The sequence below is a fragment of the Eubalaena glacialis genome, chromosome 6 (genome assembly GCF_028564815.1).
Source record: "Eubalaena glacialis isolate mEubGla1 chromosome 6, mEubGla1.1.hap2.+ XY, whole genome shotgun sequence".
In the NCBI taxonomy this organism is placed as follows: Eukaryota; Metazoa; Chordata; class Mammalia; order Artiodactyla; family Balaenidae; genus Eubalaena; species Eubalaena glacialis.
The window spans coordinates 103638718-103782896 of NC_083721.1; the positions used below are offsets into that span (position 1 = coordinate 103638718).

At 34.6% G+C, this 144179-nt stretch overlaps 1 pseudogene; it reads right to left on the reverse strand.

The window, feature by feature from the left end:
• Nucleotides 1–5451: 5451 nt before the first annotated feature.
• LOC133093021 (protein FAM104A-like) lies at nt 5452–113911 on the reverse strand (annotated as a pseudogene).
• Nucleotides 113912–144179: the final 30268 nt, after the last annotated feature.

Consider the following 144179-nt stretch of genomic DNA (forward strand, 5'->3'; position numbering starts at 1 on the left):
GGTATGCTTAATCATTATTTGTTAAATAAATGAAAGTGCGTCTTCTAGGTAACAGATTAAAATGGAAATAATAGATATTAATCTAATAAATTTACTCTAAGCAACAAAAACTATTTTTAAACACTAATTATCTGGAATTGTTGGGGCAATAGCCCCAGTGTGAATGAAATATCTTAAAACTGAGCTGGTTGTTGTCCTAATTTCAAGATCTCCTATATCATAGGCTCTCTAAGGCTGCTCTATTCATATATACATACACACTACAATATTATACACACTTCTTTTTTTCCTTTGGTTTGCTTATTTTTAGAAATTACAGTGCTGATACCTGTTCTACTTGTTGCTTTTAATCTCTCATACACTATTCTCTACTTACCCTATTATTATTATCTCTTTCTGATGTTAACATCACTTCCAAATTTCATTTTCTACTAACTCCAACTTCTCCTTCAATTAGGGCAACTATCTGTGTATTCTACATACTTGCTATCTTTTATATGCTGAATATTGTTTTATTTTCATGAGGTCAAAATGTAAAGATGGGACTTGTAGTTCAGCTATGACATGTAAACAGCTTAGAAGTCCTGTGGGCACAAGATAAAAGCTGAACATACTGAAAATCAAAGTTTTCCTTAGACATCAGAAAATTGAGATTGCACGGCAAATCGCCATCTCAAAATCTGGAGAGACAGCCTACCACAGAGAAACACAGCTAACCTGGAACAGAAGCTGCCAGAGCCATAAACTGGTAGGACACTTAAATGATAATTTTGATGAATTGCTGGAGGCCAAATTTGGACTCTTTTGAGAGTGAGAAACTCCTGGAGGAGTACAGTCTTAGAGGGGGCTCTCACACTTTTTTGAGGTTTTAGCTCTAGGAACCCACAAGTTCCTCACACTGAGCAGCTAAGAAAACTTACCTCCTGTCTTCGGCAAGAGGTAAAATAACCATTGTGAAATAGGCCAAGTGTACACTCCATATAAGGCCTGCTCTCCAGGGAAAAAACTTGACCAGCGCCTTAGCCCACATAGGCAGAGGTATAATTACCTAACACAAACACTCACTAGCCTTTCAACCTCACATAAGTGGGAGTGAAAAAAAAAGATAAGAACCACTTGTGAAGGTCACTGTCAACCTACACAGGCCCACTAAAAGACTGAGATTTAATCAAAAAATGATAGAAAAATTACCTTCTCAATTCCTTAGTACCACTTGAACAGGGCTTCAATATAATAACAGGGAATTATAGCTGGAAATGATGCAAGGCATACAGAATCTTTAGAAAAACGTTTTTAGGGAAACACAAAGTCAACAAAGAAGATAAAAAACTTGACACCTACTGTTATAATAAACATTAAACACAGCTCAACTCCTAGCCAGCTTCATATAAATCTCACACTAAAAGTCTATTTGCTTCAGTTCCTATTACTTGATGTGTCATGTCCAGCTTTCAACAAAAAATTACAAGTCATGATAAAAGCCAGGAAATGACACAGAATGAAGACACAGAGCAAGTGTCAGAACTGGATTCAGATATGACACAAAGTTTGGAATTATCAGACAGAGAGTTTAAGATAATTATGTTACTATATTAAAAATTCTAATGTGAAAGGTAGTCAATTTGCAAGTACACATGTGTAATATAAAAAGAGAAATGGAGACTCTAAGAATCAAAATGAATGATAAAAAATCAAAAACAATGTAACAATGTGAGTTATATGAGTTTAATTAATAAGAGATATTTAAGCCTAGCTCATGTACTCCAATTAACTTATTAAGTGAGATTTTTTGGTATAAAAATGCTTTTATATTCTTTAAGACATTACTTAAAGCTTTTATATCAAAGTCAGGAGGTTCTACCATCATGTTAACATATTGGTACTCATGCCTGCAATTTTAGCCACCTAGGATGTAGCAGCTTTGTTTGACAAACTACACACTCTCCCATAGTTACAAAAGTATATTAAATATGTATCCTGTGTGTGTGTCTATGTATAAAATAGAGCATGCAACAATGATAATATTAGGATTTTAGGCTTGGGGCATACAAATGAGGGAAAAAACAAGACATACAGCTTTCAGAAACTACAAACTACAATTTTAAAACTGCTCTTCTAATAAATGATGTACGAAAATCAAGAATACATATGGAATATGTGTTTCAGATTTATGCAGATCTCATACTCTGCATAAAGTTATATAAAATAATTTTATTTTTAGTAATAAAAAGATTACTTTTTTTGAAAGTAGATACTCTTTACTAGTTTATTGAATTTAAAAAATTGAAGATCCCTCATTTGTGTGTGTGTGTGTGTTAATTTCTGCTTTATAACAAAGTAAATCATCTATACATATACATATATCCCCATATCTCCTCCCTCTTGCATCTCCCTCCCATCCTCCTTATCCCACCCCTCTAAGTGGTCATAAATCACTGAGCTGATCTCCCTGTGCTACGTGGCTGCTTCCCACTAGCTATTTATTTTACATTTGGTAGGGTATATATGTCCATGCTGCTCTCTCACTTCATCCCAGCTTACCCTTCCCCTTCCCCGTGTCCTCAAGTCCATTCTTTACATCTGCATCTTTATTCCTGTCCTGCCCCTAGGTTCTTCAGAACCATTTTTCCCCCTTTTTTTTAGATTCCATATATATGTGTTAACATACGGTATTTGTTTTTCTCTTTCTGACTTACTTCACTCTGTAGGACAGACTCTAGGTCCATCCACCTCACTACAAATAACTCAATTTTGTTTCTTTTTATGGCTGAGTAATATTCTATTGTATATATGTGCCACATCTTCTTAATCTATTCATCTGTCGATGGACACTTAGGTTGCTTCCATGTCCTGGCTATTGTAAATAGAGCTGCAATGAACATTGTGGTACATGACTCTTTTTGAATTATGGTTTTCACAGGGTATATGCCCAGTAGTGGGATTGCTGGGTCATATGGTAGTTCTATTTTTAGTTTTTTAAGGAACCTACATACTGTTCTCCATAGTGACTGTATCAATTTATATTCCCACCAGCAGTGCAAGAGGGTTCCCTTTTCTCCACACCCTCTCCAGCATTTATTGTTTGTAGATTTTTTGATGATGGCCATTCTGACTGGTGTGAGGTGATACCTGATTGTAGTTTTGATTGGCATTTCTCTAATGATTAGTGATGTTGAGCATTCTTTCATGTGTTTGTTGGCAAACAAAGTTTTCTGTGATTAAAAATCTTCCAACAAACAAAAGCCCAGGACCAGATGGCTTCACAGGTGAATTCTATCAAACATCTAGAGAAGAGCTAACACCTAACCTTCTCAAACTCTTCCAAAATATAGCAGAGGGAGGAACACTCCCCAACTCATTCTACGAGGCCACCATCACCCTGACACCAAAACCAGACAAAGATGTCACAAAGAAAGAAAACTATCGGCCAATATCACTGATGAACATAGATGCAAAAATCCTCAACAAAATACTAGCAAACAGAATCCAACAACACATTAAAAGGATAATACACCATGATCAAGTGGGCTTTACCCCAGGAATGCAAGGATTCTTCAATATACGCAAATCAATCATGTGATACACCATATTAACAAATTGAAGGAGAAAAACCATATATCACCTCAATAGATGCAGAAAAAGCTTTCAACAAAATTCAACACCCATTTATGATAAAAACCCTCCAGAAAGTAGGCATAGAGGGAACTTACCTCAACATAATAAAGGCCATATATGACAAACCCACAGCCAACATCGTTCTCAATGGTGAAAAACTGATACCATTTCCTCTAAGATCAAGAACAACACAAGGTTTTCCACTCTCATCACTATTATTCAACATAGTTTTGGAAGTTTTAGCTACAGCAATCAGAGAAGAAAAAGAAATAAAAGGAATCCAAATCGGAAAAGAAGAAGTAAAAGTTGTCACTGTTTGCAGATGACATGATACTATACATAGAGAATCCTAAAGATGCTACCAGAAAACTACTAGAGCTAATCAGTGAATTTCGTAAAGTAGCAGGATACAAAATTAATGCACAGAAATCTCTTACATTCCTATACACTAATGATGAAAAATCTGAGAGAGAAATTGAGGAAACACTCCCATTTACCATTGCAACAAAAAGAATAAAATACCTAGGAATAAACCTACCTAAGGAGACAAAAGACCTGTATGCAGAAAACTATAAGGCACTGATAAAAGAAATTAAAGATGATACAAACAGATGGAGACATATACCGTGTTCTTGGATTGGAAGAATCAATATGTGAAAATGACTATACTACCCAAAGCAATCTACAGATTCAATGCAATCCCTATCAAACTGCCAATGGCATTTTTCACAGAACTAGAACAAAAAATTTCACAATTTGTATGGAAACACAAAAGACCCCGAATAGCCAAAGCAATCTTGAGAAAGAAAAATGGAGCTAGAGGAATCAGGGTCCTGGACTTCAGACTATACTACAAAGCTACAGTAATCAAGACAGTATGGTACTCACACAAAAACAGAAATATAGATCAACGGAACAGGATAGAAAGGCCAGAGAAAAACCCACACACATATGGTCACCTTATTTTTGATAAAGGAGGCAAGAATATACAGTGGAGAAAAGACAGCCTCTTCAATAAGTGGTGCTGGGAAAACTGGACAGCTACATGTAAAAGAATGAAATTAGAACACTCCCTAACACCATACACAAAAATAAACTCAAAATGGATTAAAGACCTAAATGTAAGGTCAGATACTATAAAACTCTTAGAGGTTAACATAGGCAGAGCACTCTATGACATAAGTCACAGAAAGATCCTTTTTGACCCACCTCCTAGAGAAATGGAAATAAAAACAAAAATATACAAATGGGACCTAATGAAACTTAAAAGCTTTTGCACAGCAAAGGAAACTATAAACAAGACGAAAGACAACCCTCAGAATGGGAGAAAATATTTGCAAATGAAGCAACTGACAAAGGATTACTCTCCAAAATTTACAAGCAGCTCATTCAGCTCAATATCAAATAAACAAACAACCCAATCCAAAAATGGGCAGAAAACCTAAATAGACATTTCTCCAAAGAAGAAGATCCCTCATTTTTAAAAGACCTTTTTACAGAAAGTAGCATTTCTAATTGACAGATCTGGTAACTAGCCTGACTTGGACAAACTATGGATTTAACATGCAGATGAGATTTCTTCCTACTGTTAACTTGCCCTGGATTTGATGCCCACCCTCAAAAGAATCCTATAAAAAACTGCTTCAAAGCCCCTTTGAAATTGCAGTAGTGCAGCAAAACCACAAGTAAACAGCGGCCTGTTAACCTGTTATTTCAAATACAGACTGAAAAGCCAACAGGCATTTTTTTGTGCAATTTTTTAAAAACATCGTTAAGTTGATATATCAAATCTGCACAGCGCTGTCCTTTCACAGAAGGCAAGAAAGTGCTGGGACATCATGTGGGAGGCCGTCCTTGGTGCTGTAGGCTGTGAAAGTGGGCCTCCTTCAGGGTCTGGTTGATGTGGAAGTAAGGGCCTTGGCACAGTACGGGTCGCCCCGCTGTGGGCTCGGGGGGAGGGGGGCGCGTGGGGGCTGGACCGGGCGGTGGGGTGGTTTAAGCTGCTCTCCAGCCCGCTGGCCTGGCCCGGGCTGTTGATGCTGCTGCTGCTGTTCCCACCACTGTCACTGCTTGAAGACCGTGTCCCAGGAATCGTGAAAGACAAGGTTTCTACTCTCCTTTTGGTCTGTGGGGGGAGATGGTGGTCTTCTTCACTGCCCTTCCTTCTCCTTTTCCTGGGGCGAAGGCGCTCGCTCACGGCAGCCAATGGAGGCCAGCGACGCGGCGCCGCTCCGCGAGGAGAGGGAACAGAGAGTTTTGCGTTTCGGCGGCCGCCACGCACTCCGCCTCGGGCCTTAGGCTCTCTCCGCGGCTCTGGTGGAAGCTGCCGGCCAAAAGATTACTCTTTTGCTTTGAATTATGTATGCTGCCTTTTTGCCTTCTGAATATACCCCACTTTGAACTAATATATAGTTGTAAATAAATAAAAGTTCTATGGTAGAAAATTCCTAGACATTTCAGAAGATAATACAACCCCAAATATTTTTAATCCATTAATTTAATTCATCCCTCAATTTACTCCTTTACTAATAGTTTATTCCTTTATTTATTTATTTTTTATAAATTTATTTATTTATTTATTTTTGGCTGTGTTGGGTCTTCGTTTCTGTGCGAGGGCTTTCTCCAGTTGCGGCGAGCAGGGGCCACTCTTCATCGCGGTGCGTGGGCCTCTCACTGTCGCGGCCTCTCCCGTTGCGGAGCACGGACTCCAGATGCGCAGGCTCCGTAGCTGGGGCTCACAGGCTTAGTTGCTCCGCGGCATGTGGGATCTTCCCAGTCCAGGGCTCGAACCCGTGTCCCCTGCATTGGCAGGCAGATTCTCAACCACTGCGCCACCAGGGAAGCCCTATTCCTTTATTTAACAAAAAGGTATATTTGAGGCATGACTATGTAACTGGCCCCTGCCCACAAACTGAATAAAATGTAATCCTTGTGCTTGTACTTAGAGACTCAGAAGAATCTTTGTATAACTCAAGTTTATTTATAGAAATCAATTCTAGTTAACCTAGTAGCAATGAATTTAAAACATAGCTCAAATATTTGTATAGTTCAAATAATGCTTGGGAAATGAGCAGGAACAGATAGCCTGATCCACAACAGATCCACAACAGATCATACTAAAATAAGTGTCGGGTTGGAATGCCATCATTACTGCTGCTGATGACTGAGGACCACTGTTGACATTACTCCCAGAGAACCTGGATGCTGTCATCACTATTTCTGGTCCCGCTGGCACAGCTGCTACTGGGCACTGGGTGCTCCTGATGATGAAATGAACGTTAAAGAGCCTTGCATCAGCCTTTACAAACTGAATTCAGAAAGATAGGGTTATGTGTGACCCAATACTTTCTCTCCTTCACTCACTTCACATCTAATCTTCCGGAAAATCTGTTCTCTTTAATTTTAAAATAAATGCATTATATGACCACATTTCACTATGCCCACTGTACCCCAATCCAAGTATGCCGTGATCTCTTGTCTAGATTACAGTAAATTTCTTCCTGCTTTCACACTACTCTCTGTCCTCAAGGGTGCGACTAGGGTGATCCTTTTAAATCATAAATCAAACCATTTCACTCTTCTGCTCAAACCTCTCCAATGTCTTGCTATTTCACTCAGAGGAAACCACAAATCAGCAAAACTCATTGAATGGCTAGGTACAAGCACCTGTGTAATCTGACTTCCTGTTAATTCCTCACCCTGCTTCAGTCCTACTGGCCTCCGCTATTCCTTCATAAAGGCAGATACGCTCCACTTTAGAGCCTCTCACTTGCTAGTCCCTCTGCAGAAAGGCTCTTCCTCAGATACCCACATGACTAACTCCCTCTTCTTCCTCAAGTCTCTACTGACTACCCCATTTCCAAATGCAATCTGCCCTCTCCCCCTGACATTCCTAATCCACTCAACCCAACTCTATTTTATCCCAAGGAAAACATCAACTTGCAATTTACTCTTTTATACGTATTTTTCTACTATTTGTCTCCCCTCCTTACTTTCCACCAGAAAAATAACCTATACTAGGGTACGGGTTGAGGAAAAGGGAGGAATGAATAAGCAGATCACAGATGATTTTTAGGGCAGTGAAACTGTTCTGTATGATAAAATAATGGTGGATACATGTAAGTATATATTTGTCAAAACCAACAGAAAGTGTAGCACCAAGAACAAACCCTAATGTAAACTATGGACTTTGGGTGAAACTGATGTGTCAGTGTAGGTCCATCAAGTGTAACAAATGTTCTACCCTGGTGTGGGATTGCTAGTGGCAGATTGTGTGGGGGGGCAATATGTATATGGTAGTTCTCTGTATTTCCTGTTTAATTTTCCTGTGAACCTGAAGCTGCTTTGAAAATAGAGTCTATTAGAAAAACCCTCTAAAAAGAGAAAATAATTAGCACAAATATAACTGAAAATAGATTAGTATCCAGAATATATCAAGAATTTCTAAAAGTAAATTTAAAAAGATAAACCACCCAATCGAAAAATTAGGACATCAAAAAAATTCCAAGGAAATATGAATGGATACAAAAATATGCTATATCTCAAAAGGAAAATGTGAATCAAAATCATGTTTTCTAAGATGAATTTTCATGTAATTCACACATTGAAAATAACATTCATAATAATTATAATAATTAAAGTATATGGAACAATGGGACCTAGTTTATACTTCTGGTGATGTTTAAAATGATACAGCTGTTTGACATAACAATGTGACAGTATCTGAAGTGTTGCCTGACAGTCTGTCTTTAAAATTCCGTGAAGTATCTTTGCATTTTTCTCTCCTTAGGCATAGTTACCTTGAAGAATGTTTCCTGGCCCCACTGAGAAGAGGCTAAGAGGAAAAACCCAAGTCCATACATCAGAAATTATTAGAGTCTCACAGGGGTATATAATCTCCCTTTCATTCAATGAGTTCTGAGTCTCTAAATTCACACATTTCTAGGAAATGTGTTAGGCACTACGACTCAAAATCTGTTTATAGGATTATATTTTACATACATAAACACACCATATATATATGTATATGTGTGTGTATATATGTACATATACATATGTGTGTGTAAATATACATACAAATATAGTTTTCAGTTATACAGTCAAAAGTAAAGTGTAGTTAAAATAAAGATGACCTTTGAGAAGCTGCCCTGTATTTCAGTCCTCAGGGTCATGAACAATTAGCATAAACCCACAAAGATTCCTTAAGGCATACCATCTTGATGACTATGCTAGATCTGAAATCTATCCTGACAACCATACCCATTTTGTCTCTGGAGCTCTGTGCCACTATTTGATCTCTACCTCCTTGGGGTCATCTCACTCCCTTAATTGCAGTTGAATTGAATCCATTTCAACCACAGAAAATTCTACCAGCATCTATATTCTATACAAAATTGCCACAAAAATCACTTGTCAAAGATGATGACACCCCTCCTCAAAGTATATCCCTTGCCCTTGGTGGAGAAAGTGTCCTTTGGCCCCTTCCAGGGGATTTTTAGGGAGTGGATGGTCCATGTTAAATTCACTCCAGCATTTTTCTTTCTGTCAAAATTGTTTCAAGTTACTTCTCAACATAGTACTTGGATTTGCTGGCATTTTCATTCAATTTATCATTGTCTATCAGTGCCACCTGGTCAATTGTGTGGACCACTCACAGCTGTTATGCTACCATAGTGAATCTAGAAACTCTAGCAGATAGACTGATATTAATTCAGCCACTCTGTAATTATGTACTCAGAATACCTCCTATCTACAGTCCCCAGATTTTCTATAATATAAATACTAATGTAAATTGTGAAAATGAAACACTGCAAATCTTTTGGTATAATGCCTCTTTTCAAAGTTGTCTTTAATCGACAATCCCCAGAGGATTTTCAGCTGCTACCTAATTCAGTGTTTCTCAACATTGGCTGTTTCAAAATCAGCTGGGGAGATTTAAAGATTCCTAATGTCCAAGTCATTCCCCAAACTAATTGCATTGGTATTCCGGGGGAGGAACTCTGGCATCAGGATTTTTTAAAGCTCCCGGGCAATTCCAATGCATAGACAAGGTTGAGAAATACTGCTTTTGTTACTGAGCCAAACTTGAGTCCCTTTGCCCACATGCAGTAAAGCCAATCTACTGACACCAGGTTGTGGTGATGGAAAGTGCAGCGTTTATTGCAGGGTGCCAAGCAAGGAATCTGAGTAGCTAGTGCTTAAAAGGCCTCAACTCCCTGAAGGCTTTCAGGGAAAGGGTTTTAAAATAGGGTGAGGGAGGTGGGTGATGGGGTGCATGATCAGCTAGTGAACCTTCTTCTGGTTGGTTGGTGGTGAGGTAATTGGGAGTCAGCATCATTAACCTGGTTCCAACCTGTGTGGGGTCTACATGCTTGTGGGCAGCATACAGTTAACTTCTTCCACCTGGTGGTGGTTTCAGTCTCTGCAAAACGCTCAAAGGATGTGGCTCAGAATATTATCTCTAGCCCTTGAGGAAGAACTAAGAATCCTTGACTTTGTTTAATGGCTAAACCATTATTATTTTGTCTTGCTCGACTGTTTTCCTTTCTTTCTGTATTTTCTCACTTTGATTAAATTCAGTCTTTGGAACTCAGGGAAAGCCTAGGGAGCTAAAGTTTTTCTACAGACAAGAGGCAGGCAGAGGACATGGGCGGGGAGGGGTCTGTTCTGGGAAGGCCCAATAGGGTCCTGCTAGGTTATGCTTTTAAAGACAGCGATAGAAGAGGAATATGGTAGGCTGAATGTTGGCCCTCCAAAAGGACAACTGTGACCAGAGGTCTCATTTCTGTGCTTCCAAAGGAGTTGAGGTAAGTAATTTTTGTTTCTTTTTTCATAGTGGTGGTATCTAAAATAATGGTATACTACTTTAACAGTTACTAGCGTCTTCAGCTTGATGAAATAGAGCAGTGATTCAGCAAAACATAGGATCAAACTTCATCTGCTTTCTTTACCCTGAGGCTACAGGCAATAAGATATTCTTTAGCAAGGTCACAGAATTCCTGGGTTGATGAATAAAATAAGAATTTTAGCATGGTATTTTCTTCCTCTATGCTTTCTGTGTTATTGGTGACAGCCAATCCACACTGCAGTTATTAAATTTCTTGTGTCCCTTTTCCTATTTTAGGGAGTAGCCAACTAAAACCCTAAAGGCTCCAATGAGCACCTCATTCTAGTAGATCCTCTATATCAATTTAGTTACCTCTTTCATTAGTGCATGTCTTGGAGTCCCAGATTCTAATACTAAAACTAAATTTTTACCGCATTAAGTCTGAATTAAGCAAAATACCCAAGCTTCGAATTGTTTCTACTTCCTGAGGATCTCTTGCTAGAAACCTGTACCCTGTTTGCAGTATCTGTATCAGTCAAGATTGTTACCGAAAGTGGGGCTCTGGCTGCTTGCCCTCTGAAGCCAATAAAGAGGCAAGGTTGGTGGAAAGGAAAGTTTGCTTTCAGAGGCTATCAAGTGGGGGAGGGGTGGAGGGAAGAGGGCCGACTCCTGCCCAAAGGCCTATTCCCCGCACTGACAATCAGTGGGCAAGAGCATTTATAGATGGAGGGAGGGGGCTAAGGCAGAAACAGCGCAGTCAGCTCTGACAGTCATCTTGAAGTTAGTCATGCAGTGGTCTGATCAGTGTCATCTTCATTGTTTTAAATACAGTTAGTCTGTAGTACCAGGGTCGGTTTGTTCCCATTTCTTTGAGGCCAGTTCTCGGAATTGTGGCAACTTATGTCTGGTCATCATGTAGTTAACTTCTTCCACCTGGTGAGGGTTTTAGTCTCTATAAGACAGCTCAAAGGATATGGTTCAGAATATTATCTACAGTCTTTGAGGAGGAACTAAAAGTCCTTGACTTTGCTTAATGACTAAACTATTGTTATTTTGTCTCCTTTGTTTTCCTTTGTTTCTGCATTCTCTCACTTCTCTGATTTAACTTATTCTTTGGCTAAAGTTTTTCCACAGGCAAGAGGCAGGCTAAGGACATGGGCAGGGAAGGATCATAGGGTTCTGCTCTGTTTCAAGATCATGGTTGAGTATATCAGAGATCAACCACAGTTAACTACACAGAACATGAACTTACGGGAAATATATTGTTTATCTAACATGAAGGTTCTCTCTGCCATTATTATCTGAATTCAAAGCCCCAGATTGTATATCAAATGGGAATGTCTTAGGTCCAGTACACATACTCTACATGTCAGTTGTCAAAGGAACAAAGAAGTCTAGCATCTGAACTATGTGACTTTGGTAGTAGAAAGCAGAATATCACTTCTCCATAAGAACTACATGTTGATAAATTCTTCAAACATGGGAAGGGGTTTCAGATGCCAATCTGGAGGGAGGATTCATTGTGTCTTCAAATTTACCTAAGAATTTTCTCAGGTATGTGTTAGGGATAAGGCAGGGGATAAAGAATATTCCAGGCTGTGGGAATAAAGGACACATGTCAGAATTATAGTTTAGGATTCTAGTTTAAGATGGCAACTGCCACCCTTTATTTGTCCTTCTACTAAATATCCTGCTGAAATGACAGAAAAAAATGAGGTAAAAAATGAATAATTTTATTGAGAATAGAAAAAGGAGAAACAGTGGGAGACTTTTTTTTTTTTTAATTTAGAAAGCAGAAATGCCACTGACCAATGAAAGTAGAAAATGAATGGGAGTGTGTTTGGTTTGGAAAGCAAGAATGCGTTGTGTGACAGAAATGCAGGTGCTTAAACAAAGGACTGTATAGTGAATAGCAGAGCTAGCTCTTTCACCCTTGCTACATTTTTAGGAAAATAAATCTGCTGGCAGCACCAGTGTTGGTCCCCACGTTAAAACCCTAAAGGGCATGATCTGTCTGGGAAAGGCTTGGTCTCTGTGGTATTGGTTCCTCAGAGAAAAGGCACCTTTTCTAGGCATTGAATGGTTTCATTTTCAAAATCACCAATCTATTAAATTAGCCACCTTTATTAAACAGAATTCTCAGTCATCTCTTCCTTTCAGGGAAGATATCTCTTAAAGAAACAGAACTATATAACTGGTGAAGAAATCCATGCCATCAATCCGTATTAATAAAATTTTATTTATAAATTCAAAGCATACCCAAGGGGAATTTTGAGAGCCATTGACTTGACTCAAAATTAAAAGGCATTTATGGGAGTAAAGCAAGTTTAAAAATTTTAATATTTTTATATCTATATCCCTCACTGCCTTAGTAGGAGTGTGTGTCTAAATTATGTGATGATTAAGTCTTCTCTGTTTAAAAAAGAAGAGGGAGAAGCTTCTCTCCTCCTTAGGGTGTATTCTTGAGAACACAAGACCTTTTAATTTTACAACACAAGGTCCTGGGCCTTCTGATTCCTGAACTGTAAACACAAACCTCCAACATTAATTTAGGAGGCCCCCATAAGATAAGCAATCACAAAGTGTATTTTCTTGTCTCAAGAAAATGAGAGAAGTTTTTTTCTCTTATACTTTTCTCTATAAAGTGCATGAAATTCTGTCCAGACCCCATAATCACTCTTGTTTTACCTTACATTCGTATAATCTATTAGTACTTATCCAGTTATGTGATTATTCTCTGCCCGTTCTCTGTTGGTAGGGAGAGGACTTTTGTTGACAAGATTACTTATTTTTCCCGACAATATATAAGTGGGACTGGCTCTAACCATTTAGACTACTATTTCTGGAAGCAGAGCCTTCACTTCTAATCCATCTCTAAGAATTTTGTACTTAAATATAGGATGTGCATTGGGAGCAGTACACTAAAAGAAAAAACAAATGATGTAATTTAAAGTAGCATTTCAGCACTTTGTGTGAGATAGTTGGGGTAAACATAATTTCTGTAAAGTTCCTCAAACCATACTATACCTGAAATTATGCAATTTCTAGTCAGTTCATTGTATGTCCGTATTTGTCTATTTTACTATTTCCTGTGGCACACCGTTATTAGCTCTGAGAATTGAGAGTGGAAATGAGTTTGTTAATCTGATGGTCTATTTTATTCTGGCTTCCTTTTTTTTCCCAATTGAAAATATAGTCAAAGACTCAAGTGGCGAATCATATTTATTTCTGTAATATAGATTTAAATATGCTTAATTCTGTTCATCTGTCTGAAATATATAATATTTAATATTTAATACATAAATTGTGATCTGTGTTTAGAAAATATGTGATTATACCATTATATTCTATTTTTAACCTTATATCTAGAACGTAAAGTTCTGCTGCAATTATTACACAGAGGCCACTTTCACTGTAATTCTGAGTTTTCATGGGTCCATTGGGAAAGCTTAAGATGTGTGTAATGGTAACGTGAGTTTTATTGGGCTTCCTTCATCAAGAAATAACCATACTAATTATTTTCTATGAAGTGTACGTATCAGTTGCATTGTCCTGTACCGCCTTCAGTGTGAATGTGTTCCTTGGCTAGATGCTATATTGTGTGAAACTTCATGCCTGTGTGTCAAGCATTTTGTAACTCCCTATATGGTGGTGCTGACTGGGGCTCTAGGGTAAGAAAAAAATTCTCCATAACCAGAATAGATGTCAATTTCTGTGAGAATGACTTGTTACCCCTGGTAACAAAGGATAATTTGTCTTCCCAAGGAAATATGCCATATGGGTGATTCAGAATTGTTTTGTTTTGTTTTGTTTTTTCTGAGAGATTAAACTTTCTGAGAAGGCAGAAGTTAGATTGTTAGAATTCATGCTGCTGGGTTCCTGTGTGATCTCTATCTTTTACCCAGTGATTACTCCATTCCTATACCTGTCATGCCAGGTCTGGCGTAGCCAATAATAAAGGCTATTTAGTATCAACTGGCTGAGTAATTTTGTCTATGTGGTTGTTCAGTATTCTTTCCATGGTGAGTGCTCGCTGGTAGGCATTTATATCTGACATGAAAAATGTCACTTGAAGTCCCTTTGCATACGTCCACCTGCATGCCTCTCCCATAGACCCTCTTTTATCTGATATTCCAGTCTTTTAATTTTGAGGCCATTCACCACTGCCCATAATTCCACACATTTTCATCTCTGGCCACATCTCCTTTCCCATAAAGTCAGTGAATGGTTGTAACGATAGCTCTGTCCATTGGGAAGATTTTCACACACTCACTGTCATTCAGAGTTACCACTGAGTGGCTACAATGTAGCCTCCATTTATTTTGGGTTCGTTTTGTATACTGAGCCAATCTATCTATAAACCAAGCTTGGATTTTTCATATTCCCTTCATATACCCATAGATAAGATGAGGGAAGGATGAAAACATGGGTGACATGAGGCTGTGTACTCATGCAATTTACTTAGGCCTTCTCGTCCTGCTCAGGCTTGATCCACAATGTACCATTTCTATCCTACAATGAATTATTGCTGCATCTACCCAATTTGATGATGACTTTATGGGTTATCAAAATGGGCATATATGCATTGGAGCTATTCTGGAATTTAACCCCAGTTATCAATCTGGTAGCCAGAAAAGAAGGTGGGGACAGCTCTTGAGGGAGCACTTGTTGCCTTGCAGGGAAGAGACCTTTGCAGCTTATTCTCATATCAAGGAACTGCTGATACTTTAATGGGAAAGGGTGAGCTCCCTCTGAAGACTCTGAGGGCTCACAGTTAAAATCTTCAGAGGAATCCACACAGATATTCCCGTTCTAAGCTTCAGTAACCCAGGTTTTCTCAGCCAGGACCCTAAACACAGCATAACAGACCTGCCTAGGCTGAGCATTCAATAGTCTCTGTAGCTCAGTGATCTTAACAATAATATCCTGAGTCTGTTCCTCATTTGGTCCTGTCCCACACTGTAAGAGCTAAAGCCCTCATTTTAAACTACAGCAGAGGCTCTCTGACTCCCTCCCTTAGCTATACGCAGATTATCATCATCCTTCTGCAGGGTGTCAGTGTAACTTTGTAGATACCAGCCAATTCCATGATCCTTGTATGCATTCTACTTCCTGAACTTTTCAAAGTCCTCATTCATTACACTGGTCTGGGCATTCCCCTTCATGTTCGTAACACTATATCCTCCGATATTGTTTTCCAAGATGCTCATGGCTTCAATCTGGAAGCTGAGGCAGTTCCTGAAGGCACTTACAATAGGAAGCAGTCAGGTGGGAATACTCCTTGTAGGAGTTTCTCTCGTGAAAGGAAATATGAGCAACTTAACGTCCATGACTGCAACAGTTTATAATCTGTATATTATGTGCTTCCTATAACATTATCAATCTATATGATAAAATACCATGAAAATGTTTATTCAACATGTGACAGTTTTTCATTAAGAATCACCATGTGAAAATTGTTGTATGGTGTATAATCTCTACTCTGAATTTATCCTTAGGATGGAATGTGTGTTACGTACAAGTAGGTTTAATTAGAGATAATGTATAATGCTCATGAGAAATTTCTTAGGAAACAAGCATGTTTAGAAATTAGTGAAGTTAGAAGTTAAATCCACTTGAGAACTAGAAAAAGATAGGATAGAGGTGCCATTTAAGATTGAAACTGAAATGACAGTAAAGCTGGAGGAGAAAAATGCAGGGTGCTTTCAGGGAAAGGGAGTAAGCACTTTTAACTGGATATGACATACACAGTACAAAAGGGAGTGTCTAGGCTACTGCAGATTGTTGAGACTCTTGAGTAAGCGCCAACCCAGTGCAGCTGTGGAGCTGCATTTTTGGCCCGGGCAGAGCCACTTCTACCACTGGCCTAGATTTTACTAAAATTTCCTGATTTCATTAAGTGTTACCAACTGTTCATCATCATGGAATCCATGGAGTCATAATATCCTTTGCTGGTTGGTTTGTTTTGTGTTTTGAAGAACTTGCTAACATTTTATCATGGGAGGATAATAAAACAAATAGAATAAACTTATTTTACCTTCCTAAGAAGAACCTCATCTTTTAGATAAACCCACTCTCTCACAAATAAGGACACCATAGGCTTCACAATCGGTTGCTTCTTATTAGTTATGTCATGATGTCATTGATGATGCATTAAACAAATTCAGCATAATGGAAAAAGGAAGATAAAGGTAAATTTCAAAGATGTTAAGGAAGTATAAATGACAAGCATTTGAATCTAATGGGATGTGTGAAATCAGGGAGAGAATGCAGTTAATAATGAGGAGGTTAGTGATACAAATAAACAAAGGTAATGAACAAATGAATGAAACAATGCCACAATAGCACTAAAGAGTAGCAATTGAAGTTTATGTATTTGGTAAATTAAAAATATACTGTGATTATTTTAAGTTACTATTTGCTTTATGAAAAATATTAGTCTTTTCAGTAAATGTTAATGGAAAAGTCTATTTAAAAAATTGCACATCGAGTAAGAGTTCATGAGTACAATATATAATGCAACTCAATGTGTCACCTATTTTCAAAGGTAGTAGGAGCTGATAAGAATTCCTTAGCTAGAAATGTGATTACTTCTATTGAACTTGATGCTGAGAGTAATAATTTGTTAGTATAAGTGTACTTCGATGTCACATGTTTAATTCCCATCTTATAATATTAAATTTATTATGATATTAATATACTTCTTAAACATGCAACATATATGCAGGCATCGATACATGTACACATGCCTACTTTAGGTCAACTTGAAATTAATACTAAGTATTAAACAGTTTCAAAGTTTAAAAGTGAATTATGATATTTGAACACCGTGACTACTTTCAGAAACAATAAAAATGTGCTTTAAAAATATTGATATCAAGATGAATTATTTATACAGCTTCAATTTCTTTGAAAGCAAGATGTTAGTAGATTCTAATAAAAATACATCTTGACTTTATCTGAAAGGAAAAAGCTCAAAGGTGGATATAGATGCTTTCAGTTTTGTATTCCCCACACATTTATTACAGTGATTATAAGAATTTTTATTTAGAATTTTACTTGGTTAGCTATACAAATGTTAAGGATTTCATACTTAATAAAAAATTTTATTTTATCAAACCCACCTATTATTCAAATATACCTACTGACTTGGTGTGTTTCAGAATTATGCTTAATTATCTGCACTTACTGAAAAGAAAAGGCGATGTCTTCACTTTTAAGTTTGTACCTTTTGATCATCTTCACCCATTTCACACATTCCCCCACCTCCCACCTCTGACAACCACTGATCTATTCACTATATCTATGAATTTGTTTTGGGGGGTTTGTTTATGTTTTGTTTTTAGATTCCACATATAAGTGAGGTCATATAGTATTTGTCTTTGTCTGATTTATTTCACTTAGTATAATACCCTCAAGGTCCATCCAGGTTGTCACAAATGGCAAGATTTCCTTTTTTATTGCTGGATAACATCCCTGTGTGTGTGTGTAGTAAGTCCCCTACATACGAACAAGTTCTGTTCTGAGAGTGCATTTGTAAGTTCAACAAAGTTAGCTTAGGTACCTAAATAACACAATCAGCTATACAGTACTGTACTGTAATAGGTTTATAATACTTGTCACACAAATAATAAATAAAGAAGCAAACACAAAAAATAAAGAACATTTTTAATCTTACAGTGCAGTACCTTGAAAAGTACAGTAGTACAGTACAACAGCTGGCATACAGGGGCTGGCATCTAGTGAACAGGCAAGAAGAGTTACTGACTGGAGGAAGGAGAGGAGGTGGGAGATGGTACAGCTGAAGGATCCTCAACAATAAGAGATGGAGGGCAAGCTGCAATTTCACTCATGCCTGACATTGATGACACAAGTTCTGATTCCTTGCTGGATTCAATTCTATCTACCCTCTTGAAAAAACGAACCAGTGATGTCTGGATAGTAGCTCTTTTTTCTCATCATAGTTGACATGGTAGCACTGGATTGCATACTGAACAGTTGCTGCAAGCTTCGTGTACCATTCTACATTCGGGTCCTATGCCTCAAAAACTAACAGTGCCTCCTCAAATAAAGAAAATCCCCTTGCCATTTCCTGCATCACAAATCTCTTCAGTTCTTCAGTTACTTCTTCTTCCTCTTGTCTCTCTTCATCCTTTCTCTGGCCCTCCAATTCCATCAGGTCTTCATTAGTAAGCTCCTTGTGTTGCACAGCAAGGAATTCAATGTTATAACAATGAGTGACTTCTACAATCTTTTTGCCTCTCTCCACTTTCTCAATTATTTTCACTTTTGTTTCCATCGTTATGGCTTGGTGCTTCTTAGCAGTACCAGCTACATCACAGCTGCTTTTATGCTTGCTTCCAGACATCCTGGACTTGAAGCAAAGATACTGTACTACTGTACTCTATACAGTACTGTACAGTAAAGTACACACAAGCACAACCACTTATAGAAGATGCACGCATGTGACAATGTATGCCAGACACGTGAACTAACTTTCGTGATTGGACATGCAAATATATGTTTGCATCTCTGAAAGTTCACAGTTTGAAGGTTCCTATGTGTGTGTGTGTGTATATATATATATGTATATATATATATATATATATATACAATTGACCTTTGAACAACACAGGCTTGAACTGCAAGGGTCAACATACATGTGGATATTTTTCAAGAAATATGTACTGTATTACAAAACAATCCACTGTTGGTGAAATCTGTGGATACAGAACTACAGATAGGGAGGGCCAACTGTAGAGATATACTCAGATTTTTGGCTACATGAAGTGTCAGCAACCCTAACCCCAGTGTTGTTCAAGAGTCAACTATATATATAACATAAAATCACATTTTCTTTATTCACTCATCCATTGATGGACACTTACATTGTTTCCATGTTTTGCCTATTATAAATAATGCTGCAGTGAACGTGGAGATGCAGATTTTTTTTGAGCTAGTGTTTCATATCCTTCGGATAAATACCTAGAAATGGAATTGCTGGATAATATGGTATTTCTATTTTTAATTTTTTGAGGAACCTCCATGCTGTTTCCTATAGTGGCTGCACCCATTTACATTCCCATCAACAGTGAACTAAGGTTCCCTTTTTTCACCAACATGTGTTGTTTTTTGTCTTTCTGACAATAGCTATTCTAACAGGGGTGAGGTTGTATCTCGTTGTAGTTTTGATTTGCATTTCTCACTGTGATGCTGAGCACCATTTCATGTACCTGTTGGCCATTTGTACATCGTCTTTGGGAAAATGTCTATTCAGATCCTCTGCCCATTTTTTAAATAGGAATGTTTATTTTTATTATTGAGTTATATGAGTTTTTTATAGCTTAGATGTTAACCCCTTATTGGATATACAATTTGCAAATATTTTTTCCCATTTGGGAGGTTGCCTTTTCATTTTTGTGACGGTTTCCTTTGCTGTGCAGAAGCTTTTAATTTACATGTAGTCTCATTTGTTTGTTTTTGCTTTTCTTGCCTTTGCTTTTGGAGTAGTGTCCAAAAAATCGTTGCCAAGACTGATATCAATAAGCTTAATGCCCATGTTTTCTTCTAGGAGTTTTGTGGTTTCATGTCTTGTGTTCAAATCTTTATCCATTTTGGGTTAATTTTTGTGTATGGTATAATATAGTAGTCCAGTTTCATTCTTTTGCTGTGGCTGTCCAGTTTTTCCAACACCATTTACTGAAGAGACTTTTGCTTTCCATTGTATATCTTGGCTCCTTTGTCATAAATTAATCAACCATATATGTGTAGGTTTATGTCTGGGCTCTCAATTCTGTTCCATTGATCATATGTGTCTGTTTTTATGCTGACATCAAACAGTTTTGATGACTATAGCTTTGTGATGTAGTTTGCAATAAGGAGGCATGATGCCTCTAGCTTTGTTTTGCTTTCTTAAGATTGCTTTGGCTATTTTGCATCTTCTGTGGTTACATACAGTTTATAGGATTATTTGCTCTATTTCTGTGAAAACTTTATTGGACATTTGGCAGAGATTGCATTGAATCTGTGGATAGCTTTGGGTAGTATAGACCTTTATAAATGATCAATTCTTCCAATCCATGAACATGGAATATCTTTCCAGTTACATGTGTCTTCTTCAGTTTCTTTCATCAATGTCTTTTAGTTTTTAGTGCATAGGTCTTTCACTTCCTTGGTTAAATTTATACCTGAGTATTCTTTTGATGCAATTGTAAATGAAATTGTTTTATTAATTTCTTTGATAGTTATTAGTGTATACAAAAGCAACAGATTTTTGTATATTGATATTTGTATCCTGCAACTTTACTGAATTTGTTTTTAGTTCTACCAATTTTTGGTGGCGTCTTTAAAGTTTACTTTTCTGATTTGGATGCCTTTTCTTCTTCTTGCCTAATTGCTCTGGTTAGGACTTCTAATACTATGTTGAATAAAAGTGATGAGAGTGAGCATTCTTCTCTTGTTCCTGATTTTAGGGGAAAAACTCTCAGCTTTTCACCACTGAGTATGATGTTATCTGTGGGTTTGTCATGTATAGACTTTATTATGTTGAGGTACATTCCCTCTATATCTGTGTTGAGAGTTTTTAAACATAAATTCAGATGACTTTTGTCAAATGCTTTTTCTTCATCTATTGAGATGATATATGATTTTTATCCTTCATTTTCTTAATGTAGTATATGACATTGATTTGTGGATGTTGAACTATCCTTGCATCTGTGGAATAAATCCCACTTGATCATGGTGTATAATCCTTTTTATATTTTGTTGAATTCAGTTTGTTAATATTTTGTTGAGGATTTTTCTGTCTATGTTCATCAGGGATATTAGCCTGTAATTTTCTTGTGGCATCCTTGTCTAGTTTTAGCATCAGAATAATCACAGCCTGTGAGATGCATTTGGAAGAGTCCTCCCCTCTCCTACATTTTAGAAGAGTTTGAGAATATTGGTATTAGTTCTTGTTTAAATATTTGGGAGAATTCACCAGTGAAGCCATCTGGCCTGGACTTTGTTTGTTGGGAGGTTTTTGATTACCAATTCAATTTCCTTATAGGTTCAATTTGATTACTGATTAAACTAATAATTATTCAGGTCAGATTTTGTTTTTCATGATACAGTCTTGTTAGGTTGTATGTTTCTAGAAATTTATCCATTCCTTCTAGGTAATCAGATTTTTGGCATATAACTTTTATAGTATAAATGTTAAATATGAATTTTGAAGGGACCCAAACATCTAGTCCATAACAGTTCTACTGACTATATGGGTCAGATAATTCTTTGTTATGGGAGGCCATCCTGTGTATTGCAGCAGGTTTAGCAGCATCCCTGCTGCTAAATGTCAGAAGCACAATCTGTCCACAAGATATCAGAAGCACTGCTCAGATGCAAAAACCAAAAATGTCTCCAGATGTTGCCAAATGTCCCCTGGGGGTCGAAACCACAATGGTTGAGAACAACTGCTCTATGTGAGTAGTTCCAGAATTTTTAACAGAAAAATGTGTATACATATATATAAATTTGCATATACATACATTATATATATATATATACACATGCATATATATACCTACTTTATATATATATATGTATACACACACACATACATACACAAATAAATTTGCTTAATATATGTTACATATAATAGGGGCAGGGAATAATTATTGGTATTCAGACTAATGATATGCCTTCTTGGGTAGTTCATAAATTGATTTGACTTGAATGACCCTGCCTTACTTACCCTCTATACTAATGAATAGTATACAAAAATTATAGTTTATTACATTATTAAAAATAGTAAACCCAATCAAATTTTATATTAATGTGTATATTTTAATTGGTAATTTGTAATTTTGTATTTTTATTTTCATAACTAATAAAGACAACCTCACCATGCATAAATATTTGGGACAATTTCTATATTTAAGTCCTTGAATTTAATATTCTCTAAAAAGGCAAAATAAAAGTTTGTTCTCAAGTGAAGATATTAACATGGACCACGTTAACAAAACATGCCTAAGGTATTTTGGCAAGTTGCTATTCCTGAGACCAGAATTAATGGACTGCTCAGAATAATTCATTGATTCAATAATAATATTATGGTGAATAAGGCAAGGAAAAAATAACCTTTTAACTCTCTTGGAACTTTCCTTTTTATGGGGGGGGCTATTGAGGGGACAGAAAATAATGTAAATATATATATTAAACATATTTATATAACTATATAGCTACATAATTTATGAAGCAATAATATATGTAACTGATTCAGGGAGTGCCTGATAGTGTTTGAGTGGTATTACATTAGCTAGCTAGAGAGCTCATAAAGGTCTTTCAGGAGAGGTGACATTTGAACCGAGAGGTAAGCGATGGAAAGTAGGCAGAACTGTGAAAGGAAAATATTTCAATCAGGGGAGTAGCAACATCAAAATTCAAAGAATGTGGCATATTACAGTGATAACCCACTAGTGTGGCTGAAGCTTAAAGGAAAGAGATGGGAGATAAATTTTCTTATTTCTTAAAAAATGATTATCTTAAATAACTTATATCTCCATTAAACATGGTGTTAACACTTTTTAATTTATTAAGCATTTCCATTTAGATAGATAGCTCAGATACAAATTTAAATCTAAGCTCTGAATTTCAAAGACAGATTCCAGCAAATCATACCATTTCTTTCTGAACTTACATATTTCAAGTATTTGAAAGATTTGCTCAAACAAACAAAAACAAAGTCTTTACCCTAGACTTTTGCTTTGCCATTCAACTAGTCTGATATCTCTTGTAGTTTTTTCCTCACTTATCTAAATTTGCTTCCTCTTTTTATAGTCCCCTCTCAAAGCCTATCATGTATCTTGTCTTGGTCACCACCATTTTGATTGGATTTTAGTAACAGTTCTGACCTGCTTGCTATACCGATGAGTAGTTGTTTAGTTTGGAAAATACCAAATTATTGCCCCATTAAACCTCTTTAAACTTTAAAGTTTGTATAACTGCCTCTTTTTCCCATGGAAAAATCATACAGTCCATAAAGTTGGAGAAAGGTATTTAAACTTTTTGTAAACTCTATAGACTATTTGATCCCTTTAGGTTCCAGTGTAATAGTTTATTCACTCATATACAATTATTTAATTCCAGGGCCTGTACAAAGTTTGTGGGATACACTTGTGAATAAACCAAAATAAATAACCTCTTCTCATGGCAGTTATATTCTCAGGGAATGAGGCAGATAAAACACTGTAAACACCATAAATAATTAAGTTATATACTCTCTTAGAATGAAATGCTATGAAAAAAGAAAAATATCCCAACTTAAGGTTTATGAGTGTGTATATATGTGACGTTTGTTTCAATTACGAAAGAAAAGTAGTCAGGGTATACATATTGGGGATGATGATATTTGAGCCAAGACAAAAAACCCTTTTATTCAATTTATATTGAAGAAGCTAGATAACTGGTCAGTGCAATTCTAATTCAGTATCAGCCAGCAGAAAATGTGTCTGAAAGTCAGACATAAAAACAAGCATTTGCAGTTATTTTGAATGTAAGTTACAAACTCGGTTTTGCAATAGTCATTTCCTATGCCATTAGAAAATGATAGCTTTTGTTTCCTTGATCTTAGATTGTGTCCCTTGCTAAGAAAATTAAATTTCATAGATCTCATTTTTCAAGAATGAATACTTTTTACTAAAATAAATTGCAATATTTCCCTCAATTCTTTAAATAAATGATAACTAAAGGTTCAAGCTAATTTAACTGACAAAAATTAGTTTGGTAAGTGACATTTTATAAAAATCTATTAAGCATAATTATATTTTATATATGTGTGTGAATGGCATGTGTGTATATTACTGAAATAAAGCAAAAAATCTGAAACTATACATAATTTCATCAGATTTTTTTGCTTTATTTCATTAACAGGTGCTATCAACCATTAATTCAAATTAGATGATAAATGACCTTTTTCAAGTGACTCACTGTAGAAAATGAAGAATTTAACTGTATTTTCAGTTATATTTTTCATATAGAAAGTGAGTTCTCAACTTGAATTATAAAATATGGGATTTGCAAATTAAATTGTAAGAACAATCTTCTGAGTCTCAAAATAATAATTGGGGTGTCTTAGACTCCATCTCAAGTGAAGAAGGAAATTTATATTGGCACTGTATGTTTGGGTGATGGAATCAAATATTAACATATTATTGAAAGTTAAGGCCGAAAGACTAATTCATCATGTATCGTGTTGCTTTGTTGAACTAATTTTGGTTGTGTTACTTACAATTGCTATTTTACTTTAAATGAGTCCTATTCTAAACTCTCACAAATAGAGTACTTCCTTAAAGGTAATGACTTGTTCATTAATATTTAAAGCAATTTTGTTTGCCAATTTTGAGTAATATTAGAAAAAATTCTTCAGTGTCAATTCACATTTGTTTCCTGATTTAGAACAGTCACTATCAAATGGATAAATGTCTTCAGATATAAACAATTCCTAAGGATAGGAAATATATATCATAATATTCTGGTCATATTATTTTACTCAAAATATCTATAGCTAAAAAATTAGCATTTGGAAATGATGATTTGAAGGAATATTATAATGTGGCAAATAGGAGTATACCTTAAGAAAATATTTATTTACAATATTAAATACTATTTAGGAACCTGGGAGTTTGGGATTGGTAGATGAAAACTATTACATTTAGAATGTATAAACAACAAGGTCCTACTGTATAACACAGGGAACTATATCCAACCTTCTAGGATAAACCATAATGGAAAAGAATATTAAAAAAGAATGTATAACTGAGTCACTTTGCTGTACAGCAGAGACTGGCACAACACTGTAAATCCACTATACTTCAATAAAAAAATACTATTTAGGAAATGACCTCCAGATTTTAAAGAGCATATAATAATCTTTTGCAAAAACATGTATTCTAGTCTGTTGTTGGCTTGTTGACTTCATAGAATCCTAATAAAATAAGTTGAAATATCTTAGTGTTTTTAGAAGAATGTCTTTAATGGATAAAGACATTAAATGGATTTTTAATGGATTTTTGTCATTCTATTCCCGATTATCCTTGAATATACGTTCTTCATTTGATTGTACAGTGCATGGAGTGCCACTGTTTATGAAAAGCAATGTCATTTCTAAAATCTGTATAAAATTTGGAGATTATGTTTCTTAAACATTATGTTGTATAAGAAAGCAAATGGAACTTGGGGTCAGATAACTTGAACTAAGACTTGTTAGAGTTAATGCAATCCCAGTAAATATAACAGTGGTATTTTTAAAATGAAGCCAGTCAAGTAGACACTAAAGTTCATTAGGAGAAATAAACATTGAAGACTAGTAGGTATATAGACTAAAAGTGAAAATACAATACATAAGGAAGTAAGTAGTTTTACTAGATACTACAACATACTGAAAAGGTCCTATAATTAGTGTAGCACTGGCACATGAATAGAAAGTCCAGAAATAAACTGAACTACATACAGAAATCCATTATGTGGTAAAGATTTCAAAGGTATTCTTTTTTGGAAAGCTGGATAGCCATTTGGAATAAAATACATAAATGCCTCTTATTTTCACTAGCTTTCTGTACTTCCTGTTCAAAATTAATACAACATTAATTGCATTTTTCTTTCCTTTTCCTTAATAAATGTATTTTCCCTTAAGTTTTTGCTCTTGCTATATTCCATTGGTTGATATGGAAAGTATTTAACTTCATTCTTGTTCTGAACAGTCTGTTATATTATGCTTAAAACTTTGATGTGATTTTAAAATTTATTTAACAGACTTTTCCCCACAAGAAATGATTATTTTTTATATTACATACCAGTCAAAATTAGCTAATATTCACATAGAAATACCAAATAATTCACCAGTTCTTGAAATTTAACACCCTATTTTAAAGGATATTTTATAGTTATGTTAGAATATATTTTATTCAATCCAATTGTAATTATGCACTTACTATTTTGGTGCTGTAGCACAATTTAAATGTTGAAAAACTGTTATTTTCAAATAGATTTTAAACAATTCAGTTGTGAAATTGATAGTACTTTGATACCTGTCTCTGCTGAAGGGTATTCCTCACTTCCCTCTTCATATATGTATTATACTGAGAAAAACATTAATGTTCATATATTGTTTGATGTATGGCTTGGCTTTTCATCAGTTTTATTTGGTTCATATCAAACATTTGTGTTTCTGTGTTCTTCAAATTTTCTGAAACATATTAGTTAACAATGATGTCATGCCACTGCTATAGTGAATCTAGAATTTTAGAATAAAAGAGATGTGAATAACTACAATATCAAGATAACTTTATGTTATTTATTTTTCTTCTTGAAATGCTAACACTGCATTCCATTTTCATTCATTGCCAAAAATCAGAGTTGAGAAATGAAAGAACAAGATTTATACTATATGTAGGAAAGTTGTTGAAACTATCACTGAAGGCCATCATTAACATATAAGGATATGTTTTGTTGAAGACACCAAGTTGAAGCAATTTGCCTTTTTCAGCTAATTTTAATTACTGCCTTTGTGAATTTCTTTATAACTGCCAAATTTTCAAGTAATGATGTATTCTGTGATGGCATTCATCAGGTTGTCATTTATTTTGTGAAGTTAAAACTAATTGGCAATGTTTTCAAGAGTGGCTTCTTAAAAAAAAAGAAAATTCTTTAGATGTGTTAGAGTGGGGAAAAAAGACTCAAACTGCCCAGCAAAACAGATGGTTCAATATAAATAAAATAAATTGCATGTTTGCCAAGCTACATGTATTTCCTTGCTATGTAAAAGCAAGAAAATAGTAATATATCTCTTTTTTGAAGAAATCAGTGCTTAAAACATGAATTCTAAATTTCATGATTTTTAACAAAAAGTAACGTTATGGTAGGTCTTTTTGATGGTAAAACAAGTGTATACTGAATATTTCACTATGTAAATGTCATGTGGCTATCAAGAAGTCCTGAAATATTATATGCAATTGTTTCTCAGTAGTTCACATAGGAGTCTCAACTCTGTATTTATAAGTTAACTGAATACATACCAGACCCATACCTGATAACAGGAAGCCATTGATTCTTTAATTAATTAATGTCTTTTATAAATATGTTATACTACTTTGCCTGGAAAAGAAGAGAGATTGGGTGTTTCCTTCACAAGGCAGAGCTAGATGGAATGGAGAGGAACCAGCCCTCCTATATGTTCCTTATCTCCCTTGAACCCACAAAGCCTAAAATGAGCTCAATTTTCTGATAAAAATTCACTCTTCAATGAAGCAATAATAAAAAATTGAAAAAAAAAACAAAAACCAAAAACAAACAAAAATCTTTACTTGGAAATTAAGGAAGACGCTGTTAGGCAATCCTACATGATGGTTCTCAAAATGTGGTCCCTTATTCAGCAGCACTAAATCACCTGAGGACATGTTGGAAATTTAAATTATTGGGCCTCACTCCAGATCTACTGAACGAGAATCTCTGGGACTGGGCCCAGCAATCCGTATTTTAACACACTCTCCTGGTGATTATGATACAAACTAAAATTTGAGAGCCACTGCCCTAGAAAAAATGACACTAAAAAAGAAATACAGGCCTTAATCTAGTGACCACAGAATCGCCCCTGAAAGTCTGTCAGTCCCTAAACACTCCCGCTTCTAAATGTTCGCCAATGCTTGAATCCCCAAGCTAACCAAAACCTTGTATAGGATAGGTTCTGGCTTTGTTCTGGAAGGCTGATCCTGTGTGTATGTGTATGCTTCTTTGTGTGATTTTGTCTGTATAGGTTTGCTTTTACAATTTGTCCTGGGTTCTGTCTGTTTGTTTTTTGGTTTTTGCTTTGTCTTTTCTTTCCTCTCTTTCTTTTCTTCTGAGCCATGTGGCTGGCAGGGCCTTGGTACTCCAACTGGGTGTCAGACCTGAGCCTCTGAAGTGGGAGAGATGAGTTCAGGACATTGGACCACCAGAAACATCCCAGCCCCATGTAATACCAATCGGCAAGAGCTCTCTCAGAGATCTTCATCTCAACACTAAGACCCAGCTCCACCCAACGGCCAGCAAGCTCCAGTGCTGGACACCCCATGCCAAACAACTAGCAAGACAGGAACACAACACCACCCATTAGAAGAGAGGCTGCCTAAGTCATAGTAAGTTCACAGACACTCCAAAACACACCACCAGACACAGCCCTACCCACCAGAAGGACAAGATACAGCCCCACCCACCAGAGCACAGGCACCAGCCTCCTCCACCAGGAAGCCTACACATGCCACTGAACCAACCTCACCCACTGGGGGCAGACACCAAAAATAAGGGAAACTATGAACCTGCAGCCTGTGAAAAGGAGACCCCAAACACAGTAAATTTAACAAAATGAGAAAAAATAGAAATATGCAACAGAAGAAGGAGCAAAGTAAAAACCCACCAGACCAAACAAGTGAAGAGGAAATAGGCAACTTACCTGAAAAAGAATTCAGAGTAATGATAGTAAAGATGATCCAAAATCTTGGAAATAGAATGGAGAAAATACAAGAAACATTTAACAAGGACCTAGAAGAACTAAAGAGCAAAGAAACAATGATGAACAACACAATAAATTAAATTAAATATACTCTAGATGGAATCAATAGCAGAATAACCGAGGCAGAAGAAGAGATAAGTGACCTGGAAGATAAAATAGTGGAAATAGCTGCTGCAGAGCAGAATAAAGAAAAAAGAATGAAAAGAATTGAGGACATTCTCAGAGACCTCTGGGAAAACATTGAATGCACCAATATTTGAATTATAGGGGTCCCAGAAGGAGAAGAGAAAAGGAACGTGTCTGAGAAAATATTTGCCCAGAAGAAGAAGAGAAAAGGAAAGTGTCTGAGAAAATATTTGAAGGGATTATAGTTGAAAACTTCCCTAACATGGGAAAAATAGTCAATCAAGCCCAGGAAACACAGAGAGTCCCACACAGGATAAATCCAAGGAGAAACACACCAAGACACATATTAATCAAACTATCAAAAAATAAATACAAAGAAAAAATATTAAAAGCAGCAAGGGAAAAGCAACAAATAACATACAAGGGAATCCCCATAAGGTTAACAGCTCATCTTTCAGCAGAAACTCTGCAAGCCAGAAGGGAGTGGCAGGACATATTTAAAGTGATGAAAGGGAAAGACCTAAAACCAAGATTACTCTACCCAGCAAGGATCTCATTCAGATTCAACAGAGAAATTAAAACCTTTACAGACAAGCAAAAGCTAAGAGAATTCAGCGCCACCAAACCAGCTTTACAACAAAAGCTAAAGGAACTTCTCTAGGCAGGAAACACAAGAGAAGGTAACGACCTACAATAACAACCCCCAAACAATTAAGAAAGTGGTAATAGAAACATACATATCGATAATTACCTTAAATGTAAATGGATTAAATGCTCCCACCAAAAGACACAGACTGGCTGAATGGGTACAAAAACAAGACCTGTATATATGCTGCCTACAAGAGACCCACTTCAGACCTAGGGACGCATACAGTCTGAAAGTGAGAGGATGGAAAAAGATATTCCATGCAAATGGAAATCAAAAGAAAGCTGGAGTAGCAATACACATATCAGACAAAATAGACTTTAAAATAATGACTATTACAAGAGAAAAAGCAGGACACTACTTAATGATCAAGGGATCAATCCAAGAAGAAGATATAACAATTGTAAATATTTATGCACCCAACATAGGAGCACCTCAGTACATAAGGAAAATGCTAACAGCCATAAAAGGGGAAATTGACAGTAACACAATTATAGTAGGGGATTTAAACACCCCACTTTCACCAATGGACAGATGATCCAAAATGAAAATAAATAAGGAAACACAAGCTATAAAAGACACATTAGGCCAGATAGACTTAATTGATATTGATAGGACATTCCAACCAAAAACAACAGAATATACTTTCTTCTCAAATGCTCATGGAACATTATCTGTGATAGATCATACCTTGGGTCACAGATCAAGCCTTGGTAAGTTTAAGAAAATTGGAATCATATCAAGTATCTTTTCTGACCACAACACTATGAGACAAGATATCAATTACAGGAAAAAAACTGTAAAAAATACAAACACAAGGAGGCTAAAAAATACACTACTTAATAACCAAGAGATCACTGAAGAAATCAAAAAGGAAATCAAAAAATACCTAGAAATGACAATGAAAACACAATGACCCAAAACCTATGGGATGCAGCAAAAGCAGTTCTAAGAGAGAAGTTTATAGCAATACAATCCTACCTCAAGAAACAAGAAAAATCTCAAATAAACAGCCTAACGTTACACTTAAAGCAATTAGAGAAAGAAGAACAAAAAAACCCCCAAGTTAGCAGAAGGAAAGAAATCATAAAGATTAGATCAGAAATAAATGAAAAAGAAATGAAGGAAGCAATAGCAAAAATCAATAAAACTAAAAGCTGGTTCTTTGAGAAGATAAACAAAATTGATAAATCATTACCCAGACTCATCAAGAATAAAAGGGAGAAGACTCAAATCAACAGAACTAGAAAAGAAAAAGCAGAAGTAGCAACTGACACTGCAGAAATACAAAGGATCATGAGAGAATACCACAAGGAATTATATGCCAATAAAATGGACAACCTGGAAGAAATGGACAAATGCTTAGAAAAGTACAAACTTCCAAGACTGATACAGGAAGAAATAGAAAATATGAACTGACTAATCACAAGCACTGAAATTGAAACTGTGATTAAAAATCTTCCAAAAAACAAAAGCCCAGGACAAGATGGCTTCACAGGTGAATTCTATCAAACATTTAGGGAAGAGCTAACACCTCACCTTCTCAAACTCTTCCAAAATATAACAGAGGGAGGAACATTCCCAAACTCATTCTATGAGGCCACCATCACCCAGATACCAAAACCAGACAAAGATGTCAAACAAAAAAGAAAACTACAGACCAATATCACTGATGAACATAGATGCAAAAATCCTCAACAAAATAGTAGCAAACAGAATCCAGAATCACATTAAAAGAATCATACACCATGATCAAGTGGGGTTTATCCCAGGAATGCAAGGATTCTTCCATATACACAAATCAATCAATTGTGATACACCATATTAACAAAATGAAGAATAAAAACCATATGATAATCTCAATAGATTCAGAAAAACTTTTGACAAAAATCAACAACAATTTATGAAAAAAATCTCCAGAAAGTGGGCATAGAGGGAACCTACCTCAACATAATAAAGGCTATGTATGACAAACCCATAGCCAACATCATTCTCAATGGTGAAAAACTGAAATCTATTCCTCTAAGGTCAGAAACAGGACAAGTTTGCCCACTCTCACCGCTATTATTCAACATAGTTTTGGAATTTTTAGCCACAGCAATTAGAGAAGTAAAAGAAATAAAAGGAATCCAAATCAGTAAAGAAGAAGTAAAGCTGTCACTGTTTGCAGATGATATGATACTATATATAGAGAATCCTAAAGATGCTACCAGAAAACTACTAGAGCTAATCAATGTAGTTGGTAAAGTAACAGGATACAAAATTAATGCACAGAAATCTCTTGCATTCCTATAGACAAATGATGAAAAATCTGAAAGAGAAAGAACCAGTCCATTTACCATTTCAACAAAAAGGATAAAATACCTAGGAATAAACCTACCTAAGGAGACAAAAGACCTGTATGCAGAAATCTATAAGATACTGATGAAAGAATTTAAAGATGATACAAACAGATGGAGAGATATTTCATGTTCTTGGATTGGAAGAATGAACATTGTGAAAATGACTCTACTACCCAAAGCAATCTACAGATTCAATGCAATCCCTATCAAACTACCACTGGCATTTTTCACAGAACTAGAACAAAAAAATTTCACAATTTGTATGGAAACACAAAGGACCCCAAATAGCCAAAGCAATCCTGAGAAAGAAAAACGGAGCTGGAGGAATAAGGCTCTCTGACTTCAGACTATACTACAAAGCTACAGTAATCAAGACAGTATGGTACTGGCACAAAAACAGAAATATAGATCCATGGAACAGGATAGAAAGCCCAGAGATATACCCATGCACATATGGTCACCTTATCTTTGACAAAGGAAGCAAGAATATACAATGGAGAAAAGACAGCCTCTTCAGTAAGTGCTGCTGGGAAAACTGGACAGCTACATTTAAAACAATGAAATTAGAACACTCCCTAACAGCATACACAAAAATAAACTCAAAATGGATTAAAGACCTAAATGTAAGGCCAGACACTATAAAACTCTTAGAGAAAAACAGGCAGAACACTCTATGACATAAATCACAGCAATATCCTTTGTGACCCAGCTCCTAGAGAAATGGAAATAAAAACAAAAGTAAATAAATGGGACCTAATGAAACTTAAAAGCTTTTGCACAGCAAAGGAAACCATAAACAAGATGAAAAGACAACCCTCAGAATGGGAGAAAATATTTGCAAATGAAGCAACTGAGAAAGGATTAATCTCCAAATATACAAGCAGCTCATGCAGCTCAATAGGAAAAAAACAAACAACCCAATCCAAAAATGGGCAGAATACCTAAATAGACATTTTGGCAAAGAAGATATACAGATTGCCAACAAACACGTGAAAGGATTCTCAACATCACTAATCATTAGAGAAATGCAAATCAAAGCCACAATGAGGTATCACCTCACACTGGTCAGAATGGCCATCATCAAAAAATCTACAAACAATAAATGCTGGAGAAGGTGTGGAGAAAATGGAACCCTCATGCACTGTTGGTGGGAATGTAAATTGATACAGCCACTATGGAGAACAGTATGGAGGTTCCTTAAAAAACTAAAAATGGAGCTATCATACGACCCAGCAATGCCACTACTGGGCATATACCCTAAGAAAGCCATAATTCAAAAAGAGACATGTATCACAATGTTCATTGCAGCACTATTTACAATAGCTAGGACATGGAAGCCACCTAAGTGTCCATCAACAGATGAATGGACAAAGAAGATGTGGCACATATATACAATGGAATATTACTCAGCCATAAAAAGAAATGAAATTGAGTTATTTGTAGTGAGGTGGATGGACCTAGAGTCCGTCCTACAGAATGAAGTAAGTCAGAAAGAGAGAAACAAATACCGTATGCTAACATATATATGGAATCAAAAAAAAAAAAAATTGGTTCTGATGAACCCAGGGGCATGACATGAACAAAGACGCAGAGGTAGAGAATGGACTTGAGGACAAAGGGAGGGGGAACGGTAAGCTGGGACGAAGTGGAAGAGTAGCATTGACATATATACACTACCAAATATAAAATAGATAGCTAGTGGGAAGCAGCTGCATAGCACAGGGAGATCAGCTCGGTTCTTTGTGACCACCTAGTGGAGTGGGATAGGGAGGGTGGGAGGGAGGCGCAAGATGGAGGGGATATGGGGATATATGTATACATATAACTGATTCACTTTGTATACAGCAGAAACTAACAAAACATTGTAAAGCAATTATACTCCAATCAAGCTGTTAAAAAGAAAAAAAGGAAATACAAAATTCTAGAAGATAATGAAAAGAACACTGTCTACTTATGGAACAGTGAAATCTGTACTCAGATTTATAGGCTTAGATATCTTTAAAAGGTCCAAAATTGATATTTTAAAGCTATAATTTATATTTTAAATATTTAAGGTCATATAAAAGTATAATTTTCTCCACAATTCTTTTTAAGGATCCAGCATAACATTAAAACCAAAATATAAATAACAGTATACATACACATGTATTTCACATTTAATCTGCAAATAAAACAAACCTAAAAAAATTAAATATATAAACAAATGTAAAAGAATGCCCGTTGTTAAAATGGAACTAGCACAGACTCAAGACACACAAAATAATTAGAATTCAATTTTAATTGACTTAATGTTTTTTTTGTGTGTGTGCTTTTTCCTCCTAATGAATCATTACACCAAATTACAACTCATGATCCTAGTTTTCCTGAGAACTAGATACTTCATCTCTGTGAGTAACCTGGGCATATTCAAGACTGTGGATAATCCATGAAAATTAAAGATATTCCTTAATTTGTAGTAGGGAAATAATTTGGAATGAGGATCTGGTTATAAAATGTGCATTTTCTGGCTTCAGGAGAAGTTGCCATATTACCAAATATCTTCTTTAACTCTGTAGGTAATCTATTTATGATCTACACTTGAAGCAGTATATACAGATGCTGGCTTATGAGTATAGACTGCCTTACGTTAAAAGCTATAAGATATTTTGAGACATAGAGGCCTAAATCTAATTTTGACTCTCAGCAGCCTTTTCCTATTTTTGCCAATTTGTTGTTGGTACTTAGTCACAAAGAGTTTAATTATTTAGAATATAATTATCATACTAGCAAAATATATTCTCCTAGGGGGAGTAAATGATTGAATGTTACAAATCTTAAATGAACTTTCAAATTATTAAAAGGGCAGACTACATAATTAAAAACAATTGATAGAATACAAAAAATTTTAGGAATATAATAAGGTCCCAAGAGCAATTAAGGTTACTAATGTCATTATATAATATCAGTTTTGAAATATTTAGAAATTCAATATATTTAATAATATTTCTAAGAACTAGAACTGGTACATTATTGATGTAGTTAAAACAAATACATTTAAAATGGAACCCTAAAGAAATGGAGAATGAGATGGAATTTAAGCTGCTATTAGATGTATATTTTTCCTTCATCTCTATATAATACAATATTACATTGCTTGCATAGTTAATAAACATTCAGAAAATAATATGAAGAATGAGAGTAACTTGTGACTAGTCGTGTTCTACACTAATCTAGATAACAAGACAATTGTGAAGACTAAGAAGGTTTGCCTCTGCTAGTATTGAAGCAGACTGTATATACGTTTAAATGTACTTAAGTTGTATAGAGTTAAACTTATTTTTTCCAGAAGCTTCTCAAATGAAATATTAAAATTAAATTACTGGGATCCCTTGTTCAAAAGAAAAGAATATAAAATAGTAATTGAATTTTTTTTTAACTATTAAGAATAATCTGGTGTTAAATTTGCTTCAGTATAAATATTATGGAAGTATAGATACTTTTAAACAATAAAGAAGTATTACATAATAAAATTTCAAATATAAAAAGAATATTAGACATAGGGATGTATGAGAAAAGGATATTTGCATGCAGTTTTAATTTAACATATTTGGTTGATTTAACATACTTGTTAAATTTATTTATTTATTTATTTATTTATTTATTTATTTATTTATTTATTTATTTACTTATGGCTGTGTTGGGTCTTCGTTTCTGTGCTAGGGCTTTCTCTAGTTGTGGCAAGCGGGGGCCACTCTTCATCGCGGTGCACGGGCCTCTCACTATCGCGGGCTCTCTTGTTGCGGAGCACAGGCTCCAGACGCGCAGGCTCAGCAATTGTGGCTCACGGGCCTAGTCGCTCCGCTGCATGTGGGATCTTCCCAGACCAGGGCTCGAACCCGTGTGCCCTGCATTGGCAGGCAGATTCTCAACCACTGCGCCACCAGGGAAGCCCCTGTTAAATTTAATATAACATATTTAGTTAACTTTAAATCATTAAAAGTAAATGTACATATATGTACAGGTATGTGTATATATATTCATATATGTACAAATACATGTGTAGGTATATATATGAAACATGTATGTAGAAGTTATATTTCTTCAAAACCTTAATTAATTATTAATGATAATGATTAATTAATGATAAAGATTAATGATATCAATATTTCATAATTACAGCCTCTTATAAAATCCTATCCATAACAAAAAGTGTCCTCACAGCTCACTGAATTAACCTTTGCACATTAAATACAAGTTCATAGTCAAAATCTATGTGCCATTTCCCCACAGTGCTGATAAGCATCATGCGCCCATCACAGAAGGTAGTAATGGTACCATGAATGACAATGGAGTCATTTGTTATGACAAATTATTAGGTCTGAAACACCCAGCAAACTAAAATGACATCCTGTCAATTTCTACATCTTAGATATGATCAACAATAGGCTGTTACAGCAATAATTAAGCAATAAATCATCACTGAAATGGTAATGCTATTAAATCTAGACAACAAGGGAAATGTGCTACCAGAAAGCTATAAAATACACTGCTTCAATTATATTAGGAGTTATATGTTAAAATCTCAACTAATATAAAGTAAGGTAATATAAAGTGCCACAATTCTTACAAAATGGCAAGTGATATACAAAAGTATTTGCATAAAAACAGTTCATGTTATTTTCATATAATTTCTAATGAAGAATTGCATAATTTGGAAATACTTTCACCAATGAATGTGTTTGGTCCAAATTTGGTTATAAATGTAGAAAGTAATTAAATGAGTTGTACATAAGTCATTATCTAGTATATCATTACACCCCATGGTATTAGTACAGTAATTAAAAAAGAAAAGCTCTTTCTATAAATATATAATGGAAGGAAAAGGGAGAAAAAAGTGATATTTGGGTATATGCTGTATTAAATGGTCAGTGAACAAGTTCTGAATTACATATAACTATGCCAGTCTCCAATATAATGATGATTGAGCTTAGGTAATAATCATAATCTATTCCTCATAAGGACTTATGCTGCCATTATCAGTAGTAAAGCATTACAGGTCACAATACCACTTAGGAGTATGAGCCAGTATCACAAGCTCTAGGGGGGACTGTCACCAGTAAATATCAAATAGCCAACTTGAACTTTGCATTTTCCAAAAAGAGGAAAGAAAATTTGAATTTATTACTTAGAATAATATTGAAATATCTTAAGCAAAGTAAAATGCCATACTTCACATAGGTGTGTTTTTGTTTTTATGTTGTTGTTGTTTTTTGATATTGGGAAGGTATTAAAAACTGTCATAAAAATAATTTTTGTATGCTAAGTGTTGGACCAACTTCTTGCAGTTTTTATCATTTATTCAGTCCCCCATACCAGGCACCTGGCAGTCATCTGAATTATCTCAATCCTGTCTTTCACCTGATAACTCCATATCTTTGTTACCAAATTTTGTTGGTTTTATACCTTTAATATTTTTTAAAGCTATTTTCTTTCCATATCTATCGTTAATACTGTAATTAAATGAGGAGTGATAGGACCATATCTGTACTATACTAAGCAGTTTTAACTTCTCTTCTAGTCTCTGTTCTAGCTTTATTCAATTACAACCTTTACATGTCCTCCAGGGAGACTCATCTAAAACAAAACATTTTACATCTTTAGATAGTTTCTCATTACTTTGCGTGTGATATACATTCAGTCACTTAGATGAGTGGTTCTAAAACATTATTGTGCATATGAATCACTTGGTGAACCTGTTAGATTCACTTCACTTGCTAAATTCTAGAGCCTAACCCTCAGAAAGCCTCATCCAGCAGGATCTACATGGGGTCAGGAATCTACATTTGTTTTATTTTATTTTTTAAATTTTTATTGGAGTATAGTTGATTTACAATGTTGTGTTAGTTTCAGGTGTACAACAAAGTGAATCAGATATATATATATATATATATATATATATATATATATATATATATCCATTCTTTTTCAGATTCTTTTCCCATATAGGTTATTACAGAATATTGAGTAGAGTTCCCTGTGCTATATAGTAGGTCTTTATTAGTTATCTATTTTACATATAGCAGTATGTATACGTTAATCTCAATCTCCTAATTTATCACTTCCCCTCATGTTTCCCGTTTGGTAACCATAAATTTGATTTTGAGATCTGTGAGTCTGTTTCTGTTCTGTAAATAAGTTCATTTGGATCATTTTTAATTAGATTCCACATAAGTGATACCATATGATATTTGTCTTTCTCTGTCTGGCTTACTTCACTTAGTATAGTGATCTCTAGGTCCATCCATGTTGCTGCAAATGGCATTATTTCTTTTTTTATGGCTGAGTAATATTCCATTGTATATATGTACATCATCTTCTTTATCCATTCCTCTGTTGATGGACATTTAGGTTGCTTTCATGTCTTGGCTACTGTAAATAGTGCTGCAGTGAACACTGGGGTGCATATATCTTTTTGTATTATGGTTTTCTCCAGATATATACCCAGGAGTGGTATTGCTGGATCATACGGTAGTGTTTTCATTTTTTAAGGAACCTCCATACTGTTCTCCATAACAGTTGTACCAATTTATATTCCCACCAACAGTGCAGGAGGGTTCCCTTTTCTCCACACCCTCTTCAGCATTTATTGTTTGTAGACTTTGTGATGATGGCCATTCTGACTGGTATGAGGTGATACCTTATTGTAGTTTTGATTTGCATTTCTCTAATAATTAGTGACGTTGAGCATATTTTCATGTGATTTTTGGCCATCTGTATGTCTACTTTGGAGAAATGTCTATTTAGATCTTCCACCATTTTTTAATTGGGTTGTTGTGATTTTGTTGTTGTTGTTGTTCTTTTGTTTCATTTTGATATTGAGCTGAATGAGCTGTTTGTATATTTTGGAGATTAATCCCTTGCCAATCAATTCATTTGCAAATATTTTCTCCCATTCTTTGGGTTGTCTTTTTGTTTTGTTTATGTTTTCCTTTGCTGTGCAAAAACTTTTAAGTTTAATTAGGTCCCATTTGTTTATTTTTGTTTTTATATTCATTACTCTAGGAATTGGATCCAAAGATATTACTGCAATTTATGTCAGAGAGTTTTCTGACTATGTTTTCCTCTAAGAGTTTTAAGTATCCAGCCTTACATTTAGGTTTTTAATCCATTTTGATTTTATTTTTGTGTATGGTGTTAGGGAATGTTCTAATTTTATTCTTTTACATGTAGTTGTCCAGTTTTTCCAGCATCACTTATTGAAGAGACTGTCTTTTCTCCATTGTATTTTCTTGCCTCCTTTGTCATAAATTAGGTGACCATAGGTGTATGGGTTTATCTCTGGACTTTCTATCCTGTTCTATTCATCTATATTTCTGTTTTTGTGCTAGTACCATACTGTTTTCATGACTGTAGCTTTGCAATATAGTTTGAAGTCAGGGAGTCTGATTGCACCAGCTCCATTTTTCTTTCTCAAGTTTGCTTTGGCAATTTGGGGTCTTTTGTGTTTCCATACAAATCATAAACATTTCGTTCTAGTTCTGTGAAAAATGCCATTTATAATTTGATAGGGATTGCACTGAATCTGTAGATTCCTTTGGATAGTAGAATGATTTTCACAATATTTATTCTTCTAATCCAAGAACATGGTATATCTCTCCATCTGTTTGTGTCCACCTGCTGTGCCCTAGATGACCTGGCTGTTTCCCACCATTTAACATATTTTAAGCTTAATAGTACAAAATTGTTTGTAGTACTCCCTCTTTCTTCATGCTGAGGGGTGCCAAGGGAAGTATACAGATAAACAGAAATTGTCTATAATAAGTGTTATGAAGAAATAAGGGCATAGAGAATGACAGGGTTGCTATATTTCTTTATAGGGTGGTCATGGAAGACATCTCTGTTATGGTGACTTTTGAGTTGAGATCTTAATGAAATAAAGGAGAAAGCCTATTAACATGTGTGTTGAAACCGTTCTGGGCAAAGACAAAGGTCCTGAATCTGGAGTTCAATGGAAAAGGAGTTATAAAAGGAGACACATCTTGAGATGCAGGGAGAGACGTCATAGTTTAGGGCTGTATGATAGAGATTTCCAGTAAACAATACCTAGAATGCTAGGTAAAAATGCACACCCCATTGTTGAATTTTTCTGAGGTAGAAGATCCCCATGGTCTATATTTCAAACAAGTTTCCAAAGGGATTACGACATATCATATGATGAATTTAATTTTTAGTATAATGGAAAGACATTGTAGGGGAGTAGCTCTCAAACTTTAGCAAGCATCAGATTCCCTGTTGGGCTGGTTAAAACATGTTGCTAGGCCTCATCTCCAGAGTTTTCTTATTCAGTGATTTTGGGAGTTGGGCCTGAGAATTTGCCTTTCTAACATGTTCCCAAGTGATGCTGATATTTCTGGTCCAGCGATCAGATTTTGAAAACCACTGTTGAAAAATGTTGAGCTATGTAATAACAATGATCGATTTATAATTTCTAAGTGTCTGAAGGTTGATTCGGAGGTAATTAAGTTAAGACCTAGGAAGCAAGGGCAATTTCTGGTATGAATAGGCTTCCTGAAATCTTTAAGTGGTAAGCGGGAAGGGATTGATTTCCTTTTTTTTTTCTTTTAAGCTAAAAAAGACTGGCAATGAGGCTGTAATGTGAATAGTGAAAGCAAGGTAGTTAGAGAAGAGCGTAAATGCTGGCGAGAGAGATCCAGGAAGAGCAGGATCCTTCAGGGCCTTGTAGGCCATGTTAGTTAAAAAAATAAAATATAAAAATGTCTTGGTTGGCTCTAAATGAGGAAATAACATCATCAGAATTATTTTAAATGTTTGAGGGAAAGCTGAACATACAGGAGACTAGTAAACTAAAGAACAAAATAAACGAAATATGTTGATTTCAAAGTTATAGTGATCTCAGTTTCATGTGTCCCTATACAAAATGGTATTAATAACAAAAATAATTTACGTTTTTATAGTACCCTGAATTTTGAAAACAATTTCATATACATTTACTTAACTAATTTTATAAGAATCACTTGAAGTAGGTAGAAATTAATACCTCCCATGAAAATATGAAGGGAGTTTTTATTGAAATGAGCTAAATTCTTGACACTTTATCAAATAGATTTAGGAGACATCTTAGAGATAACTTGACACTTAAAGATAAAATAAGTGCAGTCATATCAGGAGATTGGGAGCACAAAGTAGCCCACAAGCAGATGTTGGAAGCATCGAAGAACAGAAACCACAAAATGTTGGTAATTCCCAAAGAAACATTGGCAAATATCAGTGTCATGAGTAGGTTTGATACATGTTATAATCAAGAATTGGTTAAAGATGAGAGGTAAAAGAAAGATGGCCAGGTATAACATGAGACATATTTTATTTGCCCATATTCAAGTTTATTAGTTACAGGTTCATTAATGTAACATTAGGGGAAAAAATGCAGCTCTTTTGGTGGTAAAGGTGCCTATCAATAGGCTGAAAGAACCACAAGTATATACTGGGTTGCTTGAAATAATCATATGTTTTCATATTTCTTATCCATCAGTCATTCATTGAGTACATAGCTTTTCAAAGTTATGAAAGGATATCTTGGAAATTGAAAAAAAAAGTCCTAAATAGAAAACATTAGATGTCTTATTGATGTGTTTTATTTCATGTAGCTTAGACAGGAACATTGGAAAGTAATTTCATGTTGTTATACTTGTCCAATATTGTACCTCACACATACACACTCACATGAACACACATACATACCCATATGCTTCTACATTCACTGCTCTGTGTGAATTACTTCTTTTGTATGGGGAAACATAAAGAGATTAGATCAAAATAATATCCACAAAAGAGAGAACAAAGAGCAAGGAAGGAATAGAGAAATTAAAATAGCTCAATTTAAGAATATGACAATTTGATGTTGAAGAAATGAGGTAATTTCTTACTATTGAGCACTAATAGACATTGCTGTCTGATGTTCTAATATTAGGGAATTATACCATATTTGTGAGGCTGCCTACCTTACATAGAAGGAAAAACAGTGACCTAACGGGCCAAAAGAACCTAAACTTGTATTTATCTACTCACCCGAGTTTTATCAGTCTTTTCTTAATGGGAATTTATATACTTTACCTTTCTCACTCCTAGACTCTGAATCCATCTTGTGAGTTGGAGTACATTTTTTATTTATTCACTTTATTTTATTTTTTAATTTTTATTTTTTTATTGGCGTATAGTTGCTTTACACTACTGTGTCAGCTTCTGCTGTAAGGCAAAGTGAGTCAGACATATGTATACATATATCTCCTCTTTATTTGGATTTCCTTCCCATTTAGGTCACCACAGAGCACCAAGTAGAGTTCCCTGTGCTATACAGTAGGTTGTCATTAGTTATCTATTTTATACATAGTAGTGTATATATGTCAATCCCAATCTCCCAATTCATCCCGCCCCCTTTCCCCCTTGGTATCCATACCTTTGGTCTCTACATCTGTGTTTCTATTTCTGCTTTGCAAATAAGATCATGTATACCATTTTTCTAGATTCCACATATATGCGTTAATATACAGTATTTGTTTTTCTCTTTCTGACTTTTGGAGTACATTTATAAGGGTGCTAGTTTTGTGGTAAGGGCAACACTCTCCTACCTTGTAACCAAGCTGTTGATCCAAGCCAGATTAATGAAGTATTCTATCATACCAGCTACATGAAATAGAAATCAAGATGTGAAAAATTATACAGGTCTATATATTTGGGATAATGATAAGAATAGTTGACAAAAGTTTATATGGCTAAATATTTAACAAGGCACATAGAACTCTCCCTAATTTATTATTTCTATTACAAATATGACAGAGTGTATTTTCCAAGAATTGCAACAATAGCTCCTATTCCATATACTCTTTCTGCAATGTGGTCTTGCCTTTTCCCCATCAAAAATTGGAGTGTGTATATATATATATATATATATTTTTTTTTTTGATCAAGGCAAGTGTAGGGTGAGTGTTCTACCATTAGAATATGTCAGGAATGATGCTGGCCTAGTAGCAAGCATCTGTCGCTTCTTATCTTATAGGACACTCACTCTTGGGATGCTCTCACTCAGGAACCAACTACCATGCTGTGAGAAGAGAAACCCAAGCCATGTGGCAAGTTCACATATAGGGATTCTGGTCTATGACTCCAGGTTAGTTCCCAGCCAACAACCAGACACTTTTGCCACCCAAGTTAGTGGATCACCTCCTCTGAGTGGACCGAAATAGGAGGCCTCAAGTGGGAGTCATTCACCTGAGCTTAGTCAAGTCACTGAACCAGTAGAGATTTTTTTGTTTGTTTGTTTTTAAACCACTAAATTTGGGCCATTTGTTATGTAAGAAGAAATAAATGGAATAACAATAACCACTGCAGCTTGAAAATTAAGTCCTTCATTAAATGAGTTAATAAAGGAACATGAAGAGGTCCCTGGAATTTTCTATGGGTTTTGGAAATATATTGTATATTCTTTTCTAAAGGATATTAGTTGTCAGGGTGTAAACTAACTAGTTCAAAATTATGAATACCTGGTCCCCAAATGTTTGTTCTAATAAGAACCTTCTAGGTACATGCTGATGAAGAAAAAGTGAAATGTCTTTATCTTTTGAAAATTTCTCTAGCCTCTCTCCCCCAATTTCTGTCATAAAAGACATCTGCCTCTACCCTCCAAAGTAAAAAATTTTCAGGGTTTATACTTATAGCCAAGGTTTTCTATAAGCATCTACCTCTTGATTTGAGAGAAAACATGTTCTCACTCTCCTGATCGGCCTCAGCTCATCCTCCCAGTGACTGGACATAATCTCTTGTCTTACACACAAGATCTTGGTGGTTTACAATGACATAAAAGAATTTTAGAATTTTAAAGTATGGATTATTGTTAATTGGATGTTTCTAACTGTAGCTTATCATCTAATTAACTAAGGTGTACATATCATCACCATCACCCTAAAAAAGTACGAGGAGAGGATTAGATAAATGGCTTCCAAAAGTTGTTCTTTTAACGATTTTTTCCCTTCTCCATTACATTTTAACATTGAATTTAATATCCCATTTAGATTATTAGGTTAAGAAAATTTCTTGAATTATAATAAATGCTGTACTAAAAATTTTTTTCTCATCCATGTACCTCTAAAAACTCATTGGTCACATTGAACTGCTCTAATAAAATAAATTTCTTCTTTATTAAATGTGTTCCATAAAGATACTTTCTTCAATCACAAGAGATAGTGGTCACTAATTACACAAGTTAATCAAGTTAATTTGTCATAGGGATGAATTATACTTCCCACTGTTACTTTGAATTTTAGTTCTCTTTATTTTTTTTTAAATGGTGGAAAATTATCAATAAATTACAAACTGAATATGTCTTTTATTTGGGCAAATTTAAGGTAGTCATCTAAAAGGTAGCTAGCTGTTTCATTTTTAAAGATTTTTTAGGGTTTTCTTTTTCTTTTTATTGCTATACTTCAGATACCAGGAGATTAATAAACAGTGTAATCTGGGCAGTGAATACTACACAGTTATTACAAGCCATTGGAGAAATACAGCTATAGAATTATAAGACATAAGAGATAAGCAAAGATTTCAAAAATCCAAGAAGGGTGATAATTTCATTTTAGTACATTTATTATGCTATAATCTTAAAAGTAGAAGACAGATTTTTTTTTAAAGCCAATAAATTGTTCTTCTTTTGGCTTATTGTTCCATTAATTGTTATAACCATCTGGAATTTGAACATATTTAGTATCCCATTATTTTCAGAGGAATAGGTATTTGATGGTATTTGTGCCCCTGCAGCATTTTAATACTTAGACACATCTGAAAAGTATTCCAATAAGCCATTGAAATTAGCCTGCTCATTGCAGCTACTCATATTTTATTTGTCATTTGCAAAGTGTTATAAGTAACCAGATAACTTAGAAACCAGATTGAATCTTAAAAACTTATGTTTAAAATGTTTGGAAATCAGAGTGAAAATGCAAAGTACTGTTACAACTACATTTAACTTAAGCTTATCCATACTTGATTACAAATTAAACACTTGAGAATATAATATGGATTTTGACAGCATGTTAACTTTGAGTGCCTTCTGTCCTTGCAGATTGTTCACAGAAAAACAAAATATTTAGGTCACTGGATCTTTTTAAAACTCTCAAATTTCCTGCAGTTATAAATGAGCAAGTTATCTGTTAAGAAACAGATGTTAAAAACTCTACTATTGTATGTCTAAAGTGTTAAAACTTTTTTAATATAACAGCAAGTTATTTCTTACCAAATTTTAGCATGAGGAAAGAGATTGGAGTCTTCATACTAGTGTTAACAGAAACTACTTTTTGCTGCCCAATGTGGATGGACTAGGCAAGAGCAAAAGCAAGGGAGGGGACCATATAAAAGGTTATCTTATTCACCTTAATGGTAATAACCTGGGCCAAAGCAGTGGATATGGGGATTAAATGACAGCAAGGAATTTGCAAGGTATTAAGAGCACTGAATTGGACTGTTAGAACATATAAGTGGCATAGAATTGAACACTGAATACTTTGCATGCTAATCAGATAAATAATAAACAATAAAATAATTGAAATAAATTCTAGGTACTGTTTATAATTCTCAGACTATCAAATAGCAGAAAGGGGTAAAAAGAGCAATGCTAAATTGCCAAATTAAAAATAAGGGATATATGTAAGTCACAATATATGTAAGTCAAGTCATTATGCTGTATAACTTAAACTTATACAGAGCTGAATGTAAATTATATCAATAAAATTGAGGGAAATAAACCATCTACATTCATGTTTCTGACATTTAAGCATCCACTGTAGCCTTTTAAAATTTTTTTACAGATCTCTGATTCAGGGACTATCGCACTTCATGTATGATGTACATTTATGTTTGCAGTGAAACTATACTCCCAGAGCCCCAACTGCTATTGCTTACTAAAGTGGATATTGCTTTTGAGCCATATTTCTTATCATCTCAATACTGCAATATGGTCCCTTTTCCTGTTTCAGAATATTTGATGGAATTCTTATAGTTATTCCTATCTTCTCTTAGACCTTGTTCTTTCTCTTTGACAAATAATCAGACTAAGTCAACCTTTCCCTTTCCTTTCTTTGGCCTTATTAATTTCTTTGTTTAAACTGTCTGAGATCATTATTTTACATAAAACAGTAGCTACAGGCCATTAAGTAATAGTTATCCCTTATTGGATGTTGTAGTTGAAGGAGTGGAAGTTGATACTTCTTTTCTTGATGAACGAAAAAGTTCTAAGTCAGATGTTCACATTTCAAAGAATAAAAAAAAAAAAAAAAAAAAGCCTGGGTTTTGAAAAAGTTAAAAGCACATCAAACTGCAAAAGGAAAGAGCAGTCGTGCAGTTCACTTAGGTTGTGAGGATAGAGATAAAGCCAGCTGCAAAGATCAGAAACATAGTTTCTTGCAGGGTCATGTGGTAGCTATAAAATACCACAGCCAATCCTTCTTAGTGATGTTGCTTTTTAAACACACACACACACACACACACACACACACACACAACGGTGCTGTGGATGTGCTTATTCTCAGGGCAGTACCCTGTCCTTAGTGAATCCTCCTTACTAATCTGACTCCGAAACAAAACCATCCACCACTTATCCCTACTTCCCTTACATCCTTCACAAAACTTTTAGTGGGAACCTAAACCTTAGAAATGACACCACTTCCCACTTCCCACAGTTCTTCTGAAGAGGCTCTGTTGCTACCTTAAGTCAATTAAACCTGATATCAAATTATAGGCTTGATATCAAATTATAGGCTTGTTCCTGTAATGTTTGCACTGCAATTGCTTATAAATATCTTCACTGGTCAGGATTAATTTAATAATATTGCATCCCTTTTTCCAAAGTTGAAATGAACATGATTGTCAATTTCATGCTTTTGGGGATAAGAATCTTCAATTCATTTTATTAGGTTTTACTAGAAATTGGAACAATTATTAAAAAAAATTTGGATACTATTGACTCAGAGTGTTTAAAAATTGTAAAAAAAAATTAATCCTTTGCTTAAATGTCTCAATATTAGAAAGGTAGATATTTTCATTTTTTTAAAAATTGGAAAAAATCCTTTCTTTTGAATATTTCATTGTCTATTTCTCATAATCAAAATATTTCAAGAATGTTTTACCCAAGCTGTGACCCAAGTTGAAGATATTCTGCATTTGGGAAAGTAACAAGTATGCACAGACTCAAATATTTTTCTACTCACATATCTTTTCTGAAAGGAAAAATAAAAACAATGATGAAAAGCAAAAATACAAAAACGTCTAGCTTACAAAGATATGGATCAGAGTATCTCAGGAGTATTGAAGTAGATAGACTTGCAGTGAGAATTGAAAGCACTGAGTAGAAACAATGGTAATGTTTGCAAAAAATGCAAATATAAAATCTTTCAAAAAGGTATTTGGAAGTAAAATCTGTCAATTATAGATTAATACAGTAACAATCAAAATAATTGGTTAAGGATGAAGGAAACATTTGTTAATTTCCTCATTTTACTGAGGGTACTGCCAGTCATCACAGTTTAAAGTTGTCTCTTAATAATTAAGGAATATTGTGTTTTGAATATTTTCAAACTGTCACTAGTAAAAATAAGGTGAAATGTAAACTTACCTATAAACGTGGAAAGAAACAACAACAAAACTAACCGGAAAGAAAAAAAGCAGAAATGAAAGTAACTTACAAAACATTTTTTTAAAAGAATAACCTGAGATGAATAAGTGAGATCAGTGCTATCGAAGAGAGATTTTACTTAGATTAGAATCCATTCAGATATATATAAAATAGTCAGTATCCTTTCTTGTGATAGGATTCCACGAGTATCTATACTTTTATGAATGCAATGTACATTTAGGAGTCAAAAGTGTCGACTGAGGGAAAAAATGCACAACGTGAGAGCTGTGAGTTCAGTTTTATTTGGGGCAAAATGAGGACTATAGCCTGGAAGACAGCATTTCAGATACCTCTCAGAAACTGCTCCAAAGAGGTAGGGGGAAAGATCAGTATATATGTGGTTTTGGTGAAGGGGGAGTATATGCAATCAAGCACATATTTGTTTGCAGAAGGTTTCTGCTAGTCTCTTGAAGGTTACTGTTAGTCACAAGGAGCAGACGTCATCATGAAGGATTTTAGTGCTTTTCTAGATATGAGGAGATGCAAAAATTGGGCTCATGAAATCGTCTCCTGAAAATATCTATCTGAAGACCAGTTCTGCCAGTTTTTCTCAGAGCACAGAGTGCCTCATCCCTGATCTGCACCCTGAGCTCCTTTCAGGGGGTGTTGAAGGTCAGTAGCTGCAGTGGCTCTTAATTTGTAGAGGTAGATGGCAAGTGCCAATTTGTAGGTGACAAATTCATGCAAAAAAAAGAATAACATGCAGAATCAAACTCACCCTAGAATATCTATAAAAATTCTTTTTACTATATGTAAGCAAAATATAAGAGGTGGAAAAATTTGCTGTACAAATATATAAAACAAAAAACTCTTTATATCTAACAAATCAACTTTGAAAATAAATATAATTTTTTTCAAATTCAACAGTCTCCTATTGTATAAAAGAAAATATATAAGTTATTCAGAAGAGATATACATAAGTATAACATAGACATTTTAAAAATAAGATATGAAACAAGCAGAAATACTAAAAACAAACAAAAAACCTTTCATATCAAAATTAAGAAGATTGAAATTCAAGGCAAAAGTAATTCAATGTAGCATAACTATTTTATTTTCATAACCATAACAATTTGAAGGAAAATTAACATAGCAATTGATGCTTTTTATACAAAATAGCCTAGCATTAAAGTATTGTTGGAAACAGAAGTATATATTAGGAAAGATTTTTTAAAAAATCTTTGTTTTTTATAAACAGAAACTGTACAGAAAATTAATCCTATAATTGAGGACAATATTTATCTTATGAGGTGAAACTTTAATATTTTTGCCAGCAATTAATAATGTTGAGGAAAGAATAGGAAGATTTTTGCATAAGAAGCCAGGGTTAGAGTGATAAGACCTTTCCATCCATGAATCAAAGATAAACTTTGATTCAAAGAAAAACTTTGTGTCAAAAGCCCAGTGCAAATATCAATAATACAACATACCTAAGATGTTAGTATCAATGTAAAGACAAAACAAATAGGCAGGTTTTTGCACCATATACATTTGTCTTTGAAGAAAAAATTTTCTGGAACTGAAATCTATTGGATGCAAGAAACTGAGAATTGCTGTGCCCCAAACATGTTGGCAGCTTACATACCAGTGGGGTAGTAGAGTGGGTGAATCTAAGAACTGCATGCTACCAGTTTTGGCATGGAGCACCACAGGCTGAGCAAAACATTGAGGGAAGGAAGGACCATCCTCTCTTGAACTCTGAAGAACCACTGGAGGTTTCTGACCTTGGGCTGTTGGTAATGAATGGTGCTCAATTCCCAGGTTTCTGTTGGTCTCCAGGTGAGCTCAGCATTTGTGTTCAGAAAGTCCTAGGTTTCAATCTAACAATCTTACAAGTGAATTGTGACACTTGGAGAAGGTTATTTAAACTTTCTGAATCATAGATTACTTGTCTATCAGAAATAACACTTTCTGCACAGTGTTATAAGGCTAATGTAAGATATTCTTCCTAAGTTATTGAAAACAGTGTCTGATGTATGATCATCTCTCTATTGTCAATCATATTATTAAGTACAAATAAATATTCACTAAATTTCCACAATTCCACTAAATTATGTATAATGTCAGATAAAACAACAACAGAACCATTAATAAAATAAAGTTTGATAGAATTCTAAGTATTTCAGAACACCCACATTTAAAACTCTTCATAATAACTGAGTAAAAAATGCAGTCAAAAAGGTAAATGGAATATTACGTTTAAATAAAAAACAGTACAAATACTCAAACAAAACTATGGCCAAAACTTTGTGGGAGGCAAGTGCAGAGTCATATAATTTCATTGTTAGACAATAACTACTGGAAACATACTAATTAAAAATTCAATAAAAAATGATAGAATAGCCAGATAAAATACTGGATACCCAGTCCAATTTGAATATCAGGTTTTTTATAAGTATGTCCTTAATATTGATTGTCATTGTCTGAAACTAAAATTTAACTCAGTGTTCTATATTTTTATTTGATATATATGCCAACCTTAAAGACATCAGTGGACATTAAAGAAAAAAATAAGGATACAAAAGTAAGCATGTAAATAAATATTCTAGAAATTAGAAATTCTATAACTAAAAATTAAATCTATGGGTAATTAGCATGATAAAAGCTTGAAAACATCAATTTCATTTAGTAGAAAAGACAAGTATAAAATTGTAAAAGAAAGAACTCCAGGAAATAGTACAAATATTACTATGCAATATTTGCAAAATATTACAGTGTACTTCAAATAATTTATTGGAAAAAACCCCAAGATCAGATTAAATTAGCTATGGTGAAGTCAAAATCAAAGCTAAATTGTCATTGTAGAAACATAGCGAATGACAGAGAAAAATATCTATGCTGTATTACCAAGAGATAAAAGCATTGTATAATAGTATAAACAAAAGAATCCTAATCATGCCAGTAAGTATATACTTGAATATAGGCAAAGTAAAAATATATGAATGTTGCTCACCACATCTCCTCTTAACTCACCTGTTTGATCAACTAATTAATCAATGTTCTTAATATCCCTGTAAAATATATAGAAAACCAACTCATTCTAAAAAATCTAGGATAGTAAGCTATGCTCCAGTTAACCAAGAATCTGATGTGCTTGAATTTGCACTGCAAAAATGTTACTGTGAAAAAATGTTCTTATTAATGGAAGAAATTTTCACATATTGAGGTATAGGGAGGTCAATCTGGCTTATACATGATTTAACTTAAACTTTATACTATCAGTAGAACAGCCTGTCTTGTGACCTATTTTTTTTTATTTTAAATTTGTATTGGCATATATTTGATTTACAATGTTGTGTTAGTTTCAGGTGTACAGCAAAGTGAATCAGTTATACATATACATATATCCTCTCTTTTTAAGATTCTTTTCCCATATAGGTCATTACAGAGTATTGAGTAGAGTTCCCTGTGCTATACAGTAGGTTATTTGTTATCTATTTTATATATAGTAGTGTGTATATGTCAATCCCAATCTTCCAATTTATCCCTACCCCCCCATACCCCCTGGTAACCATAAGTTTGTTTTCTACATCTGTAACTTTATTTCTGTTTTGTAAATAAGTTCATTTGTACCCCCCTTTTTATAGATTCCACATATAAGCAACATCATATGATAATTGTATTTCTCTGTGTGACTTACTTCACTCAGTATGACAATCTCTAGGTCCATTCATGTTACTGCAAATGGCATTATTTTGTTCTTTTTATGGCTAATATTCCATCATATATATGTACCACTTCCTCTGTTGATGGGCATTTAGGTTGCTTCCATGTCTTGGCTACTGTAAATAGTGCTGCAAGGAACATTGGGGTGCATGTATCTTTTCGAGTTATGTTTTTCTCAGGATATATGCCCAGGAGTGGTATTGCTGGATCATATGGTAGCTCTATTTTTAGTTTTTTAAGGAACCTCCATACTGTTCTCCATAGTGGCTGTACCAGTTTGCATTCCCACCAGCAGTGTAGGAGGGTTCCCTTTTCTCCACACCCTCTCCAACATATATTGTTTGTAGATTTTTTGATGACCATTCTGACTGGTGTGAGGTGATACCTAATTGTAGTTTTTGATTTGCATTTCTCTAATAATTAGTGATGTTGAGCATCTTTTCATGTGCTTTTTATCCATCTGTATGTCTTCTTTGGAGAAATGTCTATTTAGATCTTCTGTCCATTTTTTGATTGGGTTGTTTGTTGTTTTGATACTGAGCTGCATGAGCTGTTTGTATATTTTGGAGATTAAGTTCTTGTCGGTTGCTTCGTTTGCAAATTTTGTGACCTATTAAACATACATTTTATATTTGTTTTAACCATTAAAGAAAAGAATGCATTTAAAAATCAAATTGGAGTAACTGTGGTTCAGACATCGAAAATGGAGCTGGGTGGCCATTGTGGATGTGGTTTCAGACACGTTCCTGCATCCTTGAGAACCTGAATTTTCTGAACTGTATCAGACTCAAAGACACCACCAGCTGTTCTCAAAACAATATCTGCTAGCAGCTGCAAGGTGCAAACTTGTGGTCTCAAGCTCTCCCCTTGTAACTATGCAACCATTTTAGACCCTAATCAATCCTTCTTTAACCAGCATCTTTGCTTCTTGCCGGCTCCAATTATAATTCTTGACAAACAACTTATATAATTCTGCAGTTTTTGCCTATATAAGCCTCCCCCATTTTGTGGTCTGATGGAACACAATTCCAGTGCTTCTTGAACCTGTTTCTCCTGGGCTATAGTCCTCAGTTTGGCTCAGATAAAACTCTTTTCTTTTCCTATTATAGACTGTTTATTGATTATTTCTATTGACACTATGATTCATAAGTTAATATTTTAGAAGATTCAACAATCTGGGTTGCTAAACAAAACAAGTACTTTCATAGGGAAAAAATAATATGAAATCTAGAAGTCTGCCCTCAGATTGCTTTACAATTGCTTTTAAGTTCTTACTCTACTTTTAAGAAACCAAAACATGAACTCTTGTATGATGCATTATAGATATGATTTTTAAAAGAAAACCTGTAAGAAACCCCTAATGAGTAGATCTATATTCATAATAAAGATAACCAATAAAATGCATGTCCAGATCATTTAGACGATGACAGATTGATTCTACCATGAAATGTTAACAGTGTTCATCTTTATATGATGGAGTTTGGGGTTTTTAATTTATTTATATTTTATATTTTCTGTTTTTAATATTAATGACCATGAGTCAGTTTTCTCCCAACTGCAGACATCCTGGGATATGTGACCCCAAACTCTATATATTTAAAGTTTAACAATAACCATTATAATGTTAACAGAGTGAAAAATTTTGTGGAAACTGAAATATGGAGCCTCCTCAAGAAAAAGAATAATTAGAAATTAAATATTTCTAGAATGAATAAAATAATTAAAACACATCACAAATTTAAAAAAATGTTTTTCCTGTTTTATTGAAATATAATTGACATACAGCACTGTATAAGTTTAAGGTGTACAGCATAATGACTTGACTTACATACATCATGAAATGATTACCACAGTAAATTTACTGAACAACCATTATCTCATATATTATAAGTACAAAATTAAAAGGATAGAAAAATTATTTTTCCTTGTAATGAGGACTCAGGATTTACTCTGTTAATGATTTTCATATATAACATACAACGGTGTTAATTATATTTATCCCGTATATATCCTTTTGTATATTACATCTCTAGTACTTAGTTTTCATATAACTGCAAATTTGTACCTTTTGACTAACTTCATCCAGTTTTCGCTTCCCCAAGCATCACATAATTTAAAAAGCTGTCAAAAGTCACATATATATCCACAATTTAAAAAGCAACAATGGTAACCACAACAGCATTTCTATAATATATTCTTACATGTTCTACAGTTTTTGTCCTTTTAAATGGCAAGATTTTCCAAAGAGAAAGGCAATTTAGTCTTTCCTCTAGCATGGTTGACTGGAATCTGATTTTTATAATTTGGTGTTTTGAAAAGTTTCTTTTAGCCTCACTCCTTATTAGTACAATGTAAATTTTTAGGATTACTGTCAAATTTGAGGGAAATTCTACTAATTTTCATGCATGCTGTCAGACTTCAGGAAATTTCAAGTTGTTTTAGATTTATGTACCATCATAACTTTATTACCAGGAGCTAAAGACTCATTCATATCATTATGTGATATCTGGCTCTGCTCTTTAGTGTCGTATTGCTTGGTGAGTCATCAAAGCACTTGGTAAGCATGTTCCTGAAAGCCATCTCTACTCTGGTATGGCTAGCAGTAATTCACTATGATAGGCAGAATTCTGAGATGAATTCTGAGATTTCAGCCCCTTGCTGTATACACCCTGTATAATCTTTTCTGCTTGAGTATGGGCAGAACTGTGGATATGATGTCCAGCACTCCCCTAATTAAGTTTAGTTATATGACAAAGGTGAAAGGATTCTATGGGGGTAACTAAGGTCCTAAATCAGTCGACTTTGAGTTGATCAAAAGGGTGATCATCCTGGGTTGGCCTGACCTAATTAGGTAAGCCCTAAAAGGCTCTTCCTGAAGTAAGAGATTCAGAGCATGGAGATCTATCAAAAAGAAGGCTTATAGAGGGAGACACATGGCAAGGAACTGCAGGTGGCCTCTAGAAACAGAGAACCACTCTCTGATAGGCAGAAAGATAATGGAGGTCTCAGTCCTACAAAAGCAAAGAGCTTAATTCTACCAAAAAACCCATATGCTTAAAAGAGGACCCTGAGTTACAGAAAGGAAAGAAGTCAAGCCAACACCTTGATTTATGCTTTGTAAAACCCCAGTTATAGAACCCTGCACAGCCACGTTCAGACTTTTGACTTTTATGAATTTTAGATTAAAAAATCAATATTGTTTTAAGCAACTGAATCTACAGTTATTTGTTATATAGTGACAGAAAACTAATATAGTAATAATACACAGAAATTATACAGAACCCATACATATATCTCCTAACCCTAAACTAAAATTTGTATTTCCAACTCAACTTCCCCTTAGCCTGATCTTGAAAATGTCCATAACTATTCCATTGTACTTGGCACAAAACCAAAAAAAAAAAAAAAATGATGAAGAGGAAATACTAATGGAAAGAGATAGGAATCACCAGAGTTAAATTATTTTAAGCTTGTAAAAATTCCACGTGTGAGAAAATGAAAAGATGCTTCTAGGGTCCCTCCTTCGGTGTTGGGAGGGGTCCATACACATGAAATACTAAAATATGTAAAACATAAGCTTCCCATGTGTCAAGCACTGGGATGAACACTTTTGTGCATGATCTCATTTAATTAGTTAAATCTATAAATGAATAATAAGGATCAGAAAGCCAGTTATTTCACTACAGATCCTGTGATCCTAATTGTTATGCTGTACTTAACTGCAGTTAGGTCAATTTCTTTGCATTACTGACATACAGAAATGTTGAGAAAACAAATATATCGTGGCCAATATCAAGAAACCTGTGTGAACAGTTTAAAGCTGATTCTAACATTGAAATTTACTCATTAAGATTAGATTATATTTGTTTTGATACCTTAAAACTCAATAAATGTACTCAAACAAACGTATTCATTGAACAAAAGGTCACAGCGTACTAGGCCGTGTGCTGGAGCAATCTTGGACCTATAGGGGAAAAGGGATTCCTGAAACTTGTTTCCTGTTCTAGAAAGAAAGGCCATTGACCAGTGCATTGTGGATATTATGTGGATGCACCTGTAGAAAAACAGTGAGAAGCTGTGTTGAAATATAAGTTCTCAGCTAAAAAGTATTAGGACTGTTGGGCCAAAATTTCTGCATATTTTAAACCTTGGAGTCATCATTAGGTCAATTTTAAAAATATCTTCCTGAGGGTACAATTTGTATTGCAAACAAAATCTGGATATGGTAGGCTGGTACCCTGAGCTTAAATGTGATTTTTCTCAGAAACTTTAGTACCTGAATTGAGAGTGAGTTCAGAACTTAACTCTAGAGAAAAAGACAGGTAGAAATCCTTTCTCTCCTGCCAGGTAGACTAATGTTAAATTTATAGCATTTCATTTTTCATACTGGGAACCAACCAACATCATGTTCTTCAAGATAGCTGTCTATCCATCTTTTTCAATTCAGAACAAATTAAGACTTTGGAAAAAAAGTCAAAGGGATTGAAACTATTCTTTTCTTTTGAGAAATATTGATAGAAACCGGATGGGATAGGGGAAACTGGGAGTTCATGGAAACAATATTTCTATTTGCAAAGTTCTTAAGAGAGAAAAATGCAAATAGGATACAACTGTTAGGAATTTTAATTAGGGAATTTATGATCTTCAAAGCAACTAGAGTTGTCAGAGAATAAAACAAAAGACAATTATACAATATGGATAAAAGTGATAGTATCTGCCCATATATTTGTTATTGAAAATCACATAATTTAAAAACAAAATAAGATTCTATGTGATTTTGAATGCATTGATTAAAGACAAAGGCGTTAGAACAACATAATTTGCAAAAGATAGATTCCATAGTGATAATACTAATTGTAAAATCAATGAATCATTTTTTGATAATTATTAATGTAGTATGCTAATTCATTTATTTTAATGAAGTAGATATTAGATGATTTTTTAAAATGTACATGCCTGACGGCTAGATACCTGAAGTTAAAACTAGGCAATGTTCATTGTTTGCCCTGATTTTTTAAAATAAATATACTTTGCATAAATTTTTTTATGTTCAGCATTGGTTGATAATTTGAAAGACCTGGTATTACTAGCCCTACATTTCTTCATTGTGTGATTGTTAGGACTCTTCAGTGGCTGCCTCTTTTAAAGGAAGCAACGTTCTCCAATTTGCCAGAGTCACAGCCTCTCCAACTGCTTACATGCTTAGCCTCCTGAGGCACTTGAGTTTGATTATTGTCTTGTATATGTGCAGGCCCATAAATAATTTTGGGTTTGTGATAAAAATAGATATATCTTTGTTGTGATTTACATTTCTAAAATATGTGATAATGTAAATGTGTTTAACAATACCAGACTCTTTATATAAAACAAAGAATTTTAACTCACTTGTAAGAAAATGCTTTTGCATACCTCTTAGAAGCTTATAAATATGTTAAAACTGAAAATCATGCAACTCTGTAAGTATTATTAATTCCTATTTGTGCAAAGCCTGATGCTAAGTCCTTTGATATAGCCCCCGATGTCCAGTAACCTATTCCTGTTCCTTGTATGACAGATATGTGTATATGACTATGAAATAATGGAGAATTTGAAAAAAAATACAACACATAATTATCAAATAGTGGTGTGCTTGAAAATTATAATTTTTCTTCAGAGGAATTAAGGAAGACTTTGTTTAAAAGGTGACACTAAGTCTTTGCCTTGAAAGATGAGCAGGATTTTATCTATTGGAGACATGGGTAGGTAAGATAAAGACTGAGCAAAGGAAAAGAATGCATAGAACTACCAAATACTTTAAAGAATGGTAAATATTATTGTTTTCCATCTTTTAAGTAAAACAAAGATATGTATTAGAAGGTAAAAAAGTAAATGGAGCCAGAATTCAGAGAACATAACACTTAATTTTCATGGTGTATCAGTTAGACTAGGTTAAGTTATGGTGCAGTAACAAAATCCCATTCCCTAAATCTTAGTAGCTTAAAGAATAATGGTTTATTTTTTTGCTTATATGCATATCTTGGGTTACCATAGGCTTTGTTTCATGTCATGGTAATTCTGAAAGGCTGCCTACTGTAGGTAGTATCTGTCATTTATATTTTTGCTTGTCTCTGAGGACGGAGGAAGCAACATAATGAATCACTTACTGGAAGACACCATCTGGAAGAAATATCATTTCCATTCATAATTTATTAACCAAAGCAGGTCATCTGACCATGTCCAACTGTTGAGACATGATTACCCATGCATATCTCATGTTTCTGAGTGATATGAGCTAAGACATTTATACTTAGGTAAGGATTGTTAGTATAAGAACATATTCCAGGATAGTAAAGTTTAGGGATGTCTTCCTCCCTGGAGATGTTCCAAGATAGTAAAGAAAAAGACATTTTCTTTCCATTTCTAGGGAAAGATTAGTCTACCCTCCAGAGTGAAGATAAAATCTTTTTTCTTTCCAGAAGGAAAGATGGATCTGTTGCAGGTATCCTGATATAAGATCAAAGTCTCATAAACTCAGAATTCCTTTCCTTTATTACATTCCATTGCATGTGCAAATACCATCTAGCCCTCACCATGTCACCCTGTGTGGACTGGGATTTGGGAATAGATATTATGATGTTACTTTGGCTGTTGCTGCTTTTTTCATGAGTAATAAATTCTTTGTCTCTGACCCAAAGGCCTCAGATTTTCTGTCAAGGTATAAACATAAAACTCTGACAGCTAACCTGTCATCTTGAAAATAGAGTAAAATCTCAAAAACTTCACTGTTTCTGAACTAACACTAACAATATGGAGTCAGAGAAGTACAGTCTTAACATGTGCCTAGAAAGAATATATCTGGGAATAACAGTAAACCACTAGAATGACTCTGAAGTGTGGAAAAGAAACGGGATAATTCTTTTGGTTCATTGGTTTCTCATATTTTATGGAAGGCATCCTGGTTGTAGTAACCCTGTACTTATATTTAACACTGCAGTTAGACCCAGATAAGAAGGGTCCTTAGGGGCTCTGAGCTCCATTCCTTGATGAATCCTATATATCACAAATATTACAAAAATATAAATACTTAAAGAAATTTCAGAGACTTCTCTCACTTGTGTTCTGATTTTCAGCATTAGCATAAATCAAAGTGATAAATATAATATTCATTCTTGGACTAACATTTTTCCAGTCCCAAGTAAACACTTTTCTACATCTTTCTTTCCCTTGAAGCAAAAGTTGCTTATATCTGAGTGGCGTGAATATGCCTGGGCTCTGCTGCTATATATGTTGGAAACAAAGACTGCCTTACGGTATGGGAAAGATTTATACAGAGAAAGATTTATGCTTAAATGTAGTCAGAATAATGGCCCATCCAAGATTCCAGGGTCTAATATCCAGATTTTGTGAATATGTTACTTTACATGGCAAAAGGAATTTTGCAGAAGTAATTAAGGTTAAGGACCCTGGATTATCCAGGTGAACCCAAGCTAATCGCATAGAACCTTAAAGCAGAGGATCTCTTCCAGCCATGACCAAAGGAGATTAAGTACCTATGCAAGAGGGTCAGAGAGATGCAACTCTTTGTTGGCTTTGAAGATAGAGGTGGGAGACAGGAACCAAGTGAGGACAAATTGAAATTATAATGGAGTAATCATAGTTCAGGCATACAAAAATGGATTCAGGCAGCCATTGAGGACCTGGTCTCAGACATGTCCCTGCACCACTGAGAACTTAAACTTTATGTGAACTATACCCAACCCAAGTACACCAGCCTTTTTAAGAACAACATCTGCAAGCTGCAACCTTATGTCTCTCAAGGTTGTTCCCCTTTGTAACTATACAACTATTTCAGACCCCAACCAATCCTTACTTAATAAGCACCCCTACCTCTTGCCAGCTTCAATTACAATTCTTGATAAACAACTCATGTAACTTACTGTAAACTTGTGGTTTTTGCCTTTATAAGCCTCCCCCATTTTGTAGTCGGAGGAACACAATTCAAGTGCTTCTTGCATCTGCGTCTCCCAGGCTAACAACACCCAGCGCCCACTGCCAAAACACCCTTTTATTTCAATCAGGTCTCTGTCTCTGAAATTTTGGTTAACACAAAGAATGTAGATGGCATCTAGAATCTGGAAAACACAAGGAAATGGATTCTCCCTCAGAGCCTCCAGATATCCTTAATAACATCCTTGATAATAGTCTGGTTAGACCCATGTTGGACTTCTGACTTACAGGACTATAAGATAATAAATGTTATAAATTTTTTTTTGAAGCCATTAAGTTTGTGCTAATTGTTAGGACAGCAATAGAAAACAAATGGAGTACAAGAAAAGACAGGTGAATTAACTTATCACATCTTTCCTCTAGAATAGCATGGATACAACTGATTCTTATACAGCAAGTATCACTTCCTATTTGTGGTGTGCACATTTTATTGCTTCTCTTATAGTTCCCATTTGTGAGTCATAGTATATAAAAGGATTGCACATGTTAGCTAAGGAATATTTTGTGATATTAAAGAAGCTATAATAACTTCAAATATCTTTTATATGTATGGACGTAGTATCTAAGTATAATATCAATATTTCACATTGGCTACTAGATGCATATTGAACACAGAACTGTGACTATATTATTAATATGTAATACAATTTGCAGTAAACATTTTCACATTTATTCAAAGAATTTTGATTAAATTTTTATAATATTAAATTATGATTTATATTTTACATTTGAGAATAGTAATTGATTATATTTTAAAGATTAAAATTATGTTCATATTTTTGAAGAACATGTATTAAAATCTATTAATTTTAATATAATTAGATACAATTTTAAAAATTTATTAGATCATTAATCTCAATAGAACACAAATTATGTTTATACTTGGTTATAACAAAATTATAAATTTTCTTGACATTAAGGCTATAAAAATTAGCCTTGTGGAATAAAATAAGCTGTTAATTATGTATTTCTTTTATTGTCATCATCTAAATATTGCTGACCCATTAAGTATATACTAAGTCATGCACAAGAGTAAATTAAATATTCTTTGGTATTTTGCCAAATTTTAATCATATAAACAGCTTTATGTGTGTTTTTTCTTTTTTTCTTTTTGAAAGAATAATTGTCAAATCAGATGTAAGAAGCATTATATTTAACAGCTTATTAGATTAATTTCTAATTTTTAAATACAGAAAAAAATTATGGAGACATGTTAAATGGCCCTCCTTTTGTAATCCTGCCCAGTCCTTGAAAATATTTGAGGGAGGGCTCTGTTAAGTCTTGGCAAATTTATAAGTAGTTTCCATGAACTGCACATACATGACCTTGTTCACAGCTCTTCTTATTACTGTCACTTTAGGTATTTTGTCTGTTAAGGTTATTTTCCATTTGAAATTGGTTCAACAAAAAACACAGAATGAATTAGCATTTGCACTGAAGTTATTTTGTGTGTTAGAAGACTAGAAAAAAACTAATGAAGAATAAACATGTATGAAGTAAATATTTGTTATTGAAGGAATGACCACAGTTTCATATTCCTTTTGAAGTAACAACTAAGTGCTTTATGGGGCCTGTGAAATAAAAATCCCCATAGATAAATCTGCATTATAGTTTCTTATTGCAATACATTCAAACTCTGAATGTAAAAAATAAAAATTAAGGAATTTATTTCTCTCTATATAATATAAATTATATTATATGTGTCAAGTAATAAAAACTGTATTTGTATAAACCTAACAGGTCTTTCAATAAGTATGAAATAATAATTCTGATTGACATGAAATTATGGGGTCATAATTTACGTGAAACTTTATTTTTGTTATTCCTTAGATGTTCATTAAATAATCATCTCACAATCAATGGCAGGTTAGATTAGATGAAATATGATAAATCATAACTAAGGATGCTTATCCCAGGAATGCAAGGATGCCTCAGTGTGTAGAACATTAATGCAACACACTGTTTTAATGGGCTAAAGAGAACAGCCTAAGAGCATATTAATAAATGTAGAAAAGGCATAGGCAAAATTCATCATTCTTTCATTATTCATACTTGGCATATAAGCAGTCTTCCATAATCTAATGAAAAGCATCTATTAAAAATCATACTTACTGGAAATTGTCTAGAATCATCCATTATGTTAGGAACAAGATCAGGACATCCACTAGCACCACTGTTTTTCAACATTGCATTGGTAGGTAGAACCCACCAATTATAGAGCTCCATGTGCTGTTTGTATATTTTGGAGATTAATCCTTTGTCTGTTGCTTCATTTGCAAATATTTTCTCCCATTCTGAGGGTTGTCTTTTTGTCTTAATTATACTTTCCTTTGCTGTGCAAAAGATTTTAAGCTTAATTAGGTCCCATTTATTTATTTTTGTTTTTATTTTCATTACTCTAGGAGGTGGGTCAAAAAAGATCTTGCTGTGGTTTATGTCAAAGAGTGTTTTTCCTATGTTTTCCTCTAAGAGTTTTATAGTGTCTGGTCTTATATTTAGGTCTTTAATCCATTTGGAGGTTATTTTTGTGTATGGTGCTAGGTAGTGTTCTAATTTCATTCTTTTACATGTAGCTGTCCAGTTTTCCCAGCACCACTTATTGAAAAGGCTCTCTTTTCTCCATTGTATGTTCTTGCTTCCTTTGTCATAAATTAGGTGACCATATGTGTGTGGGTTTATCTCTGGGCTTTCTATCCTGTACTTTTGATCTATATTTCTGTTTTTGTGCCATTACCATACTGTCTTGATTATTGTAGCTTTGTAGTACAGTTTGAAGTCAGGGAGCCTGATTCCTCAAGCTCCATTTTTCTTTCTCAAGATTGCTTTGGCTATTCGGGGTCTTTTGTGTTTCCATATGAATTGTAAAATTTTTTGTTCTAATTCCGTGAAGAATGCCATTGGTAGTTTGATAGGGATTGCTTTGAATCTGTAGACTGCTTTGGTTAATATAGTCATTTTCACAATACTGATTCTTCCAATCCACAAACATTGTATATTTCTCCATCTGTTTATGTCATCTTTGATTTCTTTCATCAGTGTTTTATAGTTTTCTGAGTACAAGTCTTTCGCCTCCTTAGGTAGGTTTATTCCGAGGTATTTTATTCTTTTTGTTGTGATGGTAAATGGGATTGTTTCCTTAATTTCTCTTTCTGATTTTTCGTTGTTAGTGTATAGGAATGCCAGAGATTTCTGTGCATTGATTTTGTATCCTGCAGCCTTACCAAATTCATTGATTAGTTCTAGTAGTTTACTGGTGGCATCTTTGGTATTTCCCACATGTAGTATCATGTCATCTACAAACAGTGACAGTTTTACTTCTTATTTTGCAATTTGTTTTCCTTTTATTTCTTTTTCTTCTCTGATTGCCATCACTAGGACTTCCAAAACTATGTTGAATAAGAGTGACAGGAGTGGACATCCTTGTCTTGTTCCTGATCTTAGTGGAAATGCTTTCAGTTTTTCACCATTGAGTATGATGCTTGCTGTGGCTTTGTCATATACGGCCTTTATTATGTTGAGGTAGGTTCCCTCTGTGGCCATTTTCTGGAGAGTATTTTTTTTATCATAAATGGGTGTTGAATTTTGTCAAAAGCTTTTTCTGCCTCTATTGAGATTATCATATGGTTTTTCTTCTTCAATTTGTTAATATGGTGTATCACATTGATTGATTTGCGTATATTGAAGAATCCTTGCATCCCTAGGATAAATCCCACTGGATCATGTTGTATGATCGTTTCAATATGTTGTTGGTTTCCGTTTGCTAGTATTTTTTTCAGGATTTTTGCATCTATGTTCTGTGATACTGGTCTATAATTTTCTTTTTTTGTGATATCTCTTTCTGGTTTTGGTATGAGGATGAGGGTGGCTTCGTAAAGTTAATTTGGGAGTGTTCCTCCCTCTGCAATTTTTTGGAAGAGTTTGAGAGGGATCAGTGTCAGCTCTTCTCTAAATGTTTGATAGAATTCACCTGTGAAGCTATCTGGTCCTGGACTTCTGTTTGTTGGAAGATTTTTAATTACAGTTTCAATTTCATTAGTTGTGATAGGTCTGTTTATATTTTCTAATTCTTCCTGGTTCAGTCTTGGAAAATTGTACCTTTCCAAGAATTTGTACATTTCTTCGTGGTTATCCATTTTATTGGCATATAGTTGTTTGTAGTAGTCTCTTATAATCCTTTGTATTTCTGCGGTGTCAGTTGTAATTTCTCCTTTTTCATTTCTAATTTTATTGATTTTCATCCTCTCCCTTTTTTTCTTGATGAGTCTGGCTAAGGGTTTATCAATTTTGTTTATCTTCTCAAAGAACCAGCTTTTAGTTTCATTGATCTTTGCTATTATTTTCTTTGTTTCTATTTCATTTATTTCTGCTCTGATCCTTATGATCTCTTTCCTTCTACTGACTTTGGGTTTTCTTTGTTCTTCTTTCTCTAGTTGCTTGAGGTGTAGGGTTAGATCTTTTATTTGAGATCTTTCTTGTTTCTTGAGGTGAGATTGAATTGCTATAAACTTCCCTCTTAGAACCACTTTTGCTGCATCCCATAGGTTTTGGGTCATCATGTTTTCATTGTCATTTGTTTCTATATATTTTTTTGTTTCTTCTTTGATTTCGTCAGTCATCTCTTGGTTATTTAGTAGCACAGTGTTTAGCCTCCATGTATTTGTGTTTTTTACAGTTTTTTTCCTGTAATTGATTTCCAATATCATAGCATTGTGGTCAGAAAAGATGCTTGATACAATTTCAATTTTCTTAAATTTTCTGAGGCTTGATTTGTGACCCAAGATGTGATCTATTCTGGAGAATGTTCCATGTGCACTTGAGAAGAAAGTGTATTCTGCCACTTTGGGGTGGAATGTTCTATAAATATCAATTAAATCTGTCTGGTCTATTGTGTCATTTAAAGCTTGTGTTTCCTTATTTATTTTCTGTTTGGATGATCTGTCCACTGGTGTAAGTGGGGTGTTAAAGTCCCCTAATATTATTGTGTTACTGTCGATTTCCCCTTTCATGGCTGTTAGCATTTTCCTTATGTATTGAGTTGCCCCTATGTTGGGTGCATAAACATTTATAATTGTTATATCTTCTTTGGTTGATCCCTTGATCATTATGCCGTGTCCTTCCTTATCTCTTGTAACCGTCTTTATTTTAAAGTCTATTCTATCTGATATGAGTATTGCTACTCCAGCTTTCTTTTGCTTTCCATTTGCTTGGAATATCTTTTTCCATCCCTTCCCCTTCAGTCTGTATGTCCCTAGGTCTGAAGTGTGTCTCTTGTAGACAACATATATATGTATATTGTTTTTGTATCTATTCATCCAGTCTGTGTTTTTTTGTTGGGGCATTTAATTCATTTACATTCAGGGTTATTATCGATATGTATGTTCCTATTACCATTTTCTTAATTGTTTTGCGTTTGTTTTTGTGGGTCTTTTTCTTCTTTTGTGTTTCCCGCCTAAAGAAGTTTCTTTAGCATTTGTTGTAAAGCTGGTTTCGTGGTGCTGAATTCCCTTAGCTTTTGCTTCTCTGAAAAGCTTTTGATTTCTCCACTGAATCTGAATGAGATCCTAACTGGGTAGAGGATTCTTGGTTTAGGTTTTTCTCTTTCATCACTTTACATATATCCTACCACTCTCTTCTGGCCTGCAGAGTTTCTGCTGAAAAATCAGCTGATAACCTTATGGGGATTCCTTTGTATGTTATTTTTTGTTTTTTCCTTGCTGCTTTTAATATTTTTTCTTTGAATTTAATTTTTGTTAGTTTGATTAATATGTGTCTTGGTGTGTTTCTCCTAGGGTTTATCCTGTATGGGACTCTCTGTGCTTCCTGGACTTGACTGAATATTTCCTTTCCCATGTTAGGGAAATTTTCCACTATAATCTCTTCAGATATTTTCTCAGACCCTTTTTTTTTCTCTTCTTCCTCTGGGAACCCCTATAATTCAAATGTTGGTGCGTTTAGTGTTGTCCCAGAGGTCTCTGAGATTGTCTTCAATTCTTTTCATTGTTTTTTCTTTATTCTGCTCTGCAGTAGTTATTTCCACTATTTTTTCTTCCAGGTCACTTATCCGTTCTTCTGCCTCAGTTATTCTGCTATTGATTCGTTCTAAAGGATTTTAAATTTCATTTATTGTGTTGTTCATCATTGTTTGTTTGCTCTTTAGTTTTTCTAGATCTTTGTTAAACATTTCTTGTATTTTCTCAATCTGTGCCTCCCTTCTGTTTCTGAGATTCTGTCTCATCTTTACTATCATTACTGTCATCTTTACTTTTTCAGGTAGATTGCCTATTTCCTCTTCATTTATTTGGTCTTGTAGGTTTTTACCTTGCTCCTTCATCTGTGACTATATATTTGCTGTCTCTTTTTTTTTTTTTTTATGAGCAGGATTGTGTTCCTGTCTTACTGGTTGTTTGGCCTGAGGCTTCCAATACTGGAGTTTATAGGCTGTTGGGTAGAGCTTGGTCTTGGTGCTGAGATGAGGACCTCGGAGAGACCTCACTCCAATAAATATTCCCTGGGGTCTGAGGTTCTCTGTTAGTCCAGTGGTTCGGCCTCAGAGCTCCCACCGCAGGAGCTTTGACCTGATCCCTGGCAGTTCGTTTGGGGGTTCCTTCCATCTCCTTGGGAATCGGGATCCCTCACCAGCGTCTGGCAGACACCCTAGTTGTGGGGTGATGCAAACTCCACATATTCCCACACCAGCATCTTGACTTCACCCCCTTCTCCCTAAGAGTCTTTAAAATATATTCAGTCAGAATATAGCTGGGACTGGAGTCATCATTTGTACTGTCTAGCACTCAGGTTGGATGGCTAGAAAAGCTGAGGTCTGGTCAGGCATCTCTCTAAAATGCCAAGAGGCTACCTTAGGTTTTCTAACATCATACTGGACTTCTTGCATGATGGTTGACTTCCCCCAGAGTGAGCATTCCAAAAGATATGAAGATTAAAATTTCAGCCTGAACCCCCAAATTGGCACAGTGTCTACTCTGCCATATTCTGTTGGACGCAGCAATCATGAGCTCACCTGTTTTCAAGGGATGAGGACGTACACCTCAACTCAGTGGGCAGAGCTTCAAAAAGTTTGTGGCCATCTTTGATCTGTTACAAACTTTGAAAATAAACTCAATCTATAAGTACTCAAGTAAGTAAATTAAAACTATGATGAAATGATATGTATCCATCATTGTATTGACCAGAGGTTTAAACTCTGAAAATGGCAAGTTTTTGGTGAGGAGGTAAACAAAAATATCTCATGCACTCCTGGGTGGGTGGACATGGGTACAAGTCTTTGGAGGACAGTATTTATACCACCTAGTAAAATTGAAATTATTCAAACCCTCTAGGCTCAGTAATTCCACTTCTATGTATATAACCTAGAGACACTCTCAAAAATGTGCATCAGGATATATTTATAAGAAGTTCATATTATTCATTGTTCATAGTAGCAAAACTTTCAAATGCTGCATTGATTCTCACCCAGCAGAGGAGAATGGGAAAGGGAAGAGAAATGGGGTCTCATTTGTATCTGCTGTATTTAATATTTAATTTCATTTTTTAAATGTCTGAGGTGAATATAGCATAATGTTAAGATTTACTAAAACCTGGGAAGTTTTTAAATGAGTGTCCATAATATTAATATATTATTTTCAGTGGATAAAAGTGACTTCAAAAGTTTAATAAAGAGAATCTAGAAAAAAATCTCAATTATACTGGATTCTGTGGTTTAGATCTCAGTAAGTAGGTTAAGGAGAAAAGATATTTACTGGTTAAAACAATTTTATTTGGGAAAATTTCCTTGGTAAAGCCCTTAATTTGTGCTTTAATTAAAAAGTGCATCCTAAATACATCAGACAAGATAGGAAAAAACTCATTTTTTGTTTACTTTCTGCATATATAAATATGTACATATTATATTTTTAAAGCTTTAATATATCCATACAAATTGAAAATGGACAGTTATGTTTCAGATTATCATTATCAAATCAGACAAAATATTTGAATGAAATTAATAATTTATATTATGAATCCACTTTAATATAAAGTATTTATGTTATAATTTTAAACTGTTATAAACCATACAAAGTATTATTTTAAAATGTTTGTAGTTATAACACTTAAATAATTATCAGTATATACTTTTATAGATATAAAAATTAGTCTGGATAACTTAATTAAGGATAATCTTAATATTTTTTGCAGATGTTCTTTGGTTAGTTAAAAGTAATTTTTAAAATTTGTCCTGTGTGCTTTAGAAAACATGCATGCTACAAGTCTAGCATTAATTTTTTATACATGTATGTTAGGTCAATCATGATAATTAATTTGTTTAAATCTATATTTTATTGAATTTTTTCTGTTCTGTCATTTACTGAGAGAAGTCTTTAAATCCTCACAGTATGATAGTAGACTTATGAATTCTTCCTTCCAGTTCTGTTACTCTTTTAGTCTTATAGATGAAGCTATATTATTAGGGGAAATATAGTTTGAATTGTTATATCACCTTGATTAATGAAACTTCTACCATTATGGAATGGTTTCTTTTTTTTTTTTCATAATGCTGTCCCTTAAAGTACTTTTTCCTGATATTAATATTTTGGAATAACTGATATTTGCTTAAAGATGGCATAGTTTTTTTCCATCATTTGACTTCAAATATTTACTTGACCTTATGTTTTATGCCCGTGTCTTGTAACAAGCATATAACTGATAATTTTTAATAAGTGGAGATTTTAATAATTTACATTTACTGATATTTTTAGATTCACTTTTTAGCATTATTTGTGCTTTGTGTTTTTCCCTTTTTATATTTTTTTCTTTCTAGTCAATTTCTAAATTGAATTTTTATTCCATTTTCCTCTTTACCACTTGGAAAATTACACACTGTATTTCCACTTTTTCAGTGGTTATGCTATAAATTTAAATACGCATATTTATAATAATAAAATCCAAAGTTAATGAATACCTTAAATCACATCCCAAAAAATACAGGTAAAGTAAATTGCTATTATATCTGGCATCTCTCCTCTCAATTAGCAAACCCTTCTTGCCCATTACTTTAATTCTGTTTTTTTAAACCCACAATGTATAAATTATTACTGCTGTTTTATAAATGCAATGCATATTTAGCTTTTCTTATGTGTATCATCTATTCTTTTACCCAACATTCTTTCCTGGGAGTCAAACCTTCTTCTGTAGATCATTCACTATCTTCCTGAAAACCATCTTTCAAATGTTACTTTATCAAGAGTCTCCTGGTAGTACTCTCAATGGTGAGTACTCAGTTTTTGTTTGTCTGAAACATGCTATTGAGAAATAGTTCCATGGGATATAGAATTCTTGAGTGAATTTAAGCATTTTAAAGATGCGTTTTCATTGTCTATGGTTTCCATTATCTCTGTCAAGATGAGAGTTTTCAAATTGCCATTGTCCTCTCTCCACAACTTTAAAACTGTTACTTCACTCCTTTTGTGTTCTAAAGTTTCAGTAAATCCGCAAAGTGGTTTTCATTATATTTATTTTCCTCAAGATACATTAGGATTTCAGAGTGTAAAACTGTTGACATTCATCAACTGGGAAGATTTGTTAAGCATGACCTCACCAAATATCCTCCTCTTTATATCCTTGTTTTCCTTCCTGATGGAGATATGTTTTGAAATTGGTAGATTTTCCCCCCCTTTTTCGCTCCCCATTACCCTTAATTTCCATTTCATATGTTCTATTTCTTTGTTTTACTTTGCTGCATTCATATAATAACGTAACTCTTAATTCATGTTCGATAATTTGACCTTTGACTGGGTCTAGTCTGATGTTTTAAATCATTAATTTAGTTTCCATATTTAGTCATGATATTTTAAATCATTAATTTAGTTTCCATATTTAATCATTATATTTTCCTTTCTAGAAATTCAATTTGGTTTTCATTCAGATCTCTCTGTTCATTTTTTTATGGACAGTTTTTCTTCATCCTACTTTCAATATCTTTTTTAATGTTTTAATACAAAAATACTCACTAAATTATGTTGAAGGATAAGAAGCTTGTAACATTATGGCTGAATATATTGTGTATCTGCTAAATCCAATAACTGCTCCTGATTTTTGAAGACTTTGATTTAAGCCTCTGTACTTTCTTGCTTTTCTCATTGTTTGGGATTTTTTTTAATGAATGTGTTTTCCTTTGAACTTTTTCTGTGGCATTTTTGAAGCTTTGTTTGGGATTAAGTTCCTCAAGAGAGGATTTGACTTTGCTTCCACCATATACTTATGACACTACAAACTCAGGATTATTTTCAACTTTATTGTAAGCCTGGGATTTTTGTTTTGTTTTGTTTTTAAATAAAGCCTTTTTTAAAGCTAGTCTTAGATTCACAGAAAAGTTGCAAACATAACAGAGAGTTCTCATATACTTCATTTAGTATCCCCATTTATTAACGTCTTATTTCTATGGTAGATTTTTTCATCCAAGAAACCTACATTGGTACATTAAATTCCAGGCTTTATTTGTATTTTGTTACTGTTATCACTAATGTTCTTTTTCTTTTCCAGTATCCCACGCAAAATCTTATACTTCATTTGGTTTTCCTGCCTCCTTAGTCTCCTCTGACTTATGGCAGCTTTTCTGTCTTTCCTTGATTTTTGTGATCTTGACAATTTTGAGCATTACTGGTCAGATATTCTGTAGAATGTCTCTCAGTTTAGGTTTGGATGATGTTCTCCTCATGGTTAGACTGGGGTAATAGGTTTTGGGAAAGATGACCACAGTGGTGAATTGCCCTTCTCACCATATCATATTATGGGCACTGATATACCATATCAGTACATCACTAATACACCTTATTACTTATTTTGTTTTTAATTACGGCCCAGGTAATATGGATTTAGATCTCAAATCTATATGATGAGGTGATTGTCATTAGGAATTCTTAGGTGGAGATTTCCGTTTCTATTTTAATTTTTTTCTCTTCTTCTAGCTCCAAAGGTAGATGCAAAAGTAACTGTAAGCTAGAACCAACCTATTTTCACACTTAAGAATGGGGACAAAATTTCTTAAAAACTTCTTTTTCTTTTGAAACTTAAAATTTAAAGTTAGAACGCTGAATATATTAATTTTATGTTCAATGTTTGGAGAAATATTCATTAGTAATTATCTTAGTCCAGGCTGCTGTAACAAAATACCATACACTGAGTAGTTTAGACAACAAACATTTATTTTGCAAAGTTCTAGAGGCTGGGAAGTCTGAGATGAAGAGGCTAGCAGATCCAATGTCTGTTAAGAGCCTGTTTCCTGTCTTGTAGATGGCTATCTTCTCCTTGTGTCCTCCCATGGCAGAGGACAGAGAGAAAGGAACAAGCTTTCTCTTAACTCTTATAAGGGCGCTAATTGCATTCATGAGGGCTCCACCCTCATGATCTCATCTAATCCTAATTATCTCCCAAAGGCCCCACTTCTAATACCATCACATCATGGGGTAGAGCTTTATCATATAAATTTGTGGCAGACACAAACATTTAGTCCAGGAAAGTAATCATGTATTTGATTTGGTGTCTTTCAGTTGGCTTCTTACCAGCTGTATGAACAAAAGGTAACTGAACTTTAAGTTTTAAGCTCCTCACCTGGCTGTGTTTATGGTGAGGATAAAGTGTAATAATGCATATAGTTTAGCACCACACTGACACACTGTATGAGCTCTGTATGTGTTTTCAATTATTATTATTGAAAGTGGAAACGTCCAGTCTGGTAAAGATAACATGATAACCTTATTCTGGAACCAAGGCTAAAAAGGATGTATTTAATAGTCCTTTGTGAACACCTTTAGGATATAACATTTCTTTAAAGTAATATATATGTAGAATAAATATTTAGGATCAAATTAGAAAGTAATTTACTTTTAAAATCTTTGAGTCTTATCTCTTTAATGTTCCTTACTAATTGCTTTTTAAAGCAGTTTGTAAATTTGTCTTTATAGAAATGTTTTTTTGTGGGTGGCCGAGCCACATGGCTTGTGGGATATTAGTTCCCCAACCAGGGATTGAATCCCTGCCCTCGGCAGTGAGAGTGTGGAGTCCTAACAACTGGACCACCAGGGAATTACCTAGAGGTGTGTTGTTAATGTAACATAACTTAGCTTTGGGTAAATGAGAAAAATAATTGATCAGGAAGCTAAAACAACATATGACTTTGACCACAATTCAATTTGGTACAGTATATATCATGTACATCCCTGTAATTATAATCTTTCCAAATATTTTGTAACCCACAGTTATTTATTTTATAGGTGCAAACATATTTTTCCAGGTGTGGGTAATGACCTATGACTATTCCTGAGCTCTCTTTCAATTTATAGCTTCCATGCCAGAAAAAAAGTGTGGAATGAAAAACAACCTCATTATTTTTATGCAATTACAATAGATTGGGCTTTTCTACAGCCTTTTCTATTAGGCTTTTCATCAAATATCTATTTTTCTTTGCTGAATATTTATATGTATTACTTGAAAAACTGGCCAAGTTGATTCTTCCATTCATATAGAGAATTTATGAAGAATATATTATTTTAAAGAACTATCATCCATCAGTGCAGAAAGAAATTAAGCCAATAACCTAAAAAATTGAACATATATTTTACAATAAAAGAAAGCTGATCTTTTGTCAGTATAAGAAAAATTAAACATAGTTATTCAAAAGTTGTAATGAGGCATGGCTTGTTAAGTATTTTGGTTCCTGGTTCTAGGTGTTACTCATATAATAAAAAATTTTAAATGAAGATACTAAATATAAGACTACATTGTTCTAGTATTATACATGGATATGATGGAACTTAAATGACTAAATTGCTATTAGCATGGTTATATTCAACATGGAAACTATCTTTCATCCTTACTTTTCTTAAAGACTCTTCACTTTTCCACTTCTAAAATCAATATCTGAAAATATACTTACAAATAGAATAGTTTAACTCATTGATCTTTACAGCAAATAAACCTTTTCCCCATATTTTGAGGAGGGTCATAATCAGTGTCAACATGGAAAATTTGAAATAGTTCATTAATAATTCCTTATTCCAAATGGTGATTGCCTTTTCCTGTAATCAGGAAAGACTAAAATTTCCCCAGATTTTACATGTCTCAACACCATGAACAATAATATGCTTTTTAGACTTCCCCTTTGAATTTCAATATTCTTCAACGTGTTGGGATTATATAGATTTCATGAAAAAGTGATTTGCCATTTCTAAGGATATCTTTTCAGATAATAAGAGAATTAAAGCGGAGTTAGAGAAGTAGCATTCCCTTAACGGGAAAGGGCTTGGGATTTCTCAATGCAATAACTGATACTACAATCAGATATCAGTTATGGAAAAACCGTTGCTGGATTGTGTGTGTATGTGTGTGGTATGTGTGTAAAACCCACTTTATTCTAACAGCCTTTATGAAAGTACCCCAGACCATTTAACCTTATATTTCCCTTCTCTACACTTGCAAGAGTTAAAATTTCTCACAGTGACACTTCTGAAAAATCTGCACTCCTCAACATCTGAATCAGGGGGCACACTTTGACTGTCAAAACTCAGGGCAGAATGTATTAAGTTAGTACTGATCTTCACCTACTACAGAAAGCATACTTATATTCTGTTAATGCTATTGACAAGTTTCTGTAGGAATATTATGGACAGTATCCCTTGAGAAGTGGCTACTTACATTTATGAAACGTAAATTTATGTGGCTTCACTTGCTAAAGTATTTAATTAAATTTTTATACCATTAAAATTGCTTCAGTAATGAAGCAGTGGTAAAAACCCCAGTGGTAAGCTCCTTGTGCCTGATCTATATGTCTATCTCTCTTTGTAGTTTAAAACAAATTATTTACCTATATAATGTGCATTTAATAAAGTCAAAGATAGGCAAGGGGATTATTAAATTAAATCTTAAAATATTCTCCAAATTGTAATGATTATGCATATGAGACAGCTCTAAAATATGATAATACTTTTTCTTGTAGTGAGAACATATAATATTAAACTTACTATCTTAACTACTTTTTAAAATTAATTTTTATTGGAGTATAATTGATTTACAGTGTTGTGTTTCTGCTGTACAGCAAAGTGAATCAGCTAAACATATACATATATCCACTCTTTTTAGATTCTTTTCCCATATAGGTCATAACAGAGTATTGAGTAGAGTTCCCTGTGCTATATAGTAGGTTCTTATTAGTTATCTATTTTATATATAGTAGCATGTATATGTCAATCCCAATCTCCCAATTTATTCCTCCCTCCCATCCACCTTGGTAATGTAAGTTTTTTTTCTACATCTTTGACTCTTTCTGTTTTGTAAATAAGTTCATTTGTACCCTTTTTTTAGATTCCACATATAAGTGATACATATATTTGTCTTTCTCTGTCTGACTTACTTCACTCTGTATGATAATCTCTAGGTCCATCCATACACTGCAAATGGCATTATTTTGTTCTTTTTTATGGCTGAGTAATATTCCATTGTATATATGTACCACATCTTCTTTATCCATTCATCCCTCAATGGACATTTAGGTTGCTTCCATGTCCTGGTTATTGTAAATAGTGCTGCAGTGAACATCTTAACTACTTTTAATTGTACAGTTTAGTAGTATTAAGTATCTTCACATTGTTGTGCAATGGATCTCCAGAACTTTTTCATCTTGCTACACTGAAACCCACTAAATACTCTTTCCCCCTCTCCCTAGCCCTTGGTGACCACATTTCAACTTTCTAGTTATCTGCTTTTGACTACACTAGATACATATTGTAAGTGTTATCATACAGTATTTGTCCTTTTGTGTCTGACTCATCTTTTTTAGCATAATGTTCTCAAGATTCATCCATGTTGTAGCATGTACCAGGATTTTTTTCTTTTTTAAGGCTGTGTAATATTCCATTGTATGTATATACCATTTTTTAAAATCCATTCATCTGTCAATAGAAATTTGGGTTGCTTCCACCTCTTGGTTATTGTGAAAAATGCTTGGATGAATATGGGTGTGCAAATACCTCTTTGAGATCTTGCTTTGTGTTTTTTTGGACATCCCAGAGGTTGGATTGCTGGATCAAACGGCAATTCTATTTTTAATTTTCTGAGGAACTCCTAAACTGTTTTTCGTAATAGCTGTACCATTTTATATCCACAACAGTGTATAAGTGTTCCAAATTCTCCACATTCTTACCGAACTTGTTATTTTCTGCACTTTTGTTAGTAACCATCCTGATGAGTGTGAGGGTATATTTCCTTGTGGTTCTGATTTGCATTTCCCTAATGATTAGTGATGTTGAACATCTTTCATGTACTTATTAGCCATTTGTAATCTTATCTGGAGAGAGATCTACTTAAGTCCTTTGCCTATTTTTAACTGTTTTTTTATTGTTGAGCTATAAAAGTTCCTTACATATCCTGGGTATCATTATACCATTATCAAATATATGATTTGCAATTATTTTTCCCATTTCATAGGTTACCTTTTCACTCTGTTAAGTGTTTTATTTGTCTCACAGAAGTTTTCAAGTTTTGTGTAGTCCCACTGGCCTATTTTTAATTTTGTTGCCTGTGTTTTTGGTGTCATATCCAAAAACTCATTGCCAGATCCAGCGTCATGGAAGTTTTCCCCTATGTTTTCTTCTAGAAGTATAACAGTTTTACGTCTTACGTTTAGGTCTTTAAACCATTTTGAGTTAATTTTTGGATATTGTTTAAGGTAAGGGTCAAACTTCATTCTTTTGCATGTGGACATAGTATTTTCTTTAAAAGTAGTTGATTTGATTTATCAAACTTAAGTCTCTGAAAAGGACATTATAAAAAGGTGGATAGAGATTTAGATCTGGTTAAACAGATAGTATCGTTCACTTTTTTCCCCATTTATTTATATTGGAAGGTATTCAAAAACAAAAGATTTAGCTATGTGCATAAGAATTGAACTCTTCTGTGTAAAGATACAGATTTCCAGCTTCTCTTGCTTGACACTTTAGAGATCTGGCCCTTTCAGCATGCCAGCAACTTTCCTGGAGCCAGATAGCTATTGTGTTTTTGAATAAGGAACCAGCAGGCCACTTTGCTCTATTCCCCATCACTCTCTGTTGTCATAGCAGCACTTAAGTCTAGTAGCAGGGGCTTTCAGCGTCATCTTTCCACTTTTCTTCTTCTCATAGTAGAGTTAAGACGAAAGCAAACCACTGCTTGTAACCTTATCTATTTCACAGGTGGGAAAAGTAAAAATTGACGCAGAAGGCTTCATCTTTCAAGAAAAGATAAGGGGTGCTTTCTTCCCCCCATAAGTGAAAAATATTTTTCAACTTGGCATATTTCAAACATTCATGTTACTATAAATGCTATAGGCATTTGAGTTTTCAAACCCTGCTTTAAGCAGTAACTCATGGTAACAGCTAAAATTGTGCCATAAATATTCTCAAAAGTTCATCATTATATATCTTGCTCCTGAGGGAAGCAGAAATGATAAAAGATTTTATTAGTGTAGATAGGAACACTTCTTCCTTCTGTTCAAGGCATGCTATTTTTTTAAAAATTTTGGCTCAAATTGAATAAAAGCCTCCTGGCATATGAATTCCAAGTATGATACCTGATAACAAATTCTTCAAGATATTCAAAATTGACATTCGAATAAAAGTTTTCCTCAGTTTCCATTGTGACTCTGGTAATGTATTAAACTGTTTAACATTAGTAATTAAGAATAGATTTAAGCTGCCTATAGATTTCTAGTCTATTTTAATAAGATTTATTACTTTTCACTCACACACCCATACAATGATAGGCTAGGTAATAATGAAGTATATATATATATATATATATATATATATATATATAAACAGGTTTCAATAAAACAAGAGTTAAATTCTGACAGGTAAATATTTAAACTTAAAAACAAATCCTTTTAGGTCATCTAGAGTTCTTGGTGGAAATGTAACATGCTAGCAGAATTCTGTTTACCATTTAAATTTGAAGTACTGCATCCATTATGGTGACAAAAGTGGTTTTAGCAGCTATCATTACATTTCTTTAAAATTTCAAAGTACTTTGGGTTCTTCCAAGATGAATGTCCTTTCTTCCTTGCCTCTCATTTCTTAAATTATTTTCTGAAGATAGCAAAGTTTGGCCAGTTTAACTGGCTCCAACTCTAGGCATTATGTCATTGCTTCCTTTTCTTTACTTACGAATGGACCACAAATATTCTTTTCCTCCAAAAAAACTGTCCCTCCTCTGTGCTTCCCTTGTGTTAACAGGGTCCATCAGGAGCAAATCTCCACCCCTCTGGGCAGCACCCTAAGGTGTCCTCCTTTTAGTCTCTTTCTCCTCTCTCTCCTTCCCCTCACACAAATTAACTCTTCAGTCCACAGCAGTATAACTTCTGCTAACACTATCACATTAATTCAACGTTCTTAATAGAGAGCTGTAGGCTGTGGCAGCCCTCACATGGGAAAGCTGCCCTGCCCACACCAGATTTGGAGAACAGCCAGGGCATTGCAGCCTCTGAAGAGAGTTTCCATCAAGGACTAGTTTTTTTTTAAAGTTATATAGTTATCAGCTTTATTTATACTTTGGTATTTGTAAGTTAAATGGTATAAAGGGCATAATAAATTTACAAATTTTTACCACTTAAAAAATGCTATAGTACAACCTAATCCCATAAAAATTTTTAGAAAACCAAAAAGAGAAAATGCATACATATAGCATCATCATCAGATAACTGTCAAAGTATTTGTCAAAGTGATTCCATACTTATTGCAGAGTTTTCTGAATTATTGTGATTTCCCAAGTCGTTCAGAAGCAGAAAAATGATTCTCTGCTTCATGTTCAGAGTACTGAAATGGTTTATCATTCTGCTAATTTAAATAAATGTCATTTGGTCTTAATGATCATTGTAAACCTATTTAACATGTGAGCATATATATCTATGGGATACTTGATAAAATTAATTTCCTAAAACTGCAGATCTAAGGAAGATAGTCTTATTTGTCACAAAATCATAGACACCTGGAAAAACTGAAATAGTACTCATTTCTTTATTTGTTCCTTTAACAAACATTTCTTTGCTCAGTACTCTGTCAGTCGTTCTTTTAGGCACTGAAATACAGAGTGAAGAAAAGAAAAAGTCTTAATTGCCTGGTCCTATGGCTTATGCATTGTAATGAGAGAAGGCATATAAAACAATCTGATCAATTAATTAACAAGAAAAAATTCTAGTCTAAGGGTTCTCAACCTTGAGTTTACACTGTAATCACCTGGAGAGTTTGAAAATTTACCAATGTTTGTGTCCCTCTCCTAGAGATTCTGGGGTGAGTCCTGTGTATGTGAATTTTTAAAAGCCCCCATATGACTCAGATGTGCAAGCAGAATTGAGAAACATTTGCCTAGAGACTTATGTTAATCAGAGAATTGAGGTAAGGAAATGTGACAGAATTTTTCAGTTTCTGTAATTCCAAAGCCCACTAGATGTCCCAAACAGCACCTTAAAATGTATTCAAGGCTTTCCAGGATTGAAAGTGTCTAAACTTTATTAGAGCAGGAATGCAATTTAATAGAAATGCAGAGGATGTCTGAAGGAAAATTAAAGGTCTAAAAGCAGCTTACAAAAGATAAAAGAAATTTCTGAAGATCCTGAGAACGAAATTGAGAATTGAAAATACCCATGTCTCAAAGACAAACATGAACTCAATTGACTGAAGTCAGGGATTGGAAATGAGTATCAGAATTTTAGTGAAGGCTGAATAAGGTAGAAGAGGAGATTAAAATGCTATGGATACTCTCTCACCTCGTCCCAGCCCAGGGGTGGGATAGGGAGGGTGGGAGGGAGACGCAAGAGGGAGGGGATATGGGGATATGTGTATACGTATGGCTGATTCACTTTGTTATACAGCAGAAGCTAACACACCATTGTAGAGCAATTATACTCAATAAAGATGTTGAAAAAAATCAGAAAAAATGGTGTGGATAGGTTGAAAAGACCTTGGGTGATCAAAATATTGGGATTAAATTTTTGTATCTCTATCATCTGTCTGTTGTCATTGCAGATACTTTATATATCTACTGTCTTATTGGTAGAATTTTTTAGTTCACTTTACTTCTTGGCACTGTTCCTGATGTTCTTAAGCTATATATTTTAAACTCAAATATGCAACTCAACTGAATTGGATATCCTAGTGTTAGTGTGCAAGAAGGACTAAACTTTCCCCTAGGCTGTATCTTAGACAGAAGTTCGATTTTTATTAACGATGTGTCATAATAAATTATGTTTCTGCCTCTTTTAATTCCCTTTCTCATTCACTGAAATTTAAGATCCAAATCAGTGAGATGAATATTGTCTCAAAGTCATTATCAGCCAAAGGAGAGCAGTATGGTATATAACTGTTATGCGCATGGGTTCTAGTAAAAGGTACGTAATTCAGAAACGTGTACCAAATTCTGCCATTTATGGGCTGTGTGACCTCTGACATGCTAAGTAATTAATCTTTCTGTGTAGATTCCAAGTTAATAACAGTAGAAATAAAGCAGTAAAACAAATTCTGTATTTTAAAAAGACATTCACAGTAAATTCTACCAGGATTATGTTTTATATATTTTTTGTGTGTGAAAGTATTTGATTTAGGAAATCCCCACCCAAATCCAATGGATAATAAAAATATTGAGGATGAAACTTAAATTACAAAATACAGAGTTAAAATATGATATCATGCCTTTGGTTTATTACAACTTACAGTATCTCAGTTGCTTATTTTCATAATTTAAATGGTAAAATATTAACTGTCCAATGTAAAACCAGTTATTTAAGATTTCAGTGACTAAACAAAGGCTCCACAATTACTTCTACAAAAGTCTATTTGCTAAAATGGTCAATATGTTAAAACAGGTGGATATGATAAGCAATCAACTAAATTGTGTGGCAAGTGGCCACCACAATATAGTTTCAGTGAATTTGCAGATGTATTACTGATTGTGTGTGCAGGATCGCATGAATAATATTTAATCATTGGTGGATTTCCTTTACTCTAGATTATAAGAACCAACAGTAGTTAATTGTAAATGTAACTGTAAATAAATAAACTCATTCTGTAAAAATAGAACTTATACATTTCCCCCAAAGCCTTTCTTTTAAAATAATTACGTATTAAAGTAAATAAATAGTTGCCTATAAATACCACATAGTCCTGGTGTTAACTTCCAGGTGCCACTTAGCATATGAAATAAATATGTCAATCTTAACACTATTCAGATCCTCACACAGCTTTCAATGCCTCATAGTAATTCCAACTGAAACAAATCAATTTTGTTAATATTACAGAGTTTTTTCATTTTAAGTGGAAAACCCTTTAGCTTTGTTCCCAGGACAGTTTTGTCTTCCTTCACTCTTCACTCTCAGCATCTCTGGGAGGGCATCTCTGAACTCTCTGTAATGGTTTAGTGCAGTGGTTTAGTTGATTCATTCTTTGTCATAGTAAATGCAGGGCTAGGATTTTATCCCAAGTGCCCTGACACTAAATCCATCACTACTCTGATGTACCAAATGACTTACTTATGTTTTTGTATTAATGAAAATAATAAGCTGATTTAATTTCCCACTTAAAAAATCTATCAAATAGAAATGGGAAGTCACTACTACCTTGACCAGAAATATTGTCCAGCACTGGTTTCCTTGCTTCTCTCAATTGCACCAGGTTTTAATAAGTGAGTGTCTAATTCTTAAAAAGCTTACATGGTAGCAGCCTTGGAATGGGGCCTTTGGTGCAAATATGTACTTGAGTTACAACAAAGCAATTCTGTTCTGGCTCTGAATTTTTGTTTTATAGTCCTAGGTAAGGTTAGGTTTAAACTGGAAATCTAGTTTCATTTCACAACTACCATGCAAGTTACAGATTGTTTTAGAGCTGTCTTTTTTTAATCCAATGGCTATTTTCTTCAAGACCCCAAATATATAAAAATTACTTAATCACAATGTGATAATAGCTTTTCCCTCTGAGAACAGATATAAGAATATGTAACTCATTACAAGTCCTCAGAGTTTCTATCCTCCCAGCAGGACAGCATTCTGCAAAATTTATAAATATGCTAAGCCTTCCCAAATGTTTGTCATTGGTTAATAAATTATGCTGGGTAATATCATATCTAATAAAATATTTATTTCAAACATCAGGAGGCATGGTTTCAGCTAAGTCTTTAGTTAAATGTCTATGGGTCGGTACCTTGATATATTCTCTTTAATCAAAAAGAATAATGAATTGAGTTGCACACAGTAAGAAACAGGTTGAAAACCTGCAGTGAAAGTATCTTAATTTGTCCTGCCCTCATGCTATTAACCTAATTACCATACAATTTAAAGTTAATAATAAATACAGGCTTAAATGAGATCAGACTAAAGTGTGGGCAATTATTCCAAGAACTTTAATAGAAGACACAATGAGTTTTATCAATTAATTTCAATTCTATTTGACTTCCCCTGAAACTCTCAAATTGAAATGGATTAAATCTCAAATTAAAGAGAATAGAATTTTTGATAGAGTCACAATAAGGCAATAATGTAAATTACCCCCTGCCTTTTTACCATTTTATAGTCCTTTGGGAGAGAAATTTTTAGCAGTTTGAGTTGTAGGTCATGCAATATCATAGCATTGTATTAGCAGAGAAGTGATAAGATTTATTCCCTGAACAATAAAGTTTTAGGTCCTTATTTACACATCAGCAGAATACTTGTCTTGTTTTCTATATATCGACTTTAACTGAAAGCTTTGTTCAATTTCACAAAAAAATGACACTTGTTGTTTAAGAATATGCATGAACACACTCAGTATTTTTAGTCTGAGAACAACTCTGTTAGAAGTAGAATTGCAGAATGTACTTTTTTAATGGACATCAGCAAATAAAGATAGTGTGGTCTCAATTGCATTTATTTCTTACAAAATTATGTTGTTTCATGACTATTTAAATCTGAAAATACATGGAATGCTTAAGAATCACATGAAAAAAGCATGCTGACGCATTTTTAAGTAAAAAAATTGGAATTAATATAACAATTTGAAAAAAATACATATAACTAATTGAGATCCAGACAAGGGAATTTAGAGCTTTGGGGAAAGTGCCTTGAGGAGAAGTGTAGTTTTTCAGTGCATAATTATAACTGCTTAATTTGTAGAGTTATTATTAACATGATTCCCCTTCTGTAGACATCAGATCTACAACAAACACATTTTGAGTTACATACAGCATGTATTTTCAAGTCATTTTCACAGCACATACTACTAGCAAACAAATCCATGAAGAGTATAGAAAACTCCGAATGAGCAACCACTATATGTAGCACATAAAAATAAACCTAATATAAAAAGAGAATGTCAAACAAATCAAGAATATTTGAAAAACAAAGGGTTGTCACCTATTTTATAATTCAATATTATTACAATCTTAATATATTTTTTAACATTTTAAAAGTTGTAAATCTGCAGTTGTAAATGAACCTGTCTTATTTGTTTACGGTTAATTAATTGATGGAATATAAGGGTTTCTTTCTCTGAATTATAAAAAAATGATTGCTCTTCGATGGCAACTCTATTAGTTTTCTATTGCCATGTAACAAATACAGTAACCACAAATTTAGTGTATTAAAAACAACACTCATGGGAATGCCCTGGTGGTCCAGCGGTTACGGCTCTATGCTCTCATGGCCAAAGGCCGGGGTTCCAGCCCTGGTCTGGGAACTAAGATCCCACAAGCCGCAAGGTATGGCCAAAACAGCAACAACAACAAAAAGCCCCACAACACTCATTTATTATCTCACAGTTTCAGCAGGTCAAAAGTCCAGGTATCCATAGCTCAGGAGCTCAGAAGGGTGAAATCAAGGTGTCACTGGTCTGTGTTCTCATCTGGAACTTGAGGCTGTCTTCCAACCATGCTCAGGTTGTTGGCAGAATTCAGTTGCTCTTAATTGAAGTCCCTGTTTTCTTGCTTGTTGTGGGGCAGAAGTCACTCTCATTTCCCACAGGCTGCCCTCAGGTCCTGGCCCTCTCAAAATATGGCAGTTTACGTCTTCAAAGCCAGCAGGAGAATATTTCTCACACTCTAATCTCATTCTTCAAAAAGACCCAGGTCCTTTTAAGGGCTCACCTAATTGGGTCTTATCTACCCACAATAATTTTCCTTTCAACAAACTCAGATTAATTTGGGACCTTCACTACATCTGCAAATCCTTTCACTTTTGTCAAGTAACATAACTTAATCATGGAAGTGGAATCTATTCTTTTCCCCATCCTGCCCACACAAAAGGAGAGAGTATTACATGGAGTGAATGCATCAGGAGGAAAGAGTCTTGGGGGCCATCTCAGAGTTCTCTTACTACATAGTGGTATTTTTGAAAAATGGAGAAACTGCCTTATTTTCTATTTTGCATATCAGGTGTTAAAAGATTTCAAGAACAGGATTTAAGAATTATTGATTTTTTTCTGTATCTAGCTATGTAGAGATGGTAGGTAACCAAGTTGTCTAGGACAACTAAAAAGAGTAATGTCAGACCTAGGACTGCCCCCATATCTCTGACACCCACCAGTGCTTTTACCAGTATTTCATCCTTCTTCTTACTACATGAACAAATAATGAATTTTATTGCATACATATTCTGCTTCTATTGAGGTAGTCATTTTTTCCCCTTTATTTTGTTGGTGTAACTGGTTTCATTGATAGATTTTAAATTGTTTTACCCAACTTGCATTCTTTTTTCTGGCATCTTTGAAGATTTTCTCTTTACCTTTGGTTTTCAATAGTTTTGTTCTGATTTTTCTTCATGGATTTCTTTTTATTCATCCCACTTGATGATTGTTGAGTTCTCAGAATCTGCCAATTTTGGAGAATTCCCAGCCATTATCTCTTTAAATATGGCTTCTGTCCCATCCTCTCACTCTTCTTCTTCCCTGAAAATTAAATGTATTTAAGATTTTTTCAGTGTATTCTCTACATGTCTTACCTTTCTTCTCTATTTTTTAGTAATTTGCCACTGTATTTCCGTGAATTTTCCTCTCACCTACTTCATGTTCACTAATTCCTTTCAGCATGTCATATCTGCTATTAAATGTATCCAGTGAGCGTATGTCTATGTTGGATTTGCATACAGTAAAATATACATATCTTTAGTGTGAAGATTGATGAGATTTGTCAAATTTATACATCTTTACAAAATTCACACATAAAATGTTTCCATCCTAGAAAATGTTCACATGGTCCCTTCAAGTCGACCCCCACTCCCATAGTCATTCAGTTTTGATTTATATTCTCATACATTAGTTTTCCTTGTTTTTGAATATTTTATAAAATGAAGCATATAGTAAACATTCTTGTGCCTTATTTTTTTTGTTCAAAATAGCTTTTGTGATTCATCCTTGCTCTTGCATCATTAGTTTATTCTTTTTATCACTAAATAGTATTCCTTTGTATGAATATACCACAACTTACTTATCCACTCTCCTGGTCATATTGTATATATAGTTCTTCATTTCTCTTGAGTAAAGTATGCATTGTGAAATTGCTAAGCTAGAGGGTAAGTGCGTGATTAATGTTGTAAGAAACCACTTTTACCAAGTGGTTATAATATTTTACCTTCCCTCCAATGACATATGAGAATTCTAGTTTCTCCACATCCTCACCAACATTTGGTATTTTCAGTCATTTCTCGTCATTCAAGTGGGTGTGAAGTGTGATACATCATCATGATGTTATCATTACTTCTCTGATCAATAATGATGGTGAGCACTTTTTCATGTCCTTATTGGCCATTCATATATCTACTTTAGTGAAGGACTTATTCAAATAGTTTGTCTATTTTGTCAATTGGGTTATTTTCTTAATATAAAATTATAAAAATTCTTTATATATCCTAAATATATGTTCTTTCTTAGACATAAGCATTGCATTTTTTTCTCCTGGTTTGTGACTTGCCTTTTTATTTCTGTAAAAGTGTCTTGACAAAAGTTTACAATTTTGACAGAAGTTTACAATTAGTCTAATTTGTTTTTGTGGAAAATGTTTTTAGGTTCTGTCTAAAAAATGTTCTGTCTAAAAATGTTTTACAGAAATAAAAATGTTTGTCTTTCCAAAAGTTTCAAAGGTATTTTAAAATTTCATCAAGAATTTTTAGATTTAATTTAGAGTTTCACATACAGCACTATAATGTTTCTCAAATTAAACATTAAAATTTGTGGGTTTTTTAATATTTATATTGACTCCTCAAATTTATGATAATGGTGTATATCTCTATTTGTTTTATTTAGTTATTTACCCATGTTTTATAGAGATCTAAATCATATAATGTTTTATTTCTTATAGAGTTTTGATATGTTTGATGCTATTTTAAACAGTAGTTTTATTTTCCAGTTGTTCTCAGCTAGCTATTGAAATGCACATGATTGGTGAAGTTGATCTTGAATCCTGCAAACTTGCTAACTTCACTTAATAATTTGTGTAGTTTTCTTTTTCTCAGATTCCATAAGATACTCTATGTTAACAATCAAGTCATCTCTGAATAAAGAGAGTTGTCCTTCTTTGTTTCTAATATTCATGTCTGTTTTTCTTTTGTTTACCGTCTTGCACAAATTAGGGCCTTCAACCCAACATTGAATAGATGTGGGTAGTAAAGGCTGACATTCTAGATTTGGTGCTGCCAGGTTTAGGGAGATGTTTTCAACATTGAGTGTATTGTTAAAAGTATGAGTTCTGAAGTCACAAAAGTATTTTCCAAGCAAAAGTAATATATTTATTCATGCAATAAATCAGTCATTCATTTAATATACAAGGCAGACACAAAAACAGAAAATGCTTTTGTCCTCTTGGAGCTTACACATTGTATAAATGCAAGAAATGAGAGCACAGATAATAAACAAGGAAATAAATAAACTATGTAATCAGGATTACTAGTGTGAGCAGTAATTGAGTACATTTAAAAATTACATTATGACTTTCTTTGAATGGTATTTCCTGTCCACCCCAATACTGCTCTTGTCATAGGCTCTATCTGGATAAGTCTTTTCTAGCTCTGTGTCTGATTTGTATATTTAGTGAATGAATGACTGACTGAGTGAGTGAGTGAATGAATTAACTGAATAACTTGTTTTACTTGAAAAATAATTTTGCTACTTGAGAAATATTTATTTTTCAAGAAGTAGTCAAAATATTTTCTATTTCTTTGGAAATCTTTATCTGTGGAATCTTTACTAGCCACTCACCCTTAACAGAGTACTTAGTTTGTACCATCTATCACATTTTATTACAGTTTTATACATGTCTATTTACTCATGATTCTGATTTCTTTGAAGTTTGAAACCAGACAATGCTTGAGAGATAGTGGCTGTTCCATAAATGCATGTTTAAGGAACGAATGGATTAAAAATTATGGGACATTTTTGATCCACTGAGCAAAATATTCAAGAAATTCTACATTTTATTGTACTTATATACCAGCAATTTAGTACTTGTCAGCTTTGCTATATTATGTCAGGATCTCATTTCATGGTAAAAATGGAACTTTATAGTGTGTGTGTCAAGGAACATTATTTTCTATTTGATAAGGACACTGCTTGCATTTAGAGACAATAACTTTTCTTTCTATTAATGCCATCATTCCCTCAAGAGCCTAAGGCACTGACATATATTACAAAACAGTAGGTCATAGAGAAAACGCACTTTAAATTTTTCAGTGTGAATATAAAGGTTAAATTGATTGATTATCTACAAGTGACAACTTGCTGTTGAAATTAGAAGGATGGGTTCAGAAGTCAGTAGTTAAGCTGAAATTTGTGTCTACACTCAGCCTCTGTGCAGCAGCACACTGTTCACAAAGCTGTTGTGGAGGAGATCATGGCTGTATAACCAAATACCCAAAGTGTCCAAATATTAAGGTTCTACTAAAAATAAAGATCTGGCTTCAAAAAAAGAAAAAGAAAGCCTCCTGTTTTTGTTCAGGGCACAAGGAAGGACATCAGGGTATCACGTTCATCTATGGTTTCTGTACATTTAAAAATAAGCAAAAGTCAAATTCAGTATAGAAGCAATATAGCTTTAGCTTCTTTAAAGCAAGCTGTGTCAATACTTTATAAAAAATTTGTCATTTCTACTTTTAATCTAATATTTTCTCATATATCCAGAATAAATGTTTGGATTAAATTTCTAAATTAATAGTCTCATTTCATATTTTCTTTTATATCTAAAATAACTATCCAGCATAAATGGAAATTTGGAGATTCAGGATTTAGTCACACCTTAATCCCTAAATTTTCATTTGTTCTGCCACCTGGTATTAATGACTAGAATATTTACCCCTTAATTGCATGTCTGTGCTCTCTTTGAGATACTATTACTGGGCAGAAATTTTTTTATAATAAACTTTTTATTAAAAAATATTTATAATCACAAACCTAAGAATTCAAGAGTAGAAAGAAGAGGCAATAAACAGACACTGTTAATTGAAATAGAATCAGTCACCTTTTACTAAAAGTTAAAGGTCTGGAAAAAAGAGCTCTATACTGGTGATTCATTTAAGCATAAACAAGAATAATTTCAGGTTCATGGTTAAAGAGATGATGACTGAAAATATGGTCATTACTGAAATAGTCATTCTGGATTGTTGAAAAAAGGGACAACCACAGAATGTCTTAAGCAACTCTTGGGTTGAATCATATGAAATTACTAATATTTGATTTTTTAAATCTAATAGCACAGTAATTTTATATGGTTCAAACTAATATTATCTGCCAGTAACTTTGATAGTTATTTTGTGTTAGTAACTGATTTATAACAAGCTATACCAATCTCTGAATACTAATGAAATCAAATTAACTTTTTTCATTGCATTTAAATATTTCTCAGGGACGAAACTTCTCAATCACCAATCCCCAAATGACTCCTCAAATGGAGAGTTTCTCTGCCAAGTGTTGGAGAGAAAGTGGATTCTTATACATTGCTGGTGGGAATGTAAATCGGTTGAGTCTCTTAAGAAAAATATTTGGCATAATTGTATAAAATCAAGCATTTATGTGACAACATGTCCTGAATCCCAGAAATTTCATCCCCCAATATATGCTCAAAGGAAACAACTGCTCAGGTATTAAAGAGGACATAATATAAAAAGGTTTATAATAGCAAAATATTTGAATGAACCTGAATGCGCACTGGTAGAATGGATTAATAAATTGTAGAATATTTAAAATGAAATATTTTATAGGAGAAAGGATGAATATAGCTACATGCAACAAACCTAATGAAATAGCAATATACATTTGAATAAAAAGCCTCCTTATATTACATAGAATATGATATACTTTTAATAAATTTAGAAGTTTTATTGAAAGTTAAATAGGGGAGGGATAAATTGGGAGATTGGGATCGACATATACACACTACTATATATAAAATAGATAACTAATAAGAACCTACTGTATAGCACAGGGAACTCTATTCAATACTCTGTAATGTCCTATATGGGAATAGAATCTAAAAAAGAGTGGATATATGTATATGTATAACTGATTCACTTTGCTGTACAGCAGAAATTAACACAGCATTGTAGATCAACTATACTCCAATAAAAATTAATTAAAAAAAAGTTAAACAAAAAAGTTAATCTAAGAAAAGAGATAAAATTGCATATAAAAAAGCAGGGGACTGTTGCACACAAGATTCAGGATAATGGTTAATTTGGAATGGGTTTATCAGGGGGTATATATTGGTAGATATAAAATGTTGCCAACTGTCCAGGCTTGTTTTCAGTTGTCTCATGGATGCTTATTATATTACTATAGAAAAGTAAATACATAAATAAAAGAAGACTTCCTGTGGACAAATTATGAGTGTCATAAAGCAAACATTACAATTAATCCACTTCAATGAATATGTGGTTCAAAATAAGAAAATAGATGAATAATAAAATTAAACCTCTGGGAGTTAGGTAATATTATTCCCATTAAAAAAAAAAAAGAAAACCAAGATACAGCCAAGTTTATGAAGATATTATTAGTTAGATGTATCTCTCATAAATGCTACTTTACAAAAGGAGCACCTGATGGTATTTTTGATGGGTAGCATGAGATCCTGCCCTGCCATAATGTATCTAATCTATCATCCACGTAGGGTGCCAGAAATGTGTATCATTAGAGAAAATTTCTGAATTTCTGAATTCTGGGTTTGTTTTTAGAAATTTCACTGACCTAGGTGAGCCAGTTGCATGTAGAGGACAGTGTGGGCATACTATCTCAACTCCATCCAAGATGGCCTGCTATGCTCTGCTTTCAACCTAGTATACTCTTCCCAGAGGTTCTCCTAGACCTTTCCTTGACGAATTCTGGTCTGTTCCACATCCTCCTTAAAAAGGCATAACTGACCTCCCTAAACAAAAAGCAACCCACCCAACTCCACCTTTTCACCGTCAGTCCCATTGCTCTATTTTTCAGTTCCCTGTTTTCTTTGACTAAATTTCTTCAACTTCATACTTTATCACTTATTTATGTAAATGTTCAATCATTTAATAGTTTTTCACTTTTAATCTTATTACTCACTATTTAAAATGTAAATACCTTTACCTTACATTATTTATTTATCTTTGGAGGTAGTACCATTTAGGTTGGTTGTACTCTGAAAGTTGATAACAGAAGACAGTTTTTTTAAAGTGACATTTTATGACATTATTTTTGATATATTTACATTTGGTCATGGGAACATATAAAAATGTGGCTCTAAATCTTTGGTTCTCTGATGGAATATTTATACAGTAAAGAATTCCAACCAGAGAAACTTAATACTGTAAACTTGTATATTTAAAAGCAAAGTCTTCATCATTGTTTCCCTTGACAAGCATACCTGCCTAGTGATTAGCAGATTTCAAGAAAGTACCCTTGTTTTGTGTTGCCTTGCCTACAAACCAGATAATAAAATTGCTATTTGCTGAAGCACCAAGAGAAGTAGATAGCCCTACAAATAGCTTTTGTGTTATTTATATGAGTATCAGTTTGGGGCATATATTGAACTGAGAGTGTTACCATTTATCAGGGAAATTAAGATACTTGAAAGATTATTCTCTGGCTTTGCCCTTTTCTCAAAAGCTTTCTCACCAAGTTCAATGCACTGCAGGAACTCATTCAAACATTTTATACTGGCTTGAATTTAGCTTTGGTATGTTGCTTCATTAGGAGCAATAATGAGGCTTGAATAATGACACTTGCTAATGGAATAAAAGTACTACAGAACAACAACAACAGGTCCCTCTATCCCTCTTGATAGGGCATTAAACACTATTTTAAGGTTTTAACAAACAGATGAATATCATATATGCATTGGGTCAGGTTTCTGCTATGCTGTTTCTATTATTGCTAAGGACAACTTGCTGTTCAAACTGCATTTTATCCAGTCAGCATTACCCTATAATATAAATTGCCTAAATTTTAGCAACTGCAATGTGTATGGTCTAGACGATAGGTCACAAAATATACAATTCTTAGCCACGTTGAATACAACTGTGGCTTATGTATTTGAGTTCTAGTTTCTCTTGAATAATACTTGTTTAGGAAATTAAGGAGATTTTATTCACCTTACTGTGTCAAATATACATTATATTTGTGCAATCAGTTGCCTTTTTAGTTTCCTTTCCAAAAAACACCGATCAGATTTATAGGAGGGTTTTTATTTTTACAAAGAATCAAAACATCATATTTAAAAGCAGAATGTTTGAGCTGGAAATAAATTTAAGTGATTTAGCTCAATTCCTTTTTTATAGAGTAGGAACCTATATTGGTTATTTCAAAATGGAATTGTTCTGAAATATCAACTTTAGGTGACTAGAAAATGTATTTTCTTTTTAGTCAAACACATGCATGATCAAAGAAAACGGAGATATATTACACATTCTGAAGTTGGCACCCCGCTAAGATCTTCACTGGAATATTTTAATTACAGTAAATGTTGTGATCATTACATCTCAACCCTTTCAATGTTTATTTCTCTTTCTCATACACTTGGATAAATGCCAAGTAAATAGCATCTTTAACAGAAAGAAATATGGAAATACTTGATGAATTTCAGATCATATGTGGAATATTGAAATCATTTAACTGCAGTTCACACTGTTTGTAATCAAATCAGAAAGTATATCAGCAACTTAATTGGATTCAGTAAGTTTGAATGGATTTTCTCTGCAGGGTTGTTAAGCTGTAATATTAGCAATGGGCTGGTGCTATTCCAGTCCTTTTGCTCCTTCAGAGAGAGGACTTCCCAAAAGAAAAATAGTGGAGAGGGCCTGCCAGGATTTATATAGAATTATAGTACATTATATTTCTGGCTTTTGTCTCTATGCTTTATTTTTCAAAAATGTGAATCTTCACATAGCTTTATCAAATATCTTTCAACATGAATTACTCTAAAACATTTTGATCCCTTGAAGACCTCTGAAAAGCCAAAGTAGGTAACAATTAAATCATATTTTCAGGTCTATGTGTGTTGCTAACAGAAAAGTTCCAAATATATGCTTTACTTTCAAAGGAATGTATATACACCAATTTCAAGGCTCTAGCAGTTAACAAAATATAGCAATTGGCATTAATTGAACATATAAATAAAAAATACATATGCACACATATACATATAATATGTGCACTGTGTGTATGTACATTGGCTAACTAACAAAGTACATAGATGCAACCAAAGGGACGGGGTACCTCTAGTGACTAGCAATGGGAATAAATCTCAACTCAATTTTGAGGTGCTGGGAAATATTTAGTGAAGGAATGAATACAATTATGAAAGAAACAGGAAAACTGTGAAACATTGCCACAAAAGTGTGTACAAGAAGTCCAAAACCACAGGAGATAGCAATCAAAAGAGCAGGGGTTTCATTCAAACAGTCCTAGTTTTGACTCCCAACTTAGCCACTTAACTGTCATATTTTGGACAAGTTTCCAAAAGTTTTGAACCTTGGTATCTATCTTAGCTCATGCTGCTATAACAAAATACCATAGACTGGGTGGCATAAACAAAAAAATTAATTTCACATAGTTCTGGAGGCTGAGAAATCTAAGATCAAGGTGCTGGCTCATTTGGGGTTCATGAGGGCTCGCTCTCTGGCTTGCAGATGGCTTCTTTCTAGCCATGTCCTCACATAACCCTCCCTCAGTGTGTGCATGCAGAGGGAGAGAGAGAGAAAGAGACCTCTCTTCTTCTTCTTATAAGGGCACCAATGCCATCATGAGGAGCCCACCCTACCTAATCTAACCCTAATTACCTCCCAGAGGCTCCCCACTCGTAATACCTCGTGGGTTAGCGCTTCAGCAACAAACATTGTCTGTAACAGTATCCTTTTCTGAAAATGGCATAAAATAGAACTTGCTTAAATTTGTGGGAGTCAGAACACAGCAAACTTGGTGCTGCAGCTCTGGTACTGCTACTGCAGTTTGTGACCCTCCAGTGCGGGAGTCAACAGCTGATCAACACAAAATGGCTCCCACTACTTGAGGTTTATGGCCAAGAACACTCAAATTCCAACAGAATGTGCTAGAAGACATATAAGGAACTGGCAAAAGGGGAGCTGACAAATGGTTTTGAACTGTTAGCTCATCGTCTATGTAAAAGGTAGAAAATTGAGGGTGCAGTTAAAGAGATAAGCAGAATTACACTGGCAAGAGTTGTTGGAGTGCTGTGGCATTTCTTTTCCTCACCTTAAACCAAATAAGAAGATTTTCATGAGAACGACTAACCAAACTTCCTGTGTATCCCCATGTCTTGCCGGCCACAGAAGTGAGTCTGAAACACATCTGAGAAGTATAATGATAAAAGAACTTTATTATTTGCTTGAAGTGGCAGGATAGACAGCAGGACAAAGGTACACATTTCCCTTGAGTCAGATGTGGGCCACAGAGAACACATCTGAGAAGTATAATGATAAAAGAACTTTATTATTTGCTTGAAGTGGCAGGATAGACAGCAGGACAAAGGTACACATTTCCCTTGAGTCAGATGTGGGCCACAGAGTATTTGTCAGGTACTGAAAGGAACTTTCCCAACTGAAGTAGGGTTGAGATGACTACACTTATGTCCTGTTAGGTCCAAACCTGAGTGAGGGTGAGGGGTGGCATAAAAGGTCAGCTGGAGGGGACCTCAATAACAAGAAAGCAGGAATTGGAACTTGCCAGTGTAGGAGGGAGGATTCTCTGAAAACACACAGAGGAAATCATTTCAGGAATGAAGTAAGCATAGAATAACTGCCAGGTTCAAAGAGGGACAGTAGTAGATTGAAATAGAATTAAGCTACCCTCCTCAACCCCGAATCACCTCTCATCTGATTGAACACTTGAAGGGGGCTGTGGGACCAGAAAATGAAGTTAAGTGGTGAGGGAAGACTTGGCAGAGGAGGGAAAAAGTTGGGATTCTCTTCTCACTAAGTGCAGACTTGCAGACCTATAGCAGCATTCAGTTGGAGGAGGAGAGAAGCTTTAATATAATTGAGGTTCAGAGTTCTGAAAATTTTATTAACTCATCATTTCACTTCATGAAATGGAACTATTTTGAGGCTTGGAAATACCTAAGGACCTACCCATGAATTTATCCCAGAAGCACACAGAACCAAGCTAATCAGTAAATATGAAGAGACTAGGAAAGGACAAAGTTTCTCTATGACTTGCATATGGAGACCAATATGTTTAATATAATAGTTATAATACTGCATATAGTGATTAATATTAATAATTCTATATTAAATAGTTTATGCTAGTATTTTTATAATTTCAGAAAATAGTATATACCTAACACAAATTTTCCCATCTTATAAAATTAAAGTGAACTTTTTAAGGTTTTGGTGTATAAGGACATTGTGAAAATTATGTATATTATACATATTATATATGTAGTAATTTGAGCCTATTGCCGCTATTCCCAAAGTTAGGTACTGTTGTCTCTGGGTATATCTTCACAAAATTTAAAGATGACACTACTCAAGGATCAAAAAAAAATACAGTTTCATTAACTATCTTATATTCTATTGGGTTTTAAGATCCTCATAAATGGATATGCAAGTCTTTGAATTTCAGTTCTCTTTGCATTTATGATGCTGTTCAAGAACAAACCCCTCACAGAGATATCAATTATTAAAGAAGTGTCTTAAGTAGAGCAGGTAATCAGTGAGGTAGGCAACAAATAAAGCAACCCCAGGAATATGTTCTTCCAGCCTCCTGTCTGAAGTCCAAGGAATTTGTCCGGTTTGCATAGCAGCTGTTGACAGTATCACTAAGAACAAAGCAATAAAGATACCAGAATTCTTTAAGCGCATTTGATTGCCTCTTTTGAGTATATGTGGGAACAGTATTTATTTTCTTTAGTGTTAAAAATATGAAGAGAAAAATGAACATCAATTTAGGTTCCTACTTCTCTGAGAAGTAGGAAGAGTAAAAATGTTGAGCTTCATAATGGGATCAAATTTAAGTTATCAACTTAAAATAGACTGTTACAGATATGTTGTGATATGTAAACCTCATAGTAATTACAGAACAAAAAATCTATAGTAAATATACAAGATGTGACAAGCAAGGAATATAAGTGTACCACTAAAGAAAGTCATCAAACCATAAAGAAAGAGGACAAGAGAGTAAGAAAGGAACAAAGAGGAGCTACCAAAACAGCTAGAAAACAATTAACAAAATGGCAATAAGAACGTGCCTATCAATAATTACTTTGAATGTAAATGGACTAAATTCTCCAATCAAAAGACAGAGTGGCTGAATGGATTAAACAAAAAGAAAAAAAGAAAAAAAACAGACCCATCTGTATGCGGCCAACAGGAGACACTTAAGGTGTAAGGACACACACAGACTGAGATGAAAGGATGGAAAAAGGTACTTCATGCAATTAGAAACCAAAAATTCTGGAGTAGCTATACAAGATGTGACAAGCAAGGAATATAAGTGTACCAAGAGGTCAATCCAACAGGATATAACAGTTGTAAATATTTATGCACCCAACATAGAAGTACCTAAATATATAAAGCAAATATTAACAGACCTAAAGGAAGAAATAGACAGCAATACAATAATTGTAGGAGATATTAGTATCCCACATACATCAATGGATAGAGCGTCCAGACAGAAAATCAAAGAAAACAAAAGCCTTAAACATGTTAGACTAGATGGCCTTAACAGATATTTAGAGAAGATTCCATCCAAAAGCAACAGAATACACATTCTTCTCAAGAGCACATACATTTTTCCAGTATAGATCATGTGTTAAACCACAAAATAAGGTAATAAATTTAAGAGGATTTAAATCCTATTAAGTCTGTTTTCCATCCACAATGGTATGACAAGAAATCAATCACATGGAAAAAAACCTGGAAATTCACAAATATGTGGAAATAAAATAACATGCTACTGAACAACTGATGGGTAAAGAAGAAATCAAAAGAGGAATAATACCTTGAGACAAATAGAAATGGAAATGTAACATACCAAATTTTGGGATGCAGCAAAAGCAGATCTATGAGAGAATTTCATAGTGATAAATGCCTACTTCCAGAAAGAAGAAAGTCTCAAATAAGCACCCTATCTTTACACTTCAAGAAACTAAAAAATAAAAGAACAAATTTAGCTCAAATTAGTAGAAGGAAGGAAATAACAAATATTAGAGCAGAAATAAGTGAAACAGAGACTGAAAAGTCAATAAAAAAAGATCAATGAAACTAAGAGCTAGTTCTTTTAAAAGATAAACAAAATTGACAAACCTTTGGCTAAACTCACCAAGAAAAAAAAAAGAGGACTCAAATAAAATAAAAAACAAAAGAGGAGACAATATAATTGATAGACAAAGGATAATAATAGACTAAACAATTATATGCCCACAAATTTGGCAACCTAGAAGAAATGGATAAATTCCCAGAAATATACAACCTCCCAAGACTGAATCATGATGAAATAGAAACTCTGGACAAATGAATGATTAGCAAGGAGATTGAAAAAGTGCTTGACCAGACATCTTCACTGGTTTATTCTACCAGACATTCAAAGAAGAATTAATAGCAATCCTCTCAAACTTCCAAAAAAATAGAAGAGGAAGAAATGCTTCCAAACTCATTCTACAAGATCAGCATTATGCTGATACCAAAACCAGGTAAAGACACCACCCAAAAAAATTTACAGTGCAATATCCCTGAAGAACATAGATGCAAAAATCCTCAACAAATATTAGCAAACCAAGTTCAAAAATAAAAGAATACACTATACACCATGATCATGTGGGATTAATTCCAGGGATACAAAGATGGTTCAACATCTGCACATCAGTCAATGTGATACATCACACTATCAAAATGAAGAATAACAATTTTGGGACTTCCCTGGTGGCACAGTGGTTAAGAATCTGCCAGCCAATGCAGGGGACACGGGTTCGAGCCCTGGTCTGGGAAGATCTCACATGCTGTGGAGCAACTAAGCCCGTGCACCACAACTACTAAGCCTGCACCCTAGAGCCCGTGTGCCACAACTATTGAGCCTGTGTGCTCCAACTACTGAAGCCCACATGCCTAGAGCCCATGTTCTTCAACAAGAGAAGCCACTGCAGTGAGAGGTCCATGAACTGCAATGAAGAGTAGCCTCTGCTCACTGCAACTACAGAAAGCCTGTGCGCAGCAATGAAGACCCAACGCAGCCAAAAAAAAAAAAAAAAAGAATAACAATTTTATCGTCATCACAATAGATGCAGAAAAAGCATTTGAAAAAATTCAGTGTCCATTTTTGGACATTGAAAAACTCTCAAGAAAGCAGGTGTAGACGGAACATACCTCAACATAGTAAAGTTTGTAGTTGACAAGCTCATAGCTAACATCATACTCAATGGTAAAAACTAAAAACTTTTCCTCTGAGGTCAGAAAAAAGACTAGGATGTCCAATCTTGCCACTTTTATGCAACACAGGATTGGAAGTCTTACCCAGAGCAATTGGGCAAGAAAAAGAAATAAAATCATCCAAATTGGAAAGGAAGAGGTAAAACTTTCGCTATCTGCAGATGACATGCTATAATATTTAGAAAACCCTGAAGACTTCATTAAAAAACTATTAGAACTCATAAATGAATTCAGCAAATTTGCAGGATATAAAATCAATACTCAAAAATCTGTTGCATTTCTTTGCACTAATATGGAACTATCAGAAAGAAAAATTAAGAAAATGGTTCATTTACAATTTCATCAGAAAGAATAAAATAATTAGGAACAAATTTAACCAAGGAGGTGGAAGACTTCTATATTGAAAACTATAAGACATTAGTGAAAGAAATTGAAGAAGACACAAATAAATGGAATGGTATTCCATGTTCAAGGATTGGAAGAATTAATATTGTTAAAATGTCCACACTGCCCAAAACAGTCTACAGATTCAACACAATATCTATCAAAATTCCAATGACATTTTTCACAGAAATAGAATACACAATCCTAAACTGTTTACAGAACCACAAAAGACTCCAAATAGGCAAAGCAATCTTGATAAAGAAGAACAAAGCCAGAAGCATCATGATTCCCTACTTCAAACTATATTACAAATCTAGTCATCAAAGATAGTTTGGTATTGGCATAAAAACAGACACATAGATCAATGGAACAGAATCAAGAATCCAGAAATAAACCTATGCATATATAGTCAATTTATGACAAAGGGGTCAAGAATATCCCATGGGAAAGGTCAGTCTCTTCAATAAACAGTGTTGGGAAAATTGGATGACTATCTTATACCATACACAATAATTAACTCAAAATGGGTTAAAGACTTGAACTTAAACCCTGAAAACATAAAACTCTTAGAAAACATAGGTAGTAAGCTCTTTGACATATGTATTGGTGATGTTTTTTGAATTTGATACCAAAAGCAAAAGCAAGAAAAGCAAAAATAAAAAGTAGCACTGCATCAAACTAAAAAGCAAAGATAACCATAAACAAAATAAAAAACCTACTACATGGGAAAAATATTTGCAAATTACATATTTGATAAGGGGTTAATATACAAAATATATAAAGAACTCATACAAATCAATAATGACAAAAAAATAAATCCTATTAAAAAATGAGTAGAGGATCCAAATAGACATTTCTCCAAAGAAGACATGTAGATGGCCAACAGGTACATGAAAAGATGCTCAACATTATTAATCATTAGGGACATGCAAATCAAAACCACAATGAGATATCACTTCACACCCATAAAAATGGCTATTTTCAAAAAGACAGGAAATAACATGTGTTGGTGAGGACATAGGAAACTGTTGGTGGGACTGTAAATTTGTACAGTCACACATTGTAGAAAACAGTATTGGAGGTTCCTCAAAAATTTAAAAATACTAAAAATAAAAACTATCATCTGATCTAGCAATTCCACTTCTGAGTATTTATCTGGAGAAAACAAAAACACTAATTCAAAAAGATACGTGTACCCCTATGTTCATTGCAGCATTATTTAAAATAGTTGTTTATGGAAGTAACCTAAGTGTCCATTGATGGATGAATGGATAAAGAAATTGTGGTATATACACAATGGCATAGTATTCGGCCATAAAAAAGAATGAAATCTTGCCACTTGTGACACTGTGAATGGACCTCAAGAACATGATGCTAAGTGAAATTAAGTCAGAGAAAGACAAACACCATACGATGTTTCTTATATTTAGAATCTGAGAAAAAAAAAAAAAAAAACACCAAGTTCATAGATACAGAGAACATATTGGTTGTTGCAAGAGGTGTGTGGGAGAAATGGGTGAGCTTGTTTATTTATTTGTTTATTTTGCTTAAATAGATTGAATAAAATTTTTTAAATATGAAGAAAAAATTAGCATCAATCTAGGTTCCTACTTCTTTGAAAATATTGTTTTCATAATGTTTATGTTTTTATTTTTAAAAATACACTTTTCTCTACAAATATTATAAAGCCCTTTAAATAAAATTTTTCTTTTGTTATAAGTAGGGTATCACTCTGACTCTGTAGTTCATCTTTAAGGTTATGTAAAGATGTTAATCGACTTGTCTTTCTCTGAATTATTTCTCTAAGCATAATTCCGTCCAAGTCCATCTGTGTTGTTGCGAAGGGCAAAATTTCAATCTTTTATGGCTGAATAATATTCCATTGTATATATACCACATTTTAAAAATTCATTCATCTGTTGATGGGTTCTCTATTCTGTTCATTATTCTATGTGTCTGTTTTTGCGCCAGTTCCATGCTGTTTTGATTACTGTAGCTTTGTAGTATAGCTGAAGTCAGGGAACATAATACCTCCAGCTTTGAATATTCTCAAGACTGTTTTGGCAATTTGGGATCTTTTGTAGTTCCATACAAATATTAGGATTATTTATTCCAGTTCTGTGAAAAATGTCATGGGCAATGTGATAGGGATTACAGTCAACCTGTAGATTACTTTTGGTTACATGGACATTTTAACAATATTAAGTATTCCAACCCATGAACATGGGATATCATTCCATTTCTTTGTATCATTTTCAATTTCTTTTATGAGTGTTTTATAGTTTTCAGGGTATAAGTCTTTCACTTTTTCTGTTAAATTTATTCCTAAGTATTTTATTCTTTTTGATGCCGTTTTAAATGGGATTGTTTTCTTGTTTTCTCTTTCTGATAATTCATTATCAATGTATAAAAAAAGCAACAAATTTCTGAATATTAATCTTACATCCTACAGCTTTATTGAATTCATTTATTCTAATAGCTTTCTTGGTGGAAGCTTTAAGGTTTAATAAATAGTATCATGTTATCTGCAAAAAGTGACAGTTTTCTTTCTTCCCTTCCAATTTGGATGTTTTATTTCTTGATTGCTGTGGCTAGAATTGCCAATGTTAAATATGATAAATAGAAGTGGCAAGAGTGGGCATATTTGTCTCATTCCTGATTTTATAGAAAAGGCTTTTAGATTTTGTTTATGATGTTAGCTGTGGGTTTATCATAAATGACCTTTATTATGTTGAGATATGTTCCCCCTATACCAACTTTAATGAGAGTTTTTATCATGAGGGAATGTTGAATTTTGTCAAATGCTTTTCCTGTGTCTATTGAAATGATCATGTGATTTTTAGCCTTCCTTTTTGTCAATGTGGTGTATCACACTGACTAATTTTCAGATACTGAACTATCCTTGAATCCCTGGAATAAATCCACTTGAACATGGTGTATGATCCTTTTTATATATTGTTGAATTCAGTTTGCTAATTTGGTTTGAGGACTTTTGCACCTATATTCATCAGATATTTTGGCCTGTAATTTTCTATTTTGTAGTGTTTTTGTCTGGTTTTGGTATCAAGGTAATGGTGGCCTCATAGAATGAATTTGAAAGTGTTCCCTCTTCAATTTTTTGCAGTAGTTTGAGAAGAATAGGTACGAGCTCTTCTTTATGTGTTTGGTAGAATTCCCTTGTGAAGCTGTCCAGTAATGCACTTTTGTTTGCTGAGTGTTTTTGTTTTTATTTTTTGTTTTTAATTATGAATCGAATTTCACTACTAATGACTGGTCTATTTCTTGTGTGTCTATTTCTTCCTCATTCAGTCTTGGCAAATTGTATGTTTCCAGAAATTTGTACATTTCTTTTAGATAGTCCAATTTGTTGGCATATTACTATTTATGGTATTCTCTTATGATTGTTTTGTATCTCTGTAGTATCACTTGTTATTTCTCCTCTTTGATTTCTTATTTTGTTAATTTGTGCCCTCTCTTTCATTCTTGATGAGCCTGGCTAAAGGTTTTTCAATTTTGTTTATCTTTTCAGAAAATAAGCTCTTGTTTTATTGATCTTTTCTGTTGTTTTTGTTTTGGTTTCTATTTTATTTATTTCCTCTCTAATCTTTATTATGCCCTTCCTTCTGCTTACTTTGGGTTTTGTTTGTTCTTCTTTTTCTAATTCCTTTAGATGGTAAGTTGGGTTGGTTATGTGAGACTTTTCCTATTTCTTGAGATAGGGTTGTATCACTGTAAACTGCATCACTGCATCACTTGTATCACTGTAAACTGCATCACTGTAAACTTGTATCACTCTTAGAACTGCTTTTGCTGCATCCTATAGATTTTTGAAAGTTGTGCTTCTATTTTTATTTATCAGGAAGTATTTTCTGATTTCCTCTTTTGATTTTTTCATTGATCCATTGGTATTTTAGTAGCATGTTGTTTAGTCTCCATGTGTTTTTTCCCCCATTTTACTTTCTATAACTGATTTCTAGTTTCATACCATTGTGGTTGGAAAAAAATGTTTAATATAATCTCTATCCTCTTAAATTTGTAGAGAATTTTTTTATGACCTAGCATGTAATATATCCTGGAGAATGTTTCATGTGCAGTTAAAAAGAATGTGTATTCTGCTGTTTTTGGATGTAGGGTTCTGTAGATATCTGTTAGGTCCATCAGGTCTAATCTGCCATTTAAGTCCACTGTTGCCTTATTGATTTTCTGTCTAGATGATCTGTCTGTTGATGTAAGTGGGCTGTTAAAGTTCCCTACTATTATTGTATTATTGTCAGCTTCTCCCTTTATATCTGTTAATATTTGCTTTATATATTTAGGTGCTCCTGTATTAAGGGCATATATGTTAAAAATTGTTATAGCCTCTTCTTGTATCGATCCCTTTATTGTTATGTAATATCTTTCTTTGTCTTTTGTTATAGATATTGTTTTAAAGTTTATTTCATCTGGTATGAGTATTGCTAGCCCCACTTTATTCTCATTACCATTTGCATGAAATATCTTCCATTCTGTCAACTATCAGTCTGTGGGTGTCCTTAGCTCTGAAGAGAGTCTCTTGTAAGCAGCATATAGATGGATCTTGTTTGTTTGTTGTTTTTTTTTAACCCAATCAGACACTCTATGTCTTTTTGTTGGAACATTTAGTCCATTGACATTTAAAGTAATTATTGATAGGTATGTACTTATTGCATTTTTGTTACTTGTTCTCTGGTTGTTTTTTCAGTTCTCTGTTTTTTCTTCTTTTAGTTTCTTCCCTTGTGGTTTGATGATTTTCTTAATAGTGTGCTTGTGTTCCTTTCTCTCTACTCTCTGTGTATCTATTGTAGGTTTTTGATTTATGGTTACCATGGGGTTCATATATGTTGACCTATAACTATACCTACTTGTTTTAAACTGGTAGTCATTTATTCAAACACATTCTAAAAGATGTATATATTTTTTTTACTACCCTCCCCTACATATTGTGTTCTTGATGTCATATTTTACATCTTCAAGTCCGTTCCCTTACTGATTATTGTACTTGTAGTTGATTTTACAATTCTTTTGTCTTTTTATCTTTGTAATAGCTTATTAAAGGGATTGATAGTCAGCCTTTACTGTACATTTGTCTTTACTAGTGGGATTTTTCCTTTTCTATATATACTTATATTCTGCTATAGCCTTTTCTTTCCACTTAGAGAAGACCACTTAACACTTCATTTAGGATAGGTTTAGTATTGATGAACTCGTTTAGCTTTTGCTCTACTGAGTTCTTTATCTCTCCTTCAATTCTAAATGATAATCTTGTTGGGTTGAGTATCCTAGTTTGCAGGTTTTCCCCTTTCAGTCCTTTGAATACATCATGCCACTCACTTCTGGCCTGCAAAGCTTTTGTAGAAAAATAACCTGACAGCCTTATAGGGGTCATTGTATATTACATTCTGTTATTCTCTTGCTGCCTTTAGAATTCTCTCTTTAACTTTTGCCATTTTAATTATGATATGTTTTGATGTGGCTCTCTTTGGCTTATCTTCTGTTGGACCCTCTGTGCTTCTTGTACCTGTGGATATCTGTTTCCTTCTTCAGGTCTGGGAAGTTTTCAGCCATAATTTTATCAAATACATCTTAGACTCCTTTCTCTCGCTCTTCTCTTTCTTGGACCTCTGCAATGCGAATATTGGTATACTTGATGTCTTAGAGGTCCCTTAAACTGTTCTCATTTTTTTAATTTGTTTTTCTTTTTGCTGTTCTGAATGGGTGATTTCCATTATTCTATCATCTAGATCATGTATATGTTCTTCTGTATCACCTAGTCTGCTGTTAATTCCTTCTAGTACATTTTTCATTTTAGTTATTGTATTTTTCAGTTCTGACTGGTTCTTTGTTTTATTTTTTAATTACTTATTAAAATTCTCACTGTGTTCACCTATTCTTTTCCCTAATTCAGTTAGCATTCTTATTATTAATGCTTTGAATTCTTCATCTGATAAATGGTTTATTTCTGTTTCATTAGTTTTTCAGGTTTTTTTGGTTATTGTTCTTTCAATGGAATCAAATTCCTCTGTCTTCTCATTTTTCTTAACTTTCTATATCTCTATAAAATCAAGTGAAACAGTTACCTATTGCAATCTTGAAGGGGTGTCCTTGTTTGGGAGCATCCTTATACAGTCTGTGTGTGCCCAGTGGCTTTGGTGGGAGAGGTTGACCTGATGTGAGCACAAATCATATCTTTCTTCAGGGTGTGCTGGCAGCCTTGGTGGGAGGTGGAGCTGGAGATGGAAAAGCTGGGTCCAGAGCCGTGTGTGAGCTCAGGCTTCTCCTTTACTCAGGGACCTGTACCACCCTATTGATGGTTGGGGTTGGGTCCCAAGATGCTGGTGTAGAAGCCCTGAGAGTCATGTCTGAGTTGGCTCCATTCCCTTTAAGTGTGTGCTCTCCCTCTTCCTAACACCAACACCCTTGCCCCAAAGGGAACAAGTGCTAGAGCAAGAGGGGCTGGCACCAGGGCTCAGTGTGGGTCTGGTTGTGGCCATTGGCAGTCCCAGCCACGGTTAGAGACTCAGAATGCTTCTGATGTGCTGCCCCTATATGCACCAGTAATGGCTGCCCTCATCCCATTGAGATGCAACTGCGGTCCAAGACACCTTCGTCTGTCACAACTGAGCTGTCCCCTTGGCTGCTTCAACCTTCACCCTAGAGTGAAGCTGCACTGCAGAGCAGGTGGAGCTTGTGTTGGTACTCAGTGTCAGCCACGGTGTGTACTGTGGTAGCCCTAGCCACAGTCAGAGACCCAGACTGCTTCTGATATGCTACCTCTGTAAGTACCTATAATAGCTGTCCCTGCCCTGTTCAGATACAGCTCTGGGTCTGAACCACATTTGTCCCTCACAGCTGAGCTCTCCCCTCAGGTGGAGCAGCCCTTGCCCCAGTGTGCAGCTGCATCATGAAGCAAGTGGGTCTGGAGCAGGCACTCAGCTTAGGCTGGGGCATGCACCCGAATGGTCACAGGAAACTGGCCAGCATCCTTTGCAGTTTCAATCCCCCACCTCTGCTCTGCTTTGGGAGTAAGCAAGCATGTATGCCTTCCTTAAAAGTGGAGTCCAGGCTTCCCATAGTCCTCCTGTTAGTCCCACCAGCCCTCCAACCAGCCAAGGGTACTTGTCCTCCTGGTGTTGGACTCCAGGGCTGGGGCATTCAGTATGTGGCTCAAACCGCTCACTCCCCAGGGAGGTTAACCCTCCTCTTCTGAGTCCCCTTCCAGGGCACAGGTCGTGACCCTATTGCTGCACTTCCCTTCCTACCCAATTCCTTGTGGCTGTTCTTACAGCCTTGGTTGTGCAAGAGTCTTTCTGTCAGTCTCCAGATAATTTGCAGTAAGAATTGCTCCACATATAGACGTTCTTGATGTGTTTATTGAGGAAAGTGAGTTGTGTCCTCCTATTCCACCATCTTGATCTGAATCCCTCTCATAAAATATTTTAGACCAGAGATGGAATATAACATTTTTAGATTAGCCAGTATGCACTTACACCTAACTTTTTTTATGAAATTAAGTTCATAATTTTAAATTATACAATAGTTTGTGAAATATCTCGTTACTGTTTTTATTTAGCAGGCTGTGGACTCTAATATATAAAGCGTAAAATATTTAAAAAGGGCACATATGTTGTTATTTTCTTAAAAAATCACTCTAAAAGGAAACATGTATTTTAATACATTAATTTAAGATAAAAATTTATTTTATTACTTTTTTCTCTAATACTGATTCATTTAAATTGATCAACTATTATAATGACTGACATTTTATAGTAAATGACAATATAATTAAAATTTAACAAATATTACTAAATAAGCCATTTTTAAAATAATATTCAAACTAAAGTTCCTATTTAAAATAATTTTGAACAACTTTTTTAAGATTATTATAATTAGTTTAACTAGCATTCGCCTGCAACTCAGGAAAAGTTTTCCTGAGGCTTTGTCATCATTTTTTGTCTTGATATTATTGTCTAGACTCCAAACTTTCAGATGTAGAAACTTAATTTCTTTTAACTAGAGATTAAATTTTGATACCTGAGGGACTTAAAACTTAAAATCACATTTTTCATAATACTTCTGAAAGTCTTACTCTCTGATGAAAGTTTAATGTAAAGAGGTAAACATATTTAAATTCTAATAGTACATTTCCCTGGATTTGGATGATTTACATAAGCTCTACCAACCTTGTTATTTTCCTTTTTTTTTTTTCTTCTTTAAAATAGAAACACCCCACAGGGTCTTAAGGAAATAAAAGGAGACAATGTTGATTTAACACAGTTCCTACCACGAAGTAGGTGCTTAATTTTAGTGTCCTTTTTTCCCTGAAAATCCTTATTTTGCAAATATAGATGATCCCTGGTAACTAAGTCTACATTTTTCTCTGTGGGGCAGCTATTGAAAAATAATTAGATTTGGAAAGCTATGAGTACTTTCATTACACTTTTCGGTCTCACTGTGTGTATCCCTTTGATCTGCTGTTTCTTGCTAAATTGTCTCTTCTGGGTGAAAACTGAGATACTTTTCAGTTGCTTGTTATCTTAAAATATTTTTTGGTATGTTAACATATTTAAAGACAAAATGCCATTAAAATTCAGAAAATAAACAGAATCAAAATCTTTGAGGGTAGAGCTGGATCATTCAGCATAAAGACTCCATCTACTCAGAGGTTCTCTCAACTTTTAGGGAAGAAGCATAGGAAAAAGGTGATTGGGGTTTAATAATCTGTAATATATTATTCATCATGCCTTGCAATATGCCATCAGCACTGTATACCTGGGTCTTATTTAATTCCATCTTCTCCCAAATCCAGTTATTGCCAAGAATTGTCAATTCTACCTCTTATATTTGCTGAGTATATCTATTTATGTTCATCCTCATTATCACTACTCTAGGCAGATACTAGCCTCCAGGTTATTCTGCTCAGATATGCAGCACAAATGAACTTCCTAATGTGTCCCTCTGATGATGTTTGCTGTTGACTAAATGTTTGGGTCCCCCCCACCCACCGCAGTCATTACGTTGGACACTTAATCCCCAGTGTGATGGTATTTGGAGGTGGGACCTTTGGCATGTAAGTGGGTTTGGATGAGTTTTGTGGGTGTGGTGCCCCCATGCTGGGATTCGTGTCTATGATAGTTCATTTTAATCTCTAATGACTCTATTTCTAGTAGTAAATAGAGTACTGACAGTCCAGGGTGCAGACTATTTATAGACATATACAAATGATCTGCATTAGATACTCCTAATCAACCACTTAAAAGAAACAAGAAGCCAGGTGACTCTGTATATGATACTTTTGAACCTTTTTAAAAAACTAATGAAACTAACTGATACTTTTGTTATGAATATCCTTGTGTGCATGTATTTTTTTCTTTCCTCTCTTATTCCCTTATCACATAAGATAAGATGTATTGACTTTATATATCATATTACCTAAGGTACAATATCAAAAAGAAGAATAAACATCACTCAAGGAGTTTACTTCCTCTCCGGGGCAAGGGGTTAGTGCAGTTTTGGTTGTACACAGGATAATTGTACCACATTAGACCTTGTTATTATCTTTATTTGGAAATTAAGTATAGTTTAAGAATATATGGGTTTCAAGTTGTTAAGGAGTGGACATGTGATGGTTAATTTTATGTGTCACCTTGACTGGCTCTCAGGTGCCCAGATATTTGGCTAAACATTATTTTTGGATGTGTCTGTAGGAATGTTTCTGCATGAAATTAGCATTTGAATCAGTGGATTCAGAAAAGCAGTTTGCATTCTGCAGTGTGGGTGAACACCCTTCAGTCCTTGAATAGAACAAAAACACAGAGAAAGGAAGACTTGAGTTATTGCTTGAGCTGGGACATTGATCTTCCCCTACCATTGGCACTCCTACTTCTCAGGCCTTAAGACTCTAGCTGAATTACACTAACTAGCTCTTGTGGGGCTATAGTTTGCAAATGGCTGATAGTGAGACTTCTCAGCCTCTATAATTGTGTGAGAAAATTTCTTATAATAAATATTTTTATTATATAAAAGATTTATATCCTATATATAAATAGGATATAAATCTAAGCAGGATTTATATCCTGCTATATATATCCTATTAGTTCTGATTCTCTAGAGAACCTTAATACTATGCCTTATAAAGGGATGAAAAGACCAGAGTACTCTCCACCATGTAAGGATACAGTAAGAAGGTGGCCATTTGCATACCAGGAAGAGGGTTTTCACCAGGAACTGAATTGGCCAGCCCATTGATCTTGGACTTTCCAGCATCCAGAACTACCAGAAATAAATTTTTGTTGATTAAGCCACCTAGTCTATTATATTTGTTATTGCATCCCAATAAGATAAGTCAGTGTTATTCCACTTCAAAGATGTTCCTCTGGTTTCCTCTGGTTTTCTGCTTCTGTTTTGTAAATAAGTTCATTTGTATCATTTTTTTAGTTTCCACATATAAGTGATATCATATGATATTTATCTTTGTCTGGCTTACTACACTTAATATGATAATTTCTAGGTCCATCCATGGTGCTGCAAATGACATTATTTCATTCTTTTCTATGGCTGAGTAATATCCCATTGTATGTACATACCACATCTTTTTTTTCCCCATTCATCTTTTATCTATTTATTTATTTATTTATTATACATACACATGTATGTATTCTTTTTCAGATTCTTTTCTCATATAGGTTATTATGGAGTATTGAGTAAAGTTCTCTATGCTATACAATAGGTCCTTGTTGATTATTTTATATATAATAATGTGTATATGTTAATTCCCAACCTCCTAATTCATCCCTCCCCACCACCATTCCCCCTTTGGTAACCATAAGTTTGTTTTGAAATCTGTGAGTCTGTTTCTGTTTTGTAAATAAGTTGATTTGTATCATTTTTTTAGATTTGACATATAAGCGATATCATATATTTGTCTTTCTCTGTCTTATTAACTTCACTTAATATGACAATTTTTCCATCCATGTTGCTGGAAATGGCATTATTTCATTCTTTTTTATGGCTGAATAATATTCCATTATATATATATACCACATCTTCTTTATTCATTTATCTCTTGGTGGACATTTAGGTTGTTTCCATGTCTTGGCTATTATAAATAGTGCTGCAGTGAACATTGAGGTGCATGTATCCTTTCAAACCATGCTTTTCTTAGGATATATGCCCAGGAGTGGGAATGCTGGATCATATGGTAGCTCTATTTGTAGTTTTTTAAGGAACCTCCATACTGTTCTCCATAGTGGCTGTACCAGTTTACATTCCTGCCAACAGTGTAGGAGGGTTCCCTTTTCTCCACACCTTCTCCAGCATTTATTGTTTTGTAGACTTTGTGATGATGGCCATTCTGACTGTTGTGAGGTGATGCTTCATTGTAGCTTTGATTTGCATTTCTCTAATAATTAGCAATGTTGAGCATCTTTTTATATGCTTTGTGGTCATCTGTGTGTTTTCTTTGTAGAAATGTCTATTTAGATCTTCTGCCCATTTTTTGATTGGGTTGTTTGTTTTTTTGCTATTCAGCTCAATGAGCTGTTTGTATATTTTGGAGATTAATCCTTTGACAGTCACAACATTTGCAAATATTTTCTCCTATTTTGTGGGTTGTCTTTTCATTTTGTTTATGGTTTTCTTTGCTGCACAAAGCCTTTTCAGTTGAGTAAAGTCCCATTTGTTTATTTTAGGAGGTGGATTACTCTAGGAGGTGGATCCAAAAAGATATTGCTGCAATTTATGTCAAAGAATGTTCTGCCTATGCAATTTATGTCAAAGAATGTTCTGCCTAGGTTTTCCTCTAAGAGTTTTATAGTATCCGGTCTTACATTTAGGTCTTTAATCCATTTTGAGTTTATTTTTGTATATGGTGTTAAAGAATGTTCTGATTTCATTCTTTTACATGTAGCTGTCCAGTTTTCCCAGCACCACTTATTAAAGAGACTGTCTTTTCTTCACTGTACAGTCTTGTCTCCTTTGTTGTGGATTAATTGACCATAGGTGCGTGAGTTTATTTCTCAGCTTTCTATCCTGTTCCATTGATCTATATTTCTACTTTTGTGCCAGTACCATGCTGTTTTGATTACTGTAGCTTTGTAGTATAGTCTGAGGCAGCTAGGCTGATTCCTCCAGTTCCGTTTTTCTTTCTCAAGATTGCTTTGGCTGTTTGGGGTCCTTTGTGTTGCCATACAAATTTAAAAATTCCTGTTCCAGTTCTGTAAAAAATGCCATTGGTAATTTAATAGGGATTGCATTGAATCTGTAGATCGCTTTGGGCACTATAGTCATTTTGACAATATTGATTCTTCCAATCCAAGAACATGGTATATCTTTCCATCTGTTAGTGTCACCTTCATTTTCTTTCATCAGCATCTTATAGTTTTCAGAGTACAGGTCTCTGCTTCCTTAGGTAGGTTTATTCCTAGGTATTTTATTCTTTTTGATGTGATGGTAAATGGGCTTCTTCCCTTAATTTCTCTTTCTGATCTTTTGTTGTTAGTGTATAGAAATGCAAGAGATTTCTGTGTATTAATTTTGTATCCTGCAACTTTACCAAATTCATTGGTGAACCCTAGTAATTTTCTGGTAACATCTCTAGTACTGTCTATGTATAGTATCATGTCATCTGCAAACAGTGACAGTCTTACTTCTTTTCCAATTTGGGTTCCTTTTATTTCTTTTTCTTCTCTGATTGCCGTGGCTAGGACTTCCAAAGCTATCTTGAGTAATAGTGGCAAAGGGTGGACATCCTTGTCTTGTTCCTGATCTTAGAGGAAATGCTTTCAGTTTTTCACCATTGAGAATGACGTTTGCTGTGGGTTTGTTTTATATGGCCTTAATTATGTTGAGGTAGGTTCCTTTATGCACTTTCTGGAGCATTTTTATCATAAATGGTTGTTGAGTTTTGTCAAAAGCTTTTTCAGCATCTGTGGAGATGATCATATTTTTTTTCTTTAATTTGTTAATTTGGTGTATCACATTGATTGATTTGTATATATTGAAGAATACTTGCATCCCTGGGATAAATCCCACTTGATCATGGTGTATGATCCTTTTAAAATATTGTTGGATTCTGTCTGCTAGTATTTTGTTGAGGATTTTTGCATCTATGCTCATCAGTGATATTGGTCTGTAATTTTCTTTTCTGTGATATCTTTGTCTGGTTTTGGTATCAAGGTGATTGTGGCCTTGTAGAACGAGTTTGGGAGTGCTCCGTCATCTGTAACATATTTGTTTTTTGTCTCATTTTTAAAAATGGGTGGGGCTGTGTTCCTGTCTTACTGTTTCTTTGGCCTGAGGTGTCTGGCACTGGAGTTTTCAGGCAGTTGGGTAGAGCTGGATCTTGGTGCCAAAATGAGGACCTCTGGGAGACCTCACACTGATTAATATTTCTTGGGGTCTGAAGTTCTCTGTTAGTCCAGCGGTTTGGACTTGGCACTCCCACCACAGGCGCTCAGGCCCGACCCCTAGCCTGGGAACCAAGATCCCAAAAGTTATGTGGCAAAAAAAAAAAAAAGACAGAAAAGGCCTTGGCAGTGGAAGGCAGGGCTTAGGCAGGGGGTGGAGCTTAAGCAGGGCCGGGGCATAGGCTCAGGCACGTGACCAGAAAAGGCTATAGGGTGTGGGGGGGGGCAGGGCTTGGGCTCAGCACATTTAGAGGAGGCCTCGGATGGTGGAGATTCATGTCCAGGAACCTAGCAGGCTTGCCTGGGCTGAAGGGAGCAGGGGAAATGTTGGCCGCATTCCCCTCTGATCCCCTGATCCCCTGAAAGTCTCTCCCCATCCCTGCTTATCCCTCACCTGAGTGGGCCCCTCCAGGCATGGGAACCCCTCCCCTTCCCCAGTTGCCTCTCAGGGGCGCCAGTCCCGTCCCACCTCCAATTCTCCTCCCCCCATGTCCTACCCGGTCATGCAGGGGTTCCTCCCATCCCCTTAGGTGTTTGCGGTCCTCCACCAACGCCTGGTAGGTGCCCTAGTTGTGAGGATGTGAACTCTGCAGCCATCTTGACTCTGCCCCTCTGGTCATGTTTTCTTTTTCATTTGTCTCTAGATATTTTTTGATTTACTCTTCGAGTTTTTCAGTAATGCATTGGTTGTTTAGTAGCATCTTGTTTAACCTCCACATATTTGTGTTTTTTAGTTTTTTTCCCTGTAGTTGATTTCTAATATCATAGTATTGTGATCGGAAAAGATGCTTGATGTGATTTCAATTTTCTTAAATTTATTGAGTCTTGCTTTATGGCGCAGCATGTGATGTAGCCTAGAGAATGTTTCAGGTGCACTTGCGAAGAATGTGTATTCTGCTGCTTTCAGATAAGTGGTCTATAAATATCAATTAACTCCATTTGGTCTAATGTGTCATTTAATGCCTTCATTTCCTTATTGATCTTCTGTGTAGATTATCTGTCCATTGACATAAGTGGGGGTGTTAAAGTCTCTCATTATTATTGTGTTACTGTCAACTTATTTTATGGCTGTTAGCATTTGCCTTATATATTGAGGTGCTCCTATGTTGGGTGCATATATATTTATAATTATTATAGCTTCTTCTTGGATTGATCCCTTTATCCTTTATGTAGTGTCCTTCTTTGTCTCTTGTAACAGTCTTTTTTTTAAAGTCTATTTTGTCTGACATGAGTATTGCTACTCCAGCTTTCTTTTGATTTGCATTTGCATGGAATAACATTTTCCATCCCCTCACTTTAGGCTATATGTGTCCCTAGATCTGAAGTGGGTCTCTTTTAGACAGCATATATACGGGTCTTGTTTTTGTATCCACTCAGCCAGTCTGTGTCTTGGTTGGAACATTTAATCCATTTACATTTAAGGTAATTACCGATATGTAGGTTCTTATTGCCATTATGTTAATTGTTTTGGGATTATTTTCATAGGTCTTTTTTTTTCCCCCTTCTTTTGTTCTCTTCTCTTGTGATTTGGTGACTGTCTTTAGTGTTGTGTTTGGATTCCTTTTTCTTTTGTGTGTGTGTGTGTATCTATTGTAGATTTTTGGTTTGCTGTCACCATGAGGTTTTGATATAGCAGTCTATATATAAACAAGATTGTTTTATGTTGCTACTCTCTTAATTTCAAATGCATATCCAACATCTGCATTTGTACTCTCCTCTTCTCATGATTGCTGGTTTTTGATATTATATTTGTGATACCACATCTTCTTTATCCATTCATATGTTGATGGATATTTAAGCTGCTTCCATGTCTTGTCTATTGTAAATAGTGTTCCCGTGAATATTGGGGTGCATGTCTCTTTTCTAGTTATTTTCTCCAGATATATGTCCTAGAGTGGGATTGCTGGATCATATGTTATGTCTATTTTTACTTTTTTAAGTAACCTTCATACTGTTCTCCATAGTGACTGCACCAATTTACATTCCCACCAGCAGTGTAGGAGGACTCCCTTTTCTCCACATCCTCTCCAACATTTATTGTTTGTAGACTTTTTGACGATGGCCATTCTGACTGGTGTGAGGTTATACGTCATTATGGTTTTGATTTGTATTTCTCTAATAATTAGTTATGTTGAGCATATTTTTTATGTGTCTGTTGGCCATCTGTATGTCTTCTTTGGAAAAATGTCTATTTAGGTCTTCTGCCCATTTTTTGATTGGGCTGTTTGTTTTTTTGATATTGAGCTATATAGCTTTTTGTATATTTTGGAAATTAATTCCTTATTGGTCACATTATTAGCAAGTATTTTCTCCCATTCTGTAGGTAGTCTTTTCATTTTGTTTATAGTTTCCTTTGCTTGCAAAACTTTTAGTTTTAATTAGGTCCCATTTGTTTATTTTTGTTTTTATTTCCATTACTCTAAGAAATGGATCCAAAATGATATTGCTGCGATTTATGTCAAAGAGTATTCTGCCTATGTTTTCCTTTAGGAGTTTTATGGTATCTGGTCTTACATTTAGTTCTTTAATACATTTTGAGTTTATTTTTGTATATGGTGTTAGAGAATGTTCTGATTTCAGTCTTTTACATGTAGCTGTCCTGTTCTCCTAGCACTACTTATTGAAGAGACTCTCTTTTCTTCATTGTATAGTCTTGCCTTGTTTGTCATAGATTAATTGACCATAAGTGTGTGGGTTTATTTCTGGACTCTCTGTTCCATTGATCTATGCGTCTGTTTTTGTGCCAGTACCATACTGTTTTGATGACTGTAGCTTTGTAGTATAGTCTGAAGCCAGAGGGCATGATTCTTCCAGCTCTTTTCTTCTCTCTCAAGATTATTTTGGCTATTCAGGGTCTTTTGTCTTTCCATACAAACTTAAAATTCTCATTTCAGTTCTGTGATAAATGTCATTGGAAATTTGATAGGGATGGCATTGGATACTGTCTTGTTAAGCAATAGATATTCAATTCTTAGCACAGTGCTTAAGAATATGGACAACTACTAAGGACAACTATTTGATTAAAAAAAAAATGCAAACTTGGTATAGGTATACCTTGGAGATATTGAAGGTTTAGTTCCAGGCTACCACAATAAAGCAAATATCACAATAATGTAAGTTACATGAATTTCTTGGTTTCTAAGTGCATATAAAAGTTATGTTTATACTATTCTGTAGTCTATTAAGTGTGCAATAGCATTATGTATAAAAAACAGTGTACATACCTTAGTCAAAATACTTTATTGCTAAAAAATGCTAACCATCATATGAGCATTTAGCAAGTTGTAATCTTTTTCTGGTGGAGGCTCTTGCCTTGATGTTGATGGCTGCTGACTGATCAGGGTGGTGGTTGCAGAAGGTTGGGGTGGCTGTGGCAGTTTCTTAAAATAAGACAGCAATAAAGTTTGCCACATCAAGTCTTCCTTTCACAAATGATTTCTCTGTAGCATGTAATGCTGTTTGATAGCATTTTACCCACAGTAGAATTTCTTTCAAAACTGCAGTCAATCCTCTTAAATCCTAGCATTCTTTTATCAACTAAGTTTATGTAATATTCTAAATCCTTCTTTGTCATTTCAATAAGCTGTATAGTATCTTCATCACCAGGAGTAGATTCCATCTCAAGAAACCACTTTCTTTGCAACTCTTCATCCATTAATGTTTTGTCATGAGATTGTAGCAATTTAGTCACATCTTTAGGCTCTACTTCTAATTCTAGTTCTCTTGCTCTTTTCAACACATCTTCAACTACTTCCTCTAGTGAAGTCTTGAAACCCTCAAAGTCATCCATGAAGGTTTGAATCAACTTCTTTCAAACTCCTGTTAATGTTGGTGTGTTGATCTCTTCCCACAAATCATGAATGTTCTTAATCGCATGTAGAATGGTGAATCTTTTCCAGAAGATTTTAAATTAGCTTTGCTCATATCCATCAGAAGAATCACTATCTGGCAACTGTAGCCTTACAAAATGTATTTTTTACCTAGTAAGTCTTGAAAGTTGAAATTACTTCTTGATCCATGGGCTGCAGAATGGATGTTGTATTAGAAGGCATGAAAACAACATTAATCTCATTGTACATCTCCATCAGAGCTCTTGGGTGACCAGGTACACTGTCAGTAAGCAGTAATATTTTGAAAGAAATCTATTTTTCTGAGTAGTATGTCTAAACAGTTGCCTTAAAATATTAAGTAAACCATGTTGTAAACAGATATGCTCTCTTCCAGGCTTTGTTGTTTCATTTCCAGAGCACAGGCACAATTGATTGAGAATAATTCTTAAGGACCCTGGAATTTTTGGAATGGTAGATAAGCATTCAATTCAACTTAAATTCACCAGCTGCATCAGCCCCTAACAAGACAGTCAGCCTGTGTTTTGAAGCTTTGAAACCAGGCATTGACTTCTCCTCTCTAGGTGTGAAGGTCCTAGATGGCATTTGGTTCCAATATAAGGCTGTTTCCTTTACATTGAACATCCGTTGTTTAGTGTAGCCACCTTTATTAATTACCTTAGCTAGATCTTCTGGATAACTTGCTGCAGCTTCACATCAGCATTTTGTTTCAGCCTGAATTTTTATGTTATAGAGATGGCTTCTTTACTTAAACCTCAAGAGCCAATCTCCACTATCTTCAAGCTTCTTTTCTACAGCCTTCATGGAATTGAAGAGAAGTAGGGCATTGCTATGGATTAGGCTTTGGCTTAGGAGAATGTTGTGGCTGGTTTGATCTTCTATCTACAGCTCTAAAACTTTCTCCATATCAGCAACAAGGCTGTTTTGCTTTCTTATCATTTGTGTGGTCACTAGAGTAGCACTTTTTGTCTCCTTCAAGACCTTTCCCTTTGTATTCACAACTCAACTGTTTTGTGTAAAACACCTAGCTTTAGGCATATCTCAGCTTTAGACATGCCTTCCTCACTAAGCTTAATCATTTCTAGCTTTTGATTGAAGTGAGAGATTTGTGAATTTTCCATTCACTTGAACACTTAGAGGCCATTGTAGGGTTATTGATTGTCCTGATTTCAATATTGTGTCTCGGAGTAAAGAAGTCCAAAGAGAGGGAGAGAGATGGGGAATGGTTGGTTGGTAGAGCAGTCAGAACACACACATCTATGAATTAATTTCACTATCTTATATGGGCACAGTTTGTGGTGCCCAAAACCAATTATGATAGTAACATCAGAAATCACTGATCACAGATAACCATAACAAATATAATAATGAAAAAGTTTGATGTATTGTAAGGATTACCAAAATATGACACACAGACACGAAGTGAGCAAATGTTGTTGGAAAATTGCACTGATAGACTTGCTTGACTCAGAGTTGCCACAAATCTTCAATTTGTAAAAAACACAATATCTGCAAAGTGCAATAAAGCCAAGGGCAATAAAGCAAGGTATGCCTGTACACAATATCCATGAACTGTTTAGTGGATTGTGGGGATCATCTTAAAATGAGGTCTATGTTTTGGTGTCAGCAGTCTATATTTGATGCTATAATAGGATCAAAGTATAAATGTAATCATTTCCCCTTTCTTCTCCATGTTTCCCTCATGAACCTTTTCTTTTGTTCCTTTATGATTCAGATTCTAAGATCAGGTAAAAAAGAAAAGAGCAATAAAAGCATGAAGGCTAGGGCTAAGGAGGAGTTTTTCTGAGTTTTTAAAGAAGAACAAAAATAAATTTAGGGTTTGGGAAAAAGAAAACAAAAAAATTTTAAAAATATTGTCATAGCCTTACAATTTTAAATGAAATACAATTTTAGAATAAAAGCCAGATTCTCCTAGAATAAAAAGTATTTATTTCCATATATAAATATAAATTAAATACAAAAATATCATATATTTATTTTAAACTTATAAAAACATATGTGTGTTACACAGAAATTTTTAAGGAGTAGGTCTGGAAAAGAAGTGGGAAGAGGCAGAGGTGGTAGAACTATAGCTGTTTCTTTTAACAAATAAAGAAATTGTAGCAAATATCGACATATCTGAGAGATACATGGCTGCCATATTCTTCTTGGTACATTTGCTATAATTTATAATTACAGGTGAATGTAAATGTTTCCACTACATTCAACAAACACTTATTAAAGGCCTACTGTATGCTGGTCACTGCTCTTGGTACTGGGGCTGTAGCTGTGAAAAGGCAGATACTATCCTTATTCCCATTAAACTTACATTCTCAGGAATCAGTAAAGTTACCTGTGAAATTATCTCACTCAAGAGGATGAGAATAGAAAAGTGACAGATTTTCAAAATAAAGTTAAATGTTCCTCAATTGATCACAATTTTTTTTAAGTACCTACTATCTTCCAGACGCTGACCTAGGTATTGTGAACACAAAGGATATTAGAATAAAAGTGTGTTTCAATTAATAAATATTCCTTGGGCTGTAAAATTGACTATGATTGATTTAGTCAATTGACTAAAATTGACTATGATTGACTAAGAATGATTGAGTTCCTAGTGTTATGAAACATTTTCCTAAGAAAGGTAGAGAATTTAGAAAATAAGAATTAAGCATGTGATCCTCTATGAGGGCATTGTTAGTAAGTTAATATGAGGAAAGCCTTAATGATACCCTTAGAGATGTGGGCTTGGAGATATTAATACTGAATTGAAAAAGGAGTCTCTTTTAGAAAAATGCGGCTAGAAAATAATGTATTCCTTGGGATTGTTACGGCAGACACCTTTTCTAATTTTAATATTTTTCAGAATTTAATCTTATTCCTTCAACTTTACTGTAATGAGAATCTTACTAGCTAACCATAATGATCAAGTCATGGGGATACTCAGAACTCATCTGTCCCTATCACATCAACTCTGAGGAAGAACACTAGAGCTATAAAGTGCTCCTGTCTTCAAACCAGGAAGCGAGGTACAGAAGAATAGAGAGAACGCGCTGCAGCCGTCCCTGTTTCCTTTCTTTACAGAGGCTAATAAGTCATGTTTTCTTCTTCTTTTTCCTATTCTTCTTCTTCACCTTCCTCTTCCTCTTCTTCCTTCTCCTTTTCTTCGTCCTCCTCTTCTTTTTACATCCTCCTCCTCCTCCTTCTCCTTCAGATATAATAGACACATCATTATATTAGTTTCAGGTGTACAACATAATGATTTGATATTTATTTATATATATTGGGAAATGATCACCACAATAAGTCAGGTTATCATCCATCACTATGGTTATAATTTTTTTCTTGTGATGAGAACATTTAAGATCTACTCCCTTAGCAACTTTCAAATATACAATACAGTATTATTAACTATAGTCATCATGCTGTACATTACATCCTCAATGCTTATTTCTATAACTGGAAGATTTTACCTTTCACCACCTTCAACCACTTTGCCCTTCCCCCAACCCTCACTGCCTCCTCTGCTCACTGCCTCCTCTGCTAACTACCAATCTTTTCTCTGTATCTGTGAGCTTGGTGTTTTGTTTTGGTTTTAGATTCCACATATAAGTGAGATCATATGGTATCTGTCTTCCTCTGTCTGACTTATTTCACTTTGCATAATGCTCTCAAGAACCTCTATGTTGTCACAAATGTCAAGATTTCCTTCCTTTTTTTGGATGAATAATATTCCATTGTGTGTATGTCTGTTCACTCACTGATGGACACCTACATTGCTTCCATATCTTGGCTGTTGTAAATCATGTTGTAATGAGCATGGGGATGCATATATCTTTGAGTTAAGGGGTTTTTTTCCTTCATAAAAATACCTAGAAGTAGAATTGCTGGATAATATGGTAGTTCTATTTTTAATATTTTGAGGAACCTCCACACTGTTTTCTATACTGGCTGCACCACTTTACATCCCCACCAACATTGCACAGGGATAAGGGTTCCTTTTTCTCCACGTCCTAGCCAACACTTGTTATTTGTTGTCTTTTTGACAATAGTCCTCCTAACAGATAGGAGGTGATATTTCATTGTGGTTGCATTTCTCTGATGATTAGTCATGTTGAACACCTTTTCATGTACATGTTGACTATCTGTATGTCTTCTTTGGAAAATTGTCCATTCAGATCCCCTGCCCATTTTTTTTGAGTTTTGTTTTGTTTATATTTTTTGCTGTTGAGTTGAATGAGTTTTTATATATTTTTGGAAATTGACCCTTATCAGATGTATGATTTACATTATTTTCTTCCATTCAGTAGGTAGTCTTTTCATTTTGTTGATGGTTTCCTTTGCTATGCAGAAGCTTTTATTTTGATGTAGTCCTACTTGTTAATTTTTGCTTTTTTTCCCTTTCCTTTTAGTGTCAAATCTAAAAAGTCTGTTGAGTTTACCACCTGTACTTTCTTCTAGGAGTTTTATGGTTTCAAGTCTTACATTTAAGTCCTTATCCATTTTGAGTTAATTTTTGTGTATGATGTAAGGTAGTGGTCAGTTTCATTCATTTTCATGCAGATGTTCAATTTTCCCAGCACCATTTATTGAAGAGACTGCCTTTTCCCCGTTGTATACTCCTGGCTACTTTTTTATAAATTAATTGACCATATATGTGTGGGTTTATTTCTGGATTCTCTATTCTGTTCCATTGATCTATTTGTCTGTTTTTAATGTCAGTACCAAACTATTTTTGATGACTCTAGCTTGGTAGTATAGTTTGAAGTCAGGAAGTGTGATGCCTCCAGTTTTATTCTCTTTTCTCAAAATTGATTTGGCTATTTGGGATCTTTTATGATCCCATAAAAATTATAGGATTATTTGCTCTATTTCTGTGAAAAATGCCATTGATATTTTGATAGAGATTGCACTGAATCTCTAGATTGCTTTGGGTAGTGTGGGCATTTTAACAATATTAAGAATTCTTCCAGTCCATGAACATGGAATACCTTTCCATTTATTTGTGTCATCTTCAGTTTCTGTCATCAGTGGGTCATAGTTATCAGGGTATGGGTCTTTCACCTCCTTGGTTAAATTTATCTCTAGCTAGTTATTTTATTATTTTTGATTAAATTGTAAATGGCATTGTTTTCTTAATTTCTCTTCTGACGGTTCATTATTAATAGAAATGCAATGGGTTTCTGTACAATGACTTTGTATCCTGCAACTTAACTGAATTTGTTTATTAGTTTTAACAGTTTTTTTGGTGGGGTCTTTAGGTTTTCTGTATATAAAATGATGTTATCTGCAAATAGTGACAGTTTAACTTCTTCCTTTCCAATTAGGATGCCTTTTATTTCTTTTTCCTGCCTAATTACTCTGGCAAGGACTACCAGGACTATGTTGAAAGAAAAGTGGAAAAATGGGCATCCTGTCTTGTTCCTGACATTAGAGGAATTTATCCATTTCTTCTAGGTTGTTTATTTTGTTGGTGCATAATTATTCCTTGTAGCTTCTTACAAATCTTTGTATGTCTGTTGTATCAGTTGTAACAGCTCCTCTTTCATTTCTGATTTTATTTCTTTGAGTTCTGTCTCTTTTTTTCTTGGTGAGTCTATCTAAAGGTTTGTTAATTTTGTTTATTGTTTCAAAAAAACCAACTCTTAGGTTCATTGATCTATTTTCTTTTTTGTCTTTATTTCTGTCTGATCTTTGTTATTTTCCTCCTTCTACTAACTTTGAGCTTTGTTGTTCTTTTTCTAATTCCTTGAAGAGCAAAGTTAGGTTAATTTTATTTGAGATCTTTATTGTTTCTTTAGGTAGGCAGTTAGCCCTATAAACATTTCTCTTAGAACTGCTTTTGCTGCATTCCATAAGTTTTGATATTTTGTTTTCCTAATTTCATTCATTTTAGGTATATTTTGATTACTCTTTTGATTTTTTTCTTGGACCCATTTCTTGTTCAGTAGCATGTTGTTTAATCTCCACATATTTGTGAATTTTCCAGTTTTCTTTGTGTAATAATTTCTAGTGTCATACCACTGTGGTCAGAGCATATGTTTGATATAATTTCAATCTTATTAAATTTAGTAAGACTTGTTTTGTGGCCTAACATATAATCTATCCTGGAGAATACTCCATGTGCTTTTGAGAAGTATGTGTATTATGTTATCTTGGGACGGACTGTTCTGTATGTTTTCTTATTGATTTTCTGTCTGGAGGATTCATAAGTTAATGAAAGTGGAGTATTAAAATCCCCTGCTGTCATTGTGTTGCTGTCTATTTCTCCCTTTAGGCACATTAATATTTGCTTTATATATTTAGGTGTTCCTACATTAAGTACACATATTTAGAGTTGTTATATTCTATTGTTGGAGTGGCTATTTTATCATTATTAGTGATCTTTTTTGTCTCTTATTACAGTGTGTCTTAATGTCTGTTTTCTTCTGAAGTAAGTATAGTTACCATAGCTTTCTTTGTGTTTTCATTTGCATGGAATATCTTTTTCTATCTCTTTACTTTCATTCTGTGTGAGTCCTTACATCTGAAGTGAGTCTCTTGTAGGTATAATATAGATCAGTCTTGTATTTTATCCATTCAGCCACCGTATGTCTTTGATTGGAGAATTTAGTCCATTTACATTTCAAGTAATTATGGATAGGTATGCATTTATTGCCACTTTGTTAAATTTTTTTTAGCTGTTTTGTAATTTCTCTGTTCCTTTTTCTTCTCTTGCTCTTTTTTCCATGATGAATATTTTCTGTAGTGGTATGCTTAGATTCCTCTCTTTAATCATTTGAGTATCTACTATAGGCTTTTGCTTGGTGGTTACCATGAGGCTGACTTAAAACAACTTATATTTATAATGGTCTATTTTAAGTTGATAACAACTTAAGTTTGACTGTATTCTAAAGCTCTACATTTTTCTCTCCTCCCACATTTTGATTTTGATGTTACGGTTTACATCTTTTTATCTTCTGTATCCCTTAAATTATTGTAATTAGGTTTTTTCTCTGCTTTTCTCTCTTAACCTTTGTACTAACTTTGCAAGTAATTAACCCACCATGATTTCAACATTGGATAATTCTGAATTCTACTATATATTGATACTTACCTTCACATTGTAATTTCTACTTTCAGTGTTTCCTGTTACTAGTTTGTGCCATTTTATTTCAGCTTAAAGAAGTCCCTTTAACAATTCTTCTAAGGCTGGCTTAGTGATATGAAGTCCTTTAGATTTTGCTTGTGTGCAAAATTCCTTATCTCTCCTTCAGTTGTGAAAGACAACTTTGCTGGGCAGAGTATTCTTGGTTGACAGTTTTATTTTCTTTCAGCACTTTGAATATATCTTTTCTGTCCTGCAAAATTTTTGCTGAAAAATCTTCTGATAGCCTTATGGGGGTTCCCTTGTACATAACAAGTTGTTTTTCTCTTGCTATTTTTAAAACTCTCTCCTTGTATTTAACTTTTGGCTCTTTAATTATGTGGCTTGGAGTGAGCCTCTTTGGGTTCATCTTACTTGGAACTCTCTGGACTTCCTGGATTGGGTGCCCTTCTCCAGGTTGAGGAAGTTTCAACCATTATTTCTGAAAATAAGTTTTCTGCCCCTTTCTCTCATTCTTCTCCTTTTGGGACCACTGAAATGCAAATGTTGGTCCACTTGATATTGTCCCACTATCTTTCTCCTTAAGCTATCTACACTCTTTTTTATTTTTCTTGTTGCTGCTCTGATTAGGTGAGTTCCACTGCTCTGTCTTTGAGCTCACTGGTCCTTCATCTACTTCATTAAGCCTGCTGTTGAACCGCCTCTTTTGTTTTTTTGTTTTTTTTCCCAGTTCATTGTTTATATTCTTCAGTCTGTGACTTCTGTTGGTACTTTATTATATTTTCTATCTCTTTGTTGAAATTCTTACTTTGTTCATTCATTCACCTGAGCTCACCAAACATCTTTATGACTGTTATTTTGAACTCTGTTAGGTAAATCACTTATCTCCATTTTATTAAGTTACTTTTATGAGATTTTATCTTGTTATTTCATTTGGAACATCTTTCTCTGTTTCTTCATTTTCCTTGAATCTCTGTGTTGGTTTTTATGCATTAGATAAACAGCTACCTTTCCCATCCTTGAAAGAGTGTCCTCACGTAGGAGATGACCTTATTGTTCAACCCTTCCCTTCTCTTCGTTGTCTCTTAAACCTTTGTGATTGTCCAAGCAGCCTGCTTTATTTTTAGTGGATCTCAGTAGTCCAGGGTGTGCTGATACTTGTCAGTGTCCCAAAGGATCTCAGTTGACACCTAGATTCAGGATGATTGGAAACCAGACCCTCAGGCACCAGCTTTTAAAGTATGCAAATATATACAGTTCTGTGGGACCAATAACATACAACCTGCTGAGACCACGGCCAGATGATCAGGGGGCAATTTCCTGGGCAGCAGCCACAAAAACTGGGGCATTGGATATAAAAAACAGGGCACAGGATGTGTATAAAACTCCCCTTCAGGAGATACTGTGCCTTTGAAATGCAACAGACAGAGAGCATGAAGATAGCGCCTGCCCTCCAATGTCTCTGAAGAGGATTACAGTCAGCCAATAGATGCCTGTTTAATTGGAAGCCTGCCCCTCAGGCCACAACTATGAGGATTAGCTATTAGGCTTCTCTCATAGAAAGACTGGGTAACTCATTTGGTTGTTTCTCTGCTGTGCCCTGGGGATGGTAGCCAGTTAACCCTTTCTCCATTGGCTATAGTCCTGTGGGACCTATGAGCATAAATCCTGCCATCCACCAGAGCCTGGTGATGTATAGGTGTCCTCTGGGTGGCATCCACAAAAATTGGGGCACCAGATGAGGATACAAGCTCCTTTCTAGGAGATATTGGTGACCTGAACGTGGCAGAGGGAGAGTGCCAAAATGGCTCCTGCTGGCCTCCATCCTGGAGAGTATATCAGTAGGGCCCTAGATATGTGTTAAATTAGCTGCCTGCCCCTCAGGAATTTAAGTGTCTATTGCTCAGTGTGATTTAGTGACTATTGGTATAAATCTTTTTTCCCTCTTCATTCCTTTAGAACTCAGAAATCACTCAAAACATAATGTCATATGTGTGGTTCTTATCTTCCAGTTTGTTTAGTAAGGGGCCCAGTACACCCTAAGTACAGATGGAGGTAAATAAGAACTCTAATGTACAATTTAAAATTCTTCTTTGTACTAATAAAAAAAAATAACATTTTAGAGTGCTTCCATTTTAAGTTTTACTGTGATAGGTATATGTCATAATCCTTCACTCTCTGTACTTTCCTTTTAGAAGGATATAGGCTTCTTTAATATGTGGAAAGGATATAGCCTCTCTGTTTGGAGACAGCATAGCTTCTAAAGTGCCTACAAGAGCACTCTCTATATGCTGCTGGCACACAGTGCAACTGGATATTCAGTGTCTTGGCTTTCTGTTTCCATCATCACTAAAGTGATTTTACGCAGGGATTTCATACTGATTCTCTGAACTGGCAGATAACCTTGACTGCTTCCTTTCCATTCATAATGGAGCCTCTGGGACTCTAAACATCAGCTGCCAGTTCCTCAGGGAATCTCCATATTCTCTGCCTACTTCCCTCTGTTCTACTGAAGTTTCCTTTAAAATTTTTCTTCTTTTCATGAAGCTCTCCTTGCATTTTGAATGATTTCTGCTTTGTGAATTTAGCTGCTAAGCTATTTGATCTGTACAAGTTTATTGCTGTTTTTACCTTTGTTGTAAAGTGTGCCTTCTATCATGACACAATATTCTTCTTCACTCGGTTTCATGTGTTTAGCCTTAAACTATAGCAGGTGCATGTATGATGCTTCTGGGTTTTTTTTCAGGTACCTATTTGGCAACCCCTTCATTTTCAACCTTTCTTCATTATTGTTTTTCAGTCTGTTTCCTATGACTTGTATTTAACAGATGCTTTTGAACTCTGTATTTTAATAGGAGTTATAATTCTATCCACACATAGGGCAATGCTTGTATATGTTTGTCATGCTTCTCCCATCTTATTTTACATTTATTGCTTATTTTAAACTATCTTTTCCTACATTTCCTTGTACTTTTGCATGTTTTTATCAAGTTGTTACTCATTTCATGTTTTCCCCCACATATTTGGATATTGTAACTATAATTTTTGTTCTATTACCTTACCTGACCCTGCATTTATAATTAGATACATATTTCACTACTGTTGTTTTAAAAGAAAATATTTCCCCATGACAGATACTGATTCCCCGCCAAGATTGTCTATGTCACCCATGCCACTAAGATGAGACATGAAGAAACACTTTTACTTATCCTATCTGCCCTCTGCTCTGCCCCCACTGTGGGGCCTTAGAATGCCCCAATTCCTGGCTAAGCTAGTTAATTTTAATCATTGGCTGTGATTAAAGTTTTCTTATCATTTAGAATATTCTTTCTGTTTCAAGTGTCCTTAAAGTTTGGATTCTGTTTTTGAATCATTTATTATTTGGTTTATATATATCCTCAATCATCTCTCACAGATGGAGTTTATTACATTATTGTACATTATCAGTCATCTGCCTATGAGATGATACTGTCAGCAGGTATAGGATTTGGGGGATACATAAATTTTTCTCAATAGTCAGCACATATTAAATTCTTTCCTCAAATATCAGGTGTTACAATGAGAAATTCGATGCCAGTCCTTTTTCCTGTGTACCTAACATTTTATTGTCATTATTAGTAATATTATTAACAATAGCATAAATTATTATTATGCTCTAGGGACTTGAAGATTTTAACTTTATTGTAATACAATTTAAAAATTTGTCACATTATAAGAAAGTATATCTTTTTTTTTCATTAATGCATCTTAGAACCTGATAGGCGCATTCATATCCAGACACAGGTCTTCCTAAAGTTCAGACAGATTTAATTCCATTATTTGTTTGTTTCCTAACCTGCATCTTTTCTTTTTCTTTTTTCTCCCCCTTGAAATATTATTTTCACATTGAGTGTCCTGGATTTCCCTTTCATATATATATCCTTTCGTATTTTTCCTCTGTTCTTGGTAATATGTTTTATATTTCCAAGCCACTAATTTGGGATGACTATAGGTACCATTATCTTTTTCATTTCATGAATGTCATATTTTAAAAGTAATATGGATTTTTTGTCTGTTCAACCTTCAGAATGCCCGTTATTGCTATTTTTTGTTTGGTTTTGTTTTTAATCATCCTTCCCCACCTGCTCTAATATGCCAAAACTTGTGACAGATCATCTATGTAGCTATGGGGCCTGCTTAGACATACTGTTATTGTTCTTTGCTGAGTGACTTGGCTCACTGAGGCTCAGGTTTGATTCCTTCTTCACCCTGTGCAGTGACAGTCCTTCAGTAGGTACAGTATTTCTTACATGTGCCAACAGTTAGAACTGAGACTTGTGAGGAGTAGCAGAGCATGTCACTCCAAAATATGCCACTTTGGCATATTTATTATTTTGAATTAACAATACTTAAGAAGCATCCAGTGCAAGTAGGATACTCTGACTCTTTTCTGACTCTTTTCTCCTGAAAGTGGAAAATAAATCTTCCATGTGAAAGGTATCCTCCTTGTACCAGGAGGATAGACGACATCGTTATCACTAGAGATAAGGAATTTAGGGCTGTGAAGGCTATATAAACAAACCTTTTATCATTTGCTACCTATAGCCTCAAGCCCTTGGTCTTGTCAATTTTTACAAATGTATTGTTTCTTTGTCTAAAATGTATAAAAGTTTCCTGTTCTGGTTACTTCTTTGGGGCTTCATTCCCTTGTGAAGGTTCCTATGCAAATGTAAAAATGCAATAAAATTTGTATGTCTTTCTCCTGTTAATCTGTTTTTGTCAGTTGAATTTTCAGACCTAGCCAGGGACCTGAAGAGGGTCAAAAAAAACTTATTCCTCCTCTACACTTGTAAAGCCATTGAATATGAAATATTCTCCTTACTCTGTATTCCTTCAAGCTTTCCTAGCCCCACGAGTAGTCTCACATCCTAACCTGCTCCTTCATTTCCTCATTGGTCTTCTTGCCCTGGGAGAGATTAGGGTGATTTGCAATCTCAGCTGGCCAGAATGCTCAGAGAGCTGCAAGTCATGTGGTTCTCAGGATCCTCTGCTTTGAGGACCTCACATCTGTCCTTCTTCACTCTGGTGTTCCCAGATTCACCCAGGCCATGGAGGAGAAGGCCATGTAGAGTTCTCTTTACCTTAATTACTGCAGGACAAATAGGTTTTTTTGTTTTGTTTTGTTTTTTGCACCTATATGCCTTTAAAACCCCAGTGGTCCTTTGGCTTAAGAAAAGGAAATAGATTGGAATTCTCAATGATGGAAAGGAAGCTGAGTTCCCACAGTCATGTTTTAAGAATCCTCTACTCCTCCTAATGATCTCTTCCAAGTGTTCTAATCCTCCTTGCTCTGACCCCAAGTCCCTAGGAGCAAGGATCCTCTCCCAATGCTTTATATCTAATTTGGTCTCTTTAACCAGACCTTCAGATTATGTTCAAGGATCCTTTGAACATTTTCTTTCAGGTTCTCTTGGTTCATCCAAACTCCACTCTGTGTTCCTTCCTGGTGTATCAGTTTAAGCCCTTATTGACTTAAGTAGGTAATCCAGCTACCAATTGACTAGCTCAACTATACAAATTTCTAGGAAAAAATTTATTTGAATGATGTGCATATGACATTTTTAAATTAGAAAATAGGACTGTAAATACATGTGCATACATCAAGCTTCCAATATTTTTAGAAAGGTATTTTAAATGCATATTAAATCTTCCCAAATCACCCTTAATAAGCTTTAAATGTCACTCTGAAAAACGCAATATGACTGTAATGTCTACATAAACTTCTTTATAGTCTTTATAGCTGAATCCATAACACTTCTAGAATTATTCTTTTGCTGTCATTTTGTAATTAATTTCCTCCCTGGGCCATCGATGGATGTTCTATGGATGTGCATGTAACAAATGCTGCAAGAAAGAAAATGTACAGATATAAGCTCTTTCTTGTGAAGTACAAGCAAATCAATTGTGACCAGTTCAATTTAAATTCTTTTACCCACTGAAAATAATATTTAGAGGAAAACATACCAAAGTAGTTTATTCTGATGGAATATTTTGGTGAGTCATGATGTGAAATTTTCAATGTCTCATTTTATTTCTAAGGTAAAAGATAATATATAAAATAAACAATTAATAATGATAAAATAAGATTTATTAGACACTGTGCCAGGTAGTCACTTAGTACTTTAGATGCACTGTATCGTTTAGTAAACATAACTCAAAATAGTAGTGATTACTATTATTTTTTTCGTTTTATGGATGACACTGGAGTGTAGAGAATTTAAGAAAGTTGTATAAAATATGACAAATAATGACTAATATAACCTGATTTTAAACCCATGTTTGTCTGAATCCAGGTCTCATTTACTTAACTGTAGCAGTATGGAATTTTAAGTTTATTCATGAATATGTATATACAATAAGTAAGTCAGAGAAAGACAAATATCATATGATATCACTTATATGTGGAATCCAAAGAAAGATACAAATGAACTTATTTACAAAACAGAAATATACTCACAGACGTAGAAAATAAACTTGTGGTTACCAAAGAGGATAGTGAGGTGGGGGGAGATAAATTAGGAATTTGGGATTAACAGATACAAACTAATATATATAAAATATATAAACAACAAGGACCTACACTATGGCACAGGGACCTATATTCAATATCTTATAATAACCTATAATGGAAAAGAATCTGAAAAAGAATACATATATTATTTATATATATATATATATAACTGAACAGCTTTGCTGTACACCTGAAAATAACACAACATTGTAAATGCAATATACTTCAATTTTAAACAATGGTTAAAAAATAAATAAAACAAGGAGACTACAGATGAAGAATTATATCTAAATAAATATATCTGAAAATATATGAATTAGATGTGATTTCATATAATTATTGAATACTTTAGTAACCATGAAATATTTCTAAATATGAGTCTGTGGCAGTTGGCATTGAGAAAAATATAAAGTAAATACTGGGTTCTAAATTATTTGTCATCCCTCCATAAATGTATTTTCTCATTTTTAAAAATTTCTCAATTGTATAAATTATGGAATAGAACTTTCCAGAAAAAGCTAATTTTATGTGCACTTTAATGATATTCAAAATAATAAACATAAATTTAAACAAAAGATCTGTGTGTATGGTTTTGTTATTCAGTCCTCCTTTATATCAAATTAATTCAATATTGATCAATAAAATCAATTAAATTGAAATCAAGGGTAAAGGGATTTTACTCTTTAAACATAGGCAGAAAAATATTGGGTTATAGCAGTAAATGTAGTATATTAAGGAAGACTGTCCTTATTGTAAGCCAAACAGGGCATGCTTACTTGAGACAACATAATCAACATATTTAATTTAAATGATGTTTGTTCTTATTCTATTTAAAAATATTCAATGTTTACATGAATAAAGCATGTAATTTAAATATTAAACTTATTTAGTTAGAATCTTTTGTAATAAATTTTTATATGGACAGATAAATGTTTGCATTTCACAAGCCAGAGCTTGTATTTGTACACTTTGTTTCTTGCAGCACTAGTTATGTGAATATTCATAGAACATCCATCAGTAGCCCAAGGAGGGAATATGGACAGAAAAATTTAGAAAGTTTACTATGCTTTTAAAATTGTGGAACTTTAAAAATTTGCCTACAATTATTTGCAGACAAAGAATAGCTTTGCTTTATTTTACTTTGTGTTCACATAAAGGCCCAGGTCAACCCCTAGTTCAGCTTGTTTATCCCTATGCTGTCCTGGCAGCTCAGCCATGCTGGCCCTAGACAAATCCTCATCAAGACAGTCATATACACATGGGTCCCAAGAAAAACAGTTTCAACTGGAATCTGTCCTGCTGCCATTACCTTGTTCAAAGAAACTGTGTGTTTTGTTTAATTGTTCATTTTGGTTCAAAAAAGGAGATAGCAAAAATAAGAAAAGGTCAAAAAATGATCATTGATAGCTATATTTTCCTATGGTTTAAACCCTATTTTTGGATTTCAATTAAAAAAAAATACTCATTTCAGAAAAAAATCTCCACATCATTGTTACCTGAATATTTTTGTTTCCAATTTATCATAGGGAGAAATAAGACAATTTGGATAATATTGAGACTAGAAATAGATATTTTCAAATTTGGAAGGAGATAAAATAAACTTTGTATATGCATTATTCAGGTCTCACTTTGTTATCAAGTATGGCATATTGTTTCTATTGGTAATTTCTTTAGACAAAAGTAGATAACTCTTAATAAGGGTAAGATAGCACCCTATTTATTTAATCTGGGGGGCATATGTGTGTAATTAATGTTCTTTTATTTCAAAAATGTTATATAATGAATTTGGTTTGGTTATCTATAATAATGATGAGAAGAAACTGTGTGTGTGTGTGTGTGTGTGTGTGTGTGTGTGCGTGTGTGTGTGTGTGTGTGTGGTTTAGGGACAGAATTTCAATGTCACATTCTATCATGTGATTCTGTACTCGATAGGTGTGCTTTAAGATTTGGCTACATAAATCTTCTCAAAATGCTCCAAGACAGCACAGCCAGGTGGCATATGCCACATCATATACACCTTGTAAGGTCCTTCAATATTCAACAAAGAGAACTCATTCCCTTTATACTTCATCCTAGTGAGACATATCCAGACAAATCAATACATATACTAAAAACAAAATATAAAAGGAAACAATTGATTACATCATCCAGAGAAGCAATTAATCGTTTGAACATGACTAACACCTCAAGAATATAAAGAGAATTGGTGATCTTCTCTTAAAACAGTAAAAAAAATTTTTTTTCTTTTTTTTCTTTTTTTTAAATAATTTAATTCAGGACAGGCAATTATCAATAATTGTTTTGGGATATTTAAGAATGGAAACTTTTTTTTTTTTAAATAAATTTATTTATTTATTTTTGGGTGTGTTGGGTCTTCGTTTCTGTGCAAGGGCTTTCTCCAGTTGCGGCGAGCGAGGGCCACTCTTCATCGCGGTGCGCGGGCCTCTTCACTGTCGCGGCCTCTCTCTGTTGCGGAGCACAGGCTCCAGACGCGCATGCTCAGTAGTTGTGGCTCACGGGCCTAGTTGCTCTGCGGTATGTGGGATCTTCCCAGACCAGGGCTCGAACCCGTGTCCCCTGCATTGGCAGGCAGATTCTCAACCACTGCGCCACCAGGGAAGCCCAAAATTTTTTCTTTTTAAAGTACCTTTGTTGTGAAATTACGTATGTAATTATATGAAGAAAAGGAAATTATTTCTATCAGTCAGATAGCAAGATAGAAAGGAATCATCACTTGGTTTGTGCATATCTCTATCAACATTTTAAAAAATATGGATGGATTCATGATACCTTTCAGGGATCTGGTCAAGGTTTCTAAGTTCACTGGACAGCACCATTAAGAGATAGCAGTTATCATGAAGATTGATAATCCTATAGTACTACTGCTAACTTTCTGTAAAGTTAAAGAATCTCCAGGGATACATGAGTATATTTTGCAGCCAGTATTTACACAATATGACAACTATTGTAATAAATAATTGTGACCTAAAATTAAGGGTTTACAAAATATTTAATACTAATCACATGTTATCTGTGATAAAGTTTCATATGCATCAAATGAAACTTCAAAAATTGATAGATCATTACATTATACTTAAAATATTAAAGTAAAACACTAAGAAATAACAAAGTATTTAAAATTATATATGTACAGAATTCTTTTTTTGAAACACTAACTTCATATGACACTTTCTAATCTTTTGTCTGTCACAAAAATATAATGTGCACCAAAGACTATTCAACTGTACTTTACATCTTAACAAAGTTTACCTTTTCATTAAAAAAAAAAAAAATTCCTACTCACCAGCATTCAACATCTATTACATACTTCTCAGTAAATTTTATACAATCACCATTCTAGTGGCTGTTTCAAGGCTAACAAAAAGTAATTAAAACTAAAACCTTAGTACTAGGAGTAGAGCTTTATTTCCTATGGTGAGTGTTTTTGGATATTGACATTTGATTTGTTTTCTAGAAACTATACTCTCCATAAGGAAGTGCAACTCTTTATTTGAAATCTCTTTCAAATATCTTCAGTAAAATATATTTTTACCTGTTGATATCCTTTACTTCAGATACCAAATTTCTCTTAAAAAAAGTCTTTGAAAATTATAAGATTCACCAGAAACACGTGCACACATGTATCATTTAGGCATGATTCTGTCTACAAGTAACAGAAAACACAAACAAAATGATTCACACAAATAGTGCTTTATTTGTTTCACATATAGCAAGTCCTGAGTAAGTGACTGCTAGAATAATCTTGTGATGCTAGGGCCAATGTATTTTTGTTGTTGTTTTTGTTTGTTTAAATAAACTTGCCTGTTCTCTTATGATCATAAAATTGCTGTGTAATCCTAGACATACTGTTTTCTTTCAAAGTAGAAAGAAGGGGTAGGGGGAAAAAGGGTCAGTGCATCTCTATTTATTAGGGCTGTGTCACAGAGCTAGCAGCAACGAGAACTAGGTGAGTATTTGACTTTCACAGCATACATAGGCATGTAAAAAAGGAAATTGGTATTGTGTATAAGAATGAGACAAACTACAGTGATTTCCAGAATATCCTTTGCAAACATTTACAACCAATTCAAATGGAAATCCTCCGTTGTCTGTTCTTATGAGTTGAATTGGGTACCCCCCAAAAGATATATTAAAAGTCCTAACTCCCAGTACCTCAGGATGTGACCTTATTTGGAAATAGGGTCATTGCCGATGTAATTAGTTAAGATGAGGTCATACTGGAATGGTATTGGCTCTAATCCAATAAGACAGGTGCCTTTATAAGGAGAAGAGAGAGGTGCAGAGACAAGACAGCCATGTGAATACACAGAGATACAGAAACACATAGGAAGATGGAGGCAAAGATTAGAGTTATGTTATCACAAACTGAAGAATGTCTGGGGCTACCAGAAGCTGTAAGAGGCAAGGAAGGTATTCCTCTGGAGGCCTCAAAGGGAGGATGATCCTGCTAATACCTTGATTTCAGTCTTCTGGTCTCCAGAAATGTGAGAGAATAAATTTCTCTTGTTTTAAGCTACCCAGTGTGTAGTACTTTGTTGCTGCAGCCCTAGGAAATTAATACAACCACTTACCAAATGTCACTCTATAAAATAATTTCTGTTAAAAATTTAGTGAATTTTCCCCATAAATCTCCCGATTTGGATATCATATAGGTATTCACAAAATATATACTTAGATAGACATGTATTAGTTGCCACTTGTACACTGCCTCATATCTCTTGCAATCACTGTAACACCTACAGCCAGAACCAGGGCTGCAGCTAATACTTCTGGGTGGGCTTTGACCCACTTCATGCTGAAACAGTCACTAGGGATTCTCTAATGCTGCTATAAGAGATGCCAGCGGGAGCCTGATTGTCTTCCAGGAAGCTTGCCTACAATTTCTGGAGCATTCCTGTCTACCCAGGAAACAAATAATGGAGCATGGAAACTAGTAAATAAATGCTTCTTTTAATTCTCAGAAATTCTTTTTTTCTAAGATTTTTTCACTTTTAGGGAGATATAATTGACATATAGCACTGTATAAGTTTAAGGTATACAGCATAATGATTTGTTTTATATATGTATTGTGAAATGATTATCAAATTGAGTTTAACTAGCATCCATCATCTCAGATAGTTACAAAAAAACTTTATTCTTTGTGACAAGAACTTTTAGGATCTACTCTCTTAGTAACATTCAAATTAACAAAGCAGTTTTAATTATGGTAATCATGTTATACATAGCAACCCCAGTACTTATTTATCTTATAAGTCTGTACCTTTTGACCATCTTCAATCAATTTCCCCAGCTCCTACACCGTTGGTACTGGTAACGACAAATCTGATCTTCTACTATGATAGTTTTGTTTTTGGTATTTTCTTAGATTTCACATATAAATGAGATCATAGAGTATTTGTCTTTCTCTGTCTGACTTATTTCATCTAGCAGAATGCCCTCAAGGTCCATCAGTGTCACAAATGGCAGGATTTTCTTCTTTTTTTGTGGCTGAATAATATTCTGTTGTATATATACACCATAATATCTTCATCCATTTGTCTATCGATGGACACCTCTGTGTTCATGTGTCTTGGCTATTATTAATAACGCTACAATGAACATGAGTGTTCAGATATCTTCTCCACATAGTGTTGATGTTATATTTGGGTATATACTCAGAAGTTGAATAGCCAGATCATATGGTAGTTGTAGTTTTAATTTTTGAGGAACATCCATACTACTTTCCATAGTGAGTGACTGTACCAATTTACAATCCCACAAAAAGTACACAAGGGTTTCCTTTTCTCTACATCCTCTCCAGCATTTGTTATCTCTTGTCTTTTTGATGATGACCGACCATTATAACAAATATAAAATTATATCTCACTGTGGCTTTGATTTTCATTTCCCTATGATTAATGATATTGAGCACCTATGTAACTGTTGGCCATGTGTATATCTTCTTGGGAAAGGTCTCTATTCAGGTCCTTTACCCATTTTTAAATTGTTTTTTTTTTTTTTTGCTATTGAGTTGTATGTTTGTCCTTTATGTATTTTGGGTATTAACACCTTATCAGATATATGATTGCAAATATTTTTTCATTGACAGGGTGTCTTTTCATTCTGTTGATTGTTCCTTTTGCTGTGCAGAAGATTTTTAGCTTGATGGAGTCTCACTTGTTTATTTTAGATTTTGTCATTTGTGCTTTATGAATTAAAGCCAAAAAATTATTGCCAAGACACGTGCCAGGGAGATTTTTTCCTTTGCTTTCTTCTAGGAGTTTTATGGTTTCTGGTCTTATGTTTAAATCTTTAATCCATTTCAAGTTAATTTTTGTGAGTAATGTAAAAGAGGGATTTAATTTTGTTCTTTCATAGGTGAATATCCAATTTCCCTAGTACCATTTACTGAAGACACCATATTTTCTTCATTGAGTATAATTGATCCCTTGTCAAATATTAGTTGATCAAATAAACAAGGTTTATTTCTGGGCTCTCAATTCTTTTCCATTGGCCTATGTGTCTGTTTTTATGCCAGTACCATACTGTTTTAATGACTATAGCTTTATAGTATAGCTTGAAATCAAGAAATGTGATGCTTCCCACTATGTTCTTCTTTCTCAGGAATGCTTTGGCTATCTGGGTCTTTTGTGGTTCCATATAAATTTTAGAATTGTTTTTTATATTTCTATAAAAAATGCCATTTAAATCTTGATAGGTATTGCATTGACTCCATAGATGGCTTTGGTAGTATGGATATTTTAACAATGTTAATTCTTCTAATCCATGAATATGGAACATCTTTCTATTTATTTGTGTCTTCTTCAGTTTTTTTCATCAATGTCTTATAGTTTTCAGCATAGAAATTTTCATCTCCTTGGTTAAATATAGCTAAGTATTTTGATTTTGATGCTATTGTGAATGGGATTTTTAAAATTTCTTTTTCAGATATTTGTTAGTGTATAGAAACACCACTGACTTTTGTATGTCATTTGTATCCTGCAACTTTTCTGAATTTGTTTATTAGATGTAACACTTTTTTGGTGAAGCCATTAGAATTTATTGTATATAAAATTATGTCATCTGCAAAGAGAAACAGTTTTACATTTTCCTTTCCCATTTTGATGCCTTTTATTTCTCTTTCTTACCTCAGTGCCCTGGAAAGGATTTCTGGTACTATGTTGAAGAGGAGTGGTGAGAGTGGGCACCTTTTTCTTGTTCCTAATCTTAGAGGAAAAGCTCTCAGTCTTTCAGCATTGACTATGATGTTACCTATGTGCTTGTCATATATGGTCTTTATTATGTTGAGGCAAATTTCTTTTTTACCTAGGTTGTTTTATAAACTGATGCTGAATTTTGTCAAATGCCTTTCTGTGTCTATGGAGATGATCCATATGATTTTTTATGTTATTCTTTTACCATGTGTATCACATTTATTAATTTTCATATGATGACCCATCATTCCATCCCAGGGATAAATCCCACTTCATCACAATGAATGATCCTTTAAGGTGCTGCTGAATTTGGTTTGTTAGTATTTTATTGAGATTTTTACATCTATATTCATTAGGGATATTTGCCTATACTTTTCTTGTAGTGCCCTCTTCTGGCTTTAGTATCAGGGTAATAGTGGCCTCATAAAATGAGTTTGTGAGTGTTCCCTTATCTTCAGTTTTTTGGAAGAGTTTGAGAAGCATTGGCCTTTATTGTTGTTCAAATGTTTCATAAAATTCACCAGTGAAGATGTCTGGTCCTGGGCTTTTTTGTTGGGAGATTTTTTCTTACTGATTCAATCTCCTCACAGGTTATTGGTCTATTCAGATTGGTTATTTCTTCCTGATTTACTTGGTAGCATTGTATGTTTCTAATAATTTTTCCATTTCTTCTAGGTTGTCCAGTTTTTTGGTGTATAGTTGATCATAGTAGCCTCTTATGATCCTTTGTATATTATCAGTTGTAATGTGTTTCATTTATAATTTTGTTGATGTGGGTCCTCAAATCAGCTTTTTTCCTTGTTTAGCCTAGTTAAAAATTTGTCAATTTTTCTTTTCAAAGAGCCAACTCTTAGTTTGGTTAATCTCTTCTATTGTTTTCCTGTTCTCTATTTCTTTTATTTCTGCTCTAATCTTTATTATATTCATTATTCTTATAACTTTGGGCTCAGTTTGTTATTCCTTTTCTAATTCCTGGAGGCATAGAGTTAGGTTTATTATTTACGACTTTCCTTATTCATCCATGTATGCATTTATTACTATCAAATTCCCTCTTAGAACTGCTTTCACTGTATCCCATAAGTTTTGGAGTGCTATGTTTCGATTTTCATTTGTCTTAAGATACTTTTTTATTTGGCCTTTAATTTCTTCTTTGACCCATTGGTTTCCAGAAGAGTTATTTCATTTCTATGTATTCATGAGTTTTCCAGTTTTTCTTCTGTAATTGATTTCTATTTTCATACCATTATGGTCAGAAAAGATACTTGGTATGATTTCAATCTTTTTTTTTTTTTTAACATCTTTATTGGAGTATAATTGCTTTACAATGGTGTGTTAGTTTCTGCTTTATAACAAAGTGAATCAGTTATATATATACATATGTTCCCATATCTCTTCCCTCTTGCATCTCCCTCCCTCCCACCCCCCCTATCCCACCCCTCTAGATGGTCACAAACCACCGAGCTGATCTCCCTGTGCTATGCAGCTGCTTCCCACTGGCTATCTATTTTACGTTTGGTAGTGTATATATGTCCATGCCCCTCTCTCACTTTGTCACAGCTTACCCTTTCCCCTCCCCATATCCTGAAGTCCATTCTCTAGTAGGTCTGTGTCTTTATTCATGTCTTGCCCCTAGGTTCTTCATGACCTTTTTTTTTTTCTCTTAGATTCCATATATATGTGTTACCATACGGTATTTGTTTTTCTCTTTCTGACTTACTTCACTCTGTATGACAGACTGTAGGTCCAGCCACCTCACTACAAATAACTCAATTTCGTTTCTTTTTATGGCTGAGTAATATTCCATTGTATATATGTGCCACATCTTCTTTATCCATTCATCTGTTGATGGACACTTAGTTTGCTTCCATGTCCTGATTTCAATCTTCTTGAATTAACTAAGACTTGTTTTGCAGCATAACATGTGGTCTATCCTAGAAAATGTTTCACATGTACTTGAGAGGAATGTGTATTCTGCTTTTGTGAGATAGGATGTTCCATATATGTCTACTAGGTTCATTCTATAGTGTTGCTCAAATCAGCTGTTTATTGATTCTCTGTCTGGATGATCTATTCATTATTGAGAGTGGGGTATTAAAGTCCCCAACAACTATTCTATCACCATTCCTTCTCCTTTAAGTTTGTTAATTTTTGCTTTATATGTTTAGATGCTTCGATGTTGGGTATGTAAACATTTACAATTGTTACATATTCTTGATCGATAGTCCCCTTTATCATTATATAATGATCCCCTTTGTATGTTTTTACCATTTTTAAAGTCTATTTTGTCTGAAATAACTACTCTTGCTTTTTTTTTTTTTTGGTTATCATTTGCTTGAAATATTTTTTCCCATCCCTTCATTCTCAGTCTTTGTGTGTCTTTAAGAATAGATTGAGTCTCATGTAGGCAGCATATTGTTGGATCTTCCTTTTTTATCCATTCAGCCATTCAGTATATTTTGATCTGATAATTTAATCCATTTACATTTAAGTCATTATTAATTGGCAAGGTCATATTGCCATTTTATCAATTGGTTTCTAAATGTTTTGTAGATTCATTCTTCCTTGCTTCATTATCCTGCTTTTTTTTGTATTTTGATGTCTTTTGGCATTAATATGCTTTGCATTTCATCAATTTTTTGTGTGTAATAGCTGCAAGTTTTACCTTGTTGTTACCATGAATCTTACATAAAATACCTTAAAATTATAACATCCTATTTTTAAACTGATAAGAACTTAAGTTCAATAACACTCCTAAATTTCTCATTTTTACTTCTCCCTCACATTTTAGGATACTGATGTTACAGTTTACATATTTTTATGTTGTATATCTATTAAATCTTCAGTTCAGTTATTGTGTTCTTCAAACTTTTTGTTTTTTTTTTATGGTTCCTATCTTTTCACTGAACCTATTGTTTTCTGTGTGCATTGTTTTCTTAATTTTGTTTGTGTGTTCTTGTGGTTCACTAAACTTCTTTAAGAGAATTATTCTGAATTCTTTGATAGTTTATAGATCTCCATTTTTTTTAGGGTCAATTATTGGATATTTATTATTTTCCTTTGGTTTTGTCATGTTAACTTGATTCTCATGATCTTTGATTTCTTACAGGGGTATCTGTATATTTGAGTAAGAAATTTCCTTTTTCACACTTTTAAAAGTTCACTTTGGCAGAGACAGTTCTTGACCATTCCTCTCAGCTTGGTGTTCTGGATGTGTCAGCTGGTAGCATCCTTGGGCAAATGGGGCTTGTTATCAGGATCTATTTTGGGGCAAGACCACTGCTCCAGTTCTAGGTTGTGGGGGAGAGGGGTATACTATTGGCTAAGAACAGTTGACTAGGAGTGCTGGCTTGATTCCCTGCCCATGTGAGGCTGTAGGATGGGTTTTGTGATTGCCTGGGTTCTCTGATCAGGCTTCCTAAATGGTCAGGCTGGGTACTATATTCAGCAGTGGGAAGCATTATGAATTAGCTTTCTTGTGCTGGCAGGGAAGCAGAACAGGCTCCAAGGCATTCAAGACTCATTGTTTGGGGACCCAAATCAGGCTACACTTTTCACTAAATTTCCTGTCCAGATAAAGCAACTGATTTTGTTGTGGAGACAGGGAAAGCCACAGACTGTGCTCTCTATTCATGTACCACTGTAAACAGGGCTGTAGGATGGACTCTGCAGCTTCTTGTGTGCTCTGGTTAGGTATCCTGGTCAGAGAAGCTGAAGGCTGTATTCAGCAGTAAATGGGAGCTCAAATTAATTTCTCTGGTCTGTGGGGCCCCATATAGGCTCCAAGGCTGGCACAGGCTCTTGTTGGGGATCAAATTAGGCAGACTATGCCTTGTGATGGGCCATCATCCTAGCTCTGCAGATGGGTAGGGCTACTGACCAGTTTCTCCACTGAAGTGCTGTAGTAATCAGGGTTGCAAGATGGGCTACACAGATTCCCAGGAGCTCTGGTTAGGTTTCCTAGTTGTACCAGGCTAGAGTCTGTATCCAGCTTTTGGGAGAACTATAAATTAACTTCCATGCCTGGTTGGGGCTGCAGAACAGTTCCTAGGGCCAGCAAGGCTCTTTGTTTGAGTATCAAATTAGACCTGCTTGTGATGTTTCCTGGACAGATGGGGCCACTGTTTTGACTCTGCAGACACAGAACCACTGGTTGGGTTCTCTGCTCAAGTGCCACTGTACTGGAGCTATAGGATGGGCTACTGAGATTTCCAGGAGCTTGGGTTAGGTTTCCTAGAGGTTATATTCAGCAAAGGACAGGACTACAGGTTAGTTTCACTGTTTGGGGTGGGAAGCATACAGCAGGCTCCCAGGATGACAAGACTCCTGTTTGCGGAGCTAATCAGACAGACCTGTATACCAAACTCTTTGGTCAGACAGGGTCACCAGCTTGTCTGCAGATGGGCAGAGCTGCTGGCCAGACCCTCTGCTCAAGTGCTGCTGGGTCAAGCTATTTCCTGGATGCTTGGCCAGGCTTCCTGATCAAGCAGGGCAAGGAGCTACACTCCCAAGTATTGGGTTGCCCAAAAAGTTCATTTGGTTAATGAATATATTGTTCAATAAAGTTCTTGGTAAAAATGAGTCTTTTATTATTTTTACTTAAAGCCGAAAGAACTTTTTGGCCAACCGAATATTATGGTCATGGTTCCTAGTCAGGTGGGGCAGGGAGCTACACTCAGCAGTGGATGACTCAGCTAGCCAGCCTAGGGGTGGGGGGTAGACCTGACTCTAGTGCTAGCAAGGCTCTTGATTTGAGGTTTAAAAGCAGGAAGACTCACGCCCTGCTGAGTTCCCTGGTTAGACTTACCACAATCTTGGCTCTGTAGATAAGCCAAGCTGCAAGTCCCTTCTGCTTCTCCTTCATAATGTGATTTCCAGTGGTCAATTCCCTTAACCCCTGTGAGACAAGACCAGAGAACGGGACTCCCAAGAAACAACTGACAATACTGGGGGAGCTCAATGTCCACCTTCAGCTCTATTTATTTCCCCCATGGAGGAACTTTAGACTAGGGTGGGGTGCTGCCCTGGACTGGGAGAGGGGCAATGCAGTCAGCACGCAGCCGCTCCTCTTATCCTTCTAATGGGAGTGTCTCCATCTCTGTGGTACAGGAGGCCTCATGTTCTAGGATTTTCTCAGCTATGTCTTGTTCATAGGTTGCTAGTTGTTCTTGTAATGGGGAGTGAAGTCAGTAATGCCCTATATTGCCATTTTGGTATCATCCCTTGATCAGAAAGACAACTCTAAAAGGCATTTTTTTTATTCTTCTGTAAAGAAAGATCCCAGAAGTAAGTATTGGTTCGCAATTGCCCACAAGTTAGCCAAATTAATACTGCTTCTTTTTAGACTTTACTTCCCTTCCAGCTTCATTTGCCTCATCTTTTACTTCTCCATTAGTCACTTCTATTGCCATAAGTAATGAAATCCTTTGTTTCTGACCATCAAGAAGTCTGTGTCTTGTGCCAGGATTCTAAAAAAGGCTAACTTGTTAGCTTGTAAATAGTGTTAACACTCAGACCCTTTGCAGTTAGTTCTTGACAAAATGGAATGGGAAAAAACAATTTTTATGATATATTTCTTACTACTTCTGGTACTTTATAAAATAATTTATCTTTATTTAAAGAGTCTGAGTCAATCATAAACTATATCAGTTTGGAATATATCAAATCAAGTAAAATAGCTTTTCCTTCATTAATACTTACTTGGCACATGCTGATGGGCCATGGCAGAGAAAACTGAAAGTAAAAATCCCAGATTCCTACATCTCGGGATAGTATATTGCTATAACATAGTAAATGTTCTGACAGTTGATCAATTTTAGTGCCATATTTATTTTGGTTTTGTTTTCTTATATATGTGCATAGAAATATATATATATATATATATGTATACATATGGGAACATGACTCATGACTCAACCATTTGTTCATGTATTGGTTAACTAATTAGTTCTCATGGACTCATGTGTTAAACTTTCCTACCATAACTATTGGAGAAAATATTAGTAGTGACATGATGCTTCATAGATAGCAGAGTATACTTAACTTTGCTATTAAAATATTTAAATCCATGGTATAATAATAAATATTCTGGGAATATCTGGGTGTTTTGTAAAATTTAAGTCAAGAATGAGGTGACATATTTGATTAAAAGATTGAAAGACTCTGTAAGGGCAGAATAGAACTCTGATTTTTGTCCTCAATCTGTATCTCATGGAATGAAATAAGGGATCATAAGAGAGCTTAATGGTTTATTCTTTTTCACTGTCACATAATCCTGACAAAGGAATGAATTCTTCAATCTTCTCAATTGTCAATTCATGCCCTTTGACAAGTAGTACATTCGCTGAGCAAATTTAAATAGAAAATAAAATAAAATAAAATAGAGATTGAGTTAGAAGGTAATAGAAAATGTATTAGCGTAGATCTTTGATATTTTCCACATTAATGTAGGTGGTGGTAAAGTATGATCATTAAATTAGTCAAAAAACAGTATTAATACTATGTCATTCTTCTCTACTTCATATAGTTCAAAGATTTTCCCCTAAAACAATCCATTTATTAAAATGTAGACTTGCTTTCTTTTTGCTTATGAAGCAGGCAAGATAGTCCAATTTTACTACAACCTTAGGAAGATTTCTAATGGCTTAAACTAATATTGTTAACATATTCATCCATGTTGTTTACTAAAAATCCATTCTTAGGAATTCCAGAAATTCTTTCATTTTACTATTTCAAATAATGTACTCAAAAAAAACTGATGTGATGGTGTTAATTGGCAAAAGATTATATTACACAGAAAAATGGAAAATTTTAGACTAAATATTAGTAAAAACATAATTATTTATAATAATATTAGAAATATAATCAGTTTGAGAGTGCTGAAAAAAATGTATGCATACATGCACATACTTTTCTATGCATTACCTAACATACACTGAAGCTTTATATTTGTGTTGAGGGAAATTGTAACAGACTTCATATACATGGCAATATGAGTTTGTTGTTCTTAATGTTGACTCTTACCATCATACTAGATTATTGCCTCTGAACTATACATTCTCAAAATAATCTTAATTATCTAGCATATTAAATCTGATTGATACAATCTGAGTAGTTCCAGGGCAAATAGTAATCAGAACTGCATTTTGGGCTAGGCATAGGATATATCACTTTTGAAGGGATATTTTAGGTAGGAAAACAAACATTGAAATTTTCCTGAGTAAAATTTCAACTCGTAGTAAAATTGGTGATGGTGCTTAATTACCACAAAGATAGGATGAACAGTGTAATTTCCTAAACCTACACAATATGGGAAAAGGAAGACAGAGAATATTTAGTTTCATTCTAAAGGACAACTGATATCCTATATCTTGAAGAAATATTTATTCAGGATTTGTAATTTATTATTAAGGTATAACTGACATGTAACTTTATACTAGTTTCAGCCGTAAGGTATAATGAGTCAGTAGTTGTTTACATTGCAAAACGATCACCACAATAAGTCTAGTTAACATTGTTACCATCCATTAATTTTTTAAATTCTTCTGGTGAGAAATTTTAAGATCTATTCTCCTCTTAGTAACTTTCAAATGGGCAATAATTATAGTCACCATGCTGTACATTATACCCCCATGACTCATTTGTTTTATAAGTTTGTACCTTTTGAGCACCTTCATACATTTTTCCCACCCACCATCCCTTACCTCTGGCAACCACCAATCTGTTCTCTGCATGAGCTTGGGGTCTTTTGTGTATGTTTATGTTTCCGATTTTATTTTCTTAGATTCCATATATGTTAGATCATACAGTATCTATCATTACTGTCTGATTTATTTCACTTAGCAAATTCCCCTCAAGTTCCATCCATGTTGTCACAAATGACTAGATTTTATTCCTTTTTATAGCTGAGTAAGATTCCATTGTATATATATATACCACATCTGCTTTATCTATTCACCCACTGATGGACACTTAGGTTGTTTCCATATCTTGGATGTTATGAATAATAGCAGTGAACATGAAGATACAGATATATTTTCAAGTTAGTGTTTTCATTTTCTTTTTTTCTTTCAGCACTTTGAATAAATCTTGTTACTCCCTTCTGGCCTGTAAAGTTTCCTCTGAAAAATCATATGCCTCTAGGTGTGTGCCAAATTTGTAGTCTGCCTCTCAGGCCAAAGCTCCAGGACAAGTGAATAGGTCTCTTTCACAGACAGACTGTCAGTATCTCAGTCTGTTGTCTGTGTAGTGCCCTAGGGGTGGTAGTCTGCCAAGAACTGTCTCTCTGATTATTACAGTCTCATGGGACCAGGGAACACATGCCCCCCTGGCCACCAGAGCCGACAGTCAAGTGGTGTCCGCTGGGTGGCAGTGATAAAAGTCTGGGTACCAGACACATAGAAATGCTCCCCTATAGGAGATACTGGCACTCTGGAGTGTGGCAGATGCAGAGCACGAAGATACCACCCGTGCTCAGATTTCTCTGGAAAGCATTAGAGGTAGCCCTTAGATGTATGTTTAATTAGAAGCCTAATCCTTCAGGTTGCATCTATAATGATTAGCTAATAGGCCTCTTTTTTTTTTTAAATTTATTTATTTATGGCTGTGTTGGGTCTTCGTTTCTGTGCGAGGGCTTCCTCTAGTTGCGGTGAGCGGGGGCCACTCTTCATCGCGGTGCGTGGGCCTCTCTTGTTGCGGAGCACAAGCTCCAGACGCGCAGGCTCAGTAGTTGTGGCTCACGGGCCCAGTTGCTCCGCGGCATGTGGGATCTTCCCAGACCAGGGCTCGAACCCGTGTCCCCTGCATTGGCAGGCAGATTCTCAACCACTGAGCCACCAGGGAAGCCCCAATAGGACTCTTTTATAGTGAGGCTGAACTCTATGTGTGTTGCCTCTTGCTGTGCTTTGGGGGTGGTAGCTGTTTAAGAACTCTCTCTCCATTTATTACAGTCCTGTGGGATACATGAGCATAAGCCCTGCTGGCTACCAGAGCCAGGTGATATAGAGTTGTTCCCTGGAGGCAGCTGTAAAAATTGGGGTTCTAGAGAAGAGTATAAGCTACTGTTTGTGAGATACCAGCAAGATGGAGTAAACAGAGGGAGAGAACAGATCTCATCCAACGGCCTCTGTTCCCTGAGAGCACGTCAGTAGACCAGTAGATGATGTGTTTCAAATCAGAAGTCTGCCCCTCAGGCCAAAACTCCTGAAAAGTAACTAGGCTTCTTTCCCAAAAAGACTGAGGTTGTTTCAGTCAGCTGTCTGTGCAGTGCCCTGGGGGTGGTAGCCTGCCAAGAACTGTTTCTCTGATTATTACAGTCCCATGGGACTCAGGAACGAAGCTCACCTACCCTTAAGAGCCAGGCA